General features: G+C 37.2%; 3 protein-coding genes across 3 annotated transcripts; 2 read left to right on the forward strand and 1 right to left on the reverse strand.

Moving 5' to 3' along the window:
- The first annotated feature begins 6,027 nt into the window (after positions 1 to 6,027).
- On the forward strand, positions 6,028 to 6,711 carry LOC132553823 (salivary glue protein Sgs-3-like). The gene has a single exon (XM_060218102.1). It carries the CDS (start codon positions 6,028 to 6,030, stop codon positions 6,709 to 6,711), a length of 684 nt encoding a protein of 227 aa, XP_060074085.1.
- An 8,098-nt stretch (positions 6,712 to 14,809) lies between these two features.
- On the forward strand, positions 14,810 to 19,872 carry LOC132553824 (caldesmon-like). The gene is made up of 2 exons (XM_060218103.1): positions 14,810 to 14,870; positions 18,395 to 19,872. The coding sequence occupies exons 1-2, from the start codon at positions 14,810 to 14,812 to the stop codon at positions 19,870 to 19,872; spliced, it is 1,539 nt and encodes a 512-aa protein (XP_060074086.1).
- A 10,175-nt stretch (positions 19,873 to 30,047) lies between these two features.
- On the reverse strand, positions 30,048 to 77,913 carry LOC132553825 (serine/threonine-protein kinase mig-15-like). The gene is made up of 14 exons (XM_060218104.1): positions 77,830 to 77,913; positions 56,052 to 56,187; positions 55,052 to 55,179; positions 54,424 to 54,667; positions 53,522 to 53,587; positions 53,037 to 53,191; positions 49,072 to 49,135; positions 48,668 to 48,768; positions 47,743 to 47,892; positions 43,138 to 43,194; positions 36,818 to 36,896; positions 36,587 to 36,667; positions 33,971 to 34,110; positions 30,048 to 32,746 (listed from the first exon to the last, which is right to left on the reverse strand). The coding sequence occupies exons 1-14, from the start codon at positions 77,911 to 77,913 to the stop codon at positions 32,663 to 32,665; spliced, it is 1,569 nt and encodes a 522-aa protein (XP_060074087.1). The 3' UTR covers positions 30,048 to 32,662.
- Between the last annotated feature and the right edge of the window lie 25,235 nt (positions 77,914 to 103,148).

Below are 103,148 nucleotides of genomic sequence, written 5' to 3' on the forward strand. Positions count from 1 at the left end.
TATGTAACAAACCCTTTTTTAACACCAATTGGTGTTCGTTTATTTTGATAAAATGGTTTATTTATCACTGATCTTTCTGATCTATTACACTGTCGGATAATAATGTTGTATGTGATCTTGTTAATTAATGTAGAAATATCCCTCCTATATACACCTGTACACGGTATTCTTCACAAATTATCACCGTGCTGAAATTTAATTCAATTATGACTCTAGTACACCTCCCTATCTAATTTTTTTTTTTTTTTTTTATTTCCGACCAATTTTCATTTTTTTTAGTCGCCTTCTAGATTTCAAACTTTGGCGCAGACAGCACTAATTAGCCCTAAAAGGACGAAGCAGCTGCTGAATTAGTGTTTAATTGCGTGTCTTTTATCAATATTCCTAATATAAACTAACAATCGATATCTTAATTACTTATTCATATGTGCACCTACTGCGTGAGAACTGCTGCCAAAACGGTAACTCTCAAAATATAACAGGCTCGGCTATCTTGTTTCCGACTTTCACACTGCATTAGTCATATTTCATTTATTACTGTGAAGTAGAAGTTAACATTTCATTCCAGGACTTATATACATATTAAAATTCTTTGTAATATTCACTAAGGATAAGAGCGTTCTACACGCCTGTCACCAATGTTACCGTTTGATCGATCACCTATCCTTTAGGGCAAGCCCAGCGATCTATAAACATCAATCAGTTTCGATTGTCGGCATTAGACACATAATACATAACATTTATATAACACTAACACAAATTTACAAGCTACGAGTCCTCTGTAAGCGCGAACGTATCAGCTACTCGTCCTCTGTTAACACGAACGTATCAGCTATTTCCCTCTGTTAACACGAACGTATCAGCTATTTACCGTCCGTTAACACGAACGTATCAGCTATTTACCCTCCGTTAACACGAACGTATCAGCTATTTACCCTCTGTTAACACGAACGTGTCAGCTATTTACAATCTGTTAACACGAACGTGTCAGCTATTTACCGTCTGTTAACACGAACGTATCAGCTATTTACCCTCCGTTAACACGAAAGTATCAGCTGTTTATCCTCTGTTAACACGAACGTATCAGCTATTTACCCTCTGTTAACACGAACGTATCAGCTATTTACCGTCTGTTAACACGAACGTATCAGCTATTTACCGTCTGTTAACACGAACGTATCAGCTATTTACCGTCTGTTAACACGAACGTATCAGCTATTTACCCTCTGTTAACACGAACGTGTCAGCTATTTACCGTCTGTTAACACGAACGTATCAGCTATTTACCCTCTGTTAACACGAACGTATCAGCTATTTACCCTCTGTTAACACGAACGTATCAGCTATTTACCGTCCGTTAACACGAACGTATCAGCTATTTACCGTCTGTTAACACGAAGGTGTTAGCTATTTACCCTCCGTTAACACGAACGTATCAGCTATTTACAATCTGTTAACACGAACGTGTCATCTATTTACCCTCCGTTAACACGAACGTATCAGCTATTTACCCTCTGTTAACACGAACGTGTTAGCTATTTACCCTCCGTTAACACGAACGTATCAGCTATTTACAATCTGTTAACACGAACGTGTCAGCTATTTACCGTCTGTTAACACGAACGTGTCAGCTATTTACCCTCCGTTAACACGAACGTATCAGCTATTTACAATCTGTTAACACGAACGTGTCAGCTATTTACCCTCCGTTAACACGAACGTATCAGCTATTTACCCTCTGTTAACACGAACGTGTCAGCTATTTACCCTCTGTTAACACGAACGTATCAGCTATTTACCCTCTGTTAACACGAACGTGTCTCATTCCGTGGCAAGACATCAAATACCATGACGAAATCGTCCGGGCTTACGTCCTTCCGTTTGTGCAGCCGTCACCGACACTTTGATCAAGAACAATGTGAATGTGCTGTCGTGGCCTGCAATGTCACCGGATATGTCACCAAAATAACACGTGCGGGATGACATGTGGCGTCGCTTATGTCGCCTCAAAAATCAGCCGTTGATGTTACCTAACCTGTCACGTGCGCTTGTGTGAATATGGAATGGTATTTTCCAGGCTTCAACACGAGGAGTCGTTGTCAAGCATGCATCGACTCCAATGGTGGTCATACACGGTATTAATGAGCTGAACTTTATTTAGAAAATGTCTGTGAAAACTGATCTCTATCCAAGACGCTGCTGATGCAATAATCATATCAATAGAGCTAGTGCTTTGATAAAGATCAGATGAAACGACCTTATGTCGGGGTGTGAAGGTCTATACAATAGCTACACTGAAATACATTATAGATCTTACACCCTGTACATCACATTTACCCAATTCTAAACTGAAGGAATGTCTTCATTATCATGCTTTCTTCTCCAACAAATATGTGGTTGTAAAGTATACTGACGCATATTTCGTAAAAAAAACAAAAAACGTTCAAATCAAAGAAGAAATAATTGAGTTTCTGGTCGACATCTTCGTCGAATTTGGTTGATCTTCCAACAGACTATTGGCATACCTATGGGACCCAACTGCGCCCCTCTGTTGCCTGACTTGTTTTTGTTTTCATTCGCGGCTGAATTTATTGAAGAGCTTATCAAAACAGGTCACAAAGACCTTGTAAATTCCTTTAATTTCACTTTTAGATATATTTATGACGTCTTGTCTTGAAATAACAAAAAGGAATTTAGACCATGTTTATCGTATTTACCCACCAGAACTGGTAATCAAAGACACGACAGACTTTTCTACATCAGCTGCTTATCTCGATCTTTTCCTAAAACGAAATTTCCCTTTAATGAACTGTCCATTTCTAGATAGCAATATTCCTTCATCCCCAACCTATGATATTTACATGTCGCAGTTGTTTCGTATTCAAGGGCCTATTCCCATTGTCACGATTTACGGCGTGCAAGAAGTCGACAACAGACAGATAATCACGTTATAGATACAGGCTAATGAAAATTATAGAGACGTTTTTCGGTCGTCATGGTGACCACAATGATAAATAATCTATTTCTTTGTACGATATGAAGCTGAACATGTTTGATGTTCGTTAGTTTGCCTGTTGGTTCCGTTGTGCGATATGAAGCTGGACATGTTTGATGATCGTTAGTTTGTTGGTTCCGTTGTACGATATGAAGCTGGACATTTTTGATGATCGTTAGTTTGTCTGTGGGTTCCGTTGTACGATATGAAGCTGGACATGTTTGATGTTCGTTTGTTTGCCTGTTGGTTCCGTTGTGCGATATGAAGCTGGACATGTTTGATGTTCGTTAGTTTGCCTGTTGGTCCCGTTGTTGTATGGAAGGGGCTGCGGTGACCAAGTTGTTAAAGCCTCTAAGCCTCTTTATCACTAGCCCTCCACCTCTGGGTCGCGTGCTCGAGGCCTACGTGGGACAGTCGCCTAGTACTGATCGCAGGTCGGTGTTTTTTTTTCTCCTGGAACACAGACTTTCCTTCACCAACCAAACCTGGCATGACCTAAAATGACCGTGGCTGTTAATAGGACGTAAAGGTACCGTAAACTAACCTAATCCGTAGCTTTGTTCTCATTTGGGAACGTGATATTACTTACTTTAATTGACCAAGACTTACATTGCAGGTGTCGTCGATGAAGCAAGAAAACACTTACCATTCCGGAACACCTGGTCTTATTTTCCTTGTACTTTTTCTTAATGAAGATCTTTCTTTTGTTCATATTTTGTCCTAGTTTCATAGAATTTGAATTTGTATTAGGATTCTTTTGGCATGTTAGTATTTTGTAGCTACAGCCTAATAGTGTTTTGTATTAATAGATGAGGGTGTTAGTAGTAGTCACGGCACGACAGTCGGAGATTGTATATTGACAGCTGTGTAGTGTACAATATTTACAGATTTAGCATATATCTTGAGTTTGTGTTGGTCTCATCAGCCTTGTTTTTTGTTGCGTGTGTAAGATAACATACTGTGTACAGTGGCCATTATTATCCTCGTATAAGGGTCAAAGAGATGTGATATTATACATAATCAGCGGATTTTGTGTTAGAGTTACTGCGGAGTTTGCTCGTAGTATTTATAAGCCCGACGTCACATTATAGAAGAATCACAACATTAACAAAAATACCATTTCTTTCTCATTGGTATCATTGTCTCGTCTCATTGGTATCATTGTCTCGAGCGGGAAAATAATTGCATTCAGATGTTTGCTATCGAAATATAGCACATTTCACTGTTACTTAAAACACCGCGACTGGCGAGAAATTTTTTATTACAAGGAAAAAATATTATGAAACGGAAAAGTAAAATCTAAAAAAAGAAAAATTCGATTGGAACCAAACGGACGAATTCGAGTAAATAATTGCATAATAAATAGAAGCTTACATGCACCACGAGAATACATCCAAAACGGAAACAAAGGTTTATATTTCACACAGATGTAGGATCCAAATGTATGCTCAGCGTTCTTACAAATTAACAAGGACGTGAAAAAATGTATAACATTCGCTGAGTGTTCGGTAATAAAAGTCTCATTGTGTTCCGATAGAATTTTAAATTCATGGGATGCACGTGATGAACTTGGACCCCAAAGTGATGATATACGGAGTCGATCGTGACATGATGTCTCACTAGGGGTAGATATAAACCGGTCTATAATCAAATGTCAGTTGATAGATCTGTTGGATTTTAATTATCTAATTATGCTAATCAATAGACAGAAACACTACAAGATCCAATCAAGGCGTTGTATGTGTCAAGAGCGATCATTTATTAACCTCTATTAAAGTATGATTTACAGTCCCTACATACATTAGGAAATGCACTTGGCCGTTACTAACCAATGCTCGCTGAATTTGCCTCGGTATATAACTCGGGTTTTGACAGGTTATTGTCACACTAAGGTATCTTCCTCACCATGGGAAGCTTCAAAGGTAGTGTCGTGATTTGTTTGGGAGTCTTAACATGCTTTGTACAATGTAAGTACCTTAGCTGTAGTGCCTTTGTGTTAAACAACCTTCTCATGCCATTTTAATTTTATATTAAACCAATAAATGTTTTTTTGTTTGTGAACCAAAGACGATAATGCATCCATGGTTCTGTTTATCTCTAAATGTTAAATTCTTAAAGACCGAGACTTATATAACTGGGGCAGAATAGAAATGATGTCATTTAAGCAGTGTTCACTTTTAAACGATTTAAACGATGTTTTGATGGAGAATATTAAGAAATATACGAAAAACATAAAAAAAAATGACAATCAAGAAGAACGGAAAATGTTGGACCAGATTTCCAAGTTGTTTTAATCTTCTGTAATTTTTGTACTAACGATTTTTTCTGGATGGTTTCAATTCAACGATTTAGCACCTAAGGACCACTGTCACGTTTCAGTTAATTCATTTTTTATGTGTCGCTGTATCTAATATTCTATATTTGTCATCAAATGTTTTCGTTTTTCCTCTATGTATATCTCATTGTGAAACGAAATCATTCTTTCATTTAACATCGTAACATCTACAGCTGTGTCACTGTCTTGCAGATATTTACTAATTTAGGTTTGTCTTGTACCATTTTATTTGTGTTTTGCCAACAGTGTGACCAACATTTTTAAAACTTCTGTTCGATTTTGTAAAATTGCAGAGAAAATATGGCGCCATGTTTCGTTTTACTTGATTTTCATTTCTTTTTATCCTAGTTAGTAAGTTAGTATACCATACATCGGCTTCCTCCTGTAGTGATGACGGACAGAATTTACCAAAATCAATACATTTATATTGTTAACCTCCACCCTCAATAAATAATTATTATATATGAATAGAAATGATAATAGGTCATATCGTACGTCCCAGAATCAACAATGTGGGAAAATCTGGATGTCATTGACAAATTTCCCAGTTCTTTGCTGTGTGTTAGTGTATACGTGCTGTATTTTCAGCCAACGTGTTAACTCTCTGACAAACAACATCGTTGATTTTATTTTATCTAATTTTGCAGATGTGTGTCCATTCGTTGTACCTATTGGTCAGATATACAGTGCACCGACTATGACCGAGATGCAGTATGGTGCGGCGCCAATATTTCCAGTCAGTGGTAAAACCGCTCTTTCGACATCAGTTTTAAGAACGAACAGACCTTCAGCCGCTCGAGGGTTCGTCGCCAGAATCGCATCTCCGAATTCGCTTGCTATTGCCACGGCCCAACAGAGGCCAACGATTGCGAGACGGGTGACAATGAGGCCACCGAGCAGACTTACCTCTTTTGTCCAATCCATAAGGCCAAAGGACCTGGAACAACTGGCAATTCGTGCTGCACATGGACAAATACCATTACGTGGAAGAGTATACACGGTAGCTTATCCAAACAGTAATCTACGCAATACTGTTTCTACACGAGGAGTGGTGCAATTGAGGAAACCTACCCTTACACGTTCACATACAACGCAACTGACCAGGACCCCAATACTCGGCCGATCATCAACCAGTATATCTACAGCGGCAAGGATTCCCACTACAAACATAGTATCATTAAGGAGACCTATCAGTAAGACAAGTTCACCACGGAAATCTACCACCAAGTTCTCCCGAAATTCTGTTCGGAAGTCCTCGCGAAGTTCTCGAAAGTCATCACGGAAACATAGCAGTAGGGAGAAAGCGAAGCGGAAGGCAGCATTAAAAGCTAAGCTAGCAGCTCTGAGAGCAAAGAAAGCCAAGAAGAGCGGCTACCCTTAGGAATTTTTCAAAGCGTTTTGAAGAATTTATCAAAATATTTCTTGCAAGACATTTTGAAATACTCATAAGAAATATAGATGACATGCCACATGGTTGATAGTTTTTGTCGTCATCAAAGTAAAATCATTAACGCTAAAACTCGTTAAGCGTGTTGTTTATTTTCTAAATACGGTCAAATTTGCCAATAAAGGAAACTTTATATAAAAGTCGCTTGATTATGAAAGACACTTCTCTCCGGTTCCCGATGTAAGAACAATTCCTAATTAGTGAACCATACATGAAGACCACCTGTCTATAAAGACCACTTTCCTCTGCCTCTTTAAGTGACCGTTATAAACAGGTTTGATTGTGAAATAGATAACATCATATTTTACCCCTGGACATCAACAACATATCACTGCATCATCTTCTGTACTGACTTTGTAAATCAGAGGAATATTTCTAACAGCTCAATATATCAGACTTGTATTATACTTAATATCTATCACATCATGAATAAAAAAAATGATATTGTAGATGTTGTTGTCTCTCGTTTGTAGTCAAGCTTTGAAATATAATTTTACTTTCGTGTATTTCAATATGGAGTATGTACGTAAACCATTTTTATCGGTCTTTTTTTTTCTTTCTATTTTCTTTCTCGCAAATAAGTGAACTAGCTACTCCAACACCTTACCGGAAGTCTTCAAATCGACTCTTGGAAAGGAGTGGGGCGTTATGTCTACATCTAAGAACGTATAGATTACTTACGACTGAAAATACAAGAAAATATCGACACTTTGACAAAGTCTTAATTAACAATAAAAATCTGTTAAACGAGGGCAAAAGACGAAGAAAAGATTTTTTTTTTTAATTTTACAATGGAACGCTTGGAAGATGACAAGAAAATTTAAAACCAGAAATGTCTCCTGCTTCACCGACGAAACTCGCCATGTAAATATTGGTCAAAGTAAAGACCATTAACCAAAGGGAGACACGATGACTTCTCAAGAGCATCGGAAAAATGAGATTTTCCAAACGAGATGATGACTGTTAACCTGATGTGGATTAGCTGGTTTAGATCTGTTTTGTGTTTATGTATTTTCTCAAACTCGAGATGATTTGACGCCATATTGAATGCAAGACACATTTTTTGATGCTCAGAGGGTCTCGCGATGATAGCTCTTGCTATATATTTTCCCCCGTTTGATCCGTTTATCGATTGTGTCCCGCTCTTTGGGATGGAAATTGATTAATAAGGATATTAAAAGTGATTTTTTTTTATCTTAAGTGATTAAAAGTCTACTTTTACCGGCAAGTTTTTTTTCGGTATTACGATTCAGATGTGGATTATATATGTTTCCTGGGTAAATTGATTAAAAAAAAATCAATGTACTCTTATTTCCATAAAAAGATATATTTGTTGATATGCTGTTCCCATGAGTCAGCTATACGCGGCTAATTACATCCGTCAAAGTGTTGTTTTTTGTTCTACTTCTCACCATAAAGCCTCGTTGTGGTGACTGTCAGGTAGACATGGTTTTAGCGTTTCATCCATCAACCGCTAGTTTTATTATCTAATTAATATAGCGAAATACCTTAAAATATCATCATAAATATATTACGACTATCAATCATCCCATCTTATTTAATATCACATTTAAAATTCCTGCTCGTTAAACATGAATAAGAGAAAGTAGTCTATTTTAAGTACCATGTATACCACAGTTTAAGTCGAACCAGCTTGTTCCCTGAAGTTTACTTAGAATTTTATTATTGAAAAAAAAAAAAAAACCAAGGGTCTCTCAGGACCAACAGGTTCTTGAAGTTTACTGTACATGGATGTATCCTGCAACTGGCAGTGATGTTACCGGAATACGCCTGCAACACATATTTTTGCTGTATTCGACAATGACAGAAAACAGCTATATATCAGCATGTGCGGTAATTCGACAAAAATACTTTCTAAGTTTACTTAAAAATTACGCTTAACTAATGAATATATGTTGAAATAAGTGATTTTACATGTTGTAAGGAACAAGATGACTTATGGAAATTCATAAAATCGCTGTTATATCCTTAAACAAGTTACTACATAGGTCAAACAAAATAGCATTGTCGACACCACTATCTAAATCTGGGTCAAACAAAATAACATTGTCGACACCACTATCTAAGTCTAGGCCAAACAAAATAGCATTGACGACCCCACTATCTAAATCTGGGTCAAACAAAATAACATTGACGACACCCCTATCTAAATCTAGGTCAAACAAAATAACATTGACGACACCCCTATCTAAATCTAGGTCAAACAAAATAACATTGACGACACCACTATCTAAATCTGGGCCAAACAAAATAACATTGTCGACACCAATATCTAAATCTATGTCAAACAAGATATGATCGACGCAAAACCACCTTCGGAATCTAGGTTAGTCAACGAAACATCTATCAATAGTAAATTCCAAGAAAGCAGACCATCAGAAAAGGACAAAAATAATAATTATTATCTTTTTTTGTCAGAAAGTGCCATCAGTCATCTTCAGCAAGCTTCCGACAACTTCATCATCCTTTTCGTTGGCTGAGAAACGTTTCCAAGCGGATGAAAGATTTCATCGGGTTTTTTTTAGTATTTCCGAATCATAAATATCAACACATAACTGCTCAGTTATCAGTGTAATAACACCCATTACATAACTACCTTGTTATCGGTGTAATAACACCCATTACATAACTACCTTGTTATCGGTGTAATAACACCCATTACATAACTACCTTGTTATCGGTGTAATAACACCCATTACATAACTACCTTGTTATCGGTGTAATAACACCCATTACATAACTACCTTGTTATCGGTGTAATAACACCCATTACATAACTACATTGTTATCAGTTTAATTACACCCATAACATAACTACCTTGTTATCAGTGCAATTACACCCATAACATAACTGCTCTATTATCGGTGTAATAACATCCATTACATAACTATCATGTTATCAGTGTAATAACACCCATTACATAACTACCTTGTTATCGGTGTAATAACACCCATTACATAACTACCTTGTTATCGGTGTAATAACACCCATTACATAACTACCTTGTTATCGGTCTAATAACACCCATTACATAACTACCTTGTTATCGGTGTACTAACACCCATTACATAACTACCTTGTTATCGGTGTAATAACACCCATTACATAACTACCTTGTTATCGGTGTAATAACACCCATTACATAACTACCTTGTTATCGGTGTACTAACACCCATTACATAACTACCTTGTTATCGGTGTAATAACACCCATTACATAACTACCTTGTTATCGGTGTAATAACACCCATTACATAACTACCTTGTTATCAGTGTAATAACACCCATTACATAACTACATTGTTATCAGTTTAATTACACCCATAACATAACTACCTTGTTATCAGTGCAATTACACCCATAACATAACTGCTCTATTATCGGTGTAATAACATCCATTACATAACTATCATGTTATCAGTGTAATAACACCCATTACATAACTACCTTGTTATCAGTGTAATAACACCCATTACATAACTACCTTGTTATCAGTGTAATAACACCCATTACATAAAACCTTGTTATCAGTGTAATTACACCCATAACATAAGTACCTTGTTATCAGTGTAATAACACCCATTACATAACTACCTTGTTATCAGTGTAATAACACCCATTACATAAAACCTTGTTATCAGTGTAATTACACCCATAACATAAGTACCTTGTTATCAGTGTAATTACACCCATAACATAACTGCTCTATTATCGGTGTAATAACACCCATTACATAACTATCATGTTATCAGTGTAATAACACCCATTACATAACTATCATGTTATCAGTGTAATAACACCCATTACATAACTACCCTGTTATCAGTGTTATTACACCCATTACATAAAGATAGTATCCTAAATTAGAGATAGCGGGAGATATATCAATTTATAGAACTCGTTTGATAAAGTTCATATTGAATCGGCCTTTGTGAAAGATTCTTTTTGTCATTTTTATTATTTAACCCGTATTGAAGAATAAAATTTAACTTCCAAATAAAAGGACAGACGTTTTCACCTCCGATATAATCAAGTGACGTCATGAAGACGCTACTTTTTAATGACGTCACAATAATATTATTACGATATTTATGACGCCGTATGACACCGCAGACATGAGTTTGGTGATAGATAACTGAAGGCTCTTTAGTTCATAACTTCAACCCATCAAATAACATAGAGTGTGGATATATATTTTTTTTCGATTTTATGACATTCAAATAAAATGCTGTATTCAAGAATGATTGAAGAAATATCCTAGTTATGTGCTTTACAGTCAAATTCTCATGATAAATCTCATATAGAATGGTTACACCTGTGAGATCGTCAATCATTTTAAGTACATAAAGACAGGGTCTATTTATTAACAAAATTAATTCAATGTCCGTACAGGATGACACATATGTTTCACAAACTGATGATGAACTACTTTGTACTTCACATTTCAATATTTGTGTAAGGAATAAGTGTGTCTGTAGGACTAATACGTTAGATATAGTTTTATAGCCTGACATAAGTACGTACTTACCATGAATTACAACCAAATGCTCCATCAGATACATTTCATCTGAAATATTTTTTTTTTTGATGTAAAGAAGGTTGCTCATCTGGTTAGTGTATGGAGGCATGAACAAAGCCATGTACTTTACACGACACAAATTAATGCTTTATTTGATGTTTTGATGTTGACTTCTAATCTCTGTGTTAACACTACAAACGTTTGCATGACAGTTTTGGCAGGATCGACAGTTTCAGGTAGAATGAAATGTTAGTTCAAATGAAATGAAATTTTTAAGCTTTTTCGCATTCAACTTACCAAAAACATGTTTAGCCCGTGTAAACTTAGTATATGAAAAACAGTAAGAAATCCATTCTTTTCGTGAAGTTGTAGCACAATGTTAGAAATGGAGATAGCAACACATACTACAATGTCTTCTACTGGTTAATCTTTATATATCGTATTCAGTCCTCCTGACTAATCCCTCTTTATCTTACTTAATCCTCCTGACTAATCCCGCTTTATCGTACTTAATCCTCCTGACTAATCCCTCTTTATCGTACTTAATCCTGACTAATCTCACTTTATCTTACTTAATCCTCCTGACTAATCCCTCTTTATCGTACTTAATCCTCCTGACTAATTCAACTTTATCTTACTTAATCCTCCTGACTAATCCCTCTTTATCGTACTTAATCCTCCTGACTAATCCCACTTTATCGTACTTAATCCTCCTTACTAATCCCGCTTTATCCTACTTAATCCTCCTGACTAATCCCACTTTATCTTACTTAATCCTCCTGACTAATCTCACTTTATCTTACTTAATCCTCCTTACTAATCCCGCTTTATCCTACTTAATCCTCCTGACTAATCCCACTTAATCTTACTTAATCCTCCTGACTTATCTCACTTTATCTTACTTAATCCTCCTTACTAATCCCGCTTTTTCGTACTTAATCCTCCTGACTAATCACACTTAATCTTACTTAATCCTCCTGACTAATCCCTCTTTATCGTACTTAATCCTCCTGACTAATCACACTTAATCTTACTTAATCCTCCTGACTAATCCCTCTTTATCGTACTTAATCCTCCTGACTAATCCCACTTTCTCGTACTTAATCCTCCTGACTAATCCCACTTAATCTTACTTAATCCTCCTGACTAATCCCGCTTTATCGTACTTAATCCTCCTGACTAATCCCTCTTTATCGTGACTAATCCCGCTTTATCTTACTTAATCCTCCTGACTAATCCCTCTTTATCGTACTTAATCCTCCTGACTAATCCCTCTTTATCGTACTTAATCCTCCTGACTAATCCCACTTTATCGTACTTAATCCTCCTGACTAATCCCTCTTTATCGTACTTAATCCTCCTGACTAATCCCACTTTATCGTACTTAATCCTCCTGACTAATCCCACTTAATCTTACTTAATCCTCCTGACTTATCTCACTTTATCTTACTTAATCCTCCTGACTATCCCTCTTTATCGTACTTAATCCTCCTGACTAATCCCTCTTTATCGTACTTAATCCTCCTGACTAATCCCACTTTATCGTACTTAATCCTCCTGACTAATCCCTCTTTATCGTACTTAATCCTCCTGACTAATCCCACTTTATCGTACTTAATCCTCCTGACTAATCCCGCTTTATTTTACTTAATCCTCCTTAATCTGACTCTCACTTTATCTGACTAATCCCGCTTTATCCTACTTAATCCTCCTGACTAATCCCACTTAATCTTACTTAATCCTCCTGACTTATCCCTCTTTATCTTACTTAATCCTCCTGACTAATCCCACTTTATCCTACTTAATCCTCCTGACTAATCCCACTTTATCCTTCATAACCATCCTGACTATTTCTAACTCTACTCGATCCAGCGCACTACAATAGACAGAAAACACGAATTCAATTGTGCTAAATAGCTTACCGGAGAATTCGTTAAGATTTATTGAAGCATGTGATGATGTTGGTAGACACTCTTTTGTTTACCGATATGAGTGACACGATACACGAGTTATTTCCTGTCATGACGTAAGCGGAGTTTGTGTAGAACGTTTACGTCGCTGTGGTTTCGTCATCAGTACATGACAGGTGTTTTGTTTCCGACTGGTGAGGTATGTAATGGAGACATTATGGATGGTTGTTTGTTTTTAGGTTGGGACACCGTTACATCACATTATCGTAATGGATTGTAAACGATGAGGTCACATTTTGTATGGAGTTACAAAGGAGTCAGATGAAGTTCAACCAAAAGTATTCGATCGAAGAAATGTTTTGCATCTTGAATCTCTTTTTTGAATTTTACATTGAAATCTCAAGATTTTGAATTTTATAATCTAAAACACAAGGTTGTGAGTGTTAGGTCAAAACATGACATATTTTTTTTTACAAGCAACAATGCAAACTGCCGCTTTTTCGGTCTCGCCCTTCAGGCCCTTGGAACAAATAGTTATACAAACTTGGTCCCCCTTCATCGAATGATGCTTCCAGCAAATCCATTCATTCTTACAGGAGGAGTAGGATTTTAAAGAATTAACTCTAATTCCCCAATTGGGCCCCGCCCTTCTTGCTCTCCTGACCGAGACCCAATGTCTACACAAGATTAATATTTCTGTCACCAAGAATACTTCAGACCAAATTTGGACAATTTCAATTCATTCCTATATAGTGGGATTTTAAATAAATTGCAGAATTTCCCCCTTTGGGCCCAACCCCTGCGGCCTCTAGAGTCTGGAAACCGATATTTATACAAACCTTGTTCCCTTTCCCCAAGGGTGCATCTGACCACATTTGGTCGAAATCTGTTCTGTCGTTCATGATTAATAGCGACCTTTATATATAAAAAAAGAAGCTTACGAACGCCGATCGTACGCCGCACGTGCGCCGGACGAGGGACGCTCACCGGTCCTTTTGACCAAGTAAGATATATAAACCGATATCATATTAATTGGTTGTCATATTGTTTACATTCATTGATGCGTGAACTCAATGGTTTACCTGCATATTCACCACCGTTACATGATGTAGGTTAGCAAATGAACATTATCTGAAGTAATATCATGGAATATATATAGTAATCACAACCGCTGATGATTTTTTAACGTTATTTCGAGAGTAACAGGTTTGTATGGCTGTTACATGAGATGAGCTATCTCTCGTCAAAGTCGCCGGTATATACATAGAAAACAAATGATTTAACAAAAAAAGGCGGCCAAAAAGTTCCCAATATGTTTCAAAACCCAAAGCTTCAGCGATGAAGGACGGAACAGGCCTATGATCAGTTATCCTTAAATAGTGTAGATATCTAGGCATCTAAACGGAATTTTCTCAGGTACTCGATATTTTTGTGACCTGTACACATCTCCATATATGTGTGTGAGTGTGTATATCCTTTTCCCGACTTACGTAAACAATTAAATGTGCTCAATCAGGAAACTATGTGGGCTGATTTGTATATATTATAAACAATTCGCCCCTTACCAGGTATAACAAAGAAGATGATCACAAGAGAAGTGATTCTGTCCGTGGGATTTATCGTTTTATCGTGTTTACTACCCAGTAAGTACTTTATCGATTTTTAACACAAATCTCGAACTGAAAGAATTAACATCTTTAAGCGAAGTTATTGTTACTTTATTCACCTGTTCGTGTATCTAATTGTCAGAGGTTGCAATACACCTTTATAATACTAGCACTGAAAACGATCAGAATATATGTTGGTGTAGATTGTTGTGCAAAAATGTGAAATCATCGAGGTGACTACCCCTTTAAGGAAAGGGCCGGTTTCCAAAACGGCCCTTTCTCTGATTCAAATTTCCTGTTGGTGGTGCATTGCCCATGCCGTTGTGGTCACAAATCTATAAAGTATAAAGATTTAGGTCACTTGGTTTGTCTTTTATGGCTCCTCAAAGTTGTACCTTTCAGAAGCTGTCTAAATGTTGATAAAATGTGCACGTTATGTAAAATATTAATGAAAATCTAATCAAATGATAGTCACCGTAAAGAATACATTCATGGCATGATTGTGACAAAAAAACATGTTTCCATCGCGCCATTTGGCTGTTTTATGGAAGAAACAATCTCAAAAATGCCATTTTCGATGATAACACTTTAGACACAAAAACTGTGTTTTTTAGAGAATGCACCCTTTTATGGGCGTTGGATGCAAACCAATTTTTATCCTATTAAATAGGACGTAATATGATGAGAGGAAAAATCATCAAAATGTAAGTGGTGGAACATTTTCAAATGTTGGGTTGAATTAGCCTATGGTTGAATTGCCGATTTTCGACTTTCTTTAGATAATTAACAAAAAAACGAGAGTATTTGCTCGGTATGTTGAGAATATGTACACAGATATGAAAAAAAGTGAGAGAAACACTTTTTCATAAAAAAAATCCAAGATGGCTACTTCGCAAGTCCCCGTGGTTGAAGACATTGGCTGACAAATAGACAGAACAACAAACAAAACGTGTTCCTTATGATTTCGGTTGGTTTTCGCATTTACGGGAGTGTTCATAGCTACGGGCGATTGTATAATACCTATATCTATAAGTTTGGTTAGTCACATGGTAACGGGGATCTTTCATATCGAGCCCCAAACATACTTTCGACATATGCACGTTGTTGCCGCATGGAAAACTATTTCAAGTTTTGTCGGAATTTCTTTACCTGTGGTTGTAATGCTCGAGGGTTTTCCAGCGTCCTGTAATACCCAAGGTAGTACAAGATACTGGAGATGTGCGCACACATTCCCATCGTTCTCTCTCCAACTGGGCACTGGCAGTAGAAGTCCTTTATTGGGGCCTCAACATCGGGTGAAACGGTGAACCGTATCCAAACGTTATATTTCGTTTGGCTTTTGTGTCGAGAATGTATTTGACATCGGAGAAGGTCTGGGGAGTGCTGGTAAAGCCACACCTCATAGTCTCCGTCATCACTTAAATGTTCGACGATGTAACCAGGAGCCAGAGATATCTGATACGTTCCACACGTAATGGTTCTCAAGTAATCAAGATCGAGACGGGGAAACAGTACTTTATTTTTTTTTTTTTTTTACACATCATAAAACTGTCATGAAAATATCCGCTCTGATATTCAATATAAAAGTTTGTATATAATAAGCTATACAATAGGGTTTCAGACAAGGTTGTTACTCATTTCCCCTTTTCTTTCAATTTACAACCACATTTAGGCGGCGATATGAGAACGTTCCACCACATGGAATCAGCTGATTTTTGGTACACATATGAAACAAGTAAAGCTCTATCCGATTTTCTGATGGAAAAACTATATAACGGGAGAAAATTGCAAATTTATGGCATTTTTCTTCATAATTGTGTCTCTGCAAGTGCATTTTCATCCGAGAATATTTTTTTTATGTTTTATGAATAAACACGATGTTTTGGAAATATTTATCATAAGAAATTTATACTATGATGCGAATTACAGTTTCGAGATAACATTCTTTTATTTACGAACTTATGTCTTTGATGCTGAAATTGACAACTTTATAAAAATACATTTTCACTGAAATTATGAAATCTGGGTGTCGGAAAGGTGTAAAATTATTTTTCGGAAAAGAAAAAAACAGTAGTTGAGCTAGATAAGTAATTATACGGGGGCAGGCTCCTATGGAGAATTAACATTACTGGAAACAGGTCCTTTGCAAATATTTCAAGATTTATTAAAAAGACATACATAACAAATTGTATGAGTGTTTAATTATATATAGGGAACATAAAGACATTCTTGTACATCATACTAGTGAGAAAGAACATTGATGATTAAATAATGATGGGAATATGAAAGTAATCGAAATATCCACAACTTATTTAACTCATGATAAATAACACTCAATCATTACACAAATACCCTGATACATTTGATAAGCCCATGACAAGTTTACCTTGTACGGGTAATCACACCGTTTTGATACGCCAATGACAAGTTTACCATGTACGGGTAATCACACCGTTTTGATACGCCCATGACAAGTTTACCATGTACGGGTAATCGCACCGTTTTGATAAGCCCATGACAAGACTACCGTGTACGGGTAATCACACCGTTTTGATACGCCCATGACAAGTTTACCGTGTACGGGTAATCACACCGTTTTGATAAGCCCATGACAAGTTTACCGTGTACGGGTAATCACACCGTTTTGATACGCCCATGACAAGACTACCGTGTACGGGTAATCACACCGTTTTGATACGCCCATGACAAGACTACCGTGTACGGGTAATCACACCGTTTTGATACGCCCATGACAAGACTACCGTGTACGGGTAATCACACCGTTTTGATACGCCCATGACAAGACTACCGTGTACGGGTAATCACACCGTTTTGATACGCCCATGACAAGACTACCGTGTACGGGTAATCACACCGTTTTGATACGCCCGTGACATGACTACCATGTACGATTAATCACACTGTTTTGATACGCCCATGACAAGACTACCGTGTACGGGTAATCACACTGTTTTGATACGCCCGTGACATGACTACCATGTACGGTTAATCACACTGTTTTGATACGCCCATGACAAGTTTACCTTGTACGGGTAATCACACCGTTTTGATACGCCCATGACAAGACTACCGTGTACGGGTAATCACACCGTTTTGATACGCCCATCACAAGTTTACCATGTACGGGTAATCACACCGCTTTGAAACGCCCATGACAAGTTTACCATCCAATTTTATGACAAAAGTCTATAGATCCAATTTGACAATAAACTTCTATGCTTCTAATTTGATAACAGCCTTCTACAGGTTTTAACAAGATGACTTTCAACTAATAAATTATCGAATCAAAGGGGCTGACTAACGTTTTCTAACGACATAAATCTTTTCCTTTTTTCCTTTTCTTTTGAAAACCATTACTCACGTGAACAATTCAAGGTGTACGAATTAATAAACAAAAACGATAATGTATCAGTAAAGGAATATAAAAACAACAGGAACATTAACACTCAAAGCTTTCCCAATGATATGCACGTTATTTAACGCTTTACAATATATTGTTTTTGTCGGGTTTTCCAGTCATGTTTATTTTCCATTTCTAGTGCTGAGTGGCCAAGGTGGCGGTCCGACAGACTTCCTTGGACTTGACAGTTTTTCTACCGTAAGCGGATTTCACGGTGGACAAACTCAAGAAGCTACTAACTTAGGATGGCCTACGAGTGAATTCACGTCCAACCAAGCTGCGAATGGACCGACCGGTCAAAATCCTCGTAATAGCGGCACCACAGTACAGCAGCTTACCGAACCATCAGTTCCAACACGTCAGGAGCTGCTTGAAGCCAGGCGACAACGAGAATGGGATCGTTGGAACGGGGTACAGTCCTCAGCGGCTGATCCTATCGACCCTATCAATAGCCCCATGGCAATGCGCCAAGGAACGCCTACCAGCATATCCGACTTTGTTGATGCCAGTGTACCGTCCCAATCTGAAGTGATAGACCCGTCGACGGATCCAGCAACCGATCCTTCTAACCCAAACCTAACGCAGGAAGAAAGGCGTGAAAGGAGACGACAACGACGACTGAACCGCAGAAACAGACCTGATCGTTCAGGCCAGTCTGTCCCTGGTACTGAAGGAGATCAACAGATGACCCGTCGAGAGCAAAGGAGACAGCAACGCCTACAAGAAAGACGTGAAAGACAGGAGAGACGTCGATTAGAAAGGCAAGGACAAGGTACTCCTGATCCTTCAGACGCACAGGGACACACCGTCGTGGGGTCCGAAAATACTTTAGATCAAAGACCTCGACGAAATAGGAACAGAAACTTCAACCGACGTGATAGAAATCAGAGGCGTGACAGGAAAAGGGATCCCAACACGAACACTGCCGGTCCAGTTGACAATACAGCTTCGTCTTTCATATCACCTGACGAACAGAATATTTTGTCTGCTAAAGCCCTTGAATGGCTTCAGCGAGAAAAAGACCGTTTGCTAGCTGTAGAAAGGGCAAAGCTAGCAGAAGAGAATGCTAAGAAACTGGCCGCACAACTGGCGGCAGAAAAGGCAGCGGAGGCAGCTCGACAGTTAGAGTTACAAAAGGCCCAGGAGGCTGCAAGGAAAAAGGCAGAAGCAGAACGGCAGGCGAGGGAAAAAGAATTCCTAAGACAAAAGCAAGAACAAGAAAGATTGATCGCAGAAATGAGAGCTAAAGTGCTAGCTGCAGAAAAAGCTGCTCAGGTTGCGCGACAGTTAGAAATACAAAGAGTTGAACAGGCTGCTGCAGCCGAACGTCAAAGAATTGCCAGGGTGCAGAAAGCAGAAAAACAGCGTCTGGAACAAGAAAGGATTCAGGCGCAACGTTTAGCAGAAGAAAGAGTTCGAGAGATTGCGAGAATACAGGAGGCTGAAAGACAACAAAAAGAACAAGAAAGGAAACGTAATGAGGAGCTTGCTAGGAAGCTAGCTCTGGAACGAGCAGAACAGGAACGACGAAAAAAGATGAGGACTACACCAGCTCCGGTGATTATCCGGAGGCGGAGGAGACGGAGGTTTTTAAGACGTTTATTTGGCAAAAAATAAACAAAATTATAGCTGTTATAAGAAATACTTTATACCCAATGAAAAAAGATTATTTCATATCTCATATGGAGTCAAAGTCTCTGGGAGACGAGATTAAAGACCACAAACTTCTAAATTAGTTATAGGTGAGATAACTGTTCTTTCACTAGTCGGACTCAGCCTAGAGAACACTGTAGGTAGTGAAAGATATGGCTTTCTTTCAGGTTAGCCACAATAACATATCAACGTTAGCTCGGTTGTGCTTCTTTTTGGATAAAGAGGCGTAGTATTTAAATGAAAACGTTAATAAATAAAGACTTCAAGACCTCAAGAGACAGGGAACTAATTCTTCCAATTACAGCAAAATTTGGAAATATAGAGGCATGCTTTCGACCCCTATAGTTTTTTTTTTTTTTTTTGTAAGAGATTGTTACAAGTTCGGCAAATAGACAGTGTAGTATTAGAATGAGCAGCTAAGTGAAGTCAAGAGACCGAGGATCTACAGTCACAGAAACTGTATCCTACGATAAGGACTGGTTTTACAAGAGGTTCAAGGTGCCTGCCTATCACCATTAGGCCAATTTGGCGAAAATCTCACCATCGCACCAAAGATAAATATTCAACCTTTTTCTTCTGGGGATAAAGACCCCTCATTTGTACAAAAGCAAGCCAGAAATTGCTAATCCGCATGTTTTACCTCTCAAGTACTGCCCAACGTTTATATAAAATCGCCACTCCTGCTCCAAACGATGCGTCCAATCAGAAATTTGGTAAAGATCTATATTAGGACAAACTGTTGAAAGTTTCAAGTGTTGAACATGATTTGTTTTTGTTCTAGCCAGTGTTAAGTTTTGTTAACTTTACATACAAAGACACCAGTACCGATCATCTGACAGTTAAGCAGATATTTAGCCATGATGAAGAGTATCTATTTGAACCGAAAAAAAAAATTATTTTCTGCTACCTAAGGGGAAAAGAGAAGAATTTTATTCAAAGTAAAATTTTGACGAAATTCGATTGAATCCATTCAGGCCTTGAGGATTTTAAAGTTAACTCTAAGGTAATTTCCTATTTCGAGTCCCGTCCGTCTGTTCCAACAGGTAAAACTAACCTCATTTTGACAGTATTACACCTTCCTGTGATGTTTAAGTCTACACAGATAATCCAGCAAAATTCATTTCGGAAATGATTGCCCTCTCCAATAATGTTTCAGTTCAATGTGGTTGATTGTGATCCATTAAGGGTTTTATGAAGAGAAGCTAAATTCCCACTCCTCTTCCTCGTTTATCTGAAAATTACGATATCCATCTAAAACATATTTTTAAATGAAGTCCTAAAATGTTTTCATTTTCTTTATATTTGCAAAATAGTCATATGTACCATGCTGACAATGAACAAAGTAGCCATTTTCAGAATGTTTTTTCTGTCGTTTTACCTTGACGAGGGAAAAATATTTTTGTTTTTCACCTGCCTTAAAACGAGTTCAGGTGTAAAAATAGATAGTTTGCAAACCAGTGATCGTTCTAATGCTGAAGACTGACACTAATATTGACAGTCAGTTTAGACCAACTGTGAAGGTAAAAATTAATCTCGAGAAAAACAAACATGTGAAGTATGAATAAAATTATCCACAAGAAATACTGACAACAAATTAAAAATATCAAAATGGAAAGCACTAGGGACACATGTGAAGTTTGAGAAATATTTTTCAAGCCCTTCTCAAGGAAATTCGGCACACAGTCGTATGATCTTTGTTTATCTATATCAGTGTTCTGCAGTCATATTGTCCCAAAATCAAGTAGTCACATCTGGGGTCAACGGAGAAAACTTGTTTATGAAATCTGAGTGTTTGAAAAAGATCAGAAATGAATATATACTCCAGTTATCAGAGATGACCATCTGTCGGCCATTTTATTAAGCATGGTTATTTCAATTTCCCTATTGTTGTTTTTTTTTTTCTCCCCTTTTTTTACTGCGTCTTAATGATCTCGTCATGACACCATTTGGGAAAATGACATTACTTACATGCTGTGCCTGGATTGACAAATATAACGTGTTGTGATTAAATCAGATAGCGCTGACCTGTCTCAGCGAGTACACTTGGTCTTTCTATCTTTGTACTTTTTTAAGAATCTCTACATAAGCCTTTCTCTCGCTTGTACAACGAACATACTTTATCAATTTTCAAAATATTTTTGTCCAAAACTGAAAAGAATTTTACTTATCTGTTTGATACATCGCATAAGTGGCTAGCTCTCAAAAACTAAGTGCAGAGGTTTCACTGGAAATGAAACTAAAACACACATTTTTGGTTTTAAAACACCATCGGAAATCGGTTGCCTTTTGAATTATATATTTTCTTCAATCATGATATGAACATTCAATCAACACTTTTACAATTCCCGAAGATAAATGAAAATAATTTAACAAATTCAATGCAAGTGATGCGTTTGAAACTTCGAATGGATGAACGAAGGGAGGCAACTCTAACGGTAGAAAAGAAAACTTCCTCGTGTCGCCGATCTTGAAACTACCTTCACTAGCACATAGTATATGAAGAAAACAACAATTCAGCTGGCCTACCAAATTGTTTTGAGCAGACGAATTGTGTGCAATAGTTCGGAATTCTTACAGATGAAATGTGGAATTTTATGAATTATTATGTATGCCATATGACAAGCTGTTTTAACATTTAATCCTATTTCCACCTGAGGCGAAATGTTCATTAAATTTATTACACTTCCGTGAAATTCATTTTTCCTTAAGATACTTTAACTTCTTGTCGCGTTATGTTTTAATTCACACCAGTGAAAAAGAATTTCACTTAAGTGGAAAAAATTGTAAGCCTTAAGAGATATTTCTTTTCACTTCAGTGAAATCTTTATCACTTCAGTGGAATTAAACAAACAGTTGAGTGTCTGAACTCCCGCCATCTTCAATAGATTTGGACTAGCATATCCATCAACAAATTCTTTGATGTTTACAATAACTCCATTCAGAGCCCGAACACATAGTGGAAATGAAAATCTATTTCACGTAAGAGAAATAATACATAATTGAAATGAAATTTTCTTACTAAACGGGAATAAAATCAGGTCCATCAAATAACAGTTATAAGTGGCATAATGATTGATCTTTCCAATATTAGATAGGGGTGAATAAGTAACATTCAGATCACAATGACATTCACATTTTTATATGTTGATCTTATATAGTATTATTTCGTAATATAGCACCATCGACTACTTCATGAAATAATTTTAAACGACATTTTATATCCTTTCACGGAGATATATGTGTTCTATTTATTTATTTTTGTTTTGTGTTGTTTTTGAAGAAGTTATGCAGTTTCAGGTTATAAATCCGGTGATGGCTGCATGATGCGACACTCACAGCGTCATAAAATCATGTGTTATGTATACACATATAGGTAGCTGTATGTAAACCATCCACAGATGGTCAAAGGGGAGGTAACTTCGATAATTGTATTACATTATTGCCTCCCTTGTTTACTGTAACTCTCATGTGTTAAGAGGAGAATAAAGGAAGATAGTTGAAGAGGATGGTTGTTTTATATTTATTCCCTCTCACTACCCAGAGCATAATTCCCGACAAATGACATTTGTCAGGTTCATTTCAGGCACGTTTGAGCTGAATCTCAACTGTGAAACTTGATAAAATGTTTGAAATAGGTGTTGTTTAGGAAAACCCTGGGCCTGACTGTGTGGTAACCATGGATTTAAATAGATATATTGAAGTACGTGATGTAACAAAACAGCCATCACGGTTGACGGGTTGATAGCTTTGATAAGGACGAAAATTGATTACATTTTGTTGACTTTGTACCCGGAGTGTTTTGTTATATTTAGCTAGAAAATTATTCATATTATACAATAAAAGACCAAGAAAGTGGAATCGCCGTAGTTAGTTCCGTTTCCAAGATATTTTGATTTATTTAAATTGCACACATTGTTAAGTTTTGACTCGATATAGAAATGACGTTTTTACCATTTCAATATTTTTCCCCTTTCAAGTAGACAAACGATGTACTGTAGGCGAGTGTCTGGACACACATGCAGATGCTATCTACATTAGTCTGTGTTTTCATAATTCTTGAATCTATTGACTGTAAATGTTATATTTTTTATTATCCAATCGATCTCTAGAAATTATGACGAATCCTTAATTGATACAACTGATTAAAATTTTTCATCAAATTAATGAAAGTGCACCGGTATCCCCAAAGTTATTTTCAAATTGAGATATACTATTTGAACAAATACAACAGTTAAAAAATTCACACTCGTAATGAACAGAAACGTGCGTATTTCAATATGCAATCATGACAATCTGGAAACAGCGTGATAAAGTATGTAGTACTTGTGACAGAAGTTCTCTGGAATATTTGCATTAATTAGAGGAATGGGGAGAAAAATTTCTTTTATTTAACATTTATTAGTGATTTTAGGATGTTAACACTTGTTAAATGTACAAACCAAATTAAACAAATTTTACAGAGGAAGAACTGTTCGTTTAAGGCTCACAAAAATAGATTATATATCACTGATAAACAGTCTGGTCAGACCTCTGCATTTTATTCAGCGATATTTTTCTTCAAATTGGTCCATATACATTTCCTCGTCATCATGACTGAAAACATTTTTTGTAAAATGGAAAATCGAAAGAAGCATAACCTCCATAAATCCACTAACTTCAAGTCCAGGTTACCACTTACCCACCTGCTGATTCCCTTTGAACTCATAGTTTGACACAGGTATGAAGGTGTATATTGGGCCTCTTGCTGTGACAGCACATGACACAAGTGGGTTTAGGGTTATATACCTGTACACATGTTTTACACCTAAGCAGACTAAGCTAGTAGACTGAGAGGAATTAATTGAACCAAGATGCTGAATCATAACTTGTGTATATTGTATGTGTATAGAGAAAAATGGAACCTCATGATTCATTCATATTTTCGAGAAAATTACGGAAATATTTTATCCATGTTAATTTGTCTTTATGATCTAAATGTAATTTGTCATACGTCTAATCATCTATCAAAAACAGCAGACACAAACGTAGTAGTTATTTTGAAAATACTAATGCTTTTCCTTACGGTTGAACTGAAGTAGTACCCCGGTATTAAACTTTGGTATAAAGACATTCTGACATGAAATAAATACGGTAACTTCCTTATCAAGGGTCAGAAAATACACGATTCTACAAGCTTTGTTACCCTTGAGTTGTCTGTTTGGCTTCAATTAAACTCAATAGTTAATTGAAATAATGATTCATGTATATGCGTTAATCCTTGTAAAAACATTTTCACTACTTTTCATTGAGTCATATTTATACCAACTAACCAAAAAATTCTATCTAAAATTTCACTATTTTAAATGTTGCCTAATTTGTATACGATATTGTTTGCAAATCCTAATCTTACCATAAAGCTTGTTTCAAATATCTTCAGATATGTCCAGTCCTTCACTAAATCTATGTACAAATTTTGATTTTAATAGGAAAGATTATTGTAGATAAACAGTGTATGCATATTTCAATAATAGTTTTTGTTTATATATATAAATGTTTATAAAAGGTGTCTCGTCCCTTGTTCTAAAGTTGACAATAAATTGGTTTAAATTGATCGCTTCTGGCAAATTTCATATGACTGTTTTACTATCTACATATTGTTATGGTCAGGATCCTCAATTTGTTTAAACTATAAAAACATTCAATTGTAACACAACGTGGCATGGCAAACAGTTCTAAACTCTCCATGGCGACTGCTACCAGTCGTTGAACTTGTGACATCACTGCCGATAGTGTCCCATTCAACGCGAGTCACACTGAGGATGATTATCAATCGATGGACAAGTGAAATTTGTATATTTCACACGTCAATATCTCGTTATTGGGCAGGACGATTTTGATGCGGTTATCAAATCTAGACTTCTTCCAGTCAAGTATAATGCCTCTATGAGGTCTTTTGGTGTTTGAAAAGTCCTATACACATATATATTTGAACCTTTTCGATCCATCTGTGATCTTGAAAATAGGTCAATGTAACTTGTTTGCATTATTTAGCTCATCTTATTGTTAGGAAGCTACCAGTCCAATGTCATGTGTCTAGGCCTTTCAGTATTTAAGAAGAAGTTGCTCGAAGGTTTTGACATAGTTAACCCTTGTGACCTTTATAGAAAGTCAACTGAATTTTTTATTTACCGACTTTGTCCAGCTACATCCCAAGAAGATATCGGCCAAATATCACTATATGCCCATGTGATCCTTTAGATTCTTACAGAATTGTTAACAGGATGACAGACGTCATGCCATAGTATAAGCTCAGCTGCTCTATTAAGGGTATATGTAATGCTACCCACTCACCAATGGCCCGGAACTGTTTACCTGTTTAATTATACAGAAGACTTGGTCAGTTTGTTCAGTAAATTTCTACCAACTTCTCAGTTTATTCCTCCCACATGCTACTACACAAAGACCAGGATAAATACTGCTTGTTGAGAAAGAAGAAATTTTAAGTTCTTAACAAATTCATTTGATAAACTTAATAGTCCATCATTCAAGCATGTTACATGCCCAGACATCAACATCCTAGGCCTTTTGGTTATTGAAAAGCTGTTGAGTCTGCTTTCCAAGAAAATGCTTAAATGCACTCACTTGTTTATAACTAGCAACAAATTTTAGGGAAATCTGATCGATGGACTGACAACAGATGCCGCCAGAAAATGTTTTGCAATATATAAAGATGCAGTCCTACTTTGGTTTATGAGTTTTTGGGGGTACACAAATGTAAGCATTCATAACTACAATATATTCTTTATGCCTTGTGAGATGTGAATTATCTATTAGATCATTAAAATTATTTAACTGAAACTTATCCTCTCCAGAAACTCGAATGAATTCCATGATTTTCTTTTGTGATAAGCATAAATTATTTTCCCCGCTGTTACACACAACACAAAGACAATTTAATGCATGACAGGTGTTCTCCTCTCAGTTTATTTAGAAAAATTGCACTTGGATTAAGCATGAGCTTTTAAGACGTCCACACACATGGCACTAACAAAACAGAAAGACCATGTCAAATGTGTTACACAAATCATGTCATACATGTTACACAGACCATGTCATACATGTAACGCAGACCATGTCATACGTGTAACACAGACCATGTCATACATGTTACACAGAGCATGTCATACATGTAACACAGACCATGTATGTAATACAGACCATGTCATACATGTAACACAGACCATGTCATACATGTTACACAGACCATGTATGTAACACAGACCATGTCATACGTGTAACACAGACCATGTCATACGTGTAACACAGACCATGTCATACGTGTAACACAGACCATGTCATACATGTAACACAGACCATGTATGTAATACAGACCATGTCATACATGTAACGCAGACCATGTCATACATGTTACACAGACCATGTCATACATGTTACACAGACCATGTCATACATGTAACACAGACCATGTATGTAATACAGACCATGTCATACATGTAACACAGACCATGTCATACATGTTACACAGACCATGTATGTAACACAGACCATGTCATACATGTAACACAGACCAAGTCATACATGTTACACAGACCATGTCATACATGTTACAGACCCTGTCATACATGTTACACAGACCATGTCATACGTGTTACACAGACCATGTATGTACACAGACCATGTCATACTTGTTACACAGACCATGTCATACATGTTACACAGACCATGTCATACATGTAACACAGACCATGTCATACATGTAACACAGACTGTCATACATGTAACACAGACCATGTCATACATGTAACACAGACCATGTCATACATGTTACACAGACCATGTCATACATGTAACACAGACCATGTCATACATGTTACACAGACCATGTCATACATGTAACACAGACCATGACATACATGTAACACTGACTGTGTCATGTGTTATATGGACTATGTCATATGTGCTACACAGACAAATAGGGTTCAAACACTTTCCTATAAATATAAAATGACACTAGTAATACTTTCATGCTTACAGAATATATCATACTCTTGTGGAATTCTCCAGACATATAAACATTGTATTATGTATGAGTGTATGTATACTGAACCACCTGGTAGTTCAACTTTAACCCACCAATTTGTATAGTGGATTACAACACATTATATATTGAAATGTATTTCCCTCCAACATGATCCTTACCTGGATCAATTTTCCAACTTTACACCCTTTGTTGGAAAAAAAATATATATGCTAGTGTGCGATAGGATAGATTTACATCCAAGACTTTAACCAACTCTTCACATTTGAAAAAAAAACTAAAAATTTTCTGTGATCAAAATGATTTCCCAAAGTATGTCACTCAGATTACAATCCTATCAGGAGGTCCCCGAGGGATTCTGGCAGTTTTCTGTCACTCAGATTACAATCCTATCAGGAGGTCCCCGCGGGATTCTGGCAGTTTTCTGTCACTCATATTACAATCCTATCAGGAGGTCGCCGCGGGATTCTGGCTGTTTTCTGTCACTTATATTACAATCCTATCAGGAGGTCCCCGCGGGATTCTGGCTGTTTTCTGTCACTCATATTACAATCCTATCAGGAGGTCCCCGCGGGATTCTGACCGTTTTCTGTATCAGATTTATCCCCTTCTACTCTTTTCTCAGCTCTTATCAATATAATATTTGAAAATTCCTCTTTAAGAAATGGTTATAATAATCTTTCCGTGTCAAAATCAGAGATGGTCACCTTATTCTTTCTTTATCTGGTCAATCCAAAAATCAAAAGAGCATAACCTCAGACTAATTGGAGAACGATCTATCCAGAACCTCGTAAGAAACATAAGTAACAAACTCTCACTGTCAAAATCACAGATGGCAGCACCTGTCTGCCATTTCGCTCTTTTTATCAATGAATCATTGACCAAACCTAAACAGTAAAGTTTGGGAAACAGCAGTGAAAAAGACTTCTCCAGAAATAATGATAACAACACACATCAAAATGAGGGCCTGTCTCAAGAAATCATTTAAACTGTTTAAGGATAAAGAGATTCAAGAAAAGGGATGAAGATGCGACTTGAACCGCCCATCATCTGATGATTGTGGGCTTAAATTTCAGAGGTAAATCTATTTAAAAAGCAAAATGATAACATTAATATTTTCAAATCTTATTCTGAAGGAACTGATGTCTGGATAGAAATTTAAAAAGACCCACACTAATTAGCATTTAATTTGTTGAAATGAGTTTCATGAAAGCAATGATAACAAATCTTAACATAATCCTTCACAACAGTTACATCAAAACTTCCTTCAAGTTCAAATATCACTCACTTATTTTCCAAATCTTAAATGGACACCCTTCTGATAAAAATAAAAGTGATACAACATTTTCAAAGAGAAACTTTGGACATCAGACTCGGTGTACATTTCCAATAGGAAAAATATTATCTACATGTGTTAAGATGTTAACCAATATTTCATTGATCCTAGTACAGAATGCTTGATGTGAGGAAGATTTACAAAAAAGGGAGGTAACCTATCATTACTGCAATATCAAAAAACATAATCCGTGTTTTTACTTTGTTAGGAACCTACATCTTACAAGTTTGTGATACACTCTCAACCACTATCATGAATCCAGATTGAAGTGCAGGACCCTGGAGACTGGTCTCAGATCTGGCATATCTACATCATATCTCACAAAAATGTATATCAAATCGGGTTAGTTTATTTAAATGAATGCATCATCTAATCATTGAAAATAAACAAGAATTTTTCTAGACATCTTCTGCTAACATACCCAGACACTTAATTACCCTACAGCATATGAATACATAATAAGTAATAGACCATTAGAAGAAATGAAAATTACAATTTGTACAAATGGAAACTTACTTAAACCGTAAAATTGTTATTAATCAAGATTTCTGTCCTGAAGCATCAGTGGTTTTTTTCAGACACAATATATAAAACTAACTTAACAACGGTGGGATCAACCTCTTCTCTGTCTCAAAGACAATGAGTATTTTTCAAAAATCATAAATAGGTTTTGCACTTGAGCATAAAAAAAAAGAATTTAAGTCACAAACTTATGATAAGTAATGATAAAGTTTTAAAGATGATCCATTACTAACAATTAAAAAAAAAACTTTAACTTTTCAAATTGTTGATATAACAAAGGGTTTGTCTAAAAATTTTAATTTTCTTTCGGAAGTTTCAAATAAGTTTACTGAATTTCCTATACAACACGAAGACAAATTTGGTTCTTAAAATCAAATTAAATACAAAATGAAAAATAAGCATGAGATCATTGAAATGTGAAGAAATACAAAGTTATTAACATAAATTAAGTATACAACAAACTGAATAGCAGTTGAAACATCAAAATGTCTGTTGATCTTGATCAGAACAAACATGCTTCACACATATTTCAAGGTCAAACATACATAGAGAAGCGAGATTTTAAATATTAACTAGAAAAAACAGGGCAACTAATAAAATCTTAGTGATTTTGCATCTAAATAGATTAACCAAGACTTACATAAAAATCACATGGTTTTGGCACACAGTACTTCAGGTTCCTCACACACGAAAGTTTGTCTTAGAGTGCTGTCATTGAATGTTGACAAGGATTATCTCCCCTCACCTATCAATGATGTGACCACTTTAGGACAGAAGACAGACATTCAGCTTAATGTGATACTCATAGTTCTGTTAAAATATATCAAGAGATTTTCATGGAATTAATGGAAGAAGGAATTCTACAACAATTAAAAGCAGTTTGGCAGAAATAATAACCAACATCAACAAAGTAAGGACAAACACTAGTAGCCAGAGGCAGGTTAACTGGACTTACAGACAACTGAGTATTATAGTCAGTCAACGTATACATATTCTCAATTCTACATTACACCAAAAATGCACTGAAGTTCGTCAAATACTGCACAGAGATGCTGCACAGACAAGTTTGTGGGTGAATAAGGGTAAATATGGAATTGTACTCCACTGGTCCATCACCAATATAGACCTGTTTAACTACCACAATAAGGTTTTAACTGTGAAATATATTGTGTGAAATCAAGCTTAAATGGAACTCTGTCAAGTCTTTCACTGGAAGAAACTGGGTGTATCGTCTTACTGTTTATTAATCATATCATCTTACAATCAGGATATATCATCATAGACAGGATAACCAGATTTTCCCAGCTTCCTTGCTACAGAACAGTCAAGGTTGCAGAGTTCCAAGTTATGACCAACTTATCTGAATGATTCACTTTGCAGATTCCATGTACCAATGTTTATAAAACCAGACTATATCACATTTAATGCCTTTGAATTTTACTAAAAACTTCGAGTTAAGGCTTGACAAGCATATTCCTGGCCAACAGACCAAATTGGCTACAGTACAACACCCTACAGTGCTGGACAAACATAATAAAAGGATGCATTCCGAATCTGTCACCAACAGTCTGGTACAGCCCAGTAGGATCTGTCACCAACAGTCTGTCACCAACAGTCTGGTACAGCCCAGTAGGATCTGTCACCAACAGTCTGTACAGCCCAGTAGGATCTGTCACCAACAGTCTGGTACAGCCCAGTAGGATCTGTCACCAACAGTCTGTACAGCCCAGTAGCTGTCACCAACAGCTGTCACCAACAGTCTGGTACAGCCCAGTAGAATCTGTCACCAACAGTCTGGTACAGCCCAGTAGGATCTGTCACCAACAGTCTGTCACCAACAGTCTGGTACAACCAAGTAGAATTTGTCATCAACAGTCTGTCACCAACAGTCTGGTACAGCCCAGTAGGATCTGTCACCAACAGTCTGGTACAGCCCAGTAGGATCTGTCACCAACAGTCTGGTACAGCCCAGTAGGATCTGTCACCAACAGTCTGGTACAGCCCAGTAGCTGTCACCAACAGTCTGGTACAGCCCAGTAGGATCTGTCACCAACAGTCTGGTACAGCCCAGTAGGATCTGTCACCAACAGTCTGTCACCAACAGTCTGGTACAGCCCAGTAGGATCTGTCACCAACAGTCTGGTACAGCCCAGTAGGATCTGTCACCAACAGTCTGTCACCAACAGTCTGGTACAACCCAGTAGAATTTGTCATCAACAGTCTGTCACCAACAGTCTGGTACAGCCCAATACAAAAAACACGCCTATTATGTGTGAAAAATACTCCAGTGAACACAATCGGCTACATCACTTTTTGCCTCAGTTTGGCTGTCCGTCACACCTCTAACAAGTCCTCTCCCTTTATGTGACTTCTGTAAACTTCCAAGATTGTGCAGTGTTTGCAGGCCTCTGTACACCTCTGTCTGCCTTGGCAACAGGATATGACATCATTGTCATTCCTTTATTGTCCCCTGCCATAACAACAGTGAAATTGAAAGCTGTATAATATATATCAACACTTAAATGGGTTTATATTCAATTCAGTGAAAAATAGCGAGTGTCAATGACTTTACACATTTAGAACTGAAACAACCTCGATCACTCAACCATAGTTATGTGTTCACACATCTGTGACAACCAGTCGTCATGGTTCCCATGGTAATGTTGTCTCATCCATAGAAAACAGTAGGCAGTTTCCACATCAACCATGTTTTTTTCAGCTTTTGTGACGTTTGGAAAGATATGTTTTCTGCCCAAATAAAATACTGAACTAGTGTCAAAGGATAAAAAGTTGTGATGTATTTTAAAAGCTGCAGATGAGAATTTACGCATTAACCCTGAGATAATGGCTCCATGTTGTCACCAATTTGCCAGACCGGGCTTGCTTAATGTCATAAAGTATATTTGACAGCAGGACCCCGACCGCACGGAGGAGAAAAACACCTGTAATAAACAATAACTACAAGTTAGACAATTAAAAAAATCTATACAAAATGCATTTGTTAAAAATCAAAAGGTAATTTGCTATTTTGAGAAATCTGTTTGTTTTATTTTTTATTTTGTTTTCTTGTTTTTTGAAATGGTATTATGGTTTCACAAATAACATTTTTTTTCTCCGTTATGAAAAGTTTTAATACTTTGTCTTGCTAAGAAAGAAATAAATCATTGTTTAATTTTTTACAGGATTAATATTTTTATTTTCTTTTTCTAAAGTACAATACTTTGATGTACAAGTACACCTTGTAACCCAGTAAAACATCAATAGGTGTTAGGATTTCTAGTAACCCAGTAAAACATCAACAGGTGTTAGGATTTCTAGTAACCCAGTAAAACATCAACAGGTGCTAGGATTTCTAGTAACCCAGTAAAACATCAACAGGTGTTAGGATTTCTAGTAACTCAGTAAAACATCAATAGGTGTTAGGATTTCTAGTAACCCAGTAAAACATCAACATGTGTTAGGATTTCTAGTAACCTAGTAAAACATCAACATGTGTTAGGATTTCTAGTAACCTAGTAAAACATCAATAGGTGTTAGGATTTCTAGTAACCTAGTAAAACATCAATAGGTGTTAGGATTTCTAGTAAAACATCAACAGGTGTTAGGATTTCAACATGTGTTAGGATTTCTAGTAAAACATCAACAGGTGTAAGGATTTCTAGTAAAACATCAATAGGTGTTAGGATTTCTAGTAACCTAGTAAAACATCAATAGGTGTCAAGATTTCTAGTAACCCAGTAAAACATCAACAGGTGTTAGGATTTCTAGTAACTCAGTAAAACATCAATAGGTGTTAGGATTTCTAGTAACCCAGTAAAACATCAACATGTGTTAGGATTTCTAGTAACCCAGTAAAACATCAACATGTGTTAGGATTTCTAGTAACCCAGTAAAACATCAACATGTTTAGGATTTCTAGTAACCCAGTAAAACATCAACATGTGTTAGGATTTCTAGTAACCTAGTAAAACATCAACATGTGTTAGGATTTCTAGTAAAACATCAACAGGTGTAAGGATTTCTAGTAAAACATCAACAGGTGTTAGGATTTCTAGTAAAACATCAACAGGTGTAAGGATTTCTAGTAAAACATCAACAGGTGTTAGGATTTCAATCTATTTATAATGGTTTGTTTTCCTTATCAATGAATTGATCATGAAATATACCTTGTCATTTCTCTCACACAAGAATTTGAGCTTCTGAGCTTTCTTATGCATAAACACACCGTCCAGATGTCCAGTTTCGGCCGCACGGATTTCTATTGCCTTGTTTCCCCAGCCCATCACCTGTCCAGTACTAATATAAGCTGCAAAACAAATCAAAAAGCAACTAATGTAAGCAATACTTAAACAAGAGGCCCAGAGGGCCTGTATCACTCACCTAGATCTTTATGACCAACAGTACTATATCTGTGCATATGTTCCACAGTAGATGCTTAAAGCAATATGACAAATTACTCCATATGGGTTCTGTCCCTTAGTGGTCAGTCCCCTCATCTGTGCAATGTTGAATTGAGACTTTCTTATGATGTTTCAAGTTAAATGTAATTAATAGCTTTCTTTTAAATCAAGGAAGGAAGATGGTCAAACAATATAGCAGAAAAACTCTTAGTTATAGCTGGATGGATGACCCAGGACAGCAGAAGCTTACTTGCCCTTTAGATCATTGTTTACAAACACAGATACAACATATTTGAAACTTGCACAAGCAACAATTAAATATAAAGACAGGAAAAATTCAGGTACATGTAGTTATAAAACATAATCCTAACTCAAAACCCAATAATAAAACGTTTCATGCATGTCAATAGTGATGTCACCATCACATTTGACCTCTGTGACCTTGAATATGAGTCAAGGTCATTTCTTTTTGCGAACTTTGTTGGGCTTTATCAAAGGAACCTTCAAGCCAAATATGATAACTCTTCGCCTTTAGGTATTTCAGAAGAATTTGTTTAAATGAAAAGTTGACGGACACCACACTATGGCATAAGCTCACTTGGCCCTTTGGGCCAGGTTAGTTAAAAAAAGGGGCCTATCAGCCTTGACAGTCATCTGAGATACGCAATAATGATTATAAAGGTTAAAAGGTAAGTAGCTTTCAAGTGCCATTAAAAGGAAATAATGACATTGATGATAGTAAGCCCGTGTTAATACCTGCATACCATCAAAACTGTCATTCTATACTGATAATACTTCATAAGCTTTTACCAGTGGGGAATAAACATTATGCTAAAAAGCACAATTTTTCTATAAAAATTACAGTAATTGAGAAAATTATTATAGTCAATCTGATCCATTTTGGCTTCACCCATCAGCCTCTGGAGGTCAGCCAGGAACAATATGGGCATATCATAAAGCCTTCATCCTTCACTTATAACTCTAACCCAGTTATACTTCCAATGGAAATTAAACAAATCATGCTAAAACATCTAAATATCCTTAATAAACTACAGTAAAATTTACCCTCTCCTCAGGAAGAACTGTGAGACACATGATACCGTAGGCCATCGCATTAGGTCACCATGAAACTTTGTCTCAGGTGACCTAAAACAGTTTAAATAGGTGTTGTTCAGGGAAACCATGATTTTGCAAACCATGTTACAAAATGGCACCATGTAAACACAAGAAGTAAAAAAAAAAACCATAAAAGTCTCATGGGCCTAATTGGTCACCTGACTGATCTCAACCAAATTTAAATTACAAAGGGCCTTAACTCTGTAAGTTATATCAAACTGGTCCCATTGTTACCTCATCTAAGATCTTAATGGTAAAATGATGTAATTACAAAGGGCTTTAACTCTGTAAATTACATCAAATTGGTTCCATTGTTAACTCATCTAAGATCTTAATGGTAAAATGATGCAAAACCAAGTTTCATCAATTTTTTTCTATTCCTTTGAGTCTGTGATCTTTAAACTTACATAAAATAAATCCTCACATTAATCCTTGCCTATACAAAAAGTAGACGTAAAGAGTCGACAGGTTCTCAGCAAAATTGCCTTCTTGCTTTTGCCCATTTGCCCCAACCCCTTGATGCTGACAGGTGTATACAGGGGCAACAGATTTCGCAATTTTGGTAGAGTAACTCTAGGAAACTACATCAATATAATGCATTTACATCAGAAAGGTACAAGAGTGGAAAAGGTTTTTTTAAAAATCACTATTTTTTTGAGGTTTTCGCCCCACTCCCAGATCCAATGGAGACCACTTTTCATTCCCCTTTCGATATTATGATATTGATAATTTTGGTTGGAAATGGCAAAGCGGTTCTTGAGAAGTTGAAAATGTAAATAGTTAATGCATTCTGACAGACAAAACACGAACAAAAGAGGATAGCTCAGGTGACCTAAACATATGTTTTTCAAGGTAGCAACATGGCTGCAATATCAGATTTCAAACAGACCCGAAAAATTAAAAAAATTTGATAAGGACCATCTCAGATCATTTCAGACAAGTTTCTGTGTTAACTCACTAGAGGAAATGAGAAGTTAAAAATTGGTATTGTTCACAGAAGTCAGGTTTACACAATCATATTTCAAAATGGCTTTAACTGCTTGGCATATCTAACTTCTGATGAGGCCGAAAAACATCAACACTTTTTCAGCTTCCTTTCATGAACGATATTTAAAAACCTCTCTTACTAAAAAAGTTATTGATCAATTCTGATGCATGTTTTGAGGTACCATACTTTTACACAAAGGCATTAGACAACCTTCAATCCATCCTAAATATGGTGATACCAGTTTAAAACCTAGAGGTCCTGTCATCTGGTTTACTTACCTACAGATGTTGGAAGTTCTCCCCACTGCAGAACCACATTTTTGGTGACCCGGCCATTAGAGTCGACATAAACCCCTTCATCTATAAACAGAAAACTTGTCATGTAGTAACGATTTACCCCGTACATTACATGACAGTAGTAGGAGTTGCTTTCAAATTGATAAATTCGCTTGAATAAAACTCAAATTCCTGTTTGCACTACAATGTATATTATAGTAGGACCGTACTTACTGTTATAGCAGAGTAGAAGCAGCATGCCGTTGGTGTTAGGCAGTACAACTATAGTATGTGGTGTGATGGGACCCTGGCTCTGCAAAACAACAAACATATATAAGCTTTGTTTAAACAGGGAAAAACTCATTTTAAAAGTGCACAATTTGGAAATTGTTTTAAAGAAAATAAATTATATTTATTTCTATCTTTACCCATCATTATTTGTATATTTGACAAAAACAGTACGTTTTCATGACAATATTGAAACATTTTGTACAAAAATATACATTTTCAATTAAAATCACTGTGTTACTTATCAAAAGAAACAGATGAAATAATTTAAAATCATGCCTTATACTTTAAATGAATTTTACATTACACATTCTTGATAAAAGTCAAATAAATGATTGGTTTAAAATGAAAAATAAATAGCAAAGAAAACATTCATTCAGAAAAAAGGAGTAAAAACATGCTTTTCTATTACATATGAAAAGATATAAGGCTACAAAAGTGTTTTTCTCCAAATTTAGATTGCTATAGAATATTCGCTGAAAGTGCTTTAGTACACCACAAAAAAGTGTGGGTCACCAGACTGACTATTGTGTGGGTCACCAGACTGAATATTGTGTGGGTCACCAGACTGAATATTGTGTGGGTCACCAGACTGACTATTGTGTGGGTCACCAGACTGACTATTGTGTGGGTCACCAGACTGACTATTGTGTGGGTCACCAGACTGACTATTGTGTGGGTCACCAGACTGAATATTGTGTGGGTCACCAGACTGACTGACTATTGTGTAGGTCACCAGACTGACTGACTATTGTGTAGGTCACCAGACTGACTGACTATTGTGTGGGTCACCAGACTGACTATTGTGTGGGTCACCAGACTGACTGACTATTGTTTGGGTCACCAGACTGACTATTGTGTGGGTCACCAGACTGACTATTGTGTGGGTCACCAGACTGACTATTGTGTGGGTCACCAGACTGACTATTGTGTGGGTCACCAGACTGACTATTGTGTGGGTCACCAGACTGACTATTGTGTGGGTCACCAGACTGACTATTGTGTGGGTCACCAGACTGACTATTGTGTGGGTCACCAGACTGACTGACTATTGTGTGGGTCACCAGACTGACTATTGTGTGGGTCACCAGACTGACTATTGTGTGGGTCACCAGACTGACTATTGTGTAGGTCACCAGACTGACTGACTATTGTGTAGGTCACCAGACTGACTGACTATTGTGTAGGTCACCAGACTGACTGACTATTGTGTGGGTCACCAGACTGACTATTGTGTGGGTCACCACTGACTGACTATTGTTTGGGTCACCAGACTGACTATTGTGTGGGTCACCAGACTGACTATTGTGTGGGTCACCAGACTGACTGACTATTGTGTGGGTCACCAGACTGACTATGTGTGGGTGGACTATTGTCACCAGACTGACTATTGTGTGGGTCACCAGACTGACTATTGTGTGGGTCACCAGACTGACTGACTATTGTGTGGGTCACCAGACTGACTATTGTGTGGGTCACCAGACTGACTATTGTGTGGGTCACCAGACTGACTATTGTGTGGGTCACCAGACTGGCCTATAACCTATAAACTTTATATTACAAAAATTGTGAAACAAGTTATTTCAACTAATTACTCTTGTTGGCCCAGATTTAAGTGTGCGAGGGGTCTTATTATGAGAGGAAACAAGTATTCGGGGAAAACCCACATGGTCAGAAAGGCAGGGCTCTCACACCCCATTTTGGGACTGGGGCCCGGGGCCCTTAGAATTGGGAAAAATAATGGTATTTTCCTTAGAATTGGGAGAACTTGGGGTCTAAATTGGGAAAAAAAGATACTATTTTGCATTGGGAATGGGGCCGAATATCGGCCCAAAATCTGGCAGATCGAGAGCCCTGAAAGGTGACCCCTTACCTTTTCAAGTCCATTCCAAGAGTCAAACCCCGAACTAGGTGAAAGGCGAGTGTGTTACCACTGCGCCACCCGACCACCCTTTTATCTATCTGTCTTCCTCAGGTTATTTTTATACTTCATAGGTTTTTTTGTTATGTTAAGGGCATCAAGTATATAGTCATGCAGTGGTTATCTGTATGGTCAAGTATATAAACTTTGTAAATCTGTGATACAGAGGAAGGTACTCATGCTGGTAGGTCGGAGTATCATAGCCTGCTGTTGCCTGGTATTCAGAAGACATTCTGTGACATGACTGCCCAGTTTAGTAAAGGATACCTTTTATTATCACATGCCTCTCATCCTTTTCTAATTTTGTTTCACTTGTCTTTCGTTAAATTAATAAATCAACTGATTTATCATAGATGTATCAGTAATATCTATTTTGGAAAACAATTAAAATTCTAAAGGATAGAAAGCAGTTTAGAATTTTTCCTCTTCTTGGTGCTGAAATTGTTAGGAGACTAGATACACTAGAGAGACATGAACAGAGTAGGTTATTATGTCTGGGTGGACGACATCTTACCCGTGACTGCACCTGTTTAAAATGTTGTCAAATATAATATAACTCCTATACCAAGCCAGAAAAAAGAACCTTTCATGCACATTTATCTGTGTCTTCTTGACAGCAGATAATGTTGATTGTGGAAAAACGAAAAGAAAATTATGACAAATATACACAAGTAAAAATAAATTGAAGTGAAACTCAAACAATTTAATTCATTCCTACAAAACCTCACTCAAGATGCTGAACTGTATTCAAAGGAGATGTTGTTTATAGTCTTAGTTAGACTCAAGGTTTCGATAAATTTCTGTTCAAAATCAACCTTTCTGTTCCTATTCATAGCATTAAGTTAATGGAAAATTTTGTAAAATTTATTTCACATAATAGAACTTTCCACTTCTAAGACAGAAACAAATCTTTGTCCCCATGTAACAAACAACAGCAGGAAGAGATTTCTGGGACCTGACAGCTCAGTTTTTTTTCTTGTTTAAATTAAACTACTCTACTTATTTCTAAATGAAGAGAGATTTAAATAACTTTGTTTCTTTTACGATGAAACCCTATCACTAACTTTTTCTAACAGCCTTTTTTTTTTGGTTGTGCCCCTTAAATCCCTGTAAAAAATACACACATTCCTAGCATTACCAGCTATGGGTTTGAATGTGTTTGGTGATGTTATTACCCTTGCTAAATACACACACCCCAAGTATTACATACAAAGCCTAAATACACACACCCCAAGTATTACATACAAAGCCCAAATACACACACCCCAAGTATTACATACAAAGCCTAAATACACACACCCCAAGTATTACATACAAAGCCCAAATACACACACCCCAAGTATTACATACAAAGCCTAAATACACACACCCCAAGTATTACATACAAAGCCTAAATACACACACCCCAAGTATTACATACAAAGCCTAAATACACACACACCCCAAGTATTACATACAAAGCCTAAATACACACACCCCAAGTATTACATACAAAGCCTAAATACACCCAAGTATTACATACAAAGCTTAAATACACACACACCCCAAGTATTACATACAAAGCCTAAATACACACACCCCAAGTATTACATACAAAGCCTAAATACACACACCCCAAGTATTACATACAAAGCCTAAATACACACACCCCAAGTATTACATACAAAGCCTAAATACACACACCCCAAGTATTACATACAAAGCTTAAATACACCCAAGTATTACATACAAAGCTTAAATACACACACCCCTAGTATTACATACAAAGCTTAAATACACACACCCCAAGTATTACATACAAAGCCTAAATACACACACCCCAAGTATTACATACAAAGCTTAAATACACACACATCCCAAGTATTACATACAAAGCCTAAATACACACACCCCAAGTATTACATACAAAGCCTAAATACACACACACCCCTAGTATTACATACAAAGCCTAAATACACCCAAGTATCACATACAAATCTTAAATACACACACCCCAAGTATTACATACAAAGCTTAAATACACACACACCCCACGTATTACATACAAAGCCTAAATACACACACACCCCAAGTATTACATACAAAGCTTAAATACACACACACCCCAAGTATTACATACAAAGCCTAAATACACACACCCCAAGTATTACATACAAAGCCTAAATACACCCAAGTATTACATACAAAGCTTAAATACACACACACCCCAAGTATTACATACAAAGCCTAAATACACACACCCCAAGTATTACATACAAAGCTTAAATACACACCCCCCAAACTTTACATATAAAGCTTAAATACACACACCCCACGTATTACATACAAAGCCTAAATACACACACCCCAAGTCTTACATACAAAGCCTAAATACACACACCCCAAGTATTACATACAAAGCTTAAATACACCCAAGTATTACATACAAAGCTTAAATACACACACCCCTAGTATTACATACAAAGCTTAAATACACACACCCCAAGTATTACATACAAAGCCTAAATACACACACCCCAAGTATTACATACAAAGCTTAAATACACACACACCCCAAGTATTACATACAAAGCCTAAATACACACACCCCAAGTATTACATACAAAGCCTAAATACACACACACCCCTAGTATTACATACAAAGCCTAAATACACCCAAGTATTACATACAGAGCTTAAATACACACACACCCCAAGTATTACATACAAAGCCTAAATACACACACCCCAAGTATTACATACAAAGCTTAAATACACACATCCCAAACTTTACATATAAAGCTTAAATACACACACCCCCAAGTATCACATACAAATCTTAAATACACACACCCCAAGTATTACATACAAAGCTTAAATACACACACACCCCACGTATTACATACAAAGCCTAAATACACACACCCCAAGTATTACATACAAAGCTTAAATACACACACCCAAAGTATTACATACAAAGCCTAAATACACACACTCCAAGTATTTCATACAAAGCTTAACTACACACACCCCTAGTATTACATACAAAGCCTAAATACACACACCCCTAGTATTACATACAAAGCCTAAATACACACACTCCAAGTATTTCATACAAAGCTTTAATACACACTCCAAGTATTACATTCAAACCTTAAATACACAAACACCCCAAGTATATCATACAAAGCCTAAATACACCCCCCTCCCCAAGTATTACATACAAAGCCTAAATACACAAACCCCAAGTATTTCATACCAAGCTATGAACTATCATTTTCTGATATTTTAAATGCTAACATTTTTTTTTTTTTTCATTTTTGAGTTTAAACAAAAAATAACCCTATGGAGTTTGAACATTCCAACAGACCCTAGTGCTGTTGTAACTAGGGTAACAGGGACATAAGGATATGGAGAGCATCAAACCCTGGTGCTGTTGTAACTAGGGTAACAGGGACATAAGGATATGGAGAGCATCAGACCCTGGTGCTGTTGTAACCAAGGTAGCAGGGACATAAGTATATGGAGAGCATCAGACCCTGGTGCTGTTGTAACTAAGGTAACAGGGACATAAGGATATGGAGAGCATCAGACCCTGGTGCTGTTGTAACTAGGGTAACAGGGACATAAGGATATGGAGAGCATCAGACCCTGGTGCTGTTGTAACTAGGGTAACAGGGACATAAGGATATGGAGAGCATCAGACCCTGGTGCTGTTGAACTAGGGTAACAGGGACATAAGGATATGGAGAGCATCAGACCCTGGTGCTGTTGTAACTAGGGTAACAGGGACATAAGGATATGGAGAGCATCAGACCCTGGTGCTGTTGTAACTAGGGTAACAGGGACATAAGGATATGGAGAGCATCAGACCCTGGTGCTGTTGTAACTAGGGTAACAGGGACATAAGGATATGGAGAGCATCAGACCCTGGTGCTGTTGAACTAGGGTAACAGGGACATAAGGATATGGAGAGCATCAGACCCTGGTGCTGTTGTAACTAAGGTAACAGGGACATAAGGATATGGAAAACATCAGCAAATTTGATCCAACATTTTAAATATAACCAAAGTGACAGATAAAACTGACAACTCAGGAAAAAGAACTGAATTCAAAGGATGGTATGGGTTCCCCTTTAAACCTTGCTCATGAAAATGATTGCAGCTATATGGGTATTCATCCTGATTTTCACTTCACATTATTCTGAAAGACTTGAAATAGCATATAAACTTTAATATCTATACCAAAATAGAATGCCAACCATTCACCAAGATAAGGAATAACCGTGCATCATTTTCATTTTCAAGTTTTGTATCCCTGGAGAAAACAAAATGGTAGCAAGCAACAGAGAGTACCAGCTATTTACCTGACTAAGATAGAAAGTGATACCCGTTTGTGCCGTGTTGTCATTGTTATGGCAAAACTACAGGGAAGACAAAACCATAATCACTAGTCAACATTGTTCCTTAATTACTATATCAGTAACATATGGTAACAGTGAAGTGTCTGTTCCTTCATCAGTGACACATGGTTACAGTGAAGTGTCTGTTCCTTCATCAGTGACACATGGTTACAGTGAAATGTCTGTTCCTTCATCAGTGACACATGGTTACAGTGAAGTGTCTGTTCCTTCATCAGTAACACATGGTTACAGTGAAGTGTCTGTTCCTTCATCAGTAACATATGGTAACAGTGAAGTGTCTGTTCCTTCATCAGTGACACATGTTACAGTGAAATGTCTGTTCCTTCATCAGTGACACATGGTTACAGTGAAGTGTCTGTTCCTTCATCAGTGACACATGGTTACAGTGAAGTGTCTGTTCCTTCATCAGTGACACATGGTTACAGTGAAGTGTCTGTTCCTTCATCAGTGACACATGGTTACAGTGAAGTGTCTGTTCCTTCATCAGTGACACATGGTAACATTGAAGTGTCTGTTCCTTCGTCAGTGACAAATGGTAACAGTGAAGTGTCTGTTCCTTCATCAGTGACACATGGTAACAGTGAAGTGTCTGTTCCTTCATCAGTGACACATGGTAACAGTGAAGTGTCTGTTCCTTCATCAGTAACACATGGTAATAGTGAAGTGTCTGTCCCTTCATCAGTGACACATGGTAACAGTGAAGTGTCTGTCCCTTCATCAGTGACACATGGTAACAGTGAAGTGTCTGTGCCTTCAACAGTGACACATGGTTACAGTGAAGTGTCTGTTCCTTCATCAGTAACACATGGTTACAGTGAAGTGTCTGTTCCTTCATCAGTAACACATGGTAACAGTGAAGTTTCCAATATATTTTTGTCCATTTTTGTCACTTGGTTTTAACATAAAGAGATCTTTGAAGACTAATACAGTTGACATAGTAACCAACACACCCTTGACTTAACCATCAATTATTATCAAATTTGGTTAATATCACACATCTCTTTTCCATAAGGCATTTTCAAATTGGTTCCCATAGTGCCTGTATATTTATTACTTAGAAAATATATGACAACAAAAAAGAGACAAAAGTGCTATGAATACACTAGATGACACAACCTTCATCAATGACCACAAAGTTCTTGCCATGGTGTGAATGTGAATCATATCTGTAAAAGCACATTCACTAGCACACGCATACACAGTGATAACTATATACCCTGTGGGGGTACAAATATTGAAATGACCATGGAACAGAGAGAGTTTTGATAAATATCTGCCATATAGGAAACTCAGAATAACACCCTACCCCCAACCCCATCCACCCACTAAATACACAATACAGCCACTATTTAAATTTTCCATCTCTTCATCCTTCTGTAACACCTTACCCCAAACCCCATCCTCCAACTGAATACACAATACAGCCACTATTTAACTTCTCCATCTCTTCATCCTTCTGCAACACCCTACCCCCAACCCCATCCACCCACTAAATACACAATACAGCCATTATTTCCATCCCTTCCTCCTTCTGTAACACCCTCCATCCTTCTGTAACACCCTACCCCCCCAACCCCATCCACCCACTAAATACACAATACAGCCATTATTTCCATCTCTTCCTCCTTCTGTAACACCCTACCCCCAACCCCATCCACCCACTAAATACACAATACAGCCATTATTTCCATCTCTTCCTCCTTCTGTAACACCCTACCCCCAACCCCATCCACCCACTAAATACACAATACAGCCACTATTTAAATTTTCCATCTCTTCCTTCTTTTGTAACACCCTACCCCCAACCCCATCCACCCACTAAATACACAATACAGCCATTATTTCCATCCCTTCCTCCTTCTGTAACACCCTACCCCCAACCCCATCCACCCACTAAATACACAATACAGCCACTATTTAAATTCTCCATCTCTTCATCCTTCTGTAACACCCTACCCCCACCCCATCCACCCACTAAATACACAATACAGCCACTATTCAAAATTCTCCATATCTTTCTCCTTCTGTTTCAACCTATGTCTGCTCCTTAATTTCAATTGAAAATGAAAACAAATTCACCAAAGCATTCACACACAAATAAAAGTGAGAAAGGCTACGATAGAGACCACAACAAAGAGACAGTAAAAAGGCTGAAATCATTAGTAGTAAACTCTATATTTTAAAAACACTTTTATAAACCACAAAAGTATTAGTTAAAAAGTTTTCTGATCTCAGATGTGTGACTTTCTGGTATTTCATATACGAAAGCATGTTATATAGAATTCACTTCATTTACAGTATTTAACCACCAATAAGCCCTATTTCTCCATATTGATGTAAACCCTCTGTGTAGATCTGTGTAGATGTAAACCCTCTGTGTAGATGTAAACCCTCTGTATAGATGTAAACCCTCTGTATAGATGTAAACCCTCTGTGTAGATCTGTGTAGATGTTAACCCTCTGTGTAGATGTTAACCCTCTGTGTAGATGTAAACCCTCTGTATAGATGTAAACCCTGTGTAGATGTAAACCCTCTGTATAGATGTTAACCCTCTGTATAGATGTAAACCATCTGTATAGATGTTAACCCTCTGTATAGATGTTAACCCTCTGTATAGATGTAAACCTGCTGTATAGATGTAAACCCTCTGTATAAATGTAAACCCTCTGTGTAGATGTAAACCCTCTGTGTAGATGTAAACCCTCTGTGTAGATGTAAACCCTCTGTATAGATGTAAACCCTCTGTATAGATGTAAACCCTCTGTATAGATGTTAACCCTCTGTATAGATGTAAACACTCTGTATAGATGTAAACTCTCTGTATAGATGTAAACTCTCTGTATAGATGTAAACTCTTTGTGTAGCTGTACCCTCTGTATAGATGTAAACCCTCTGTATAGATGTAAACTCTCTGTGTAGATGTAAACCCTCTGTATAGATGTAAACCCTGTGTAGATGTAAACCCTCTGTATATATATTAACCCTCTGTATAGATGTAAACCATCTGTATAGATGTTAACCCTCTGTATAGATGTTAACCCTCTGTATAGATGTAAACCCTCTGTATAGATGTAAACCCTCTGTAGAGATGTAAAGCCACTGTGTAGATGTAAACCCTCTGTGTAGATGTAAACCCTCTGTATAGATGTAAACCCTGTGTAGATGTAAACCCTCTGTATAGATGTAAACCCTGTATAGATGTAAACCTGCTGTATAGATGTAAACCCTCTGTATAAATGTAAACCCTCTGTGTAGATGTAAACTCTCTGTGTAGATGTAAACCCTCTGTGTAGATGTAAACCCTCTGTGTAGATGTAAACCCTCTGTATAGATGTAAACCCTCTGTATAGACGTTAACCCTCTGTATAGATGTAAACACTCTGTATAGATGTAAACTCTCTGTATAGATGTAAACTCTCTGTATAGATGTAAACTCTCTGTGTAGCTGTACCCTCTGTATAGATGTAAACCCTCTGTATAGATGTAAACTCTCTGTATAGATGTAAACTCTCTGTGTAGATGTAAACCCTCTGTATAGATGTAAACACTCTGTATAGATGTTAACCCTCTGTATAGATGTAAACCCTCTGTATAGATGTAAACCCTCTGTATAGATGTAAACCCTCTGTATAGATGTAAACCCTCTGTATAGATGTAAACCCTCTGTATAGATGTAAACCCTCTGTATAGATGTAAACCCTCTGTATAGATGTAAAGCCACTGTGTAGATGTAAACCCTCTGTGTAGATGTATACCCTCTGTATAGATGTAAACCCTCTGTATAGATGTAAACGCTATGTGTAGATGTAAACCCTCTGTATAGATGTAAACCCTCTGTATAGATGTATACCCTCTGTATAGATGTAAACCCTCTGTATAGATGTAAACCCGCTGTATAGATGTAAACGCTCTGTATAGATGTAAACCCTCTGTATAGATGTAAACCCTCTGTGTAGATGTAAACTCTCTGTGTAGATGTAAACCCTCTGTGTAGATGTAAACCCTCTGTGTAGATGTAAACCCTCTGTATAGATGTAAACCCTCTGTGTAGATGTAAACCCTCTGTATAGATGTAAACCCTCTGTGTAGATGTAAACCCTCTGTGTAGATGTAAACCCTCTGTGTAGATGTAAACCCTCTGTATAGATGTAAACCCTCTGTATAGATGTAAACCCTCTGTATAGATGTAAACCCTCCACGTAAATTTAACCTTCTGTGTAGATATAAAACCCTTTCCAATTTTTTTGTAATTACAAAGGATGGGTATTCACACTGCATGCAATGTTAAGCCACATTCAAGAAATGCCAATCTCAGTCATCTCAGTCAGGTCCAGAAAAGATGGCATTTTAAGACGCTTGTCCTCACCAACCTAAGTCTTGGTAAACCTTCCTTCACTAAATGAAGTGGGCTTATTTATGGTCAAATAGTATTACGCCTGACTTGTGATCAGTATTAATATTCAATATCAAACCACAAAGAAAACACACACATTACTAAGATTGTTGTCAGTAAAAATGTTCATAAAAATGTCCAGTGTTATACTTACATGGGAAGGAATGTATAGATCGAAGGAGGAAGTTGTATCAACATCGATGGCATGGAAACCGGAATTTGACCCATAAAGAACCTTTAACCTCTGACCTTCCTCCACTGTCAGATCTACCAGTAGGGGTCTGTGGACTAGATCACTGAAAGACTAAGAAAAGATGTATTGTAAAGCTTCTTTCTTGTACTCCTTTTCCAGTTTTTTTCCAGGTTTACTATCAGAATTTGCAGGTGGTTTTGCTTACATTCAATCATGCATGTGCAGAAACACAGGGCCTAATATTGCTCACCTGGTTAAGTTTGCTGAAACTGATTAATTTACACTGAAACTAGGGAACCTAAAGAGCAAATATCAGGATTCTGGGAATTTTGCTCTCATTCATTAAAATAACTGTTTGAAGTTTTGATAAGATTTGACTCCTCCGACTTTTTGACTTTCCATGAACCTACCAAACAAAAATTACAATTCTTGGCCGATCAGGTAGAAGTTATCTAAAAGTTCAGTAAACTTGTGACATTGAATATGGGTCATCATGTAGCCATTCCATTTTGCAACTTTTTCTGGCTTCACAACTGAATCCTGCCAGCAAAACAGGAAATTTGGACTGTTGATTCTAATTCAATCTGAACCATGTGAATTTGAATATGGGTCAAATTCATTTCTTTTCCCAGACGTTGTAAGACTTATCTCCAAGTATATCATGAATATAGAACTTTCGGTTTAAGACAAAAAACATTTTTACGGAAAAAACTGAAAAAAGGCTGTAACAGATGGACATCACAGTACAGCATTAAAGCTCACTTGGTCCTTTAGGCCGTATGACCTATACATGGAAGGACATATCACCCAGCATGGATTTATCATCTGAAGAGTACATTAACAAAATTCATTTCAGAATGAAATGTTTGACAGTATGATGTCTTACCTTAAATGCCATAAACTTGTGGTATGGTTTAGGTGCCCAGGCATAGATCTCTATGCTTTCTTGAAGGGCTATGACAAGGAACTTTATTTTCTCATATTTCACTGAAAAAGAAAACCACAAATAAAAGATTAATTAATATCTCTGCTGTTCCCTGACGGAATTATTTTCTATTGTTCACAGCCATTGTTCTCCGTGTAATAATATTGTGTTTGTTTTATATATTGTTGTGTGGTATCTTTGCATCCTTTCATTAAACCTTGCCACTTTCATCATCATATTTCAATCTAGACCTCCCCAATTCCAGGGCTGATCCACGCCATTTTTATCATTATTTACAGCCAGATCTCCCCAATTCAGGACAAATTCTTTATTGTATTACCCTTTCAATGCTGATCAATCCTTACCAATTTTAAAGTGCACACAGCCTTCTAAATCTCCAACATTCACAAAACCACTTCTCTTGTCATTCTGAAAAATGGTGAAAACATGATACAATTAATTCAGTAAAACGTCAGAATCTAAAATCCCCCAGAGATCATTCTAAGGTGGAGCTGGAGGAGTGTTTCGAAAATGTTACCACAATATGGATTCAGATCCTATTTCACCGACTTTAACGAAACCTGTACAACTACAGCTATTCTAGACAATTAATCTGAGCCCCAACTAAAATACATGTTGTGTCAAGTGTTCTGAATCAGTGAGGTGTTATAAATTACTACTGGGTGTAATTGCACTTTGTGATAAATGATCTCCATCCCGCTGTGCCAACACACCATACCATCAATTTTCTTTCCCTTACTTCGATCTAGAGTCACCAACATAACAAATTAAAATTACAACATTTATCAACAAACGTAAATCAGAGCAAAATGTTACAGTAAGGAAACATCTCACACAATTTCTAACATACTGCCAAAATCGATGATTTACAACAAGTCTCTACAGAATAACTACCACGTATTTGTTTCACTGAAAATCGAGCAACTTGCCAAGATTCCCTTATTTAGCAGAGAAATCTTTTTCACCTTCATCGAACTCTCACATTTATGTGGGGGACCTGGCATTACAAGCTATTCTGTTCAACAATAAAACATAACAAGTAATGCTCTTTCACTTAATTTTACCGATCTGTTCATAAAAAACTAATAATTTGAAAATGTTGAACAGTGTCACATAGAGAAATTCTAGTACAGAATACACTGTTATAAAGAGACCTCATTGTGTGTATTCAGATACTGACTGGACCTATTGTACTTGCTCCTAATTATGACATGATGCTATCACAATGCTCCTTGTCCATCATGAATGTCCAGTTTGATCACTCAATTTGTTTTGGGACACTTGTCTTTATAGAGCTCTGATATAAAGCTCATAACAAATTTCAAAATGATTTCCAAACCATTATACAAACTTGATTCCCCTTCACCAATGGACCAAATTTGGGCACAATCTAATTATTTCTACAGAAGAGGTAAAATTTTCAAGAGGACCCCCCCCTCCTAAGGGGGATCAAGACCCATAGTTTATACAAAACTGAGTCTCCTTCACCCAAGAAAGCTTCAGACCAAATTTTGGAAAATCCAATTATTCCTACAGGGGAAAAAGGACTTGTAAAATTCACTTTTTGGGAATCGCCCTCAAACCACAGGGTCTATCCTCTTTACTCATAGATACCTCAGATCAAATGTGACTAACAAATTTATAGTAAGCTCAATGGCCCTTTGAACCTGGTGAGTTAAAAACAACCAACATATATTTTTTCCACTTTTTAAAAGTTTATCTCATTTTAAACACACTTGCCCACTAGACTAAGGAGTGTTAGATATCATTGTCTTCTATGTCTTTGTGAGGTTAGTACTTGGATTTGTACTGGTAGATACAAGTAGGGCCTGCATAAATATCAAACCCTAACTTTATAAGTTTGTTTTACACAACTGCCTGTTAATCTTAAAGAAAAATTGGGAAGAGATTTTAGTTGTATGAAGGGGACTTCTTTGCAGCAAAATATAAGGGGCTGGTACTGGCTTTGATGAGGCCATAATTAGGTCATTATGAGTTTGGCACTTGTCTTCATGAGGTTAGCCCTTATTTAGGTTGTCACTGGCTTTGTGAAGCTTGTTTTTGAGTCTGTTAGTGGTCCATGTAAGGTAAGGTTTTACAGGTGAAAATCTTACAGGCCTTGATGAGGCTTGACTTTGAAAGACTTTTACAGGGCTTCGTGAGTATAAGAGAATTTTACAGGGCTTTGTGAGGCTTATACTGGCCTTTAAGAGAATTTTACAGGGCTTTGTGAGGCTTATACTGGCCTTTAAGAGAATTTTACAGGGCTTTGTGAGGCTTATACTGGCCTTTAAGAGAATTTTACAGGGCTTTGTGAGGCTTATACTGGCCTTTAAGAGAATTTTACAGGGCTTTGTGAGGCTTATACTGGCCTTTAAGAGACTTTTACAGGGCTTTGTGAGGCTTATACTGGCCTTTAAGAGAATTTTACAGGGCTTTGTGAGGATTATACTGGCCTTTAAGAGACTTTTACAGGGCTTTGTGAGGCTTATACTGGCCTTTAAGAGAATTTTACAGGGCTTTGTGAGGCTTATACTGGCCTTTAAGAGAATTTTACAGGGCTTTGTGAGGCTTATACTGGCCTTTAAGAGAATTTTACAGGGCTTTGTGAGGCTTATACTGGCCTTTAAGAGACTTTTACAGGGCTTTGTGAGGCTTATACTGGCCTTTAAGAGACTTTTACAGGGCTTTGTGAGGATTATACTGGCCTTTAAGAGAATTTTACAGGGCTTTGTGAGGCTTATACTGGCCTTTAAGAGAATTTTACAGGGCTTTGTGAGGCTTATACTGGCCTTTAAGAGACTTTTACAGGGCTTTGTGAGGCTTATACTGGCCTTTAAGAGACTTTTACAGGGCTTTGTGAGGATTATACTGGCCTTTAAGAGAATTTTACAGGGCTTTGTGAGGCTTATACTGGCCTTTAAGAGAATTTTACAGGGCTTTGTGAGGCTTATACTGGCCTTTAAGAGAATTTTACAGGGCTTTGTGAGGCTTATACTGGCCTTTAAGAGACTTTTACAGGGCTTTGTGAGGCTTATACTGGCCTTTAAGAGAATTTTACAGGGCTTTGTGAGGCTTATACTGGCCTTTAAGAGAATTTTACAGGGCTTTGTGAGGCTTATACTGGCCTTTAAGAGAATTTTACAGGGCTTTGTGAGGCTTATACTGGCCTTTAAGAGAATTTTACAGGGCTTTGTGAGGCTTATACTGGCCTTTAAGAGAATTTTACAGGGCTTTGTGAGGCTTATACTGGCCTTTAAGAGACTTTTACAGGGCTTTGTGAGGCTTATACTGGCCTTTAAGAGAATTTTACAGGGCTTTGTGAGGCTTATACTGGCCTTTAAGAGACTTTTACAGGGCTTTGTGAGGCTTATACTGGCCTTTAAGAGAATTTTACAGGGCTTTGTGAGGCTTATACTGGCCTTTAAGAGACTTTTACAGGGCTTTGTGAGGCTTATACTGGCCTTTAAGAGAATTTTACAGGGCTTTGTGAGGCTTATACTGGCCTTTAAGAGAATTTTACAGGGCTTTGTGAGGATTATACTGGCCTTTAAGAGAATTTTACAGGGCTTTGTGAGGCTTATACTGGCCTTTAAGAGAATTTTACAGGGCTTTGTGAGGATTATACTGGCCTTTAAGAGAATTTTACAGGGCTTTGTGAGGCTTATACTGGCCTTTAAGAGAATTTTACAGGGCTTTGTGAGGCTTATACTGGCCTTTAAGAGAATTTTACAGGGCTTTGTGAGGCTTATACTGGCCTTTAAGAGAATTTTACAGGGCTTTGTGAGGATTATACTGGCCTTTAAGAGAATTTTACAGGGCTTTGTGAGGCTTATACTGGCCTTTAAGAGAATTTTACAGGGCTTTGTGAGGCTTATACTGGCCTTTAAGAGAATTTTACAGGGCTTTGTGAGGCTTATACTGGCCTTTAAGAGAATTTTACAGGGCTTTGTGAGGCTTATACTGGCCTTTAAGATAATTTTACAGGGCTTTGTGAGGCTTATACTGGCCTTTAAGAGAATTTTACAGGGCTTTGTGAGGCTTATACTGGCCTTTAAGAGAATTTTACAGGGCTTTGTGAGGCTTATACTGGCCTTTAAGAGAATTTTACAGGACTTTGTGAGGCTTATACTGGCCTTTAAGAGAATTTTACAGGGCTTTGTGAGGCTTATACTGGCCTTTAAGAGAATTTTACAGGGCTTTGTGAGGCTTATACTGGCCTTATGAGACTTTTACAGGGGTTTGAGAGGCTGGTAGTGGCCTTATGAGACAGAACATGCAGCATGCTTAATAAATTAGAGATACCTACAACACTTACACCCTCCGTCTTGAAGATCTTGTTTTTTAACCAATTCAGGTAGAACACACGTATCTTGTTCTTTTTCCCAGAGATTGTCACCAGGATATTTTGTCCCTCTAACACTTCCATCTGCTGGAAACGGCGCCGTGAGATCAACGTGTACACTGTGGGCATAAATACTTACAATGTTAATCATGTCATATCCTTTTTTTATTGTCTTATTTGTTACAATATGAGTCATTTAAGACAAGACAGAAAATATCTTTGCTACAGCAAGGAATTTTGGTTACATATTCGATACCAGAGTTTTTTCCCAGAAAGGCTGAATCAATACAAACTGCTTTCTGAAATTAAAAATGTCACAACTGTATCTACTTCATAAAATAATTAAAAAATGAGCATTTCATGTCTTACAGAGTAGTACCTAGACTGACGAGCCAATCAAATCCTATGTTACAATGTCATTAATGGCCTTGTAATGTATGATAACTTACCCTTTCCCTGACCACTTCTGTCCAATAGCATTAGACCACTCTCTGTACCTATCAACAGATTCACACCTGAAGGGAAGAAAGCAGATTTACATCATTATTAACATGTACTAACTATTGAATATAATTCATTGTATGTGTCATTGGCAGTGTTCTATATGTCATCTGTAGTGTTTTATATGTCATCTGTAGTGTTCTATATGTCATCTGTAGTGTTCTATATGTCATCAGTAGTGTTCTATATGTCATCTGTAGTGTTCTATATGTCATCAGTAGTGTTCTACATGTCATCTGTAGTGTTCTATATGTAATCTGTAGTGTTTTATATGTCATCTGTAGTGTTCTATATGTCATCAGTAGTGTTCTACATGTCATCTGTAGTGTTCTATATGTAATCTGTAGTGTTTTATATGTCATCTGTAGTGTTCTATATGTCATCTGTAGTGTTCTACATGTCATCTGTAGTGTTCTATATGTCATCTGTAGTGTTCTATATGTCATCTGTAGTGTTCTATATGTCATCAGTAGTGTTCTATATGTCATATGTAGTGTTGTATATGTCATCTGTTGAGTTTACACAGTTTTCACAGGTAGGTAAATTAACCTGTAACTATGGTTACGGTTGTACGCCTCTAACAATAATTTGAAGATTATTAGTGTAACAATTAAAGAACAGCCCAGCTGTTAACTATAAACATTCTCAATAGAAAACAATTATTACAATAATTATTTCATGTTGTATGATATCATAGGAAGGTTTTGTGTTCCTAATTTATATAAGTAATATTCGGTAAATGGAAAAAATCCCTGGAATATCATAAAATCTGATATCATAATAAGTGAGTTTCACAGTAGTATAAAATATCATATAGATTGGATTTTGATAGCTAGAAAACATTGGATACCCCATAATGCTGCACACAAGATATCAGAGTTGAATTTTTTCTTGTATTTTCTGATTTCTGGTGTGTCCCCGATGGCTTCTGTCGTGGTTTGTGATGGTGTCACGTTGACATTGATCTGTGATCCTCTTCGTGACTGTTGAGAAATGGAGCCAATAGTTGATCCCTCTGCTCCAAAACCAAACGCTGAAAAAGACCGCTGGTGTCGCATTGATGGTGTAACTGCACTGCTCACAGCTTGTCGGTACTGCACAGAGAAATTGGACATTTGTTAGGGGGACTGACAATCAGCGGTCAGGTGACCAGTACAGAATTAGTCCTGAGAAATTGGACATTTGTTAGGGGGGGGGCTGACAATCAGCGGTCAGGTGATCAGTACAGTAATTAGTTCTCAGAAATTGGACATTTGTTAGGGGGACAGACAATCAGCGGTCAGGTGATCAGTACAGAATTAGTCCTTAATTTTTCTCCATTCAATGTTTTTTTATCCCCAAAAGTTAAACTTAAATATTGTTTACATATAAAGTTTCATCCCATTCCAAAAGTTAATGTTTAATCAATTGATCCCACCTTTCTGAAAGTTAGTATTCAACATAGAGTTTGATAGATGTTAAGATTTTATGTGTCGTACCTCATCTGATGTGGTTTTGTCCTGTGGACGCTGGGGCGTCGGCGGGGATCGTGATTGTGGGGGCGTGTGAGGAGGGAGAAGATCTGGAAGCACCCCACTGCTAGCACTGTGACGTGGTGACTGGATGGCTGAAAAACCAGAAGGTACAAAATTTCTGCTAATACATATCTAGTCAATCTGCAACAAAAATTATCACAAATCAGAGGTTTCATATACAATCAAGAAATCCCCTAGGAATCTTGCCACCCACTTTGTTAAGTCTTTGTTCCTCTGAAGTTGGATCTTTTCCCTTCTTGTCTCTTACATCCACTGTATTTTGCTCTTACTTATGTGAAATCAGAAAATTCCTGCAAGTGACACTACTCTTTAACTGCCAAATTACATTAAGATGGTTGCCTGTCACAGGCTACTGGCCAAATATCAACACCTGGGCCTTTGGTTGTTGAGAAGAAGTTGTTTGGTGGAAAGTGTGAACACTGCAGACAGCAGACGACGTAATGTTATCAACGTACCACACCTTGGGTCATATTATCTAAAAATTTCACAAAATCTTTTGCAAAATCCACCCAGTACTTCTCAAGAAATAGCAATTACAAAAATTGTTTAAGGATGGACAAACGTCTGGACAACAAACAATCTTATGATTGGGGCTAGATATTAGGAACCAGGTGAGGGCAGTGCTGTTCCAACATACAAGAGGCCCAATGGGCCTGCATTGCTCACCTGTTTGTTAACTGACATGAAATTGTGTAACATTAACAGGTGAGCTTAAGGCCAGAGTCACATGTGACCTAATGCTAGTGTACTACACGTTGACTTTACATAATAAAGGTGTACAGCAACTGTAATTAAGCAGTCTTTAATGGTTTAAAAGTTATTAGCTGAACCAGAAATTATCATTAGACCCAGATTAAGAATCAAAGCCAGATGAAGCAGTACTACAACGCTATGTCTCCCTCTCTTCGTTTGACATAATTTTCATCTTTTTCAATGTGCCTACCTCCTAGAGCACCCGGTGCAGAGGAGTTGGAAGCTGTTTTGCCCACTGGTACTTTGTTTCCTGACCCGGTTCTCTGTAATTCTGCCCGCCGAGGATCCCGTCGATCACCATCTTGCATGGCATTGTCTGTTTTGTTCTACAATATATCAATAAGGAAACGTTCCTGAAGTGGCTGTTTTTTTATCACAGAATCTACCTATCATCCAATGAATATCCTATTAAATTAATATGTACAGAATAATACAAGCTCAGTGTGTCATATAGATGTGATAGCAATATAATAAAGATTTAAGTATCATACCTACACACACATAAGTATCTGTCACTGAGGATAACATACCTACACACACATAAGTATCTGTCACTGAGGATAACATACCTACACACACATAAGTATCTGTCACTGAGGATAACATACCTACACACACATAAGTATCTGTCACTGAGGATAACATACCTACACACACATAAGTATCTGTCACTGAGGATAACATACCTACACACACATAAGTATCTGTCACTGAGGATAACATACCTACACACACCTAAGTATCTGTCACTGAGGATAACATACCTACACACACATAAGTATCTGTCACTGAGGATAACATACCTACACACACATAAGTATCTGTCACTGAGGATAACATACCTACACACACATAAGTATCTGTCACTGAGGATAACATACCTACACACACATAAGTATCTGTCACTGAGGATAACATACCTACACACACATAAGTATCTGTCACTGAGAATAACATACCTACACACACATAAGTATCTGTCACTGAGAATAACATACCTACACACACATAAGTATCTGTCACTGAGGATAACATACCTACACACACATAAGTATCTGTCACTGAGGATAACATACCTACACACACATAAGTATCTGTCACTGAGGATAACATACCTACACACACATAAGTATCTGTCACTGAGGATAACATACCTACACACACATAAGTATCTGTCACTGAGGATAACATACCTACACACACATAAGTATCTGTCACTGAGGATAACATACCTACACACACATATCTGTCACTGAGAATAACATACCTACACACACATAAGTATCTGTCACTGAGGATAACATACCTACACACACATAAGTATCTGTCACTGAGGATAACATACCTACACACACATAAGTATCTGTCACTGAGGATAACATACCTACACACACATAAGTATCTGTCACTGAGGATAACATACCTACACACACATAAGTATCTGTCACTGTGGATAACATACCTACACACACATAAGTATCTGTCACTGAGGATAACATACCTACACACACATAAGTATCTGTCACTGAGAATAACATACCTACACACACATAAGTATCTGTCACTGAGGATAACATACCTACACACACATAAGTATCTGTCACTGAGGATAACATACCTACACACACATAAGTATCTGTCACTGAGGATAACATACCTACACACACATAAGTATCTGTCACTGAGGATAACATACCTACACACACATAAGTATCTGTCACTGAGGATAACATACCTACACACACATAAGTATCTGTCACTGAGGATAACATACCTACACACACATAAGTATCTGTCACTGAGGATAACATACCTACACACACATATCTGTCACTGAGAATAACATACCTACACACACATAAGTATCTGTCACTGAGGATAACATACCTACACACACATAAGTATCTGTCACTGAGGATAACATACCTACACACACATAAGTATCTGTCACTGAGGATAACATACCTACACACACATAAGTATCTGTCACTGAGGATAACATACCTACACACACATAAGTATCTGTCACTGAGGATAACATACCTACACACACATAAGTATCTGTCACTGAGGATAACATACCTACACACACATAAGTATCTGTCACTGAGGATAACATACCTACACACACATAAGTATCTGTCACTGAGGATAACATACCTACACACACATAAGTATCTGTCACTGAGGATAACATACCTACACACACATATCTGTCACTGAGAATAACATACCTACACACACATAAGTATCTGTCACTGAGGATAACATACCTACACACACCTAAGTATCTGTCACTGAGGATAACATACCTACACACACATAAGTATCTGTCACTGAGGATAACATACCTACACACACATATCTGTCACTGAGGATAACATACCTACACACACATATCTGTCACTGAGGATAACATACCTACACACACATATCTGTCACTGAGGATAACATACCTACACACACATATCTGTCACTGAGGATAACATACCTACACACAAATAAGTATCTGTCACTGAGGATAACATACCTACACACACATATCTGTCACTGAGAATAACATACCTACACACACATAAGTATCTGTCACTGAGGATAACATACCTACACACACATATCTGTCACTGAGAATAACATACCTACACACACATAAGTATCTGTCACTGAGGATAACATACCTACACACACATAAGTATCTGTCACTGAGGATAACATACCTACACACACATAAGTATCTGTCACTGAGGATAACATACCTACACACACATAAGTATCTGTCACTGAGGATAACATACCTACACACACATATCTGTCACTGAGAATAACATACCTACACACACATAAGTATCTGTCACTGAGGATAACATACCTACACACACATAAGTATCTGTCACTGAGGATAACATACCTACACACACATAAGTATCTGTCACTGAGGATAACATACCTACACACACATAAGTATCTGTCACTGAGAATAACATACCTACACACACATAAGTATCTGTCACTGAGGATAACATACCTACACACACATAAGTATCTGTCACTGAGGATAACATACCTACACACACATAAGTATCTGTCACTGAGGATAACATACCTACACACACATAAGTATCTGTCACTGAGGATAACATACCTACACACACATAAGTATCTGTCACTGAGGATAACATACCTACACACACATATCTGTCACTGAGGATAACATACCTACACACACATATCTGTCACTGAGGATAACATACCTACACACACATAAGTATCTGTCACTGAGGATAACATACCTACACACACATAAGTATCTGTCACTGAGGATAACATACCTACACACACATAAGTATCTGTCACTGAGGATAACATACCTACACACACATAAGAATCTGTCACTGAGGATAACACCTGTGTCAGACAAAAGGCTTTGTATGAAATATAAGCTGACCAAGTCACATCAAAATTCATCTTTATAAGGACTGATGAGCCATTACACAAAAACCTGTGTTCAGAGACCTTGTTGTTATGGTAACCTAAATTTCAGTTGTAAAAACCTGTATACAAATCTACACAATGTCTCTAACATTACTCATTTAGTTTTATTGAATTTGTTCACAACTTTTTTCTATAGATGGACAGACTGATTCTAGAATACCCCCTAACTAGACAAACTGATTCTAGCATACCCCCTAACTAGACAAACTGATTCTAGCATACCCCCTTACTAATCTAATTGCTGGGGGTACAATAATTACATCTAACAAAGACATTGTGAAATATTTAAGAAAAAAAAGTGAAAAAAATTCACAAACACTGCCTTATCACACTGTTCTGAAGATTCCAGCAGGTCTAGCAGTATCAACTGTTAGTCATGACACCTGTTCTGTTAAGCCTTAGCATGAAGCAAGTTATTGTCATCCCTTTGTCTTCAAGAAGCTAATTGTAATCCCCTCTTGTTTAATAAAGTTCAATAATGCGTTTGTACCACCATACATATTCCCCGCATCCCACATTTATCGTCACCATGACCTACTTCCACCAGGCAGTGTCAAACTGCAGCTATATGTGTCTTATGCCACTTGTGAGGAAATTATACGTATCAAGTTTCAAGGATAAAATGAAACTTTGGAATAAGATAAATTAGCTTATATCATGAGGACATATCTTATAATGTAATATTCCCACCTTTAAAAAATCAGGATTTCCTTCAATATTCAGAACCAGCTATTTCAATTATACAATCTCATGACTTTTGTTTGTGATCTTTCCTCAAATTCTTCCAACTTTTTTAGCTTATTATTTTGAGATAGTGAGCAATGAAATGTCTTCACTTGTGAGGTTTTTTTTTTATGTAAGTTTAAAACAGTGATGTCCATTTTTTTGTAAGACTACATGAAGATCCAGAAGGACAAGTTTTGATTACACTGTAAACCTTAAACATCTATACCTATTTATCAAAGGTTTATCTGAGAGAAGAAAGATTGATTATAAAACTAGACTTAGTCAGCGTTTCAGTTACTGGGTACAAGCTAATTTGATTGACACATAAAAAGTATATATCAGGTATGTAAATATGCAAGTGTTTTGATAGGGAAAATCAAATTGTGGGCAACAAAGAGAATCATCAGTGTCTGACTAAGGCACAATCTACAGTTGGCATGACATTAAGCATTTCTAATGTATATATTGAAACTGATGGTTGACATCAATCAACGTTAGATATGTTAACCATTGAACCTTATAACAGCTAGACAACAATTAATGTTTAAACTCTGAGTTTCAAGCATCATTACCTAAAAATGCTGCCACAAAACCTCGCCCTCATAGAGTCTAAATTATCAAATCATTAATTTTTTTTATTGTAAATGCGATTTTTTGCTTCCAGAAAAACTGACAAAAACATTTCAGTTAAATTGATAAACAATCCCCAAAAACAACTTAATTGGACACAAAATTTAACAAATGACAAAAATTCTGTAATGAAAGGATTTCAGGCACTTAATTTGGTACACTATACATCCTCTTAGTATGACCAATGTATACACCAAGGTTTATCATCAGCTAGTTGAAACGAGAGTAGAGTTATGCTCGGGACTCAAATTTTTAACAAAAGGCAATAAGTCTGTAACTGAACAGAGCCCTGAATTTGGCCACTGCACATGGGTTTAGTATGACATATGTAAACATCAAATTTCATGATCCTTACTCTACTGTTGGCAAACTTATACTCCAAACACGAAAGGAAAGATGGATGAAGAGGCAACTATATGCTTGCCTGAAAATTTTTGGGGAACATAAAAATACCAGCGATACAAATTGGTATTTCGTGAACAAAATGATTAAATTTTGTATATGAAGAAAATGAGGTATAACATCATCGTCATTAATTTGGAAAAGTGTACAACACGATAGAAACCAGCTTATATTGTCATTCTAATAACAGCCACCTTAATTCAATAGAAAAATCAATATCCATCATGTACGAGAATATCTTAGACACAATGAAATATTAACAATGCACTGCCCTCAAAACAGGGACATTTCTTCTGATGAGTCTACAGCATCTTCAATCAAGCCCTATAATCTAATCCGCATCTTTATAAGGTCTTGAATCACGATTAAGGAAAGCAATCATGAAATGAAATTGACATTCGACAACCATCAGAAAACTCTCCCCTGGAATCTAGAGCAACAGTCGACCCTTACCACGAGATCTGCACACCACAAAGGGTGATAAAACAAACCCCTATAGGGGCCAGCCCCACCAGCAGCCTCACTATCACCCGAAGATACTATAGCTATCAAATTGTAGCCAAAAATTTTCCAATTTCATTTATCTAAATTTCTGCTAAGAACATCTGGTTTGAGTTTAAATAGATTTTTCAAATTTCGTTAGTTGTGATTAATTAGCGTTCTCATCCTAAACGGATAAAATTGTGTACGGAAAGAACTACTCCGACCTAAAGTACAATCTAATGCATTTGTCAGTTAAATACTCCCTATTAGCTATATTTAAGTTGTTTATAACAATTCTCTATAAAAAAAAATACAATTACCGACACATTAGTAAGGGCCCTGCTATTTCTGTGTCCAACTCTAAACTTGAATTTTACAGGAAAGTTAATCACGCTTTACATATATCAGGATATCTTAGTGTCAACCCATTTTACTAGATTTTTATGACGTTAATCATGCTTTAAACATATCAGGATATCTTAGTGTCAACCCATTTTACTAGATTTTTATCACAACAAGGTGGTTGCATTTTGGTGATCATCATCACTCTCTTGTCAAATTTCAGCGTTTCTACCATTAAAGAGATGTACAGACAGGTAGAATTCTCTACATTGCTCTGGAGTCACATGATAAACGGGAAATGACTGTGGGTATACGGAGAGGAACAAGGTTCCAGGTGTAACTACCCGAAATCCTCAGAACTGCATACACTTACACTACAAAGCCATTTCACAACAGTACCAGTAATTTTTATAATTTATTATGTTTTCATAAAAATTGATAAAATGGATGATCATTCATTTAAAGCTGAAAAGTAAAGGTAAAACATGGGTTTTGTAGCCAGTAAAACAGATCACATTTAACAACCAAATTGACAATTTTTATCACAAAAACGTAACAATTTTTGGGACAGTTTTGAATACAATTATGCATTTCAATGATATTTCTACCTGATGTATACTTTTATTATGTTTTATAAGGAAATTCACTGAACAAGTTATTTATTCCTTCAAACTCTGAAAATCTAGATCAGTAGAAACCACCTGGTTTCTGAGTATATAGAAGAGATCAGTGCATGCCTATGGAGCCATGCATGACAAGAGCCTAGCCCTCTTTCTGCCCTGGTCTTACTAATGAAACCTTTCCATGAAGAAGGTTAAAAAATTAATTTAATGAAAGAATAAAGATTCAGCATACAGATAAATAGGGATATCTGTTATATATTTGCTATGAAATCTGGGAAACCACAAAAATGTAAATAAAACTTGGTGATCAGGATTTCCTGCCAGCACTGTCTAATATTAGCAGAAGTACAGGAGACTGGTTTCCTTGTGACATCAGCAAACCACAAAGCCTTTGTTCACCACCTTGTTGTACAGACACTCTGAGAGGCATTCCTTTATTCCAATTTCTAATGAATTCTGCTGATGAAATAGACTGGATTTGCCTTACTTGTAACCACAGATTCAGATCCAACAGAGAATCAGTCATTTTTCCTTTGTAATTGCAGTGAAAAAAGCAATTGATTTAAACTTTTAGCAGCATTTCAAACTGCCAAACTTAATGACACTTGAAAATTAAAATCAGCTTTGAAAAGTTTTCTTTTCATAAAATTCCCGTATAAATAATTCTACACCTTAAAAAAATATTTTTACATAAAATTTTCGCAGGCATCAACTTTTCCAGACAGACATAGAAATTCTGATATCATTTCTTTATCTCATAGTCATCTCAGTCTGTAATTCTTTATGAAACAAGTTGCATGGCAAAATTTCAACATGACCGAAAATTATTTCACCTTTATCTAAAAACCTTTTTTCATAATTGTAATAAATCTCTAAACATAACTAAATTTAAGCAAAAATCAAGATATACAAGAACACAAACAATGAGAATAAAGTTTCTCTTCATTTACAAGTTAACACTAAAATGGAGATTTTTAAAGGATAGATTGTTCTCTGGACTCATGGAACAGATCACAGAATTCTGGCAATTTGTTTATGAATGACTAATATTTCAAAGGCAGACATTCAATGATGGTTAGAAATCATTAAATGATTTTCCAAACTTTAAGTAAACAAATTGTACTGTCAGTAGATAGGGTAGAACGTAAACCGGACACAGAGTCTGTCATTGAGGTATTCCATGTCAGGGACGGTAAGCTATATGTCAGTAATAACCACTGAAAGTAAATGATTGAAGTCTGTAAGATTTAATCTGTTCCAAGCCTTTCTACCTCCAATATATAAACCAACATGCGTCTCTCATCAACAGATACAGGCCCACTTTAATTGCTCAAAGATTTTGGATTACATGACTTAACTTCAATCATTTCCTGGGGAGTAATGATGCAAGCTGCTGGGTCCTTAGGGACACAAACTCAACAGGCACGAGAGGTTTAAGTTGGGGCTGTCTACAGCTAGGGTAAATTAAAGGGATGACGTGTGCTACATTTCATGGCCCATAGCTTCTCATTAGACCCTATCCACACTGAAAGTATGCCTAAATCACAGGTTTTAGCATAGTCGGAATAATTCTGATCTTCTGTCAACTTATAATGGATGAATGTCAGGAAAATGCGACTACTTCATGGGTCGCCATTCAAACGATAATTTTGAAAAGAAATTGTCATTTTGACATGCACATCATACATGAATCTAAAGGTCTGTTCTTAATCTACCAGCTGACACCAATGTCATGTTTCGAAGTTCATCATATACATCTACCTACTTTTTCTGTATCTACCCATATTTTGAGGGAAATTAAGCTAGGAACTCGACCATGTGACACCCTCTGCATTTCAGATAAAGTTATATATATATATATGTCACTAAAAAAATAACCCTGACAAATATTGACACACACACGATCAGCTTAAGTTTACTTAATGAAAATGAATATTCTTGGGTAACATTCTCTTTTTTTTAATCTGCAATGATTTATCTCACAATGATAATCTTGATATATGGATCCATCGTTTGTACAAATTGAATTGAAATGGAAGAGAAAGAGCAAAGCTTTGCTGTTTATATCATTATCTGAACATTTGTAAATAAAGTAGCGAAACTAAAGGCATACGTGACAAGTCATGTTTATCACAAACATAAACTAAAACACAGTATCATGGAGATATTGTAAGTTTAGTGAGTGTATTGGTATTATGAAACATGTCCTGTTTGAAAATCTTGTACATAAAGAACCAAATTTTTTACCCATGTTTAATATGAAAGTGAAAATGACAATTTTTATCAACATTATCGTTTGAAGAACGACCATTACACAGATCACTTGTTTCCCTATTTTTTTATTGGGAAAGAATTCTGATATTTATCGACTCCAAACTGATATATAATGGATTATGCAGACCATGACAATAATCTGGATTAGTTTTAGTCATACTCAATCTTCATTTCTACCGAGTTATTGTGCCAAAACGTTTCTAAATCAATCTAGAAGTAGCTGACAAGGAAAAAACAAATTTTTATGTTCAATAACGATCTTCATCTGACATTGCAGAATGAAATCTATTATCAATTTGTCTAAGTCAAGTTAGAAAAAAATCATCTGCAATATGGCCATGTGCCCAAAGCCAGAAAAGATTGTGTAAGTGTGTTTTGTTACCAGTCTGACAATGAGAAAGAATGCACACAGTAAGGAAACACTCCAATGATATATAAGTAAGACACGTAACACAGTAAGACTGACACAGGAGCCCATCAAAGTTGTCAATTAATTGAGTTTGATAATGACACGGACAATTTAATATTGTTAACCTGAGTAAACTCAATGAAATTGAAACAAAACATGAATATACAAATGTCCCTAATTTTTCATGCCAGTAATCAGATGTGGGTACCCTCACACACAAACGTTTAACCCACTAATCTATATAGAGGTGGGCACCCTTCACACACAAACTGTTACCCACTAACAGTGCTCCAGATAGCCTGCGTGAATGCGTTTTCACGCACAATATTTCTAATTTCACGCTAGGAAAAAAATAAGATTTGCTCATTAACCCGTGCGAAATCCGGACTCTGCGTCAATGTCCGGCACACACAAACTCAATAATCTAAGTCAAACAGACACTTATCAAGTAAACGAAACTCGTAACAAGCGCTTTCTTGATCGTGATTATAAACCAGTCGCATAGCAAATATGGCGCTGTCAAAAATGTTTACAAATTCAGTGTTACCCTAATATGGAAAAACCCATACACTTGTTGAAGGCAGGGGTGAAAAAACCCCTCAATTTATAAAGGTAGGACACACATGTCAAAAAGTTATCTGGAGCACTGCACTAATCTATATACAGGTAGGTACCCTCAAACACAAACTGTTACCCACTGATCTTTATATAGGTGGGTACCCTCACACACAAACTGTTACCCACTGATCTACATAGAGGTGGGTACCCTCACACACAGACTGTTACCCACTGATCTATATAGAAGTGGGTATAGAGGTGGGAACCCTCACACAAACTGTTACCCACTGATCTATATAGGGGTGGGTACCTCACACACAAACTGTTAACCACTGATCTACATAGAGGTGGGTACCCTCACACACAGACTGTTACCCACTGATCTATATAGAAGTGGTTACCCCTCACACACAAACTGTTACCCATTTATCTACATAGAGGTGGGTACCCTCACACACAGACTGTTACCCACTGATCTATATAGAGGTGGGTACCCTCACACACAAACTGTTACCCACTGATCTACATAGAGGTGGGTACCCTCACACACAAACTGTTACCCACTGATCTATATAGGGGTTAGTACCCTCACACACAAACTGTTACCCACTGATCTATATAGGGGTGGGTACCCTCACACACAAACTGTTACCCACTGATCTATATAGGGGTGGGTACCCTCACACACAAACTGTTACCCACTGATCATTATAGTGGTGGGTACCCTCACACATAAACTGTTACCCACTGATCTATATAGGGGTGGGTACCCTCACACACAAACTGTTACCCACTGATCATTATAGTGGTGGGTACCCTCACACACAAACTGTTACCCACTGATCATTATAGTGGTGGGTACCCTCACACACAAACTGTTACCCACTGATCTATATATAAGTGGGTACTCTCACACACAAACTGTTAGGAATAAAAGTTTATGACAGATGGAAGCATGCCATAGCATGATAGGTCCCATCATAAAAGGCACCAGGTCTGGAGAGACAAAATGTCTTACACTACGTAATGTAAATTACCCACAAAGGGTAACCGTGGTAACACAATTCTTTAATCACACTCTGCTTCATCAAGGCATTTTTGTTCTTCTCTGTAAAATAATGATGTGAAGTACTTTCAGTGTCAGTGACACAGAAAATTACTTGACATATTTGAAATAAATGAGAAAAATGTTCCACTTTCCTCTCCAGACTTGAAACTGAAATCACTAAGCCATATCTGTAGCTCACATCCTCTTCAAACCAAATGCCCTGTAGTCACTAGACCATATGGTGGTTTGCAATATATGTGTTCATTTTCACAGCTCGGAAAATGTGATTAACACTAAGTAAGGCTATGTCTGCCCTGGGAGGTGGTACTAATGACTCAGAAATGTCTCCTTCAGCTTTAAAAACCTGACCATGTTTCAAAGCTCCTAGTGTGTACAACCTTTCAATGATGGCTGCATGGGCTCTTTGCTCCAGTTTCTTGGTCAAATCCTTTTCTCGTTCTTACATCCCTTTAAGGAACTCAAAGCTTTCAAACACGATTCTTCTACTACAATGTTCAGTAAATATTTCAAGGAGGTATAATTCTGAGTTTTGGGGTCGAAAGTGATAATCTGTTAATGTTTAAGTCATTATCAAATTTCTACCTATTTGTTAAAACTATACTACCCTAGATACACATTATCCTGTTTGTACTACCAAATCTTATCAAAATCAGTTCATATTTACTCAAGTTATTGTGTTCACAAGAAAAAGTATTAACACAGAACGCATGACGACAAACAAAGATCCCTATAGGTCACAGTGACCTATGATCTGGTGACCTATGACCTAGTGACCTATGATCTGGTGACCTGAAGTGTGAGTGTTTGAAACAGTCAGACCATTCTGATGGTACACACTGAAATAAACAACAAATGTGTTTATTTCATTAATTTCAGTTGAAACCTATTTTTAGAAATCTAATGAACCATAACATATCATCTCTAAAAAAAGTCTCAACTGAAATTAATGATATAAGCATTTCATAGTTCATACCCTCTGAATCATTTACAGAATTTCTAGTGATCGCCAGTTAGAACATTTCACATAAAGAAATTCACTAATTAACATAGTAACACAGTTTACGATCAGGCAAACCTAAGAAAACTTGACCTTCATGATGTCTGGTACTGTGTTAAGTTTGCATTATAAATGTCAGAATCATTCTATCAGAAACAACTGTATACATGTGAAAGTAATGATGTCATACCCAGACACAAAGGGTCTTGGTTCAGGAATGGATTCATTTTTACTGTTGTACATATGGTCCGACTGTTAGTTTGACCAATGGACCACACCTTGGAATGACCTGTACTACAGCTGACCGGTCAAACTGACCCAAGAATCATATACCATGTATCCTTTGTGTAAATGAAATGCTAATGAATGTAAAATCTATTTCACAGTTCAGTTAAAATACAACTGTAGAGCAGTTTACTGTAAAACTGAAAACAAGATGGTTTTTGTCACAAATTACAAAGTTTGAAGAAACCAGAAGGAAAACAGGATGATTACAAGAATCTTTAATTTGACAAATATTTTGAAAGCTGCTACAAATCTCATTACTAAACTTTCTAGAAACACTTAAAGCTAATTAAGATTTTAAGAAAGGTTTCTTCCCCAGGAAAAAAGTTTAAGAGCAAACACTAAAAGGCATGTGTAGAGCAAGTTATTCCTTCAACTGTGTCAACAGAATACATCACCCTTATACAGATGTACCTTGTCAACAGAAAACATCACCATTCTACAGATGTACCTAGTCAACAGAAAACATCACCATTCTACAGATGTACCTTGTCAACAGAAACATCACCATTCTACAGATGTACCTAGTCAACAGAAAACATCACCATTCTACAGATGTACCTTGCCAACAGAAAACATCACCATTCTACAGATGTACCTTGTCAACAGAAAACATCACCATTCTACAGATGTACCTTGTCAACAGAAACATCACCATTCTACAGATGTACCTAGTCAACAGAAAACATCACCATTCTACAGATGTACCTAGTCAACAGAAAACATCACCATTCTACAGATGTACCTAGACAACAGAAACATCACCATTCTACAGATGTACCTAGACAACAGAAAACATCACCATTCTACAGATGTACCTAGTCAACAGAAAACATCACCATTCTACAGATGTACCTAGACAACAGAAAACATCACCATTCTACAGATGTACCTAGACAACAGAAAACATCACCATTCTACAGATGTACCTTGTCAACAGAAAACATCACCATTCTACAGATGTACCTAGACAACAGAAAACATCACCATTCTACTGATGTACCTTCAAATTATGATAAAATCTAGGTCTATCGGGGAAAAATAAGTAATTCTCATTTATAGACTAGAACAAACCTAGTTTCTCCAAAATAACATTTCCAATCAAATAAGAGTTCTCATATTTACAATGTGTATCAACGAACTCTCTGGTGAATTTTCAATAAACATATAGAAATATTAGTATCTGTGAAAAAAGTACAAACAATTCCTGAGAGAGAAAAACCTTGCCTCGACATACACATATATCATAAAGTGAATAATCAGGATACTGGATATCGACCCAACCAGCAACAGGGTCAGCTCTTCTCACCACCTCATTACACACCTTATCAGCTGACCAGGAAAAAAATTGACCACTTGACCCTGACTGACCATAGCAGATGGTTAGCAGATTTTCTGTACAAATGTGCATTTCCCTCTATTTGCTGAAACTTAATCAATCTTGAAAGTTGATTATAAATAGGACTGTGTTCAGAGCTTTGGTACAATGGGTACTACACAGCCACGCAGGCATACGAAGCAAATTACTGTGATCATCACGTAGGAAGAGAATCAAACATTAATTCATTCCTCTAGCTGTTGTACTGATAATTAGGGCGAGATATTAGTGAGCTAGAAATGTCCTCCAGTGTAGTCATTACCACATCACATACAACAATTAGTATCAAACGTCCGATTGCATCAAGGAATTTTACATGCAACCTTGAAAAATACAATAGGGACAATGCCCAAAACAGTCATCTACATACTGTTAAACCCACTTATTATGATATTTTCCAGATAAAATATTTTAATGGCTGAACATTAGCTAATTAAGGTTTACAAGAACTGGAAGTTAACTCAACCATAATAGTCAAACCAATTACTAAATGAAACACATGTGACATATTGATGTTAAATAAAAAATGCATTATGTAACAATAAAAATCATAATGGATGATAATTTATCTTTATGTTGATTTCTGCATACTCAGTCACTGTAGACACAGTGATGTCAGTCACCATGGGATATAGGTCTACTTTCACTTTCACTTTGTTTCTAAAAACCGAGTTGAGCTGAAGGCATAATAGATTACTGTAATGTAAAATTCATTCAGGTGCACATAAAATCAGGATTCAGCAGCTTTGCTAGGAAGTATACAACCTGGCTCCAATGAAAGTCAGTATACCACCTAGCCATCTGAAAAGCCATGATGATCGTGTGACAATCAGATAAGTATATCAGATTAAGTTCACTACTTATTTCTTTTTCTCAACCTTCCCACAAAATTTCAGCTCATTGGATTTTGAACTGACAGGAAAATAACATTTGGTCAGCATCATCTGAGGATCAATTTAAACAAAATGTAAAAACAAGTTGACATGGTATGGGGATATGGGGCCCTTATAACAATCAACTGTATCAATTTTGCTGTCAGACAAAAATACCAAACCAAATAAAATTGGAAACAAACAGGACGCCAGTTAACTCCAGAAAACCCAACTCAGAAGAAACAAGACATCACTTCTAAGTTACCTCCGGAAAACTCAAATCAGAAAAACAGGACAACACTACTAAGTTAACTCCAGAAATGTGATGCAATTATGGTTTTATGCAAATACTTGAGATCAGTCATTGGGTATCTGAAGCGGATTGAATGCTGTGTTACCCGTTTTATGAAATTGAGTATCAAATTCTCGTTAAATCGATTAGAAATTTTAGACCTTGGACAAAAGCTACAAAACATGTCTGGCCTACCTTTGAGGCCCAGAGCTCCAACGTGTCTGATTGATTAGAAATTCTCTACTCAGGACAGATCACAGCTCATGATAGAGCAATATAAAAATTGATGAGATTAAACCTGAAATATTTTTACAACAGCACGTGCAGTGCACACACTGTGCACCACAATGTAACTCCTGGAGATTCATGTGGTCACCGGGATGTCTAGCAGCCACTAAAAATGCAGTTCATTTCATGAGCTTTCCTAGGCTTAAGATAAAAAATGAAGTGTTGTCTAATGGAACTGTGGTAGCATTGCTATGAAGAATTTCAGTCGAGGTCAATCTGTGAGGGGAAAAAAATCACGAGAAATTTGTCAATTGAATCGAAACAATTTCCTGGAATGTTGATGGACTCATCTTCAAAATTCCACAAATTCCCTAATGAACCACAGTTGAGATTGATAACTTTTGAATATCAATACTTTGATAGGCATTTTTTCTTCTTATAGAAATTATACATTTTCTTGCTACAATCTTAAAAGAAAAGTCTGTTTCATTGTTAAATGGGAATATTCATCGTAGAAAAAAATTGGTCAAAAATCCAACTGTCCTTACAATGTCTATATAAAATTTAGGTTAGTTTTCCAAGGACAGACAGTCACTCAAAGCAATTAAATGGCCAGATCAACTTGATACAAATATCTGCTATTCAACTGGATTACAGCCCTAACATTAATGGTTACTCCACCAGCATGTTGTCCAGATCAATTTTCATTAGTCTGATCTTTCCTATTAGCGATGGGATGTGCTCCCCCTACCCCAAAAAGACAAAGAAGTGATAAATCTTCCCATACATAAGGTACTGAGTGGGGATGTTCTATAACTCCTCACTAGGTTTCCATTAAATGCACCCCAGATTTACCCACTTCACTATAGCCTATCACATATATAATGTTTGATAGCTGGTGTATCACACTGCCCTCCACTTACTACAACTAAAGTTCTATTTTGTACTACAAGTTCTATACAGCATCTGGATCAGTCTATCATGGGGTGGCATCCTTATCTAAATCCATTACATCTGGAAACTAAATTGAAAATAATTTTTACTGAAAATAAACAAAACTGAGAGGGAACCACTTAAAGTCAAATTATTAAAAAATGTATAACCCTGCTTCTTCTTCAGGATATAACAAATATGTACGTAGATAGAAATACTACACGGCACAATTTGTGTTAAGATGGCCATTACATACAGAGAAAATGCTTTTCACTACCTTACCATTACACTGTCAATTTTCTTCGAGCACATATCGTGGTTAAAAGTATTACCTGAATCTTTCTGACTCTGTCACATGAGTGACTTCGTGATTTTGGCACATTGGAAACTTTGTGACTGTTAATGCAAGGCTATGTGACTCTACCACATGCAAAGCTTCGTGATTCTAACGCAAGCAAGACAATGTGCACACCTGGCCTGAAAGCTTCATGGGGTCTTTGCTGATATCATGATCAATTTTCCCCAACAATTTGCTCACAGCACATAACGATAATTGATTAAAGCTGCAAATTTTAAGTAAATTGACAAATAACAGATGAAAAATAAGAAAATTACAAGTATTCTCACTTCAAGCAAATGCTTTCAGAAACAAATTTGTGGCACATCATAATTTCATTTCCATGTTCAGACATTTCAATTTCAACAAAGTTTCTTGGCACAAAATTGTACAAAGGGATTGGACAACAGCAAACACATTGCCTATATTAGTTTTTTCTTATCCAATGTTAATATATCAAATTCAATGAAATATTGTATTACAGCAAATGACAACATCAATCAAGCAAGATACATACATATACTATATATCATTACTACATAGGACTTCATACAACTCATTCAACCACACGACTCCATACACTTCAAACAATTTACACCCACTCGGGCATTCACACACCTGGCATAAATGTTGAAAGAAAAAACATTTAGGAAAAAGACAAAGAGTATTTGTATAACATCAATACTGGGTAAACAACCACAAGAGCTTCCGAAACATGTCGATGAAGATCATAATACATTGAAGAAACATACCCGAAAGCTGATGTGTTTGTTTACCTTGTATTGATCCAATCTAAGACACAACTGCCCTGCGTACCTAAGGGTATCCAGCCGAACAAGGAAACAACATCCGGAACCGCCTACTTTAAATCATGGCATTTGCTGTACCCCTTAAATCTGTATTACAGCTAGTTGTAACTAAATCTTTTAGTAGATGAGATTATTATACACGCTGGATAAAACAATAGATTCAATATCATTTAGTGATGTTACAGAATTACCAAGCTAATCCACACCTGAATATCAAATATGATCAGAAATATCATTTACGTGGTCAAATAGGCAGAGTTAAGGGGAAAATAAAAGAAAAAAATGTTTAACATTTTCAAAGTGCATTCATTTGGAACAAGTTGGATCTTTGTTTAGACTGTGTCAGGCAGTCACTCAATGTGTCAGGCAAAGTCACTCACTGTCACATAAAGTGTCCTTTATCACTGTGTCACATACCCTGTCCTTTATCACTGTGTCACGTACCCTGTCCTTTATCACTGTGTCACGTACCCTGTCCTTTATCACTGTGTCACGTACCCTGTCCTTTATCACTGAGTCACATACCCTGTCCTTTATCACTGTGTCACATACCCTGTCTTTTATCACTGTGTCACATACCCTGTCCTTTATCACTGTCACATACCTTGTCCTTTATCACTGTGTCACGTACCCTGTCCTTTACAGACGATCACTGTGTCACATACCCTGTCCTTTACAGACGATCACTGTGTCACATACCCTGTCCTTTATCACTGTGTCACATACCCTGTCCTTTATCAGTGTCACGTACCCTGTCCTTTATCACTGTGTCACATACCCTGTCCTTTATCACTGAGTCACGTACCCTGTCCTTTATCACTGTGTCACACACCATGTCCTTTATCACTGTCACATACCCTGTCCTTTATCACTGTGTCAAATACCCTGTCCTTTACAGACGATCACTGTGTCACATACCCTGTCCTTTACAGATGATCACTGTGTCACATACCCTGTCCTTTATCACTGTGTCACGAATCACTGTGTCACGAACCCTGTCCTTTACAGACGATCGCTGTGTCACATACCCTGTCCTTTACAGACGATCACTGTGTCACATACCCTGTCCTTTATCACTGTGTCACATACCCTGTCCTTTATCACTGTGTCACATACCCTGTCCTTTACAGACGATCACTGTGTCACATACCCTGTCCTTTATCATTGTGTCACATACCCTGTCCTTTATCACTGTGTCACGTACCCTGTCCTTTATCACTGTGTCACGTACCCTGTCCTTTATCATTGTGTCACATACCCTGTCCTTTACAGACGATCACTGTGTCACATACCCTGACTTTTAACGGCTGCTTACTCACTTTTTCTGGTCTCTTATGTCTTTATTAAATTCCTTGCCCCCTTAGGTCCTTATTAAATATTCTCGGCCCCTTAGGTCCTTATTAAACATGCCAGTGACTCCTTCTGAAGGTAAGGGCACCTGACAGACTTCTTGAACTATAAATCAGACAGACAGTCATTATCAACTTTCCCTGCTAATTATACGTTTGTTATTGAGAAAAGCCTGAATTCATTATTCTGCCAAACATATTGATTTACAGCCGAACTTTGAGGAATAACTAGTTTGATACCAATTTGTAGAATATTTCAAACGCTCTAAGGAGAAAATGTTCAAAATAACTGATCATGCTAATGAGGTATAAAAGTTTAAATTTTAAGGGATTTTATTTCATGCTGAACACATTGTGTGAGCCCCTATATGTGCGGCAGATCAATTGGGGATCAAGAAACAAAGAAACACTCTTAATTAAAAACGAGAAGAAATCTGAGTTCAATTATTTTACAGTTTTCATTACATTTTTCATTCCAGTTAAAAGCTATTACAATTTTTTCCATGTACTTTTAGCTCAAATCCCTTTTTAAAAGTACAACAGAGACTGGTTTTGTTAGAAGAACTGAACAACATGACACCTGCAAGCAGGACTACATGAATCATGCAATCTGTCAACCCTTCATTTCTCTAAATCATCAAAGGTAAAATATAGGGTATTAAGTAACCAAGATTCTATCTGATTCATGTCTATGTGTCCTCTCATTAGGCAGCAATAAAGTTCAGACCAACACAAGCCAGTGTCTCAGTCCTCACATAAACATAATTTCAAGTTGTGATCTCTTTGAACAATTTCACAGGTGGCAAAACTGGCCTTGACTATAAAGGTATGCCATTTACTATCACAACCAAAGCAAGTGAATTGAGTTTATTATCTATATCAAAAGTTGGATGTGTTTTTTATCCCTTACATCAGTGAACAGCCCATGGAATAGCAGCACTATGATACCACTCAATTAATTACAAAGCTAAGTACCAATCATTAAATTACATTTATACCGAGTCCTTGATCCAAAAATGCTTGGCTAGCCCTCGCTATTTTCCAAGACATTTTTTTCCTTGTACACATTTCAAACATTGGTAGAAAATTCTTCATGGACAAAAAATCTTCCTAGAATTGTTTTTTTTTTGTTGTTGTTTTTTTTTATAATCAGATTCAAAATTTGAAAGGCAGCACTATGGAACATGGAGAGGAACTTGTATATGAAATTAGAAAAAAAAATTCATATAAAACCTTTGAAGAAATCCAAGATGGCTGCCTGGAAGCCATGTTAACTTTTGGATTGTCCTAGATTTAACGGGCACAACCGAGGACCAATCACATGCTACATATAAAATTTGAGAAAGATCCATCAAGTACTTGTAAAGAAATAGTGATAACAAACTGTCATTGTCAAAATCTATCAGACTATTGCATTCAGTCAATTAGTCCCAGGATTAACAACACAACTAGGGACCATGGGAGGACTCTATATGAAATTTAAGGAAATCCATGCAGTACTTCTCAAGAAATAGCTGTAACAAAAGCTGTTTTTACACGGTGATAACAGACAGAAAACAGATTGACTTAAGACACAGTTTAATAGCCTACCTGATGACAGTGCAAGAGCTAGATATGAACCTATCAAAAACAACGGGGTTAATGGAATCAAAGGGTGAAATTGAAAAAGAAAACTGAACATTGGAGTAGGAATTAACTTCAAAACAATATAATTCAGTATTAATCATTAGGCTATGTAGCTTTAGAGTAACACACAAGAATAGGTTTTACCCCAGACATTTATCAAGTAATCACACCAACTCACAAACTGAGATGTTTTATAAGGAAACAAATCACAAACTGTGTTTGATAGCCAGAGAAGAAAAGGTTTGATGGGGAGTTCTATGTGTATCTCTCCTCAGAGGTTTAAAACATTCAAAGGTTTAAAACATTCAGAGGTTTAAAACATTCAAGGAATATTTAAAATAGAACATCCAAGTGTTTCTCAATGCACTTTTACACAAATGTGTGAAGCTGAAGTAGCTGAAAGTTCATTTGCATACAAGGGTACTTCTAGGAGAGAAAGGCAGAAAAAAAACTTGTCACTAATTACAAATTAATTAGACAAACTTTCTTTTTGTATGGCCTTTCCATTGACAAAGATTCTGCACATGTTGGTTTGATCCCTCCCCTCGCCTGGATGTTAATGATCAAACACAGTGGAAAGCTTCCTAGGGTCAATGACTAGGTCTGATCATTCTATCAGAGCTAATCACTATATTACACAAAACATAACTTATGTCAAGCATAAGAGAAATTACAAAAGTTTTATCAATTAAGTTAAATCTAAAGCCTCAATATTATAGAGCATAGTGGTTAAAGGTGAGATCAAATTAAAACATTCTTAGCCACCTTAATTAGGGTTGCTACTTAAGACTTCATTTCTCTAATGAGTGTTTCACTAATTAACAAGTCTTCATTTAACACCAGGACTGTGAAGTCTAATACTGATTACCCAACAAACCAATGTACAAGCATCATTTCCTGATTAATCACATACAGTAGAGTACTGACACAGTCAGAAGTGTCACACTCACGATGTTACATCAATATACAGTTAAAGTTAAGTACTTGTGACCTTCACCTCTGACCTGGTGACCTTTAGTTAATTATGAAAGGTTGGTTATGCTTCTGTCAATATTTGTGTTTCAGACATATTATATTTTTCATCTTTAAAACTCCAGGAAGTGCCACATATAAACAATTACAAAGATTGAACACACCTGTATATGATATTTTTTATACTGTGGCTACATGTAATACTTTTAAACGTCCATTTTGGCTTTGTTACATGTCGGGTGTATACCTGACCAGAAGTATTAGAACCGTAATCTGTTCCTAGGTGTAATTCTATCCTGATCAATTGTAACTGCACCTAAACCATGTCTACAATAAGGGACAGGTGTTCTGCCAGTTAGAAATGTCAACACCCCAGCAGAGAGGAACCATGTGGTCTCACTGATCCAGAAAATCACAACACAAGGTTATAAACAGCAGTATATTACAATACAGTGTCCTTCCTCCACAGCTCTTAACTCCACACGTCTTACAAATTTATAACACAAAAACTGGTCAGAAAAACTGATCATTCTCCACCATCTGTCCCTTTTGAGAATTAAGCTGTCATTATTCTAACAAATACCTTTAAACTAACTTTTGTATCAGCTCTGTAGTGGCAGTAAACTTAACAATGACAAAACGATTGATGTGCTGTTTTTAACTGTATATCAGTTTGTATCCTATTTCCCTGTAAATACCATTACTGGGTATTCAATTAACTTCTTTCACCACATGAATGTTACAAACCATTTTTACCAAAATTCCGAATTCTGATCCAGAATGAACTTTCACATATATCTCAACAGTTCAATGTTCATAATCTTATTCTAACTAAAAAAAAAAAAAAAACGATAAAAAAAATTAAAAAATATAGAAACTCACCTCTACCAACATGTAGTAATAGTTGTCCACAATTTTATAGAATTGGAAACCATCATCCACAATTGTCCCTTCCTGTATCACCATTGTCAGTTATTCACACAAAACAACTAATAAGACTTGTACACAATAAATGGTCACCGTGAAGTCTGGCTATCATCAATAAAGTGCTGGTAAGGATAACAACACCAGCATTCAATGGAAACTAGTTCACATTCCAAATGTCCAAATTATTTACAAACTGATACCTTTATTCCATGATTCTTTGGAAACAACTATTGTGATAAAACTTTCAAGGACTACCAAATCACAATATCAATATTTGGTATGTGAGCTTTCCAGCCACTGCAGCTGCCAAGAAATCTGTGTCCCCCATGTGATTGTGAGGAGGAGAGTCATCGAGTCCACACATAGTTATGTCCAGCCATCAGCAGGTTGTATCTGTTGAAGAATCTGCTTTTATTCCAACAGAGAGAGATGTAGTGACTAGCTAGAGAATGTGACTGTGTTGCCTGGAATCCCATAAAACCTCAGTGACAAGGCACACTATCAATATCAGTCAATATCCAGTGTTTCATGTGTTACCATCCATTCTCCCACTTAGATGTATTGAATCTTCACACCAACCGTTCATACTCAAATGTCTTTTCCTGAAATTATTAAAATCTATCTGCCAACTGTAACGTAAGCTTCTTAACCCAGCCTTGTAATAGTGTATCAGTTGAAAGCATTAGTCCAGAAATGAATTATTAAAGGCGAAGTCATCAGGAGAGATGTGGCTGGCAGTGCAGGCTGACTAGTGGAGGTAGGGCAATATCTATACTTCAAACCTTGGCTCCAGTGTTACAATCAATAGCAGCTAATACCAGGTTTAGTAGCGGTGAAGCAGCTTCCCCCGATCTCTCCCACAATATTGGTTCTTAGATCATTGCTGGTAATCTCCAATACCAGGCTCACTCTCCACATAAATGTTGTCCAACAAAAAGCTCTCCATTTCAAGGTTGAACCTTATTCAATTAGTGAATGCTTCTTTAACAACTCTTTTACATTAAATATTCAATCTAAAACTAACACATCCATCGATATCCTCAAGGTTGTCTCTTCAGTAATTAATGTTGCGTTTTTGCAGACTGTCTATGCCTTAAAACATCCAGAGCTACTAGACCGAGTATTTTTCTAAACGAAGCAATATCCTCCACTTCAACTAATTAGTCCATAAGTTGTCCAACTATGTAGAAATCACTTCACTTTACGTAATCACATGCCTTTTTTTTTTTTTTTTAATGGCTGGATTCATTATATATGTACAAGTCTAACAGATGAACAATCTGCTTCAAAAATTTACTAATGTTGACTGGAAACTGACAATGGCAATCCCTAGATGGTTTACTATGCAGATGTCGGGTTACAATTTGTCTGGAAATGATGAACTCCAATCAACACCTCAGTTTTCTACATTAACAGTCGGGTTGACAATAAAAGGCACAAATAATGATGGGTGTAGTCCCTGTTACATTTATCCACAATCCTTACCGAACTACCTATTTAGAAGAACCTCATTGTTCTGAACTGCCTCCAACAATAGGGGTGTTGATTGTCAAAATTGGTAAATATTATTAATACAAAAACTAAACAATAGGTAACGGCACCTGTCCACCATAGGATCATGGTGATATGTTGTGACACACGATCTACACATAAACGCCGTTTCAGTGTGTAATAGACTTTCATTCATAAATCAGGCAAGTTACTTGATATTCTGGCAGAAATCCATACTCTCACATTCACATGTACACAATCAGCCCCATCGTAATTATATATAAGTAGCCAGGTTCCACTCTCTGTCTGATAGGATGTTAAGTACTCGTAATATACACACTTTTTACATCCGGATGTCAACATAATTCACTTAGTGGGACGTGACACACAATGGTAGGGTGTTTCTGCCTCTGTATCTCTGCATCCTCGGTGCATTACACCATACATCAAAACAACCCAACAAAATATATCTGTATTAGACCTTTAAAGGTACTGTACAGAAGTCAGTGTAAGGAGTGATCTGAACAGTGTTACTTCTGTCTGGTGTGTCGTACTAAAAAACAACCGTATCCTAATGATGAATGACTTGTTTTCACCAGAAAATGTCAACTCCCACAAATTACCATTATATGTCTCACAAATCCATTCTAAGTTGATTCCTGGGCTTTTGTCTTCAAAGGAAACTGTTGTACCATACAGTCAAAGTAACAGATCTCCTGACAGGGTAGACACTGCTCTATAATATAACAGTTTCAGGCAGCTGACTGCAGGGTAGGTAAGCCACACACAAACTACACGGGGCACTACTACACATCTGTCCTAGGGTATGTAGTATCTCCAGCCTATCACCACTGTTTACAAACGCTATAACATCCTGTGAGATATGTCAGTTCCTAAGGAGAAGTACATTTAAATAACACCATTGATTTTGTTAGGATCTCATTTATTTCCTTCAGAAATTTTTGTAGATTTTCATTGTTTTAAAGTTTGTTGGGTTTTTTTTCAGATATGTAATCATCTGCCTCAATGAGATGTTTTATTTCAAAAACGCTATTACACTGTAAATATTTATCAAGACGGTGCTGATGGAGGTAATTTGGAAAAAAAGGGAAAGTATACAATTATTCTGTAACTACTTATAATTGATCAATGCAATAAATAAGATGACAATCTCAAAATACTAAAATACAGTCTTCATCACCAATGAGTAATGATATGTTCTGGTCCTTTGTAAGTATGTGCCTGAGATTTGATCAAAATACTGTAAGGAATAGAGCTGCTAACAAGCTTATATCAATTAAAAAAAACAGTAATTGACCTTAACTGAGAAGCTCTGAAACTCAAACTTGTCCAAAGTATCAAAATGATTTAAAAGATACAACCAGCTGTATAACATAGTACAACCAGCTGTATAACATAGTACAACCAGCTGTATAACACAGTACAACCAGCTGAGGTACAGACAGTGTATAACACAGTACAACCAGCTGAGGTACAGTGTATAACACAGTACAACCAGCTGCATAACACAGTACAACCAGCTGTATAACACAGTACAACCAGCTGTATAACACAGTACAACCAGCTGAGGTACAGTGTATAACACAGTACCACCAGCTGTATAACACAGTACAACCAGCTGTATAACACAGTACAACCAGCTGTATGACACAGTTCAACCAGCTGCATAACACAGTACAACCAGCTGTATAACACAGTACAACCAGCTGAGGTACAACCAGTTGTATTACACTGTACAACCAACTGTATAACACAGTACAACCAGCTGTATAACACAGTATAACCAGCTGAGGTACAGACAGTGTATAACACAGTACAACCAGCTGAGGTACAGTGTATAACACAGTACAACCAGCTGTATAACACAGTACAACCAGCTGTATAACACAGTACAACCAGCTGAGGTACAGTGTATAACACAGTACCACCAGCTGTATAACACAGTACAACCAGCTGTATAACACAGTACAACCAGCTGAGGTACAACCAGCTGTATAACACAGTACAACCAGCTGTATAACACAGTACAACCAGCTGAGGTACAACCAGCTGTATAACACAGTACAACCAGCTGTATAACACAGTACAACCAGCTGAGGTACAGACAGTGTATAACACAGTACAACCAGCTGTATAACACAGTACAACCAGCTGTATAACACAGTACAACCAGCTGAGGTACAGTGTATAACACAGTACCACCAGCTGTATAACACAGTACAACCAGCTGTATAACACAGTACAACCAGCTGAGGTACAGTGTATAACACAGTACAACCAGCTGTATAACACAGTACAACCAGCTGTATAACACAGTACAACCAGCTGAGGTACAACCAGCTGTATAACACAGTACAACCAGCTGTATAACACAGTACAACCAGCTGAGGTACAACCAGCTGTATAACACAGTACAACCAGCTGAGGTACAACCAGCTGTATAACACAGTACAACCAGCTGTATAACACAGTACAACCAGCTGTATAACACAGTAAAACCAGCTGAGGTACAGACAGTGTATAACACAGTACTACCAGTATGAAACATCTGTATAACACTTGACATTATCATCTCATTCTTTCCTCACTGATTTTTTATTAAAATGAACAACCCATTATCGTCTGTTGTTTGAAAAGATACCTTCAATGTTAAACTCCTTTTATCTGAAAATTTTACACATTAGACATTATCAATGTAATCTTAGATCCCGAGGGAAAACAGAACAATACAAAGACTGCCCTGTTGTCTTCATTTTCATTAAAACGAAAGAAATATTATCTGTATTTCTGGAACATCGTTATAATCAGAACAAAATGAGAGTAAAAACATTATTTTTTCATCACAGAGGAGTAATTCTAAACTGATGTTTTATTTGATGTTACTTTGGTAGTTCTGATCTTGAACAATGATCAAACTAGCCATTACAAAGCAGTGAAGCCTCAATGGCACTCCTAATGCTTTAACCCATGTCTAATACTGTCACTAGTCTATTACTAGTTAGAAAGAAAAAAAAATGAAATATTGCTTAGCACTTTAAGTGTTTCAAAAGACATGATCAAGTTTCAACTCTGGATTTTGTTTTCAGTTTGAACTAAATTTGAATTTGAATGCAATCAATAAGGCAGGTTAAAATTGTGTTCCTTGAGACGGCCAACATTAGGGCCATCAATCAAGATTTGTTATTGTGTAAATTTCATTGGTTTGATTAAATATTTTTCCCCCTCATATTTGAAAATCATTTCTTCTATTATGTGAGAATCATTTCTAATATAGGGTGTACTTCTAGTATGTCAGAATCATTTCTAATATAGGGTGAACTTCTAGTATGTCAGAATCATTTCTAATATAGGGTGAACTTCTAGTATGTCAGAATCATTTCTAATATAGGGTGAACTTCTAGTATGTCAGAATCATTTCTAATATAGGGTGAACTTCTAGTATGTCAGAATCATTTCTAATATAGGGTGTACTTCTAGTATGTCAGAATCAGTTCTAATATAGGGTGAACTTCTAGTATGTCAGAATCAGTTCTAATATAGGGTGAACTTCTAGTATGTCAGAATCAGTTCTAATATAGGGTGAACTTCTTGTATGTCAGAATCTAATATATTTCTAATATACAGAAGTTCTAATATTGAACAGTATGTCAGAATCATTTCTAATATAGGGTGTACTTCTTGTATGTCAGAATCAGTTCTAATATACAGAAGTTACAGTACGTCTGAAACATTTCTGAAATCATTTCCTTTGAGCTCTTTGGGCCAGGTGAGCTAAAAATGATATTTCAGTGACTAGAAGCAATGGTGATAAAGCCCAGACAAACTTTTTCTTTAATGTAGGACAAAGGTCAAAATGCAGATCATAGTGACCTACTTTTGATACATTGATACCATCTCACCAATGTAAACCCACAACTAAAAAATGAAGTTCCAATGACAGGTAGTGAAGGAAACCCTGGACAAGACAGAGAAGGGAAAGAATGAGAAAAGTAGACCGATTTAACTCTTGTGGGGGATTAATCACCACTCCACATTACGAATTGTATTAGGCAAGCCCAGTGGTCAGTCAGATAATTAAGGGACAAACAGAAGACCAACAGGCCATTACCTGTCTGCAAATCTGAGGACTCCGACCAGGTGTCACAATGAGGGGTATAGGCAGGCAAGGGCAACAACAACTCTCAATAAACACCAGAAACTAATTGTGTATAAAGCAAAGCACTCCACTTCTTGAAGGTGATTTATCAGGAGTACACAATGAGATACAATGAGATCCCGGTAACTTAAAACTTTTAATCGCACCATAAAATGAAAACATTCTCAATATTAATATTTATCTGAATCTTAATTTCTAACATTTTCAATGACAAAGCACCAGGGGTTCATCACAACACTGGCTAAAAGGATGATACTTTATCATACTAAAACAAACCGGAGCTGTAACATGCCACACCACACTGACAGTATCACAGATCTGCCAATCATAAAATTGCCCTGTTATCCTGATAGCCATTAACTTCGACAGGAATTTTACCAAAACAGGGCTATATCTGGGTATTACATATTAACAAATATTTCTTACACAAATCAATGAAATAGGCCAATAATCACAGGTGACTGAACGAGGCCATCAAGGGGTACAGCTGTCAACTTAGTGTCTACAGTATCCACCAGTTGCTCTGACGATCAATCACAACATCACCCTATATATATACAGCTGCTTATTCATTCATGACCAGGAAACACATGTCCCAAATCTATAAATAAATCAACATCAGAAGCAGTACCTTTGGTTACGTTTTCAAGGTTTCTGAGTACAGATATATTTACCACAGTTTACCACAGTCCCTCCCAGAATCCCCCGCTTTTCAGCCTGGCATCTGAAATCCACTGCTTTCCATATTACAGTAAGGGACATAAAGTTCAATTATAGAAATGGATTTTGTTATTATTGGATAAGTATGGACAACAGACAACCTACTGAGGTCAACATAAAAAGGTTTGTTGCTCAAATGGTTGTCAAAACTGCGACTACCACAAATACATCTGGTAACATTTATGGTTCATCTGATGTTTTTTTCAAAGACCATGGAGAGTTTGTAGTAAGAGTTGAAGCTCTTCATGTCTATACATTAAACACATGCATCATTTACCCTGTGCTTCTGTCCAAAACCTCTACCAGGCAGACCAACAAATTATCACAGCAGTTGGCCAAAATGAACAGTAGTCTCACCATTCTTAAAAAGTTTTTACTCCATGGCTGAAGTTGATCTACTGCAGCATATTTAAGGGCATACATACAGACCTGTAAGTTTTCATCCCCATTCTAAAAATACTAAAAGTTAACACAACTCTATCATAGAGTCACTGTGTTTCTGTCAAGTCAATGGAAAGCCTTATAATCTATAAGATATCATTATTTCATTATAAGATGGAAATAGGCATTTACAAGGGTTTTTTATCATGATGTCGCTGGTTTCATGTGACACCAATATGCTTCCATATCTTCAGCTGATACCACCATTGTTTTGTACAGTTAATTCGTGGAAATATGTCATTCAGTGAAATCTGACTGTTATAACCTGTCAAAAGTAAAACCTCTTAGAGTGTTTCAAAGACCTCACTTCCAGACCTTAAGTCCTTTGATTTCACCTATAGAATTCTACCTCCTATATTTGACCGGTCTACTGGACATAAAATCCATATTGCCTGCCTTCTCTCCCTAACACTAAATCCTTTTATTTCATTTATAGATCCCTCCTCCTGATCTTGTGTACAGGATTCCTTCACTTTCTGTGACCTCTCTACCAAACATCAGAACCCTTGATCACACCTACAGGATCCCTTCACTGTCTGTGACCTCTCTACCAAACATCAGAACCCTTGATCACACCTACAGGATCCCTTCACTGTCTGTGACCTCTCTACCAAACATCAGAACCCTTGATTACACCTACAGGATCCCTTCACTGTCTGTGACCTCTCTACCAAACATCAGAACCCTTGATCACACCTACAGGATCCCTTCACTGTCTGTGACCTCTCTACCAAACATCAGAACCCTTGATCACACCTACAGGATCCCTTCACTGTCTGTGACCTCTCTACCAAACATCAGAACCCTTGATTACACCTACAGGATCCCTTCATTGTCTGTATAGGACCTCTCTACCAAACATCAGAACCCTTGATTACACCTACAGGATCCCTTCATTGTCTGTATGACCTCTCTACCAAACATCAGAACCCTTGATCACACCTACAGGATCCCTTCACTTTCTGTATAGGACCTCTCTACCAAACATCAGAACCCTTGATCACACCTACAGGATCCCTTCACTTTCTGTATAGGACCTCTCTACCAAACATCAGAACCCTTGATCACACCTACAGGATCCCTTCACTGTCTGTGACCTCTCTACCAAACATCAGAACCCTTGATCACACCTAGCTGTCTGTGACCTCTCTACCAAAATCCTATCACTTAAGTAAACAAACATCAGAACCCTTGATCACACCTAATTCAGAATCTTACCAAACATCAGAACCCTTGATCACATCTGTCTTCCTTGACCTCCTACCAAACATCAGAACCCTTGGTTATCCCTTCACTTTCTGTATAGGACCTCTCTACCAAACATCAGAACCCTTGATCACACCTACAGGATCCCTTCAAATTGCAGACCAAATCCTATCACTTAAGTAAACAGTAATTCTCAATTCAGAATCTTTCAAGATCTGTCTTCCTTGCCTTTAACGGTTAATTTAACACTAACTTAGAGTCCTAGTCTAGGTATTTCAATCACTGAAGAAACTGAACACTATAAGGCTTCGGTATGAATGTGGCATGATGGGGATGAGAAGGGGAGGTGAAGGGTACAAGCTGAAGCAGATCACAGAGGAGAAAATTCTGATAGAAAACATCAATTATATCAAGTTTTACTTTTTCAACTAATTCCAGATTTTTCTTGAATTTTAAAACCTACCCAGATCAAGGTAGAACCCTGGTTTTTAAGTTCTGTTGATTAATTAGTGTTGTGTTGTGTAGCTGAGGGAGCAGCACATGTACTGAACACAATCCTCCTCATTCTGAACACAATCCTCATTCTAAGTTAATTAGATATAATTTCTAGCAAGTAATGATGTTTTGTAATGTCTTCATCCGTATAAATAACAGACTTTCCAACAAAAAAAACCAAATGACGGTGAAGAATTTCCAAGTCTTTAAACCCAATTTGCCTTATGGCTGCATGTATCAGAATTCACCCTCATGTTTCAATAAAATCACTGCAATACATTCCAACTGGTATTACAATGTTGTGATGCTGCCTTGAACAAGAGCAGGAGAGATCCATTCTCAGCATAATTGTGTCCCATGTGCGAAGCGGAGTGTCAATATCGTAATGCAGACTCTCCAACGACCAGAAAAAACATCCAACTTAATCATCAGTTCAGTGTGACACTGTGCTGTGCAATGCCTGCATGATACCATCTATGGTTTCCAAATTACAATATGAAATCTCCTCTGTGAGATTGTTTTTCTAGACATCTGTAATTTCATTTCTATTTCATCAGAAAGGAAAAGAGTTTGCAACACAACTTAATTACATTAACAAAAAAACAGAAATTCTTTTCATAAAAATGTTCTTTGTTGACACTGCATATAGAAACAGTGCTCACGATCAATTACTGATTCAAACAGTGGTGGAAAATTTGTCTTCAAAATAGGACACAGAACAAACAATGATACCGAATACACCTTATCACCATACATAACATCAATCAATTCAAACAATCAAGGATTCATATAGAGACCATTCAATTTTAAATCTACAGTTTTGATAGATAAAGAATCAGATAGGATCGTCATACTGTACCTGTGAAAAGTCTTCAATCATTGACCTTCCCAAACCCACAAATGATGCCACAAACTCACCGTTCCAAACTAGCTCCAATTTCTCAATTTCATACAAAGTATCAAAACATTGAAACATCTGCTTGAACACCAGTAACTTTACAGGAGACAGTGTCACACTGAACTGTCTCTGATCACAACACAACTGCTGTGTTTTAGAGGAGACGGTGTCACACTGAACTGTCTCTGATCACAACACAACTGCTGTGTTTTAGAGGAGACGGTGTCACACTGAACTGTCTCTGATCACAACACAACTGTTGTGTTTTAGAGGAGACGGTGTCACACTGAACTGTCTCTGATCACAACACAACTGTTGTGTTTTAGAGGAGACGGTGTCACACTTAACTGTCTCTGGTCACAACACAACTGCTGTGTTTTAGAGGAGACAGTGTCACACTGAACTGTCTCTGGTCACAACACAACTGCTGTGTTTTAGAGGAGACGGTGTCACACTGAACTGTCTCTGATCACAACACAACTGTTGTGTTTTAGAGGAGACAGTGTCACACTGAACTGTCTCTGGTCACAACACAATTGCTGTGTTTTAGAGGAGACAGTGTCACACTGAACTGTCTCTGGTCACAACACAATTGCTGTGTTTTAGAGGAGACAGTGTCACACTGAACTGTCTCTGGTCACAACACAACTGCTGTGTTTTAGAGGAGACAGTGTCACACTGAACTGTCTCTGATCACAACACAACTGCTGTGTTTTACAGGAGACAGTGTCACACTGAACTGTCTCTGATCACAACACAACTGCTGTGTTTTAGAGGAGACAGTGTCACACTGAACTGTCTCTGATCACAACACAACCGTTGTGTTTTAGAGGAGACAGTGTCACATTGAACTGTCTCTGGTCACAACACAACTGTTGTGTTTTAGAGGAGACAGTGTCACACTGAACTATCTCTGGTCACAACACAACTGTTGTGTTTTATTGGAGACAGCGTCACACTGAACTGTTTATTTACATGTGTCCTTGATTTCAACAAAACTGCTGTGTTTTGTAACAAATTATTGTATTAAATATAATTGACTAAGCAAAAGTTGAATTTCCCCTCCAAAGATGTGACAGCCCCACAATTTGCTTTAAGGGTGGCCACACTTGGCCTAATGACTGATCTCCAGATGGTTTCAAGTGCCCATTCTAAAGGCAAACCAAGTTCTGCTAGTTGATTGCAAGGGACTTCTGTACTACTTACCGAAATGAAAAATACACCCACAATGTCATAATATTGGACGTAAGTACAAAGTAGGACAGTTGTCCACGTCTATAATGCTGGATATGTAAGATAATACAAAGTAGTACACAGTAGTACAAAGACTAAGTGCCGACAATGCTGTGACCTTTACGATTTATCACTACCACTTTGTTAATGGCAGAAACCTCCTGTTTTATACAAAGGATGAAAGAAAATTATTACTTTTTCATCTCAAGTCAATGATGAAATCTGTCAGTGAGCCATCCATTCATAAAATGCTACTTCAATGCACATTCTCGATGGACGTTATTAGTATTTCTGCTGAGAAACAGAATGGCTGACTTCATAACCCAAGGAGCTACCTCTTACTCTATCTGATGTCATTGTAGGGACCTCTGTAACAAGCTACCTCTCACTCTATCTGATGTCATTGTAGGGACCTCTGTAAGAACTACCTCTCACTGTATCTGATGTCATTGTAGGGACCTCTGTAAGAACTACCTCTCACTGTATCTGATGTCATTGTAGGGACCTCTGTAAGAACTACCTCTCACTCTATCTGATGTCATTGTAGGGACCTCTGTAAGAACTACCTCTCACTCTATCTGATGTCATTGTAGGGACCTCTGTAAGAAGCTACCTCTCACTCTATCTGATGTCATTGTAGGGACCTCTGTAAGAACTACCTCTCACTCTATCTGATGTCATTGTAGGGACCTCTGTAAGAACTACCTCTCACTCTATCTGATGTCATTGTAGGGACCTCTGTAAGAACTACCTCTCACTCTATCTGATGTCATTGTAGGGACCTCTGTAAGAAGCTACCTCTCACTGTATCTGATGTCATTGTAGGGACCTCTGTAAGAACTACCTCTCACTCTATCTGATGTCATTGTAGGGACCTCTGTAAGAACTACCTCTCACTCTATCTGATGTCATTGTAGGGACCTCTGTAAGAACTACCTCTCACTCTATCTGATGTCATTGTAGGGACCTCTGTAAGAACTACCTCTCACTCTATCTGATGTCATTGTAGGGACCTCTGTAAGAACTACCTCTCACTCTATCTGATGTCATTGTAGGGACCTCTGTAAGAAGCTACCTCTCACTCTATCTGATGTCATTGTAGGGACCTCTGTAAGAAGCTACCTCTCACTCTATCTGATGTCATTGTAGGGACCTCTGTAAGAACTACCTCTCACTCTATCTGATGTCATTGTAGGGACCTCTGTAAGAACTACCTCTCACTGTATCTGATGTCATTGCAGGGACCTCTGTAACAAGCTACCTCTCACTGTATCTGATGTCATTGTAGGGACCTCTGTAAGAAGCTACCTCTCACTCTATCTGATGTCATTGTAGGGACCTCTGTAAGAACTACCTCTCACTGTATCTGATGTCATTGTAGGGACCTCTGTAAGAAGCTACCTCTCACTGTATCTGATGTCATTGTAGGGACCTCTGTAAGAAGCTACCTCACTGTATCTGATGTCATTGTAGGGACCTCTGCTACCTCTCACTGTAATGTGTAAGAAGCTACCTCACTGTACCTCTCACTCTATCTGATGTCATTGTAGGGACTGTATCTGATGTCATTGTAAGAACTACCTCTCACTGTATCTGATGTCATTGTAGGGACCTCTGTAAGAACTACCTCTCACTGTATCTGATGTCATTGTAGGGACCTCTGTAAGAAGCTACCTCACTGTATCTGATGTCATTGTAGGGACCTCTGTAAGAAGCTACCTCTCACTCTATCTGATGTCATTGTAGGGACCTCTGTAAGAAGCTACCTCTCACTGTATCTGATGTCATTGTAGGGACCTCTGTAAGAACTACCTCTCACTCTATCTGATGTCATTGTAGGGACCTCTGTAAGAAGCTACCTCTCACTACCTCTATCTGATGTCATTGTAGGGACCTCTGCTACTCTCACTCTATCTGATGTCATTGTAGGGACCTCTGTAAGAAGCTACCTCTCACTCTATCTGATGTCATTGTAGGGACCTCTGTAAGATGTCTACTCTCACTCTATCTGATGTCATTGTCCACTGTCTACCTCTCACTGTATCTGATGTCATTGTAGGGACCTCTGTTCTACCTCTCACACTATCTGATGTCATTGTAGGGACCTCTGTAAGAACTACACTCTATCTGATGTCATTGTAGGGACCTCTATACCTCTCACTGTCACTTGTAGGGACCTCTGTAACAAGCTACCTCTCACTCTATCTGATGTCATTGTAGGGACCTCTGTAAGCTACCTCTCACTGTATCTAACTGACTTCATGTCATTGTAGGGACCTCTGTTAGAAGCTACTCTCATTATCTGATGTCATTGTAGGGACCTCTGTAAGAAGCTACTCACTGTATCTGATGTCACTGTAAGAAGCTACCTCTGTCATTGTAGGGACCTCAGTTACAAGTACATCATTTCTATTTCCACTGTCTAACTTCACTAGATGACACAGTTACTCTGTACATCATTTCTATTTCCACTACCTCTCTGTCTAGGTCTGTAAGAACTACCTCTCACTCTATCTAGGACACTACCTCTCACTCTAGTTACAACCTCTACATCATTTCTATTTCCACTGTCTAACTTCACTAGGACACAGTTACAAGTACATCATTTCTATTTCCACTGTCTAACTATCAGGTTACTATCAATGACTTATTAAAAGTTACATGTGACATCATTTCTATTTCCACAATCTAACTTCACTAGGACACAGTTACAAGTACATCATTTCTATTTCCACTGTCTAACTTCACTAGGACACAGTTACAAGTACATCATTTCTATTTCCACTGTCTAACTTCACTAGGACACAGTTACAAGTACATCATTTCTATTTCCACTGTCTAACTTCACTAGGACACAGTTACAAGTACATCATTTCTATTTCCACTGTCTAACTTCACTAGGACACAGTTACAAGTACATCATTTCTATTTCCACTGTCTAACTTCACTAGGACACAGTTACAAGTACATCATTTCTATTTCCACTGTCTAACTTCACTAGGACACAGTTACAAGTACATCATTTCTATTTCCACTGTCTAACTTCACTAGGACACAGTTACAAGTACATCATTTCTATTTCCACTGTCTAACTTCACTAGGACACAGTTACAAGTACATCATTTCTATTTCCACTGTCTAACTTCACTAGGACACAGTTACAAGTACATCATTTCTATTTCCACTGTCTAACTTCACTAGGACACAGTTACAAGTACATCATTTCTATTTCCACTGTCTAACTTCACTAGGACACAGTTACAAGTACATCATTTCTATTTCCACTGTCTAACTTCACTAGGACACAAACAGATACAAGTACAGATCTATAATCTGAAGACAACATGAAAATTAACTTCCTATGTTTAGGGAGCCAATTACATGAACAAGCCCAGGCAGCTTTACCAACCTGGTATTCTCACTGACACACCCTGGTATTTCATACATGTCCTTCACACACCCTGGTATTTCATACAACCTCTCCTTCACACACCCTGGTATTTCATACAACATCTCCCTTACACATCCTGATACTCAGATTTTATGAAAACAATTTCACTTCAATATTTTTGCATCAAACATTAAAGTTTCATGTTATGATGACTTTTGACATCATAATTACATGTTTTCATATTTCAATCAAAAGGCAAACAATGTATGTCGTGCCTCTGCTGGAGACTGGTATTGTCTGCTAGGGATCTTCTGTCCCCAATAATGGGCGCTCTCCCTTGGGTGTAGGCTGTGCCAATAACTAATGGACCCTTTAGTGCTCCTAACACACGGGCAGCCATAACTGTCATCACAGTTGTCCTATCCCTGTGGAACCGTCAAATTCACAACTCCAAAACCAATGTCAGACAGCAGAAATGGAACTCTCCAATTAAGGCAACCAAGAAGTTTTATAATGGAAAAATAAATTAATTTTCGATTCTGTGAGTGCAGCATTCTGAGTGGAAAGGGGTCTACATACAATGAAGTAATGAGAAATTTATGAGACTACTGCAGTCTTTGTTGATACTTTGTAAAACCTGATGTACCAACCAGTCAAAGTCCTACTTCACACAAAATGAACCAACATCTACCTCACACAAACTGTACCAACATCTACCTCACACAAACTGTACCAACATCTACCTCGCACAAACTGTACCAACATCTATCCATTTATCCTGGTTATAGACAAACCAGGACCTTCTCACTGACTGTATTTATCCTGGTTATAGACAAACCAGGACCTTCTCACTGTATTTATCCTGGTTATAGACAAACCAGGACCTTCTCACTGACTGTATTTATCCTGGTTATAGACAAACCAGGACCTTCTCACTGTATTTATCCTGGTTATAGACTAACCAGGACCTTCTCACTGACTGTATTTATCCTGGTTATAGACAAACCAGGACCTACTGACTGTATTTATCCTGGTTATAGACTAACCAGGACCTTCTCACTGACTGTATTTATCCTGGTTATAGACAAACCAGGACCTACTGACTGTATTTATCCTGGTTATAGACTAACCAGGACCTTCTCACTGACTGTATTTATCCTGGTTATAGACTAACCAGGACCTATTCACTGTATTTATCCTGGTTATAGACAAACCAGGAGCTTCTGACTGTATTTATCCTGGTTATAGACAAACCAGGACCTACTGACTGTATTTATCCTGGTTATAGACTAACCAGGACCTTCTCACTGACTGTATTTATCCTGGTTATAGACTAACCAGGACCTATTCACTGTATTTATCCCGGTTATAGACAAACCAGGAGCTTCTGACTGTATTTATCCTGGTTATAGACAAACCAGGACCTTCTCACTGACTGTATTTATCCTGGTTATAGACTAACCAGGACCTTCTCAATACTGAATGACTTCAATATGTCAAGAGCAAAGAGTACATTCCAAACCATGCCACTTCTCAATTGAACTTGGCATAACAATATAGACAGAATACCCAGACAAGATGACAATGCTATTTCTGTAGGACGAACTTGGCATAACAGTGTAGACAGCTATATTACAGTATACCCAGACAAGATGACAATGCTATATCTGTAGGACGAACTTGGCATAACAGTGTAGACAGCTATATTACAGTATACCCAGACAAGATGACAATGCTATATCTGTAGGACGAACTTGGCATAACAGTGTTGACAGCTGTATTACAGTATACCCAGACAAGATGACAATGCTATTTCTGTAGGACGACCAGGTGCTGAGAAAGGTTTAATCCAATATATCAACTCCTAGAACAAGTAAATATTGCCAGAAAATTGGTTTTAAAAGTATTACCCACATTAAGTGTGGGAGGCTAAAAAAACCTGTCTTACATCAAGTTGTAATTATATTGATGAGGTCTCCAGAGAATCATCACGCAGCAGCCGAATCTCACTGGCATTTGGTAGAGGGAGAAAGTTACAGCCATCTAATTCAATCTGCTGAAATGAGAGGTTGGTTGGCCTATTGTATTATCTTATACTGCAAAGCACCAGTACATCACTATTTACGAGGAGGTAGGGAACAAAAATCTAAACCAAACTTAGTTCAGACAGAAACACGTTTGTCCACAGTGATGATTTTCTTTGTTAAACAGGGTCTTCGAGGACATAATTCACAATACAGCTTACATTCCACACTCTCTAAATGACATATACTTGTCCCTATTGTGAAGTTTTTTAATCCTGAAGCATTCAATACTGCTAGAAAGGACTAGGTTTAATAGGAACTAAAGGACATGTTGTTTGTTAGATTATGTGTATGGTGACTAAATATCCTTATATCAACATCACACAAAGATTAATATACGGGTTCTCCATTATCTATAAGATCAAGTGATATACTGGCTATAAAACCACACTACTACCATATAATAGGACATTTATCAGGACACGTTCCTACTCAATGCCTAAATAAGGTGACCAGATGAGGAGTTTTATTTCACCTAATAACACACAATTATCATCAAATTGCATTGATCCAGTTCATGTTGAAAGAGAAAAACTTGTGTCATTTTCACATATCAGGTACCTTTTTAATGTGAAGACAGAACAGGTAAAAAGTTCATATGATAAGGGAAAAGTCAGCAAATCCTTGTACAGGAATTATACACAGAGACAAGGGGCTAGTACAGGTATTATATACAGAGACAAGGGGCTAGTACAGGTATTATCCACAGAGATAAGGGGCTAGTACAGGTATTATACACAGAGAGAAGGGGCTAGTACAGGAATTATACACAGAGACAAGGGGCTAGTACAGGAATTATACACAAGGGGCTAGTACAGGTATTATACACAGAGACAAGGGGCTAGTACAGAAATTATACACAAGGGGCTAGTACAGGTATTATACACAGAGATAAGGGGTTAGTACAGGAATTATATACAGAGACAAGGGGGTAGTACAGGAATTATACACAGAGACAAGGGGCTAGTACAGGAATTATATACAGAGACAAGGGGCTAGTACAGGTATTATATACAGAGACAAGGGGCTAGTACAGGAATTATACACAGAGACAAGGGGTTAGTACAGGAATTATACACAGAGACAAGGGGTTAGTACAGGAATTATACACAGAGACAAGGGGTTAGTACAGGAATTATACACAGAGACAAGGGGGTAGTACAGGAATTATACACAGAGACAAGGGGTTAGTACAGGAATTATACACAGAGATAAGGGGCTAGTACAGGAATTATATACAGAGACAAGGGGCTAGTACAGGAATTATACACAGAGATAAGGGGCTAGTACAGGAATTATACACAGAGATAAGGGGCTAGTACAGGAATTATATACAGAGACAAGGGGCTAGTACAGGAATTATACACAGAGATAAGGGGCTAGTACAGGAATTATACACAGAGACAAGGGGCTAGTACAGGTATTATATACAGAGACAAGGGGGTAGTACAGGAATTATACACAGAGACAAGGGGTTAGTACAGGAATTATATACAGAGACAAGGGGTTAGTACAGGAATTATATACAGAGACAAGGGGCTAGTACAGGTATTATATACAGAGACAAGGGGCTAGTACAGGAATTATACACAGAGACAAGGGGTTAGTACAGGAATTATATACAGAGACAAGGGGCTAGTACAGGTATTATATACAGAGACAAGGGGGTAGTACAGGAATTATACACAGAGACAAGGGGTTAGTACAGGTATTATACACAGAGACAAGGGGCTAGTACAGGAATTATACACAGAGACAAGGGGCTAGTACAGGTATTATATACAGAGACAAGGGGCTAGTACAGGAATTATACACAGAGATAAGGGGCTAGTACAGGAATTATATACAGAGACAAGGGGCTAGTACAGGTATTATATACAGAGACAAGGGGGTAGTACAGGAATTATACACAGAGACAAGGGGTTAGTACAGGAATTATATACAGAGACAAGGGGCTAGTACAGGAATTATACACAGAGACAAGGGGTTAGTACAGGTATTATACACAGAGACAAGGGGCTAGTACAGGTATTATACACAAGGGGCTAGTACAGGTATTATACACAGAGACAAGGGGCTAGTACAGGAATTATACACAGAGACAAGGGGCTAGTACAGGTATTGTATACAGAGACAAGGGGTTAGTACAGGAATTATACACAGAGACAAGGGGCTAGTACAGGTATTATACACAGAGACAAGGGGCTAGTACAGGTATTATACACAGAGACAAGGGGCTAGTACAGAAATTATACACAGAGACAAGGGGCTAGTACAGGAATTATACACAGAGATAAGGGGCTAGTACAGGAATTATATACAGAGACAAGGGGTTAGTACAGGTATTATACACAGAGACAAGGGGCTAGTACAGGTATTATACACAGAGACAAGGGGCTAGTACAGGTATTATATACAGAGACAAGGGGCTAGTACAGGTATTATATACAGAGACAAGGGGCTAGTACAGGAATTATACACAGAGACAAGGGGCTAGTACAGGTATTATACACAGAGACAAGGGGCTAGTACAGGTATTATATACAGAGACAAGGGGCTAGTACAGGAATTATACACAGAGACAAGGGGCTAGTACAGGTATTATATACAGAGACAAGGGGCTAGTACAGGAATTATACACAGAGACAAGGGGCTAGTACAGGTATTATATACAGAGACAAGGGGCTAGTACAGGTATTATACACAGAGACAAGGGGCTAGTACAGGAATTATACACAGAGACAAGGGGCTAGTACAGGTATTATACACAGAGACAAGGGGCTAGTACAGGTATTATATACAGAGACAAGGGGCTAGTACAGGTATTATACACAGAGACAAGGGGTTAGTACAGGAATTATATACAGAGACAAGGGGCTAGTACAGGAATTATACACAGAGACAAGGGGCTAGTACAGGAATTATACACAGAGACAAGGGGCTAGTACAGGTATTATACACAGAGACAAGGGGTTAGTACAGGTATTATACACAGAGACAAGGGGCTAGTACAGGTATTATATACAGAGACAAGGGGCTAGTACAGGTATTATACACAGAGACAAGGGGTTAGTACAGGAATTATATACAGAGACAAGGGGCTAGTACAGGAATTATACACAGAGACAAGGGGCTAGTACAGGAATTATATACAGAGACAAGGGGTTAGTACAGGAATTATATACAGAGACAAGGGGCTAGTACAGGAATTATACACAGAAACAAGGGGCTAGTACAGGAATTATACACAGAGACAAGGGGGTAGTACAGGAATTATATACAGAGATAAGGGGCTAGTACAGGAATTATACACAGAGACAAGGGGCTAGTACAGGAATTATATACAGAGACAAGGGGTTAGTACAGGAATTATACACAGAGATAAGGGGCTAGTACAGGAATATACACAGAGATAGTACAGAATTATATACAGAGACAAGGGGCTAGTACAGGAATTATACACAGAGACAAGGGGCTAGTACAGGAATTATACACAGAGACAAGGGGGTAGTACAGGAATTATACACAGAGACAAGGGGCTAGTACAGGAATTATACACAGAGACAAGGGGTTAGTACAGGAATTATACACAGAGACAAGGGGCTAGTACAGGAATTATACACAGAGACAAGGGGTTAGTACAGGAATTATATACAGAGACAAGGGGGTAGTACAGGAATTATACACAGAGACAAGGGGCTAGTACAGGAATTATACACAGAGACAAGGGGCTAGTACAGGTATTATACACAAGGGGCTAGTACAGGAATTATACACAGAGACAAGGGGCTAGTACAGGAATTATATACAGAGACAAGGGGCTAGTACAGGAATTATACACAGAGACAAGGGGTTAGTACAGGAATTATACACAGAGATAAGGGGCTAGTACAGGAATTATATACAAGGGGCTAGTACAGGTATTATATACAGAGACAAGGGGTTAGTACAGGAATTATATACAGAGACAAGGGGCTAGTACAGGAATTATATACAGAGACAAGGGGGTAGTACAGGAATTATACACAGAGATAAGGGGCTAGTACAGGAATTATACACAGAGATAAGGGGCTAGTACAGGAATTATACACAGAGACAAGGGGTTAGTACAGGAATTATACACAGAGATAAGGGGCTAGTACAGGAATTATACACAGAGACAAGGGGCTAGTACAGGAATTATACACAGAGACAAGGGGCTAGTACAGGAATTATACACAGAGATAAGGGGCTAGTACAGGAATTATATACAGAGACAAGGGGCTAGTACAGGTATTATATACAGAGATAAGGGGCTAGTACAGGAATTATACACAGAGATAAGGGGCTAGTACAGGAATTATACACAGAGACAAGGGGGTAGTACAGGAATTATACACAGAGACAAGGGGCTAGTACAGGAATTATACACAGAGATAAGGGGCTAGTACAGGAATTATATACAGAGACAAGGGGCTAGTACAGGTATTATATACAGAGACAAGGGGCTAGTACAGGAATTATACACAGAGACAAGGGGCTAGTACAGGAATTATATACAGAGACAAGGGGCTAGTACAGGAATTATATACAGAGACAAGGGGGTAGTACAGGAATTATACACAGAGATAAGGGGCTAGTACAGGAATTATACACAGAGATAAGGGGCTAGTACAGGAATTATACACAGAGACTGGACTGATATAGGTCAGGGCAAACCTAGACAACAATGTGATAGAGAAGGGACCTTACAAGAGAGGAATTTCAAGTCTTAGACAGATAGGCACAGATCTGATCACATGACCAGCAGTGATCTACCAGCAGCTTACCAATGGCGTGAACCTTACCACACAGCTGACAGATGTTAAACTGAATTTCATATTTCAAAGGAGAGAAGAAAATATAGACTGACATTTCTGACCTGCTGGCAGGAAGATCGACAAAGGTCTTTGTTATATCATTGGTACACTGACAGAGGTGAGAGGGCTGTCCTCGAAGATAATAAAAGACATGGTATAGTTTATACACCAAGACAATAATTGAAGCAGACATCGAACCATAAACACAACAATGCTGCAACACATCCCCAAATATAAATCCTCCTAATTACAAAAGCCTTCATCATTCTAACTTAACCTGAAGTGACATGGGGACACTAGTGCGCCTCCCTGTGTTAAAGGGATGTAGAGGAAAGAATACTGTCACAAAATATTTGTGATGATAACAGCTGAATTACAGGACTGGAATTGACAAAGGAAAGTGTAACTGGGACCAAGTGTCAATATTGAATCTGAGTGAAATAAATTGCAGACTTAACAAGATTACACAGAAATACAGCACCCAGCAGGGCAGACTTTATAACGTCTCTAAGTTTTTAATGTTGACAGTTACTTTCATCATCAAGATACAAATTGTCACACAGCATGGAGACTAGTCATTTTATGACCCATAGCTGCTGTGCTTCAATTTTCTCTGAAGATTTAAAACCAATACAGGTATATTGTTTCATTAATGAAATATAAATGGTCCCTACAGCGAGGGATGATTAATGGATCTGCTGGCCATTTTTTATGTGGATATTAATATTTTGTGTTCACAGTTTCAGCCCTCCACTGAAATAAAAGCTCATTTCTCTCATTTACATTGAAAACAAACTCTACAGAAATCTCCCCAGAAATCCTCTCAATTGTTTTGCTTCACATTATCTAACCATTTCTAATGTATTCTTCAAATAATCTTTAATCTGTTTTCATGTTATTTCAATTACCACTTTTTATTCAAACAAGCTCACAGACAGCAACCATGCAACTTTTTTTCAGTAATTTGTTTAAGTTATATAACAAAAAATATTGAACATGAATATTCTGTAACATAACAACAAATCAATAACATGTAATAGTAACAAACAGGAGAGCTGTAGGAGACATCACTGATAGATTCCTACACCAGACAGACAATAGATAGTCATTGTATCTATGTAGGTTTAATTAGACAGACAATAGATAGTCATTGTATCTATGTAGGTTTAATTAGACAATAGATAGTCATTGTATCTATGTAGGTTTAATTAGACAGACAATAGATAGTCATTGTATCTATGTAGGTTTAATTAGACAATAGATAGTCATTGTATCTATGTAGGTTTAATTAGACAGACAATAGATAGTCATTGTATCTATGTAGGTTTAATTAGACAATAGATAGTCATTGTATCTATGTAGGTTTAATTAGACAATAGATAGTCATTGTATCTATGTAGGTTTAATTAGACAATAGATAGTCATTGTATCTATGTAGGTTTAATTAGACAATAGATAGTCATTGTATCTATGTAGGTTTAATTAGACAATAGATAGTCATTGTATCTATGTAGGTAGGTTTAATTAGACAATAGATAGTCATTGTATCTATGTAGGTTTAATTAGACAATAGATAGTCATTGTATCTATGTAGGTTTAATTAGACAATAGATAGTCATTGTATCTATGTAGGTTTAATTAGACAATAGATAGTCATTGTATCTATGTAGGTTTAATTAGACAGATAGTCATTGTATCTATGTAGGTTTAATTAGACAGACAATAGATAGTCATTGTATCTATGTAGGTTTAATTAGACAGACAATAGATAGTCATTGTATCTATGTAGGTTTAATTAGACAGACAATAGATAGTCATTGTATCTATGTAGGTTTAATTAGACAGACAATAGATAGTCATTGTATCTATGTAGGTTTAATTAGTTTGACAGACAATAGATAGTCATTGTATCTATGTAGGTTTAATTAGACAGACAATAGATAGTCATTGTATCTATGTAGGTTTAATTAGACAGACAATAGATAGTCATTGTATCTATGTAGGTTTAATTAGACAGACAATAGATAGTCATTGTATCTATGTAGGTTTAATTAGACAATAGATAGTCATTGTATCTATGTAGGTTTAATTAGATAGTCATTGTACAATAGATAGTCATTGTATCTATGTAGGTTTAATTAGACAATAGATAGTCATTGTATCTATGTAGGTTTAATTAGATAATAGATAGTCATTGTATCTATGTAGGTTTAATTAGACAGACAATAGATAGTCATTGTATCTATGTAGGTTTAATTAGATAGTCAGACTATGTAGGTTTAATTAGATAGTCATTGTATCTATGTAGGTTTAATGTAGGTTTAATTAGACAATAGATAGTCATTGTATCTATGTAGGTTTAATTAGACAATAGATAGTCATTGTATCTATGTAGGTTTAATTAGACAGTTTAATTAGACACATAGATAGTCATTGTATCTATGTAGGTTTAATTAGACAGACAATAGATAGTCATTGTATCTATGTAGGTTTAATTAGACAGACATTAGATAGTCATTGTATGTATGTAGGTTTAATTAGACAGACAATAGATAGTCATTGTATCTATGTAGGTTTAATTCATTGTATCTATGTAGACAATAGATAGTCATTGTATCTATGTAGGTTTAATTAGACAATAGATAGTCATTGTATCTTACATTTTAATTAATAGTCATTGTATACTATGTAGGTGCAATTAACACACAGATAGTCACTTGTATCTATGTAGGTTTAACACAGCATTGTAATACTTAAGTCCTAACAGTCCATTAGGTTTAACACAATATATAGTGTTAATTGTATCCTAATACTTAGTCCTAAATGATAGCACAATAGATATCATGTCCTCAACCTCAATACAACAGTGTCCTAAACACACATAGTCATTGTATCTCCAATATTGTTCAGTCCTAACACATAGATAGTACTTGTATCTAATACTTCAGTCCTAACACAGCACCCTAATACTTCAGTCCTAACACAGCACCCTAATACTTCAGTCCTCACACAGCACCCTAATACTTCAGTCCTAACACAGCATAATTATACTTCAGTCCTAACACAGCATCTTAATACTTCAGTCCTAACACAGCATCCTTATACTTCAGTCCTAACACAGCACCCTAATACTTCAGTCCTAACACAGCATCCTAATACTTCAGTCCTAACACAGCATCCTTATACTTCAGTCCTAACACAGCACCCTTATACTTCAGTCCTCACACAGCATCTTAATACTTCAGTCCTAACACAGCATCCTAATACTTCAGTCCTCACACAGGATCCTAATACTTCAGTCCTAACCAAACATCCTAATTCTTCAGTCCTAACACAGCATCATAATACTAGTCCTAACACAGATAATTATACTTCAGTTTAACACAGCATCCTAATACTTCAGTCCTAACACAGCATCATAATACTTCAGTCCTCACACAGCATCCTAATACTTCAGTCCTAACACAGCATCCTAATACTTCAGTCCTAACACATTATCATAATACTTCAGTCCTAACACAGCATCCTAATACTTCAGTCTTAACACAGCATCCTAATACTTCAGTCCTCACACAGCATCCTAATACTTCAGTCCTAACACAGCATCCTAATACTTCAGTCCTCACACAGCATCCTAATACTTCAGTCCTAACACAGCATCCTAATACTTCAGTCCTCACACAGCACCCTAATACTTCAGTCCTAACACAGCACCCTAATACTTCAGTCCTCACACAGCATCCTAATACTTCAGTCCTCACACAGCATCCTAATACTTCAGTCCTAACACAGCATCCTAATACTTCAGTCCTCACACAGCACCCTAATACTTCAGTCCACACAGCACCCTAATACTTCAGTCCTCACACAGCATCCTAATACTTCAGTCCTCACACAGCATCCTAATACTTCAGTCCTAACACAGTATCTTAATACTTCAGTCCTAACACAGCATCCTAATACTTCAGTCCTCACACAGCATCTTAATACTTCAGTCCTAACACAGCACCCTAATACTTCAGTCCTAACACAGCACCCTAATACTTCAGTCCTCACACAGCACCCTAATACTTCAATCCTCACACAGCATCCTAATACTTCAGTCCTCACACAGCATCCTAATACTTCAGTCCTAACACAGAATCTTAATACTTCAGTCCTAACACAGCATCCTAATACTTCAGTCCTCACACAGCATCTTGATACTTCAGTCCTCACACAGCACCCTAATACTTCAGTCCTAACACAGCACCCTAATACTTCAGTCCTCACACAGCACCCTAATACTTCAGTCCTCACA

This window comes from Ylistrum balloti, unplaced genomic scaffold (genome assembly GCF_031769215.1).
Source record: "Ylistrum balloti isolate Yb309-2 unplaced genomic scaffold, AGI_CSIRO_Ybal_v1 Utg370358, whole genome shotgun sequence".
Lineage (NCBI taxonomy): Eukaryota > Metazoa > Mollusca > Bivalvia > Pectinida > Pectinidae > Ylistrum > Ylistrum balloti.

What these genes read in the sequence shown, in the direction of transcription:
- LOC132553823 (XM_060218102.1), top strand. Translation starts at nt 6,028, where the DNA reads ATGACCGAGATGCAGTATGGTGCGGCGCCAATATTTCCAGTCAGTGGT.
- LOC132553824 (XM_060218103.1), top strand. Translation starts at nt 14,810, where the DNA reads ATGATCACAAGAGAAGTGATTCTGTCCGTGGGATTTATCGTTTTATCG. An exon ending in TTTATCGTGTTTACTACCCA is followed by an intron (nt 14,871 to 18,394) that starts GTAAGTACTTTA and finishes TTCCATTTCTAG; the next exon opens with TGCTGAGTGGCCAAGGTGGC.
- LOC132553825 (XM_060218104.1), bottom strand. Translation starts at nt 77,913, where the DNA reads ATGGTGATACAGGAAGGGACAATTGTGGATGATGGTTTCCAATTCTAT. An exon ending in AGACGGAGGGTGTAAGTGTT is followed by an intron (nt 49,136 to 53,036) that starts GTAGGTATCTCT and finishes ACCATTTTTCAG; the next exon opens with AATGACAAGAGAAGTGGTTT. An exon ending in GCTTCTACTCTGCTATAACA is followed by an intron (nt 36,668 to 36,817) that starts GTAAGTACGGTC and finishes TTCTGTTTATAG; the next exon opens with ATGAAGGGGTTTATGTCGAC.